Source organism: Numenius arquata, chromosome 1 (assembly GCF_964106895.1).
Source record: "Numenius arquata chromosome 1, bNumArq3.hap1.1, whole genome shotgun sequence".
Classification (NCBI taxonomy): domain Eukaryota; kingdom Metazoa; phylum Chordata; class Aves; order Charadriiformes; family Scolopacidae; genus Numenius; species Numenius arquata.
In genome coordinates, this window is record NC_133576.1 from 95561329 (window position 1) to 95705507 (window position 144179).

The window sequence follows — 144179 nt, forward strand, 5'->3', positions numbered from 1 at the left end:
CCGCGGGGGGCGGCCCGGGACGCCGCTGGCTCCCGTCGGGGTGGGGGGTGTGCTCTCCCCAACGCCCCTCCGCTCCCCAAAGAGCAAAAACCACTCGGAAAAGAAAAAAGCTCGGGAGCTTTTGCAAAGGGGGCGGAAGAAGCCCAGCTCCTTCCCTCCGCCGCTCCGCGACCTTCCTCCCCTTGCGGACCTTCTCCTTTTCCTTCTTCTCCTCCTCCTCCCTCAGCGGCCGGTCACGCTGCGGGACCGCAGGGCAGCATCCCCCCGGGAGCGGCAGCACCTGGAAGAACGGAGGCCACGTTGTATTTTTGTTTGGAGCCCGAGGCGGCGCCGTCCCGCCCCTCGGCCGGGTCGCGGTGCCCGCTCGGGGCGTAGCTTCTCCGCTCCTCCCCGGGGCGGTGAGAAAGAGGAGGAGGAGGAGGAGGAGGAGAAGAAGAAGGAGGAGGAGGAGGAGAGGGAGGAGGAGGAGGAGGAGGGTGACTCGGCCGTCCTTCCCCCTTCCCGCGGGCTGACCCCACTCGGGTGGGCAGGCAGGGCGGCGCGGCTGCGGGGACGTGCCCGGCGGGATGCGGGCTTAGCGGCGGTCCCGGCCGAGCGCAGGCCCCGCCGGGCTGCACCTGGCTTCGGGGGGAGCAAAAGGGGGGAAGCGGCCGCGCTCCTCCGCCCGGGCACCCGCCATGGAGAAGCGAGGGGAGGGCGAGCCGCTCTCCCACCCCCTGGAACCGGAGCCCGAGCCCGATCCGCAGCCGGCGGCGCCGGGGGAGAAGCGCTTCAGGCTGTGGTACGTGGGCTCGTCGTGCCTGGACCGGCGGACCACGCTGCCCATGCTGCCCTGGCTGATGGCGGAGATCCGCCGCCGGGGGCAGCGGCAGGAGCCCGGCGGCGCCCTGGGCAGCGGGGTGCCGGCCCGGGAGGTGCTGCTGCTGGTGGGTTCGCCCACCTTGCGCTGCGTCCCCGCCGGCCCCGCCAGCCCCGGTCGCGCCGCCGGTCGCCCCGCCAGCCCCTCGCCCGCCGTCTTCATCTTCGAGCACAAGGCGCAGCACGTCGCCCGCTTCATCCACAACAGCCACGACCTCACCTACTTCGCCTACCTGATCAAGGCGCAGCCCGACAACCCCGACTCCCCCATGGCTTGCCACGTCTTCCGGGCCACCGACCCCAACCAGGCGAGTGGGCAAAAGGGAAGGGGGGGGGTGAGGGTGGAGTAGGGGCGCTGACCGGGGTCACCCCCACCCCGCTTTGCTGCTTCCCCCGACGGGACCCCAGGCGCTGCCCTCCGAAACCGCGGAGAGGGTCGGTGTGCTCGGATGGGCTTGCGGGGCGCTGGGAGACCGGTACCCCTACACGCACCCACCCGCCGAGTGGGGGGAGTCAGCCCGGGGCTGGTCGTGCCCGCTGGGCGCTCCCCTGGGGGCAGCCGTCCCGGGGCTGCAGCGCCCCGGGGGGAAGAGGCGGAGGAGGGGATGGGGGGTGTCACACAATCCCGCGTGGCCGTGGGGTGCCGTGTCACCCCCTGTCCCGAGCTCTCGGCCCACCCGCCTGCCAGGCCGGGGGGTACCAGCCTCTGCGGGATGCGCTGGGGGATGGAGCCCCTTCCTTTCTCCCTCTCCCGGGGGCAGCCTCGCGTCCCGCCAGAGACAAGCGCACAATTTATGAGCAAAATGCAGGATTTGCTTTAAACTGTCCTTAGGGCGGCATAAATGTTGGTACGGGTAGCCAGGACAGTGCTTTCGGGGCTCCAAAGACACCCCCCCGCCCCGTGGCGTGGAAACCATCGTTTGTGACTGGTGGTCCCTGTTTTGCTGACGGGTCACACTAAGGACACCTGGCTGTGCTCAGGCACACTCAGCAGTGCTACAAACAACCCTAGGTTTGGGTGGAGACATTGTTGATGAGGTGCCAACTGGAAAAAAAGACCTAACAGTAAGACCGTATTTTCCTGACTCTTTACAACAGGCTTTGGCTCCTGCATCAAATGTGCAGCAGACGGCTCTCGCCTCCCTGTTGAGGGCTATGGGAGTGATGGTGGCTTGACGAGTAGGTTTGATCACTGATTTAGCGTGATGAGGGCAAGAAAAAGGCCTTTCAATAACAATCCTTTGATCGAGTAAGTTAAGACACCTTCCCCTCAGGTTTCACAGACACGTATGGAGGAAAAACGCATGCAATTGGAAACGCTGGATTTCACTGAAAATTTTAGCTGACTTACTGGAAGTATTGAACAGTTGCTTGGGTTTCTTTTGGTTTTCAGTTGTTTGGTTTGTTTTGGTGTTTTTTTTTTTTTTTAAGTGAAGAGAGTGGGAAGTATTAAGAAAACTGAAAAGTTCTTAGTATATTAATTTTTATTTTGAGCCAACATACTGTCAGAGATTATAACATTGGAGGGATTTAGATTGTGTACATAGCTTGGCTTGAGCCATCATCAAAGACAGGACAGGAGATATCCCAAGTGGAGGGTAACTACGCATAACTTGTTGGCAACTGCTGCCACCGTTGTGCTCTGCCAGGAGAGAGCACGCAGAAAGAGCATGAAACGGAGGGGATCGTGTTTGGCAAGGGAGGAGCCAAAATGGCCCTTTAGGAGTCTGACCGTATGGACTGAAGGGAATCAAGGTACCTGCTATTGGCAGATGCTGAATCAAATTTATTTCTGGAGTAGGTCTGCTCTGGTACTGTGACTTTGTAAGAAAACCTCATTCTGTAAGATAGTGGATCCCTATTAGTCTTGTGAACACGTGAAAACTACATGCGTTTACTTTTGGGAGGCTGTTTGTGAGTAAACCTTTTGTCCATATATCTTCCCTTCTTTCCTCATGGAGGAAAATGTCCTTATGTGCATGGAATTAAATCAGGTTGATACTTTAGGTAAAGCCTTCCTATTGAAGGAAGTTATTAGTACGAACAAGTTCCCGTTTACAAACTACTGTCTTGTTCTGATAGTATAGTCTAAATTTTATCTGGCAAGATGTTCTTTATCCTTGTTATCATTAATAAAGAATAAGTCACTTGCACGAGGGTTATTGAGCACATGATTTCCAGACAAAGAACCACAATAATGGTAGTAGATGCACCGCCTGTGATGTGATTCACAAGTGACTGACTAACAGGCAAGGTGGTTTTTTCAAGGCATCAAAAGGAAAAGAAGGTGGAATTTTTTTCACCCTTCTGAGTTTTGTTACCAATCATTGAGGCTTGGCTGGCGAAGTCTGTGCAGGTTGATCTGTGCTTAAGCCTAGTCCTGAGCGGATAAAATCAGGCTGCAGGTTGCTGGCTCTGAAAATCTCCCTTTGAAGCTCTTAATTGTTTGTTATAAAATAGATGCCGTTCTTGCACACTTGCAAGATCTTCAAGTACGTGCTTCTGTTTCGTATTGGTAATGTGAGCCTCGTGGTGTGTATTAGCTTAGAAAGTATTTTTCACAGCTGTTATTTTAAGACGACCTCATTTTCCATCTTGGGCCACAGGCGCTTCCAGCCAATGTCCGTTGGCACCGCTGCAGAGAGGAGTGGGTCCTGTCCTCTTCAGGCCTTCTTCCTTCCCCTCGGCTTTGTCCTCAATGGCAGGGCAACTCCTTGTGCAGCCGCACGGCAAACAGGATCAGGGAACTGACTGGTGTTAAACTGGCTCTTCCCCCCGACCTTTGCTGGATTAGTTCCAAACCGCTTCCCTCGTTTGCTTTACCGTGCAACCCTAATACCGTTTTACGTCAACGCGGGTAGGTTGGAGGCACAAGGTAGCGGTGAGTTGGCCAAGAAGGGGAAGGGTGGGATGGCCTTTTCAGCGGTTATACTGACTTCAGACTAGCCGGAGATGACTACAAAGCTGTGGTGTTATCCGTCTTGGCGGTATTAAGTTCAGCTAAATCGCCCCGGAATGAAGGAAGGGTGGCAGGAGACGTCGTGTGGTCTTCTGAGTTAGAAGACAGCTAGCCGTAATTTTTTTAGTGGCGGATGTAAACGATGAAAGTGAGAGGATAACAATTGACTTCCAAGAGATTACCGCTAGCGCGGTTGTTCGGAAAAAAAAAACCCCAAACCCCAAACCACCACAATGTAGTTGAGAATGAAAATTTTGGCTTCAAGCCCACTGCTTTGTCCACCAGCGGTACCGCACGGTGTTGGGGATGCACGTGCGTTTGCTGTGACCACGAAAGGGACTGTTACTCGCTAAGACAAGCAGTACTTTTTGCCAGTCCCTGCAGGTTTCGTTAGCAGATGACCAATAAAAAGCCAATGCAATATGTGCTCCGCTAACATCAGGTGGGAAGATAACGTCTTTTAATGTTACTTGCTGTGAAAAAGGAGAGAGTGAGGGCGTATGAAACCTCTTTACGTTTTATTTGAAAAGCCTGAAAACTGGGGCTAGAGCTGAAAAGTAGGAGCTGGTGGGTCGACTCCTGTTCTGGAGTAGTACTTTGGCACAGCGTCAAACCCAGAGCTCAGCTGTCAATAGAGGGGGTGGGTGTCTCTTTCTTTTGCCCTTTAATTACCAGGGAGAGAAAGCTTCTGGAGCCATCTGACCGGTGAGGATGGGAACAGAAGGTTTTGACTTTTTTTTCCCCTCAGATTTATTACAGTGTTTGCCGCTGCTCATAGCTTTTCAAAGCAGCAGCCAGCTGAAGTGGATGAGGGTAGTTGCCTGTGTTAGTGCTGGCTAGTAGCTTCTGAATAGCAGCCAGAGGTTTGTTAGTTTTGTATTGCTGTCATTTGAGAATTATCTGGGATGCGTGGAGTCTGTCTGTAGATATCAGATGACAGCATTGTCTCATTTTATATTTGGCAGGTTTTCTTCACAACCCCAGGAACAGATTTCTTTTTTTTTTTTTCTTTTTTTTTCCTTTTTTTAACAAAAAACTTGGGAGTTTGTAAATATAGCAGGCTTACCCTTCTCCCAGCCACCAAGGAGAGCCCTTTTGATCAGTGTCTTCCAGCTCAACTTTAACACATTGTTACCGTGAAATACTAATTTCATTCTTTAAACCCAATTTTAGTTGTGTGAAACAAACCAATGCAGTTTGACAATTGCCTGGAGTCCCCTGTTCTCTAGGGGAGAGGCTTATGGTCTGATCCCTTTCTGCATTTTTGAAAAAAAAATTACTATACTGGTCTAGACTGTGCATTTTCTTCTTGAAACATGAAAAAGCTTGTTTGGGGGATCTCTTTTTTTTTTAACATGAACTGGCATCCTAAATCTAATTATACTGTAATTGATTCTTATTAGTGAAGATAGTTGTCTTCTCCGGTTAAGCAAGAAGTTGATGCATTTCGTATTTCTTTTAGAAACCTTATAAGCAATGATCCAAATATATTGTTACGGGGTTTCAAAGCTAATCCAAGCTGGTTTATGAAAGAACAATGTTCTGGTGCACAGACCTCAGTAGGGTTTAGCTCTTGTGTGTATAATCTGTAGCCGGGGCGTAACCACGCATTAGGGGGACCAGGCTGTCTCAAGGCGAAGCAGAAAGAAGGGAGCAAACAACATTTTTAACTTTATTTTGCTGACAAAATAAAGCTGTGATAAGAAGTAGAGAGGTAGAGGGCCAGAGACAGGAGCCGGAGGCCGCCTGCTCGTAACCCCGATCCCGGCTCTGTCATCCCTGCACGGGCTAAAAGTCAAAACCGTGTGTCTGTTCCAAGAGCGTGTTAATTGTCTGTTCGGTAATGCATTTCAGTGAAGCCGTAAGAGAGTTTATTCTGAAAAACAACAGTACAAAGTCTTTAATTTTACTTATTCAAAGGAGGCTTTTATGGTGTAATAATATCACATTCTGTAAGGCTTCTTATTGAATAATGTGTGCTAGAAACGTTTGAAGAAGAAAATTAATGAACTTTACATCCGTATTTTTTTTTTGTGCTTTGATTTTTTTATGTGACATTGGAGCACGGGCTAAAATATTTGGGAAATTAAGGAAATATTTGGGATATTAAGTACCTGTGTACAGCATTGTTGCAGTTCATGTTAAAATGTTGCAGAGGTTGAGACATCTGATAAGCCGCATTTCGAATAGGTGTAACAGACATGATAAAAAAAAAAGTTGGGCTCTGGGTTTTGAAGGGTTCTGCAGGAAACAGGAGAGATGCAAACTTTGGATGCTAGATCGACTCAAGCGCACTTTGACTGCAGAGGAAAGAAACAATGCTGTTTTCCATGAAAAAGATAGGTTGTCCCAGTTTTAGCAAGAAAACAAGTCTTGAAGAGGCCGAAAGAAATTTTTCTCCAAGTTTGTGTGGGTCAGGATTTCATTCATGGGTTGAGAAACTGAAAAGCGATGACTCAAAACAAAGCGTGGATGCTAAAGGCTTGCAATGAATGCGGAATTGTTCAGTGGGCGGCCTCATTATCTCCAGCCCACGTGGGCTATACAGCCTCAGATGAAAAGTCCTGCACTCCCTTATTTTGTTGGGGTTTTGTTGTTTGGTTTGTTTCTTGAGGTTTTGTTGTGGTTTGTTTGTTTTTTTTTAAGCAGCATCTGACTTAAGATTTTGGAAATGGAACTGAAAGTTGAGAGCTTAAGGTTTCATTTTTGTTTCCTTGATGATAGATTCGGCACTTTTTTTTCTGAAAATGAGAGTGCTTCTCACTTTAGGCCTGTAAAGCTATCTTTAAGTCCCAGTTTTGAACATCTTGTCCGTGATAACTTTCCCAAACAGAGGAAATAATAAAAATGTTAAAATTGTTAACTCTTTCTAAATGCTCGTAGCCTTTTTATCCCTGATAAATGTTTAGGAGAGAAGGGAAGGAATGGTTTTTAATATCATGTCTGCTGTGTTTGTAGAAAAAATCATTCATTTTTCCTTTTGCAGTTACTGAAAAACACGCCATTATTTGGAGAGTAGAAGTGAAGTTATGGAGGATTGTATTTTCAGAAAGGCAAAATAAAATATAGAATGAAAAATCATAGAATTGTCTAGGTTGGAAGGGACCTTTAAGATCATCTAGTTCAACCATCAGCCTAACTCTGATAAAAACCATCACTCAACCATGTCCCCCAGCACTATGTCTACCCGTCTTTTGAACACCTCCAGGGATGGTGTCTCAGCCACTTCCCTGGGCAGCCCATTCCAATGCTTAATAACCCTTTCAGTGTAAGAATTTTTCCTAATATCCAATCTGAACCTCCCCTGGAGCAACTTGAGGCCATTTCCTCTTGTCCTATCGCCTGTGACTTCGGAGAAGAGATCAAGAATATATTAATTGATGTGAGCTCACTGAGAGTCGCTGGAGGTAGTACAGTGACCAGATAGTGTGGCTATTTTATTTAAAAAATGGAGCTTGTGTGCATCTGTGCACACCAAATCAAGGCTCCTCTTCTGATTATCTGTTTCTACATTTTTCTGTCCTGTTTTTCAAATGTAGAGGCAGTTTCTTCTAAAAATAATCAAATAGAAAACTGACTTCCCAAAGGTTTGGCTAGCTCATGTATGTCTTGGCAACAGGGAGAGTCTGATTTTTAGGGATGGTAAAAATCTCAGACCAAAATGCTTGAAGTTAGTGTCTGTAGAAGTGAATGCTAAAAAAGATTCAGTTTCTAAGCAATCATCGCAGAATAGTAGCGTGACTGACTCCTGCCCATCTCTGCTCTTTGTTAGAAGTTGGTGCAGCACTTGGTGTGCAGAGCTCACCCTTCCTTGCATCTCTTCCGTCCGTCTCTTCCCCATTTGCCTGGAACTCCCTGGGCATCTTGAGTTTCTCTGAGGTGAAGTGGTAAGCGCCGCAGTGTATTTTGGAGGCCGATCACGGCGATCGGTATGTAGGCTGTAGGTCATGCAGAATTTTCAGCAGCGTTGGCATGGTCCCCCTCATGGCACCAGCTGTCCTCTGCCACCTGGTTTTGTTTCCTTTGTGGTTTCAGATACTATTTCAAGTTCAGAGAGAAGAAAAAAAACAGAAGAGTTTATTTCTGTGTGGCTTTTATCATTTGTCCTGTATGTGAATTGTGGCATTGTCTACCTTCGCGTTCTGCACTGTTCTGTGGCATCTTTAGAGACCACAAGGAGATGACTGGGTAGAAAGACCTACTGGAAGTCTTGTATGGGTCGTTAAATAATGTGGCGTTTGGTGGCAGCTGGAAAGCAAACTTAAGGCAACAAAGTGAAGTGACTTAATTCATAAACAGGATCTGTGCTTTTCTGTTTTGTATAGACTGTAACATAATATCTATGACCTTATGTTCTGACACAAATAGGTACATCAAGACCATATTCAGTAACATGGGCTCCAAAATAAATTAGAGCGTCGCTAATGCAAGATGGTGTATGATCATGTCATGAACAACTGTACCTGACCTGAAGAGTCCTTCAAAGTGCAAAAAGGCAATACAGAATGTCAGAGAGGGGCTGAAGGCACAAAGTGTGGAAGAGGTTACCTCAGGTTCTCAAGAAGTATGTGACTTCCTGTTTTGTGATCTCTTTTGGGTACCAGAGAACCTGCATCAGTTTTGGATATGCAGGTTTTCATCCATGAACATGTTTTCTTTTCCCTTTCCATGTGCATTAACTAGTCTTAGATCAGTGAGGTGGGCAAATAAACATACTCGGTGGTCCTGGAGATCTGAGAGTACTCTGGTAATTCAGTCTTCCTCTTGGCGTTGGTCAGGGGAAGGCTGTTTGTGCTGTAGTGGATGAGTTCTAATAGTGTATTTAGGACTACAGGGAAAAGGACATAAAACTTAACTACGTATCTTGAATAATCCAGTCAGTCTTCATTCTGAGCCCCGTCATGCTTTACCAGTGCAAAACCTGCCATCATCTGAAGCTGTGCTCCCTCACGTCCACCTCCCTGCAGCAGCCAAACCACTTGAAATGAACAGCCTTATGTCCTGGTGTTCGAGGAAAAGCCCGCTTAAAGCCATCCCTCCTGTAAGTGGAATCTGCTGCTTAGTCCTCCCCCTCCCTGCTGCGGGAATGAGGACTTCCAATGAGAAGTTAACTGCTCGGTCCTCTTCTGGAGAGGATGCTGCTGCTGGATTTTCCTCTGCTCTCCAAGCAGACCCTCTGTGGCCAAAAAAAAAAAGGAAAACTATGGCAGCAGTGGGGCCTCTAGGTATCATTTCACCCTCCCGAGAGGAAATGCTGTGTGTTGGCTCAGCTGCAGTGTTTAAACGTGACTTCTGTGTCCTTCTACAAGGTTTTAGTTACTTAAGTCAACTGAGCAAAAACCTGAGATGCGTACTTCAAAGGCTGTCATGCCATGAAGACTGTTCAGCCAGGGTAGGTGGGCAGTACACGTATAACTTGTCTTAAATTTAATTTTTCTGTTCAGAGCCTCTGAGAGATGTCACGAGCTAATAAGCAGTTTCCTAGATGCATTACAGTTCTCTCCAGTTTATGTCATTCGTCAGAGAGGCAAAGTACTTCAGTTGAACCACTGCAACAAGAAAAATGATACTTTTTTTTTTTAAATGGGCTCTTGATGCCGTTTAGAAATTCACCTTAATGTTTTGGAGGAATTGTATCTAATAAACCACATTTCCTGACTTTGTAAGTTACTTGTAATAGTGAGTTATCTTCATCTTCGCTCAAATCTGGTTGCTTTCTCACTGAATCCATAATTTCCTTTTTTTATTGTCTAATCTTTTCAGAATTAGATAGGCTTTTAAAAATGATCTCTTCTGGGAATTTTGAAGGGCAGTATGCTAAGTTTTTTCTTGTTCTGCATCTCTGGAACCACTAAAGATAAGTGAAATTCTACAGTATTGAGCACGTGGCACTTTTCTGAAGGATTAAATTAATTTAAAAGGCAAACATGAGAGAGATCCTTATTCAAAGCCTGTGTGAAAGACTGTAGAAGCCATTAGATAAGATAAAACCAATACCATAAAAGTGTCGTTTTCCCAATTCCACCATCCCTGGCACTGTGGTTTAACCCTTCCCATTATGGCTGACTTTATTTTAAGTGTATTTCGGTTGTACGGTTCATTTTTGCACTTTGATAAACCTTAACAAGCAGCTTGCTCCATTAAAGTGTCTGGGGTTATGTTTTATTTCATTACTCCTCTTGGCAAGGACGTGTAGATCTGCACGGTGCTGTTTAGAGATCTTTGATGCATCGAAAAACATGTTGTGGGAAGTCAGAATATTATCCTCTTGGGCATAGCAATGACTGCTTTCCAGACTGTTCCCAATTTTGTTTTTCCTAGCAAAATTAATAAATATTTATTTATTTTTTTTTTTTTTAGGATGCTGATGTTAAATATTTTTCATGTACTCTGTGACGCTGATATGGGTTTCCTGTTATGTTCATTTAAAAAAAAAAAAAAAGAAAAAAAAAAAAAGAAAAGAGCAATGTCCCAGGAACTTCGGGAGCAGTCAGTGGTCTGTGGGTTCTTGAGTATTTCTGAACCGAAGTAAATACTCGGTAACAAGCGGTGAAAGACTAGGACATGCAACGCTAACTCGCTGAAACGTATTTTTATATGCCTTCTCATAGTTTGTTTCTTGCTTTGGCTTGATTGTTCTTAACAACTTGATCTCAAGTTACAGTAGGATTTCTAAATAAAAATAGAAGTAGGGTAGCACACATTTAACAGAGCCGTATTTGCCGCAGAGGAACCAGTTGCTTTCTTTAGAACGGCTGGGCTGGAAGGGTAGAAACCAAGCGGCACTTAAACTCCAGCTAAACCCTGCGCTGAAAGCTGGTGTGTGACCTTCAGGTTGGTGCCCACGGTGGGCTGCAGTGCACACGCAAAGCTCTGCCGTTCCTGCCCGCCCCAGCCTCTGTACCAGTCTCCAAAAGTTATGGCTTCGGTAGTCTGAGGTGAAAAAATTAATTCCTGCTAGTGTGCAGATTAGAAAAGAGAAGGGTTTGTGGGTACGACCTGCTGCCATACTTGGCATGGAGATAGATACCAGACTGCCCTCGGTGTCATGGTACTTCTGTGGCAATCTAAGCAATTTAGGATACAAATTGCCAAGCAAGCTATCGTAACTACACTTAAAACAAACAAACAAAAAAACCCCACCATAATTTAAGATGTTGAAATGTTGCTGTAATGTGCAAATCCTATAGCATCTGACAGGAGAGCTTTCTATGGGAAATAGAGCTCTTCCTGAAACATTTTAGGTTTAGGCTTGCGTACAAGACTTTGGTTTTTATGGAGGAAGATTTAAAACAAGCATCTCTTTTGTAGAAAATACTTCTGGCCTGACTTTGTGGTCGTACTCAATGTGACTCCCTTAATTTTCGGTGCAGCAGGACTGCGAGCTTGAGCAATATAAAGCAGTCTGTAAAGAGGATCCACTTTTTTTTTTTTTATAAACCAAGTACATTATAAATAGAGGCAAGATGTTGGCTTCTCTTCAGCAGCACTTCTTCAGACGAACCTTGCCAAAAGAGAAAATCAAGCGGGCCTTTCAGTAAGAGCAACACATCATACTTTTGTCTGAATTATTCATGAAGAAACACACCCAGATTATCCACGGCATATGTGTGCATGTATTCAGATTTAGCCCTGAGGAAATTTGCTGACCTAAACATGGGAGCAGAGTGGGAGCAAGGCAACATGATTAAAGCCAGCTCAGAAGGAGTGGGTTTACATCCTGGCACTGTGCCTCGGATTCCCTGTCTGCTTAGTGCTAGGGAGAACTAAAAATAATATCTGCAGTTTAGTGGGGTGGCGTGAAGTTTACAAAATGAATACGCTTCCTCCAGAGTGACCTTCTGTCTGCAAAATCACCGCAGAAGGCAGCAATGTAAAAAAAAAAAATAAAAAAATAAAAAATTATATAGAGCACATCAGTCAATCTGTATGAATGCTGGGTTGTATTTTTATTTTTTTGTTTGTTTGCTCACTATGCAGGTTGTCCTTAAAATATACAGCATCGCAGTTGGGAGTGTGAGAAATGTGGAGAGCAGCCCAGACTGCTCGATTAATGAGCTTGGGGTTTCTTTATGTAACCAAGTATTTTGTTTCTGTATGTTCACCCGCTGCTCTGCACTTCATCCGTTTTACTTAATATCATACGCTTGCTAGTTGTTTTTGTTGTATGGGAATTTGAAAGGGAACTTTCTGTGTTTAGTGAAAATTAATAGCTTAAAACTTCAGCAGTCCTTTTCAGCGATACCATCGATAGAAAGCTAACCAGAAGCTTAGCTGTAGTGCCATTTTGTTTCTTATCTGAGTCTAAATTTTTCAGATTTGACAGGCTATTTGTTACGGTTCTGCTCCGAGTTCTCACATGACCACCATAAAAAGGTCAGGTTTTGAGAAGACAATTAGTACTTGACTTCTGTGGCACAACAGAATGGATGCTTCAGCTGAATTCTGTTACTTCTGTCAGCCTCAGGCAAGCTAGGGATTTATATGTATATGTTTATTACCTATTAGATAACGCATCACGTTATAAACTGGAGTATCATAAGGTTTCCTATTATGCTAAACTAAGATTCATTCTGATACTTTTCTTCAACATGGCAGTGCTAATTCATTGTTTGCCAACCCAGCCTACGATATTGGATGGTTTTTAGCTATTTAGTCCTGCTGCTATGCTTTGCAATTGTACTGATAGATTTTATACATGTAGTACACCGCCACTTGAAGAACTCCCGCAGAGTTCCCCTGGCTTTGATGCTCATTCTGCAGATTTTGAAATTCTTGCTGTAACTCTGTGGGAAACTCAACATGCTCTGTGGAGCCCCATGGATTGTTGCCGTCCTTGTAGGAACACAGCGCCCAGCTCGTGCATGCCTACGCAGCTACCTACATAATAGGTAGCACCTAATAAGATAAAAACATACTGGTAAAATGCTCAACCGTGCTATATATTCTAGCCTTTGTGATTTGAAGCATGCATGAAGCATTTGATCACTAGCCTAGTGATTTGAAGCATGCTCGCATCTACATCATGCGCTTGAGTGAGATTGCTGATGTCAAGTAATACCAGGTAGGATGTAAGGTTTAAACCTAGGATCACCTGAGTTTATTTATAAAAAGTTCAAGCCTTATTCCTGTGTAATATTCTTCTTTCCATCGGTTATAAAGTATTTCATAGAATCATAGAATTGTCTAGGTTGGAAGGGACCTTTAAGATCGAGTCCAACCATCAACCTAACGCTGCCAAACCCACCACTAAACCATGTCCCCCAGTACCACGTCTACCTGTCTTTTAAATACCTCCAGGCATGGCGATCCCACCTCTTTCCTGGGCAGCCTGTTCCAGTGTTTGATAACCCTTTCTGTGAAGAAATTTTTCCTAATATCCAGTCTAAACCTCCCCTGGCAGAACTTAAGCCATTTCCTCTTGTTCTGTCACTTGTGACTTGGTAGAAGAGACCGACCCCCCCGCCTCTCTACAGCCTCCTCTCAGGTAGTTGCAGAGAGTGATAAGGTCTCCCCTCAGCCTCTTTTTCTCCAGACTAAAGAAACGCGGTTCCTTCAGCTGCTCCTCATGACACTTGTGCTCTAGACCCTTCACCAGCTTCGTTGCCTTTCTCTGGACACGCTTCAGAATCTCAATGTCTCTCTTGTAGTGAGGGGCCCAAAACTGAACGCAGTATTCGAGGTGGTGTCTTAAGTCTGTTACCTTTGTAACACAGGGAATGACTTCCTTTCGAGCCAGTACTGGGCCAGTTTGTTGGGAATAAAGAGTAGGCTTCACGGTGTCCTGTTACACGGGTCAATTAATTGACTTGAGCGTCCTGCTGCCACGTGGGCTCCCAGCCATGTTACAGGGAGCAGAGCACGTATATTGTAATGCATCACTGCTCCTGGAAGGGCGGCTGCTCTGTACCCACCAAGAGCCCTGCATGAAACTATGCAGGGTCCGCTTCGTGCTTTCATCCTGGGCTTAATTGCTTTGGGTCGGTTTCAGGGGACTTTTCAGGATTCAGTCAACAACTTCAGGCTCAGGACAGAGAGCCCTGCTCTGAAATAGGAACCAAGTCACACAAGTCGTTCTGCCCAAATTGCACAGTGTTTTCCTACAGGATCGCCAGCTGCTGGGAGATCCTACTGCTTTGCTGGTCTGTAGCACGTTTTGGGTTTTATACCGCTCTAAGTGTCATTTTATCATCAAATATAGCAGTCTCTTGCTATTACTGTGTCATAAAAATCATGGTCTTGAAGTTTCTTGTTTCTACTAGTACCGATCATATTAAAATGTCAAAATATCTTTCAGCTCAATTGAATAAGGAGGTGGATAAGGATGTGACAGGCTTCTAATTCAGATTCAGTACATGGTGCTACTGTCATTTGGAGCCCTGCAGAGTCCTAAGAAAACATAAAAATTTTTATTGGCACGTAGATTTGCTGGCTTTGTTAGTTGTATGCACCAGGAGCGTTCCTCCAGGGGAGCACATTTCTTAAAAGGATATTTTCTCTAGTTGATGCCTGTGAATGACCATGATGAAGTCAGGGTTAGGAACCGCGACATGAAGGTAATGGGGAATCTGGTACAGAAATCGGAGCTGCCCACAGAGCGGTAAAGAACGTAGATGACTCTGAAGATCCCTTATTGCTTGTCAACAGATGCGTTAGTTTTCAAATCTGCAGGCTTTTCCAATCTTTTTACCGTATGTGTATACAAGGCTACTGCTTGTTATTTTCTTCTGTCATGTCTCTTGTTCTTCCATTTTTCTCAGCTCCTTGAAAGCGTCCCAGTCCAGGATTATAATCTTTTTTTTTTTTTTTTTGCAGGAGGTATCTGTACTGCATGCAGTACTGTTAACTATGAAGATTCATGTTTCTGACCACAGGAAAAAAAACCCACCATAATAATGCCTTTCCCCTACTGCTTCCCACAAGCCTGCTGGTCTCAAATTAAAACTTGAAAGAAAAAAAGCCATTAATTCTTTTGATTGCATGTTGTCAGGAGCTGAGCTTTTCAGATGCAACTATCAGGGTTATAAGTATTTTAAATTTATTTCTGCTCATATTGCCAGTTCCAAGTTTCACGCTGTAGAAATACCACATTTTTTTTTTTCACCCACCCGTTAACCTGTGGGTTTTTTTTAAATGTATGTTCTGGTGTAATGGCTGTTCACTGACTAAAAACCCGAACAGAAAATTTTATGTAAAAATAAGCATGCAGGAGTATAATTTCAATTTTAATTGGGCTGTTCTAATGTTTTTACTTGCTCAAAGTTCCTTTGCATTTAAAGTTTGTTTTCACCTACACACCCTATTTAAAAAGGCACCACCTGGCACGTGTTTATTTTTAATTCAAGACTGCATATGGCCGATGAGAAGTGAAAGTTAGCTTTCTTGGTGATCAAGGCAGTCGTATCATGTTTCAAGAAAGAAGGTCTGAGGAACAAAAAAAAAACCCCAAACAAACAAAAAAAACCAACCCCAACCCCTGCTATTGAGGGAAAGGATGCTGTGCTGTATGGTCAAAGGCTGTAATATTAGCAAAGTAACTCCTGGAGCATGACGTGAGCAGCTTGAGTCATTTATAGCTGGTACAGAGACAAATTGCTGCTGAAGGATGCTTGTTATTGCATGGCTGATGCAGCAGCTGGTAGATTGCCTGGTTAAGAGCAAAGTAAACTTGAAGCCGGTAAGAACTGCTGTGAAAAAGTACACTCCAGATAAGCGTACTTTAATTTCTGGAACATTTAATTGGTTCAGCAGCGTTTTCTAGTGCCTGAAGTTTTTCAAATTGTGCAAACATATTCATGACATTGACATAATTACCCCTTTCTAATGTATTCTTCTCTATGAATCCACTAGTAGTAGTAGCAGAGGACACTTTCTTTTTTTACTGTTAATACAGTTATGGTTCACATATCAGATTATAAAATTTAATATTTGTCCTTGAAAGTCTCCTGACTATTACTTCTCTGCATTTTAATGTAGGTTGCTGTTGTAGGTCAGTATACTGATCTTGTATCTATCTATCTAATGAGGTTTGAATCTGTTTAATGTGAGCCTCAGAGCATGCTTTCCATGTGACTATGTAAAAATTCATCCTTTCAAAAATTTGTATTCAGTTTGTGGTCTTTGAACATCATGTCCGTTGGAAGATTGTTTCGACAGATTAAAAAGTAATTATTTTTTTAGAGCATGTTTAACGCCTTATGATAGGCATCCTATCAATCAAATACTTTCATATATAAGATACTGTTTGAAATTTGATTTTAAGACAAAGAGGGCTTCTACCTTCCTTAATAATGCCTTTACCTCCCAGCTCCCAAATGCATTTTTTCTAAGCAAGCTGACTCAAAACTGAACGTCAAGAAAAGCTCGCAAGCCCCTGCCCCGGTGCACTGTGGCAAAGGGTGAGCAGGTAGGGTTTTTAACAAGCCCTCGGTTCTTTGAGTGGTGTTAAAGAAGGTTTCAAGTTCACGGGACTTGAAACCGTGTATCACAAATTTTCAGAGAGCCATTTCTGAGATGGTACGGCAGCACAGGTTAAAGTTAGGGGGGGAAAAAGGGAGCGATTCTGCTTCTCCATGAGGAAATTGTCATGCTTCCATGGGGATGCTTGCTTGGGTCTGCTGGAGGAGCAATTAGTAGCAGTTTGGAGGAAAGGGAAGCTTCTGCTGTCCTGCATGGTAATCAGACTCCTGAGTAATTAACCAGTGACTGTGACAAATATATTCCTTCAATTTCTTGAATCACATTATTTCTAACACCAAACATGGTTAGTTGCCAGTTTGCTTACAGATGTAGTGTTAACAACTTTACGGAGTAAATAACTATCTAAATACCGTCTTGGGCATCATACCTTCCGTTAGCCATGTAACCTCTTGTCTTTTTTCCTTTTGATGCTCTTTTTCCTCTTGGCTCTATTTTTTTTTTTTTATTCATCTTGGATGCTAGTTGATCAGAAGGGTTTAAGGTTATGGTTATTCATTTGTTTTTCTGCTTTATGGAAATCTGCATAGTTTGAATAGAGTAACATTAAGGGAAAAAACCCAAAACATAGTAGTTAGTTATTCAAGTAAATTACTTCTAGGGCCTCACAAATTCAAGGACCGTCGAGAACCTGACCCTTGTCCACGTCACTTGACCCAGGAGCTCAGAGTGCTACAACAGGTCTTCATCACCCATTTCATCTGGTCGCTTCTTTCTGTCAACCTGGACGGTCTCAGTCTGTAGCAGCGACGTAAGTGACAGTATGCATCAGTGCACCCCTCTTGCTCCAGCCCACGGAGTATAAACTAACAGATGGCATCAACTAAGGAAAGAGAAGATATTAACAACATCAAAAATTAGCATATTTTAAAGGGTGCTGTTGCATGAAAATGTGTCCGAATAGCTCAAGCATGGAAATTCCATTCATAAAAGTATTATTTCTCTGTGCCACTGTGGGATTTTTGGTATGTTGGAAATAAATTTATAGAATTAAGCTAGATAAAATCTTTTAGAGGTGAGTAAATTTAAAAGAAAGTACTGATTGTGTGTGGGTTTTTGACTTTATGTGCAGAACGCTTATTAGGACTATAAAAAAGAGCAGATATGTTTAGGAATAGATTGAGTCACTAGCAATGTTTAATAGTCCAGATTAACAAAAATACCTCTTTCGAGTCTTTGGGGAGCTCTAATTCTTGTGCATTTCTCCAGCTCTTCTGTGAAGGATGATTTTGTCTCTGTAAAATTTCCCTGCAGCTTCTACCTTTATTATATTTTCTTAAGCATAAGTGACTTTCACTTTCCTCTTTCAGATTCTGAATGTCTTAACGTTTTTATACAAGAACTGCATCTTTTGCTGTGCACCCCAAGAATTCCCCAACGCAAGGGTATAAAGGGGAAACATCCATGCTTCGCAAAAAGCAACACACAGGATCGTCTAGACCTTGGAAAGTAATTTAGATGTGCCCAAGCGTGGCTGAATTTTTCTAGCTGGTTCTGCAGTTTCCCATAAAGGAATGTGCAAATGTTACTGATGGCTGCTTTGAACAACATGAGTCGTATTTCAACAAATGTCAACCTCTTGCATGTAGGACTGATCCTCTTAAAATGTCCAGCTCCGTGTACGTTATGTAAATAAGTTCCTTATAGGAATCCTATAAGTCTTTCCTGCTAAATCCTTTGTTGAGAATATGCAGCAGGGATGATATATATAATTTCTAATGAAGTACGTTACTTCAGGTTATTTCCTAGCTTGCAAACAACCTTTCTGTGTGACCTTGCAGTCACGCTGCCTTGCTGTGAGCAGCAGTTCCTGGTTGAACTCGGGACACAATTGCCTGGTGTTACAGCTGGGCTGGCAGAAAAAAATGCCAGTTATTGCACAGAATACTTTATTCTGCTAAAATCTGTACACTTAAATACTTTGAAGACAAGATTCTTTCTGAGATTATTTCTAAAGGCGCAGGCCTTTCAGGTGTTCTTGGACAAGGCTAGGTGACTTCACGGAGTTGGCTCACACGTATGAATTTTCCAGAAATTGGCTGCAAGCCCAAAATTTGACGGGGAAGGTTAATCTGAAGAGCACCGTAGTTAGGTCTTGTTTCCACATGAAAGCTTTTTGTAGTTTTTTATTTTTATCAAGACCTTTAAAAACGTTCCTTTGCTTTACTTGTTAGCCGCTTTAAGGCGTGCTTTAATAGGAATGTATCTAGAATGTCACCTATCCTCTTCCAGAAGACTTTCACTTTATTAAACATCAACTTTAAATAATTACAGAATATTCCAAAAAGCTGTTACCCGATTTACCACAAACTCGGGCACTCAAGAACCTGCTATTAGATCTTTCTTCCAAATACTTTTTTTAGTAGGTTGTGATTTTATGTGACATTCTGATAACTTTTGGGGATCTGTTGGAAAAAGCAGTTTTAGTAGAGTTATGCCATAAACCTTAATGGTGAGGATGTTGCTCTTTCATGAAGTCCCTTTTTTGATTGTAGGAGCTCCTGTAGATGGCAGAGAGCACAAAGAATCTGTAAAAGATAACCTGGCCATAATTTCTTGTATACTTACTGTTTTTACCAAATGGTACAGATATTTGGTATTATACATTGATGTACTTAACTGCTTTGAAGGGTTTTCTGAGCTACTTATTCCCATAGCATTTAAATGTTTTACAAAAGCATTATTAAATTTATTTTCACACTTGTGAGAGAAGGGAAGAGATGTCTAAATTTGGGAGGGTGGGGGGTGAAATTCCAGGAAGGGATTTTTAACTGACTAGAAATAGAAAATATCTATTATGTGAATGCTTAACTTAGAGTGTTTAGGAACTGTCTCATCAAAACAGTTGATAGTTCTGACCCTCTACTCCGCTCTGGTGAGACCCCGCCTAGAGTATGGTGTCCAGCTCTGGAGTCCTCAGCACAGGAAGAACATGGACCTGTTGGAATGAGTCCAGCGGAGGGCCATGAAGATGTTCAGAGGGATGGAACACCTCTCCTATGAAGACAGGCTGAGAGAGTTGGGGTGTTCAGCCTGGAGAAGAGAAGGCTCTGGGGAAACCTTATAGCAGCCCTCCAGTACCTAAAGAGGGCCTACAGGAGAGATGGGGAGGGACTTTGTAGTAGGGCATGTAGTGATGGGATGAGGGGTAGCGGCTTCAAACTGGAAAAGGGTAGAGTTAGATTAGATAAGAGGAAGAAATTATTCAGTGTGAGGGTGGTGAAGCACTGGAACAGGTTGCCCAGGGAAGTTGTGGATGCCCCATCCCTGGAAGTGTTCAAGGCCAGGCTGGATGGGGCTTTGAGCAACCTGCTCTAGTGGAGGTATCCCTGCCCATGGCAGGGGGGTTGGAACAAGATGATCTTTAAGGTCCCTTCCAACCCAGCCCATTCTGAGTTGAGAAGAGAAATGATTTTCCCAGTAAAAGAGCGGCTGGAGCCGGGTCATCCTGGGTAGAGCGGTAGGTTTGCCACCCCCCCCGCATCAGTCTTGAATGACCTGTCACGATTGTAATATGCATACACAAGGTCCAGAACAGTTGCATAATCCCTGCTGTGTCTTGGATGTTGACTTTGTAAGCAGGGTAGTTATACAGTGTTTTTGCATGCATCACCAACCTTTCAGAAGAAGCAAATTAGAGAAAAAACCCAGCGCTTCATAAAAGAAAAAGCTGATACCCACAATAATTGTTACAAACCTTGCTATATCCACTGCAAACGTCTGTCTCTTTTGAGCTAATTGGATAACCGATGGTAATAGGAGACTCTCATCCCCCATTGTTAATGGGAAAAAACCCAACAAAACACCCCGTTGTTAATTTTTCACAAACGTTTATTGACAGAAAATGTTTTGGATGCTGGAGTGAGAATTATAGTGGGTACTAAATTCTGCTTCCACCTCATCTTTGCCTAATCCCATTCCTTTGCCATCGCCGCTCCTTCACAGTTTGCAGGCTGCTGCTGCCATGCTTGCTTGCACTCAGCATGACTCTAACTTCTCGGCTCTTCTTCTGATCTTGGTGTTTTTGTCAGTCTATTTGTACTGGCAGTCCCTCATCTGATACAGGTCCTCATCAATCTCTCTTGCTTGCTTTTACCTTGTTCCTTCTGCCATGTGTTTGGCTGCAGTCCCTGTTACTCTTTCAGCTACGCCTGCATTTCTTTCTCTTCTCTCAATCCTCCCTGGTCCCCACCTTTCCCTCTTTCACCTCCTTGGCTTGTTACCTGAACTCAGTCTTTCCTTCCCACTCCTGAATTTGTGGACTCAGTTCATATTGCAAATCCACTGTGAGCTGTGTTTGCAGTCAGAAATCACTGAAGGTTGGATGAAAATATTTTCAAGATCTGGTTAGCATCCAGGGAATGTGACCACTTTATATATCCACTTATTAAAAATACCTGTTAGCCAGCGTTTTGCAGAGATTTATAATTTGGATAGATTTTGGTGGAGACGAGAATCTCAGATTATACACAAAGACCAAACTGAAGAGTTTGTGTGTCCAAATACCTTGGAAGAGTTGCCTGTGGTGATTTATTATTATTTTTTTTTTAAACAGGAGCCAAAACCCAAAGAAAAGCATAGTATAATAGTTCGGTAACTGAACTATTTTCAAGATTTCAGTCCAGAAAGCTTGGCAAAGTTGTGATCTAAAACTGGAGCCTTGTGGCATGAACTATTGGCTTTACCTGAGCATCCTTTCATTTCAAGAGACATAAGCAGTCTTTATTTTAAAGGCGTTGACTGGGGAAAAAACAATCCAAAGTGATTCAGTGGTTCCCAGTGATAGGACGAGGGGCAATGGGCACAAGCTGGAACACAGGAAGTTCCATTCAAATATGAGAAAAAACTTCTTTACGGTGAGGGTGACAGAGCACTGGAACAGGCTGCCCAGGGAGGTTGTGGAGTCCCCTTCTCTGGAGATTTTCAAGACCCGCCTGGATGCAGTCCTGAGTAATGTGCTCCCTGCTTTGGCAGGGGAGTTGGACTAGATGATCTCTAGAGGTCCCTTCCAACTCTTACAATTCCATGATTCCGTGATGCTCTTCCATAGAGGAATGGGCATTATTTTGTCAAATATGTCATCTTGTTTTTCATGCAGATTTTCTAGGGTGGAGGTGCAGGGTGTGTGTCTCTTTCTGCAAGACGTTTTCAGCTCAGAAGTGATGAGAATTTTACCAGAAGTGTGAGGGGGGGTTGCGGGGGGAGGAACGAAGCTGAATGTGTTATGAATTAATTTAGTCTCAGACCTGGGTGTGTGGAAATGAGTGATTACGTATGTAAAAAACACATTCAGATTTAATATAGTGAATGTTCTCGGGTTTTGTGCTTTGGGTATAATAGAAGAGACAGCATCTTGAAAGGAGAAATTAAAGCCCTACTAGTTTCTGTTATTACTCTGAACTTTAGACAAAGATTTCCATCTCTTACACCAAAATTGTGCTAATACTCATTAGTAAAGGGCTCCATCTTTTCCTGGCTGGTGCTTACAAGTCTGTATTACAGGCTGATAAACTGCCATTTGAAATTCTGCTGGTCAGTAAAATCAATGGAAAGCTCGACCCCTTCACAGAAGAACATCCGTCCCATGGACGTGGGTTGAATAGGGTCAGAATTTCAGCTCCTTCTAAAATACAAACGTTAAATGTGAGGTGGTTCTCCGGAAAGAGTTGAACAGATGAGAAGATGGGTAGCTTGCCTTTTTGGCCTCCTGACAAACCCACATTTCTGCCACTGGTTGGCAGTTCACCCTAATCCAAGCCAAGATGAGGTGTATTTTCTCAGATGTGGGCAAGAAGCATGTGCTCACACCTTACCGACTGTTGCTAGATAAGGCAGTGTTACTCTGTGTGTGTGTGAAAATCCATCACTCTGCTTTTTTTTTTTTTTCCACTCGAGAGACATTTTTTTACTGCTGAAATCTACAGATGGCTTTTGTATTTTGAAAATAAAAGGCATGCAAGTTATTCTTAAATACTTTTTCCTTTGAACTCACCAGGGCGTTGGACCTTGGTGACCCAACAGCCGCAGATTTGGTGGGCAGCTGGTTTTGCTACTGACTTCTCAAACATTCAGGTTTCTGCAGGCAGCACAGTTCTGCTGCTATTGAAATTTGCCTGTTTAGAAGCATTATTTCCTTCATTTTTTACAAGACTGTTTTGTCTCCTAATGTATTTTAAGCACCAGAGCACTGTAGTTTCCCTCCAGATGGACTGATGGACCAGCAAGAGGAATTAGAGAGGAACCCTAGTCTTTGGGGTAGGGGAGGCTCTAAAAATGGAGATTTGTTTTTGAGATCCTCTTCAGGAAGGATGGAAGATGGTGATGCTGTTATCTGATCCTTTTCCCACTCTCTCTTATTCTTATTTCTGAACAAACAGGGGGGACAGAGCATCTGCCTGGCAGAGCATCATTAGGGTTATGAAGAAGTAAACCTCAGCAGATGTGCTGGTCATCCCTTGTACCTTAAAAGTAGACAGTAAAGGCCGAATATTTGGACTGTGTTGTAACCCATGTGTGTGAGGTCCAGTGCTGAGCCTGGTTCTGAAACAAGAGAGCCCTAAAGAGATGCTTTTCAGGTCAGAGTAAAACTCGTAGGTAAATGCACAGCTTAGCCATAAGCATCTTGAGCCAGGAGCGTTATGTATGTTCCCCTGATGTTATGGAAAAGGTCGATAAAAATACAGCCTAGTTCCATAGTATTTCAAAACAGCAAAACTGGTAAATTAGAGATGCCAGGAAATACTAGAGCTAATGAATCCCCTACACAGTTGAGTAAAAGTAATTTCATTTTAAAGAGAAAGGCCTTCCAGTAGCATTAAAAGTAATTTCACAGCTTAAATGAGTTCAGTCATGCCTCTGTAGTAAGGAGTGCATTACCCTTTTTATTACCATCTATGAAACTGCTCTTAGCTACGTTTGAAGTTGAGACACGATGGTTAGACTGGTCTGTGCCTAGTAGAAAGTGACTGATCTCATTTTTGAGAAGATACTTCCTCATAAATACATCTGTTTATCAAATGGAGTTTTGGAAGGGAAATGATTACTCATTTACTGAATTTAAATATAAAGGGCAGCTTTTTACAGCCTAACTTTTAGTAATTGCTCTAAATATACAGCAGCTACTTTTTAGAATATGTTAACCTGTATTAAGGGCAGATATGACTCTCTTTGAGAGGGAAAGGACTGTCAGCTATTAAAAGTTCTCAGTTGATCTAAAACTAAATGTAAAATTTCCTGATGTCACTTGGAGACAGGTATTGAATATTTTGAAACAATTTTTTATCATTTCTTAAGATTTCCTCAGGTTTTCAGTGATTGTAGCACCTAGATGACCTGTAAAGACGGGTAATCTGTCTGCACGTACTTCAGCTTCCCTTTGAAGTTTCCAGCTGCTTGATCTCTTTTCATTATCGTAGAGTAGACAAACTAGCAGTTTTTAATCGCTATCAGGTATTTCTGAATTTGAAACAATCAACTTGTTGAGGCAGAAGCAAATTTGGTGCCCTGTATTCATTCAGTATTCAAACTTGTTTAATAGATTTAAAATAGACAGATTTTATTTTTAAGTATGAGCTAAGATGCCAAGGTCAAAATTCTTTGCCTACTATGGGCTGAGGCAAATGGGCCTAGCACAGAGAGAGGTCTGTTAAAATCCGTAACACTTTAAATGAATGGACAATATTGTGGACCATATACTTTATTTTAGAATTAGGCTTTGCAGAAACTGCTGATTTTACTTGATGTCTGTTGTTAACGCGCCTTTTCTTTCAACTGGAGTTTATTATGAGCCTTTACAGGTCCGGCTGAATTGCACTGGAAAATAATTATTAAAAAATCTAACCTAACTAGATGCAAACAGACACAGAAAAAATCAGAAATAAGCTGGAACTTCACTCTCTCACAGAGAGAGCATTATGGAGCCTGGCTTCTTCTTGACGTAGTGCTGCAAAGAGTGAGCACTGTATAAAACCAAAAAAAGATACAGACTCGATGGAGGATGGTCCTTCAGTCTTCCTAATGTTTGAAGGAGATTGGAGTTGTGGTGCAGAGCATGTCCCTTTATGTCAAGGTGTCATGGCAGATTCAGTCCTGCATCCACCCAGCATCCAAAGCACCATATCTTCACCCTCTCAGCAAGAATCTTGCCATTGACCGGGAACAAAAATTTTCATGAGTCTCACTTCTGGATTTTTACATATAAATATACATACACATGCCCCTGCTGTGGTATATGAAGAGAGGAGGCATTTCATTCACAGAATCACAGAATATTTTTGGTTGGATGGGACCTTTGAGATCATTGAGTCCAACCAACAAAAAAAAAAAAAAAAAAAAAAATCCCAGAACACCAAACACCAAAACCAAACCAAAACAAACGCCCACAACCACACACCACCCACAAACAGGCACAAACCAACAATCTCGGGCTCCAGAGCATGCCCTGAAGTGCCATGTCTACACGTTTCTTAAATACCTCCAGGGATGGCGACTCCACCACCTCCCTGGGCAGGCTGTTCCAGTGCCTGACCACTCTCTCAGTAAAGTAATTCTTCCTAATATCTAATCTAAACCTCCCCTGCCGCAGCTTCAGACCATTTCCTCTGGTCCTGTCATTATTCCCTTGGGAGAAGAGGCCAACACCCACTTCTCTACAACCTCCTTTCAGGTAGTTGTAGAGGGCAATGAGGTCTCCCCTCAGCCTCCTCCTCTCCAAACTAAACATGCCCAGTTCCCTCAGCCTCTCCTCGTGTGACTTGTTCTCTAGACCCCTCACCAGCTTGGTGGCTCTCCTCTGGACACGCTCCAGCACTTCAATGTCCTTCCTGTAGTGAGGGGCCCAGAACTGAACACAGTTCTCAAGGTGAGGCCTCACCAGCGCCGAGTACAGAGGCACAATCACTTCCCTACTCCTGCTGGCCACGCTATTCCTGATACAGGCCAGGATGCCGTTGGCCTTCTTGGCCGCCTGGGCACACTGCTGGCTCATGTTAAGCCGGCTGTCCACCAACACCCCCAGGTCCTTTTCTGCTGGGCAGCTTTCCAGCCACTCTTCCCCAAGCCTGTAGCGTTGCCTGGGGTTGTTGTGACCGAAATGCAGGACCTGGAACTTGGCCTTATTAAACCTCATCCCACTGGCCTTGGCCTATTGATCCAACCTGTCCAGGTCCCTCTGTAGAGCCTTCCTACCCTCAAGCAGATCAACACTCCCACCTAGTTTGGTGTCATCTGCAAACTTACTGATGGTGCACTCAATCCCCTTATCCAGATCATCAATAAAGATATTAAACAAGACTGGCCCCAAAACTGAGCCCTGAAGACTCCTTCATTCATTCATTAAGACTCCTTCAAAATGATGGGGTTTTTTTTGAGACTCTTACTGGGCCGATGAGGTTTAGAAACCTTTGGAGCAGACTGTGTGATGGGAGAGGCTGAGTGTTGAACAGCGATTTACCAGCATGTCATTTGAATTAGGATTACAACAGGAAGGAAATTTCCATGGGAGATTGCCTCATGTACTCAGCAGAATTCCAGTCTATTTTAGTTGCTCAGTGCAAATTTTATATAGCTTTAATAGAAGAAGTTTAGTAAAATTGCTCTGTTTTGCACATATAAGCTGCACAGATTCAACTACTGTAGTTTTCAAATCAAAGGTAGGTGACAAATTTGTCTTTACAAGGAGAAATCCATTGGGGATTGTTCCCTGATGTCAGAAAAGTTGGTTCTTCTAATATTGGAGACGAGGAATGTTTTTTCAGCTCATGATTCTGCTTTACTCTGTCCATGGCACAAGGTCTGAGTTCATACCACCTCCTACATCCTTTTTGTTTCATTAGACATTGAGCCCCCAGAGCAGGAGGAGAGCAATGCTGCACCCCAGAAGACACCTCAGTCTGAAGACCAAGTCTACCTCATTGTTCAAAGGGCATCATGGAACAAACCCACCTCACAGAGTTAACACCACCATATCAGAGCCTCTTGTTGCATGCTACGGAAAAGGGTCAGAATGTGTCTCTGGAAACCAGACCTTTTCCTCAGAAATTGGAATTGCTTTCTTATCAGAAGATTTTGTTTTCTTCTGCTTTCTGCCTGTTTTTGAAAGCAGATGTTTGGCAACCGGCCGCTCCTGCATTCCCAGCGTGGAAAGATCCAAGCTCCATCCCAGATCTGTTGGATAGCTGGAGCTGACGCTGGTCCCCCAGGCACTGGTCCTGTCCTCCAAGCAATGAGTCAGAACATGAGAATTCCTGACGTGCCTTTCTTTAGGCTATCACTCATGTGTTACAATTGATTTAAAGAAAAAAAAGTTAACATATATTCTCACTTTCCAGTGGTTCAAGGTTGACCGTGTAGCACTGTCTGTTTTAGGGTTCCTAATTGGAATACAGCACTTCGAGCCTCTACAGGGAACACCAAAATACTTTTGTGGAACGTAACCTCCAGGCACCATGGACCAGTATTGCGGTATGCAAGAACTATTTTTAATGTATTAAAGATTAACATCTATGGAGAAAGTTGATCAGGAATAAACATCCTGATAAGGTAAAAATCTTTCTCCATTTAATAATCACCCCTATTTTTAAGAGTTCCCAAGTTAGATATAAAGCATAGGCTTTTTTAACCAGACATTGATTCATGGAGTAGTAAGTCAGGAATATAATTTTTTTTAGAGAATTGTATTGTTTACAGTGACTGACCTTTTTTCTTTGAATTTTCATCTTCATTATTAAATAAAAATGCTTAATCTGTTCCTTTGCTTTTCCATTGTTGCACTTTTAATTATAAGCACAAGTAACCATTCAGGCTGATGAAAATATTGATTAATCTCAAAAATATTAACTTGCACATATTTATTAAAGGAAGCATAAATTTGCCTTGGATCTACTTTTAAAAAACATTGTTAATGATGCTTTTAGTTTTGAAGTCAATACTTTAAAGTATGAGCTGTGCATCCCTGCTTTTTTTTTTTTTTTTGAATTGCATGCAGCGTTGGACTATTTTAGGTTAAACATTTATTTTAAGCTAAAGCAGAGGGTTAGATAATAAGCTTCAGTACTGACACACTTAACTCAGTATGATAGTAACCGTAGTACTAAAAGTCTAGAATTTAAAAAATAACCATAAAATTACATATACGGAATAATTTGTTCTACCAGTAACATGTCAAAAAAGATGACATTGGACTGTGAAAATTTTTTCATGCTTTTTTTTAAAATGAAAAAAAGATTAAATGGGGAAAAATTGGACTAAGAAAAATATGTAGTAAATTCCTAGGGGTGAATTGAGACACTCAATTATTGGGGAGAAAACAACCCAAAATCTAAGGAAGCACTGACTGTAATAAACGTTCTTTGACATCTGTAGCATGTGTGTAGGCTGAGAAACAAAGTCAATATTAATTGACTTAATTGTATTAAGTCATGCAACATTAATATTTGCATTTTGCAGTTCCAACTAATTGGGGTTCCCCATTTGAAGTTTACATTTGACATAAAATACAACAAAAGCACATAAACCAATAGGGAACCGAGTAAGAGAGGAGTAAGAATGCCAGTGGTGCGTTTGGAAGGGTTTTCTCTACATACAACTTGGAAGCGTGATCATAAAACTTCCGAATGTTATTGCAAGTGTCAAAGCTCTAAGATTCCACATAGTTTGTAATCAAAAGGAAAAGGTCACGTATAATCAGGGAAGGCACGGTGGAAGACAGCTTGAGTCTGCTGAACCTTCCTTTGGCTGCAGCGAGCATCTGGCAGTGCAGAAGTCGTGGCTATGCTTATTTCTGGAGTTTGCTCAAGCTCTCAGCATCTTTGCTTTATGATCGGCTATTACAAGTTCTCTCATAGTCAAAATAAGCTTCTGACTCTCAGAAGTGGAACAGGGGATTGTCATTTATGCTCCTAAGGTTTCTTGGAAGGGATTAAATGTAACCCTGCTCCTTAGCGTATATTAGAGAGGCTTTAGCCTTGGCCCAGAGGGCTAGGACTTGCTTTCTGTCATGGGTGGCCTCCTTTAAATGCCAGAAAGTTTTGATTGCTTTCATGATTTTTTTTCCTCCTCTTGGACAAACAATCTGGATGGTTCCAGGGCCACCTTTTTTCTTGCTGTTTAGATCATAGAATCACAGAATGGTTTGAGTTTAAAGATCATGGAGTTCCAACCCCCCTGCCATGGGCAGGGACACCTCCCACGAGACCAGATGTAAAAGAACACAATAAAAATGAGTTTGCAGAAGCAAATGGGAGTAGTAAAGACTTGGAAGCGACATTTTCCCTGTCCCATACCAGCAGCAGAAGAGAAAACCATGGCAAGCACGTGTTATGTTGCTTACTACCTACCTCTTCATATATATTTTAATTTTTTCCTGTCATGAGCCGTGTGCTCCTTCTCCTTTGGAGGTGTCTGAAGTACTGGTAAGGATTTGATGAGGAAAATGCCTTTGGAGAGGCACTATGTGTTCACCTGGGGAAGGGGAGAAAAAGGGTCAAGTGTCTCATTGTTGGACTCGCCTCCCTTCGGCTTCTTCTCCAGTTCAAAGGTGGGCTGCAAGGCTGCCCTTATGTTTTGAATTTCCTAATTATTTCTAGCAGTCAGCAGGCTGTTGGCTGGGGCGTTTCAGTTTGTGTGTAATTTAAGCTATCATAGTTTGATTAGAAGGGGAAGGATGTCAGTTATTTAAGACCTTTAAGGTTTTCAGAAATTAAACCTGCTTTAAAAGTGATGTTAATGGCACAGGTAAAACTTTCACGTCTCAGCAAAAGCCATAGCTAGCTATTTTGGATCTATTTCTTGGACTATTTCTCTCAGCTGTTTAACTTCCATTTTACTTGTTCAAGGACTGTCCGAAAGGTTCCCAGACTGGCTGAATACGTCACGTCAGCTAAACACATTGGAAGGTGGCTTGAAATTTTTAAAACCGAAATCCTATAAGATGGAGATAAATGGTGAAGATGTTTCTGCTATAGTCATTCAGTTGAAGTTATTTATACTTCATCTGCTTCTATATTTAATTATGTTGCAATTTAAGTTCCAGTTGGAATACAGCTACAAGATGACATATGATGCTTTTAAGCAATAACATTGTGCTGTTCTTTCCTGGAAAAATTAGCGTATCGGATAAATTATGCCATAGTTGACAGCCAGGATTAATTTTGACAGTAAGCTTTAAAGCAGTGTGGTTGGAAAAAAAATTTAGCAGATGTGCATATTTGCTGAAGAATCTGGATTTGCAGATTATTACATGTGTTATGAATTGCAAATTAAGACCACTTGAAAGCTTCTCCCCCTCTTATGCCTGCAACTGTGTTCTTGGTCTCCCATGATTTGAAAGGCTCTTCTCCTACTGGATTAGGAAATGCTGGAAGAGTAGCTCTCAGCTTGGTTGGCTATTTGTTCTGTAATGCAGTTCAGTAGCCATTAACTGAATGATGGCAAACTCGCAAAGAATGCATTTTTGCTAGTTACCATTAAAAAAAGAAAAAAGGCAAGAAGACAATTCTTTGAGAAAGGGAGAAAATTCTAAGGTTTTATGCTGTTGGTTATAATGCTTTTATTTTAAAATAAACTTGAATGTTTCTTAGGGGGAGACTGAACTGTAGGGAGAAGCAGCACGTGCTGCAGAAGAGCTAGGGGAACGGCACCAGGAACTGCCAGAAACAACTTGGGAACAGCTAAAGGAGGGAGAACAGTTTGAGGGCTGTTCACATCTAAGTTGGGGTACCCAATGACTGATTCACTGTGGCTCTCTGTGAGAAAGCTGCAGACTAAGAAATCCAGACCTCTATTTACAAGAGATGCTGACGTTCCCTAACTTTAACCGTAAGCTTTTAGGGTGGTTTATAGTTTGCTGTATTTTACCACATTATTTCACGTGTTCGTGTGTGTCTGTAGGGTATCACAGAATCATAGAATGGTTTAGGTTGGAAGGGACCTTAAAGACCATCTGGTCCCAACCCTCCTGCCACGGGCAGGGACACCTCCCACTGGACCAGGCTGCTCAAAGCCCCATCCAGCCTGGCCTTAAACACTTCCAGGGATGGGGCATCCACAACTTCTCTGGGAAACCTGTTTTAATGTATCAACACCCTCACAGGAAAGAACTTCCTAATATCTAGTCTAAATCTCCCCTCTTTCAGTTTAAAACCATTACCCCTTTTCCTATTGTTCCACTCCCTGATAAAGAGTCCCTCCCCATCTCTCCTGTAGGTCCCCTTCAGGTACTGGAAGGCTGCTGTAAGGTCTCCCCGGAGCCTTCTCTTCTCCAGGCCAAACAATCCCATGCATAATTTCGAAAGAACTCCTAAATGTTTAAGCACTTTCCATCCAACCTTAAGTTTCTGAATAGGACATCGTAGGACATCACCTGAACAGGTCTGCAGTCTTTTCACAGAATCACAGAATTTTCTTTCTATTGTAACTACAGCAGTGCTTTATCTCACCGTAAGTTGAAAAGATCATATCAGACAGGCCTAGAACAGCAGGTGCAGAACAAAAATAAACAGTTTAGTTTAAATTAACTAAGGGCATCAGCTCACGGTTGCTGAATATTTGAAGAGGCTAATTAGCATTTTCACTAGCTAATGGAAACTTTGGCGTAGGTGTTTCTTCGGGAGGCAGTGACTGAGAAAATTAACACCTTCATCAGTCGCCGTGTTCGTTCCTAACGCACGGTCAAAGCCCTTGTTTGTTTTGCCATTAAGCAGGCACGCTCATTGAATCATAGAATCATAGAATCATCCAGGTTGGAAGAGACCCTTGGGATCATCGAGTCCAACCATCTACCCTACACTACAAAGTTCTTCCCTATACCATATCCCCCAACACCACATCTAAACGTCTCTTAAACACATCCAGGGATGGTGACTCAACCACCTCCCTGGGCAGCCTATTCCAATGCCCGACCACTCTTTCTGTGAAAAATTCTTTCCTAATGTTCAGTCTAAACCTACCCTGCTGGAGCTTGAAGCCATTCCCTCTTGTTCTGTCATTAGTTACCTGTGCGAAGAGACCAGCACCAACCTTTCTACAGTGTCCTTTCAAGTAGTTACAGAGAGTGATGAGGTCTCCCCTCAGCCTCCTCTTCCTCCTACTAAACAGTCCCAGCTCCTTCAACCGCTCTTCATATGATTTGTTCTCCAGGCCCTTCACCAGCTTCGTTGCCCTCCTCTGCACTCGCTCCAGCACCTCGATATCTCTCTTGTATTGAGGTGCCCAAAACTGGACACAATACTCGAGGTGTGGCCTCACCAGTGCTGAGTACAGGGGCACAATCACCTCCCTACTTCTGCTGGTCACACTATTTCTAATACAAGCCAGGATGCCGTTGGCTTTCTTGGCCACGTGGGCACACTGCTGGCTCATATTCAGCCACTTGTCAATTAGAACCCCAATTGGTTTCTAATTGAGTTGTCAGTGGGGAGCAAGCGGCCCGTGGACCTGTTCTGCCTTCCGGTTCAGCCAGGTTACCTGCGTTCAACCTGCTGGCTCTGCCCTCACTTGCCCTGGTGAAACTCCAGGCAAAATTTGCAGCTATAGGAAAACATAGCACAACTGAAGGCAGAAGTTTATTGTTAAATTTTATTTGTCAGCAAAATTACTCCCCCCCGTCCCAAAAAAAAAGAAACCCAACCCAACAATGCAGCTTGATTTTTAAGTTTTAGGCTGAATTAGCAAAACCACAAATACAACCAAAAAAACCAGTTGGATTAAAAAAAAGCAGGTTGTAATTTAAAGTACCAGAAAGTAAACGCTCTCTGCTGTTTTTACACAGGCTTGGATTATCAGGGTGTTTTAATTCCTCTCTTCCTGCCTTCCTCGTTTTAAGGAAAATCAGCTGAGATTTGAGGTGTATACAATGTCTGGCAGTACAGACACCTGCTAATGTAAAGATGGAACAGTTGTTGTACACAGATCCTGCTCGTAGTTGATGCAGTAGCTAAAAAGCGATTAAATCCTTGCCAAGTAAATACCTGTAAGCGCAATGGTCATAGTTGATCATTAAAAGTCCAGAGCATATTTCGGATAGCTTTTAAAGACAGTGGTCAAAACAAGACGTCTCATGATTAGGTAAGGGGTTATAAAGTAAAACAATATATAGGACAAGCAGAAATAATTGTAGGGTGAGGGCCTAAAATGCAAAATATTTCACCGTCAGATACTTCTTGATATGATGAAGCAATAAAACTCCGCTCCTCCTGCCTAAACACAGGAGAGTCAAATTTGAAGCTAATCAAATTAGAAACAAGGAGTGTAAGCAAGCACAGTGTTTTTAATTGTGTGTCCAAATCTGAAGTTTGCTTTTTAGAAAAGCAAGATAGAACAAAAGTTACTTTTGTTAACATTATTATAAGATAATGACATCTGAGCTGTCTCTCATCTGAGCTCTCTCATCAGAGCTATCTGACCTTCTGTCACACCAGTCGAGAAAATTAATTTTTTCAGTGTAAATTTCCTTTCCCCCTACTCTCCCAGTTATTCATCCTCAATTTTAAGTCTTTCTGCACAAAGCTCTAGATAGCAAGACTTCAGTCATCCTCAGTCTCTTGCTTTACAGTGTTAGAATTAGCCTGAGAAAACAATGTTAATTTTTATAGGATTGGGTTGGGTTTTTTTCTGTTGTAATCCGTGCATTTGTCATAGTTGATACAATTCAGAAGTTGACACTAGTTTGGGGGTTTCCTTGAGAGAAACAGGTCCTGTCAAATCATCATTTGTTAATCCATACCTAGAAAATAAAAATATACTAGTTGTGTTTTAAAATTAATCATCTTCTACAAGTTAGAGTTTTCTTTACACTGTATCTGTGAAATTATGAACAAGTATGTAGGAGCTCAGCCTTAAATGTTTCTCCAGGTCTGCTATACCTAAACTGGGATACTATAGTATCTATCCTATAGTAGCAGAGGTCAGTGATCACAAAGTCAAAAATAAAAAAGAATGCGACAAGAGCCTATCAATACAAGATTGTGTACTGCTTAGTGGGAAACCTTCAAGCACCCATATAAGAGTTGACAAGAGTTAAATTTAGTAGAATGGAGGGAAATTAAGTTTTCCTAACAAGTGGGGCACAGCAACTTTTGCTGGTAATTAAATAGAAATATTCTAGCTTGGTAATCAGATTTTTAGAAAGTATTGAGATTTGATCATTGTAATTCGTGAGGTTTTATAGCACCTTAACTATATGTGTCAAACAGGGCTGTAGGAGTAGCAACAAGGTGGTTTTTTTAAGCAAATGAGCGCTAGGAGTACCTCTAGGAGGAAGTTATCCAGACTTGTTCAAGTATAAGTAAATTCATATCTTACTGTTTAGAAGCACTTAGAAGCTCGAAAGACTGATTAAAGAAGACCTTAGTAATACACATATATGGCATATAATATTCTAAGAATATTAGCAGTCCAGGTAAGCAAACTTATCACCCTGGAAGAAAATTGAGGTCCATTAGCATCACTGGACAAGCAAGGCACAATAGTTCTTACATCTTTGCTGTACTCACAAGACATGATTGGAAGCAGTAGTTATAGAATAATTCAGGAAGACCCATGAGATTATAGTGTAAAAATCAGTATTTAAAAGCATGCAAAGCATTATTCAGATTTAAATCCCTATTCTTAAACTAGAAAGTGGTAGTACATTTAATTGCATGATGACTTAAGCCGGATTTTAGTTTATTCCTGCCTCAATTTAGGAATGTAATAGTACACATTAACATACACATATACATTCACATTCACATAGTACACATACTTATATCAGTAAATTTTGAGACTAACTGCAGGAGCATCACTTTCTGGCTAATTTATAACCACTAAACATTGAAAGTAATTTCACTTACAAAAATGAATAGTTACGTTTTGTATTGCTTCTTAGATAAGTGATCTAAAACATATGTTTTCAGAATTAACTGTGCTACCTAAAAAGCTAAATAAACATCCTCTATATAAGAGGAAATCAATTAAATAATTTGTTGAAGTACTACTATAAGCAAACATCATCTGTAGTAAATATTTTATATAAGCCTTTGAATGTGGTATCAGGTGTTTTCTATGTAAAATCTTGGCCCCACCCCCTTAGTGCTCAGTTGCCAGCATTCTTGAGGGGAAACAGAGTAGGTAACATGAGTATACTTCTAGGAGAAGGAACTCCTCTATGTTAGTTTCTTACATGTGTTTCAATGGAAATTTATGGTCTCCTTCGGTATATTAAAAAATACAAAAGGACAGCTTTTGTAAAAGTAAGTTTTTTGTATTTGATTTTCATTTATGTTGTAGTTAAGCACAGGTTTTATAAAGCTGTGGAAGATAACAAAGGGAATCAAAGAAACTACTTGGGTTTAGTAGCTGTTTTAATCATGTAAGAGTCCTATTATAAGGTTTTTAATAGTTTATTAGAATGTCTCCAGAGCTAACTTGCATGATACCTTCTTTCATTCTCTTGCCCGGCTCCCCCCAAAGAAGTTCTTTTATCATTGATAATGTGTTAATGTTGTCTCACTCTTCTTAGCTGTGTAGTGTTTTCTTCATGCAAACTGAGTTTTTTCCTTGTGAATGAGTAGCTAAATCCTGGGGTTTTTTTGTTTGGTTTTTTTTGTTTTGTTTTGTTTTGTTTTTTTTTGTTAATTGCAAAAACTTATGTGTAGAATAAATCCACAAATACTAGTGCTGTTGTGGTTAGGATTTATATCTGAATTGTTATTGCAGCAAAAAGGAACTGAAGCTACAGAGAGTGCCTGTCCTAAAGCTATGGAGATAATTTCTATCTGCTGCGTTGGAGTTCCTATTTTCCCATGCAAAATCTGTACTCTACTCGTAGGTTTATCATTCCTTGTTTTTTTTCTACTTGTCATTGTTTTTCTACTTACACTGTTAGGAGACTTCTGTGGTGTTGCCTTGATAGTAAAACTGTGAAGGATAATGGTGGCAGGGTAGGCTCTTGAGAACATCTTGCCGTGTGAGTTGTACTTAAAGTGTATTCTGGAGTAGTCTCTTTGGGAAGCAATTCCAAAATAGCTTATCCTTTAGTCGGAAACTCCAACTACAGTAACTACGGTGTTGGGACATCCATCATTTTTGGTTGGATTTTGTGCTGGATAAAAGCTTAGATGGGGGCAATGAAAAAACAAAGGAGGTGAGGAAAAACCAAAGGAGGAGTGCAAAAGTCATAGCATATGTATCTCTATAGGTTTACAATTTGCTTAAATACAGAAGTTGCTAGGTGCTTGTGCAGAGTGGTATATCTGGTAGAGCTCAGACATAAGTGCTGTGGAACTGGCGCTTCAGAGGTCTATGAAGATGGGGGAGATAAAGGAAAGGAGGATTGCTTTGGGTGGTGGAGCCCATTTCCCAAATATTTTTGGCTAATATTGGAGTCTTATTTTGATGTTCTTTTAGTTATGGGAGAAGACAAAAGCTGAAGCCAGGAAAAAAATGTCTACTGTAGTACAGAGACATAAGCTTTAGTGCACCAAGTTGTGCATCAGGCTGTTGCCTTCTTGTATCCAAAGAGCCGCTACGTGGTACCTTCAGTCACTACAGCTGGGATTTCAAATTGAGGCATATGTGGGAGATAATGGTGAAAATCCTATGACTGTGCGTTGTATTTCACAAAGCACTACCTTCTTGAAATGACATCTCCATCCGTGATACAGAGTGCATCTGTTCACCCAAACAGCATTTTGGTGTTCGGGTAGGAGCAGGGCTTATATCTGTTGTGAACCCACTCCCATTAAGCTCAGCGTGTTATGCTGGAGCCCTGTCGTTCTTGGAGAACAAAACTGCTAAAACAGTAAGTGTTAAACATATTGATTCTGAGAAGCATATGAAGGCATCGGTTGTTGTAACGTTCTTGGAGGATGTAATGACATCCTTAGCAGCATGTGCTTTGCTGGAGGTTGCATTGTTTTGTGTGAAGTCCAGTTTTGAGTGGCAGATTTAATCTGATTACGGTGAAGCTGATAGTTGTGGTCTCTCTTGCCCAGTTGAACAGCTTGAGTCAGCGCTGAACTGCCGTGGGAACTGTGCGAGCATAAACAAAGACATCATCTTGTTCTTGAAGAGCTCCCCGTTTGAATTGACATACATCCTGCTAAAGGCTTCTTCTCTGAAGAGTGGCTCTTGACTCCAGCACCAAACAGATGGGACTCTTGTGTTGGAGCTTGCCTCCAGAGGGTGCTGGCTGTGTCCCTGCTGCCCGGCATCTGCTTAGGGTTTTATCCAGGTCTCTTGTGGACCGGTCACAGGGTCTCTGGGGATAGGTAGGTGCTTTGTGTGGCTCAGAGTGCTTCAAACATGAGGCTAGAGTTGGCAACCACAGGAATGACACGATGGCATGGTGCTGAAGTGGTCATATCTTGTCCTGAGGGTTGGCTGAAGGGAGGATAGAGGGTCATTGAGGGTGGAAGGCAGCACTTGAGGGTTAGTCTTGGGGGTACAAGGGGATAAAAGGTCAAATTTAATGCAGTTTCACTGTTTTCCCTTATTATAAGGGTGCCTTGCAGTAGGTAATCCTTGGCTTAATGCTTCATGTTTGAGCAAACCAACTGGGTAAGATGATGAGCACCAACAAGGTGCTTGGGGAGTGAGTTTGTGTGCAGTGTGGGTGAATAGGGATGAAGCTTTGGGCTCAAACTGGAAGCAAGTGGCAGGCACCAAGCAGCCTTTTCAAGAGATTTTGTTTTGGTGGTCTTAAGAGCACCAGTGAAAATACTTGGCCAGCTACTTACACCCAGTGAACCAGAGAAAACTGCTAAATGATACAAAGCAGTAAACTGCTGAGGACATTTTTTTTTTAAAGGAAAGTTGGTGTAAGGAGACCTTTTTGACTGCCTGCTGCATTTCTCTAGAGGAACTTAAAGGCTGTTGTAGGCACTCAGACTGGTAGCATGAGAAGCACGTGACTGAATTAATCACAGAAAAGTTTCTGGGTGCATCGTGAGAGCTTCAGGTGAAGCTAGTTGTTGGGAAGCTGGTTGCATCTAACAGCAGCTGTGTCTACTTACCTATGTAAATGAAAGAGTCTTACTGATGAACAGGCAGTTTCCTTCTCCATGAAGAGGGAGCTCCTGCAGAGAACAAATGGGGGATGCTGGACCATCTTCCTCAGCCTGATGAATGTGGGAGTTCCAGCATCTGTTTTTATGGCTTGTTTCCTTTCAGTTTACGCATGAAGTAGGACATTAAAAAAATTGTTCCTTTTATTGATGCCAAATAGAACATTTGTAAATCCATTGTTTATATTTAGCAGAACGCATCTTTAGGAATAGCCAATTCATTTTACTTAAAGAAAATGTAAGTATCCATTTATAAAGTTATAACTTATTTCCAGTATTATGCAGGAGTATGACAAAAGTTACGTGCTACTGTAAACTACTTGAGTTAGTCTTTGTGTTAAATAAGGAGTTTGCCATTGTGTCTCTTAGTTAATGATTGAATGCTTATATGACACTTGGATTTCACTGCCTTTGTATTTAACTAATGAGAAGAACCTAGACTCTGAATTTCAGAGCCGGAAGTATTTCCCTAATAGTATCAGGAAATGTTTCCACAATAGGGTTGTCAAATTGCCTGCTCATTAAAAGCGTTATGATGGGGGAAAAAAAACCCTTGGTAATCTTTTCTGCCAGGATCTCTGAAATCTCATGTTGCAGTTTAATATTGCTAATGAAATTGCTTCTATGCCAGACTAAAAAGATGTCTCAAACTATCTGATAGTCTCAGACTATCCTGTCTCAAACAGGATCACAACCTGTCCTTGGGGACGTTTATGGGATTTGGTTGCTGACAGTGCTGGTGTTCCCCTATGTAGTGAAGGCTTTTTTTTTTTTTTTTTTAGAACTATTAGTCTCTGACTTGTAAAAAAGGTCATTGTCAACAGTAGCAAACATAGGCATGTGCTGTAAAGCCTGGCACTTGTCTCCTGGGTTCTCCGATGCGTGTTTCTCTCGGCCTGCAGGAAGGAACATGTGCATCACTGATTATGAAATTACAGCAAGTGCAAAATACTGATATGAGATCTTCAGAGGAATAGAACTAAATTTTTCTCTAATAATTGTAGTACCTAATTGGTACTTACGATGGTTTTAAGGGATTTTCTGCTGTGTTGTCTTGATACTATGGTTTCTCTGGTTTATCAAAGCACCCAGGTAAGTGAGGCTCAATGTGCTGGAGGAGAAGCAAGGTCAGTATTGAACCCAAGCTGCGGCTTAAGAATGTTATCCAAACATTGATGCAAAGTACACTTGGGTATGAGCTACAGACCTGTAGGGGGAGAAAAATCCAATAAAATAGGCATTATTTCTTAGAACATTTACAAGACGGATGTCTTTGTCTCCTTTGCTTTGTTGCAGTTATAAATGACGTGACTTGCCCTGGTGCTTATTTTTTCACTTGATCGCACTGAAGAGCAAAGGTGGTTCACGCCACTTCAGTGGTGCAAACATTACGCCCACTCTTCACAAACACAAACTTCCTGGACACATGGTTCTGCTATCCATAATCTGGTAGACCACAATTACAGCCACCAGCTTCCTAAGGAGTGGGTGTTTTAACCTAAGCTGTATCTGTTTCATTGACCGCACTGATGCACTCGTTTCACTCTTCCACCAATTTCCATTTAAAGAAATGTAAATAGAAGTATTTTGTTCACAGGCTTGGGGTTTAAGAGGTCCAGCAGCGAAACGCATGATAAGGTGCTTGCACTACATGCCCTAGAACAATGCTAGAGGAGATAACGGAGAGAGAAGAATTATTGCAGGAAGAGTTGAAATAGTCCGGGGAAAGAAAGATCTTATGTCTCTGAATCAGTGCGGTTAAAGGATGATCTTTGCATTCTTCTATGTCATTTCTACAGTCTTGAAGCTATATTGTAAAATCTTAACCAAAAAACCAAGTCTTATTCCTTCCTATCCTGTATCAACTTGTTGTGGTTTTCAATTGACTTGCAAGGATTGCATCTCTAGTAAGGTGGCTTGCCTTTTTTTTTTTTTTTTTTTTATTTTCATTTAAAACAATTTTATATCTGTTCCTATATATTGTTCAGAGGGCCTTAAGCAATGAAATGGGTGCCAAACTTGAAAGTGTTCCCCTTTTTAGTGCTAAAGTTTAAAAAAGCACTGAAATTGTGTGTAGTCGCATACGAGTACATGCTTTAGATGTAAATTGGCTACTGTAACACCTAAGTTTTACACAATAGTAGAAACTGAAGGTTTTCAGCCCCCAGTTTGGCTGTTTCATTTATCAAAAATGATAAAACCTTAGTTGAAACGCATTCTGCACATGTGCACCTCATGCTCCATATCTGCTTTTGAGAAGCTGCTTGTATTTAGTATTTCACTACTCAAGAGCTGGCATTAATCATTAATGCAGTAAAGAGCTGCAGAGCTATATATCAGTTCCGTAGAAAAACATCAGTTCTTTCCAGCCTTCCCCCCTCTTACTTCTGAGCATCCTCCTAAAGGAGAGCTCCGATCCCGTGTCCTCTCCTGCTGCAGCATCCTCGTGTCACCACTCCTGTAAGGTGCGTCCTGCCCACCCCAATCCATCCGTGTCCAGAGCTGGATGTTCGAGACCTGGGCTGGAGCGCGAGATGCTTCCCGTGCTGTATGAAAGGGGCGAGCTGCTGCGGCTGGGTATCTGCTGGCGTCGCCGCTTTCAAAAAGCGAAGCTTTGAAGTGCTTCAAAGAACCCAGTGGTATGTGTACCTTTTGATAAAAAGGATGTTCGGTACAAATAGCAGAATATACTGAAATATTAAGATAAGCGAATTTTGCGGTCGTGAACAATGATTCCTAGGGGAGAGCTGATGGTGACCAAAGTGTACCTAAGCAAAACCGTACTTTCACCCAGTTCATAAAGGCTGAATAAACAAACAACCTTGATTAAAAAGAAAGTGGACCAAAGCACACTAGTGAGTGTTGGTGTTAACTACCCTGTACTAGAAGAGACAAGTTATGGGTATAGCTAAAGTCTTCACGCCAGTGAATTTTTCTAAATAACAGATCAAATGTGTTTGGTTATAGTTCTGTAGATTTTATTGCCAATACCTAACAAATAATGGGACAAGCCATATCTTTTTAAGTGGATGATCTTCCTAAAAATGTTTTTACTTATGTTGAGCTTTTCTTTTTTTTTTTTCTTTTTTTTCCTCTGGAAAAATGAGGTTAGGGTTTTGGCAGACAGGAGCCGTCTAACATAACAGAACTTAGTTCATCTCATGCCAAACACCAGCACTTGATATCAATAATCTTTGACTCAAATATTGCTCTTGGGTACATTTATCGTTCCTATTGTTCCATAACACAGCGGGAAAAACAGCCTTTAACAATTGCGAGCAGAGGAAAATCTGGACACAGTGGGAGCTGAAACAGTTCTCGCAGTTGTGTAACAAAACCCTAGAATGTTGGCAATGCTCTGGACCTGGAAGGGGTTTTTTGTTGGTGAATGCTAGAAGTGGTTTCAGGCTGGTGTGCATCGTTCTTTTCACTCTGTGTGTGGTATTGAGTTGCGCTGCACATACAAAATGTAATCCTTAAAGGATGTGATTTTCCTCCTCCCTGCCCCAAAGGAGACTAACTTGTAGGGAACAGAGGACTGGTAAATTGTGACAGTGTGAATTTGAATTTCCCTGTTGAATGACTGGCAGTCTAAACACAGGGTGTCAAGAGGATGGGGGCAGTCTTTTTTCAGTGGTGCCCAGGGATAGTACAAGAGGAAATGGCCACAAACTTGTACATAAGAAGTTCCACCTAAACGTGAGGAGGAACTTCTTTACTTTGAGGGTGGCAGAGCACTGGAACAGGCTGCCCAGGGAGGTGGTGGAGTCTCCTTCTCTGGAGACATTCAGAACCTGCCTGGACAAGTTCCTGTGCAACCTGCTCTAGGTGGGCCTGCTTTGGCAGGGGGGGTTGAACTAGATGATCTCCAGATCCAACTCCATATCATTCTGTGATACATTTGTACTGTGTAGTCAAATGAGACTTTTCCAGTGTTCAGTGGTACTAGCCTCTGCTTTGAATAATGCGTATGTTTTAAGGGAAAAGAAGATACAGGATATTTCCCTTCAGTTTCTTCCTAGTAAGAGTCACTAAAGCACAGAATATTTTCTTCCCTCCTTTACCTCTCTCCCCATTGTTTTAACAACAAACCATGCTTAGAAACAACAACATCAGTTCCTAAGACAAACAGTTTTAAACTTCAGGTGAAGATCCTTTTGACTTTAAAGCATGAAGAAGATCGTTTGAGAAACTTAAGGTATTTCTGAGGAAAGCACAGGATGATGTCTCCCCTGCTCCCAGTTAAAGCAACCTAGTTATTTACATTTGGGAAGGTAAATGGAAACTCTTTTAGGCTTAGGTATGTTGTTGTTGTCTTGATGCTGTGATGAAAGTGGAAGATGATGAGACGTTCATATCTGTAGGATATGATAGGAAAGGGCACGTACCTTATTTCCCCTTCTGTGCGTACTCTGTCTTCTCAGTCTTCCATGGTGGAGACCTGCCAGGTGGCAGCCCTACTGCTGGCTGTGCATAGCTGAGTGCCTGGGATCCTCAAACCTAGCAAATTGGTTCACCACCGTTGCGCTAAGCCCAAGCTCTCCTCTGTTAGACTGGTGTGGAAGGCCTTCAGACCAGCCCTGAGACTGTTGGAGGTGCAGGTCAGAGCAGGAGATGCATTCCAGCTCCTGTTCGGGCCTGTCTGCTTTGCAGCAAAGGTGCAGGGAGAAGAGTTCAAGTGCTGGCAGCTCCACAGTAGCTTTGCCGTAGCTGTGCTTTACTCGGAATAGCAGTACAGCAGGCATACAACAACACCCTCCCACCCTCGGCTAGGATAAAGCGTGTCTGTCAGCGCAGCCAGCCATGGGAGATGCCATACAGAAAAAGGGAGTGTGAAGCACACGGTGGAGCTTTACTCGGGTAGATTGATGTGCTTGCTTATCATGGAATCATAGAATGGTTTAGGTTGGAAGGGACCTTAAACATCATTGAGTTCCAAGCCCCCCTGCCATGGGCACGGACACGTCTCACTAGACCACATTGTTCAAAGCCCCATCCAGCCTGGCCTTGAACACTTCCAGGGATGGGGCATCCACGACTTCTCTGGGAAACCTGTTCCAGTGCCTCACCACCCTCACAGGAAAGAATTTCCTCCTAATATCTAGTCTAAATCTCCCCTCTTTCAGTTTAAAACCATTACCCCTCATCCTATCGCTCCATTCCCTGATAAAGAGTTCTTCCCCATCTCTTCTGTAGGCCTCCTTTAGGTACCAGAAGGCTGCTATAAGGTCTCCCCGGAGCCTTCTCGTCTCCAGGGTGAACAACCGCAACTTGCTCAGCCTGTCTTCATAGGAGAGGTGCTCCATCCCTCTGATCGTTTTCATGGCCCTCCGTTCATGGCCCTCCTTCTGGACCCGTTCCAAGAGGTCCATGTTCTTCCTGTGCTGAGGACTCCAGAGCTGGACACAGTACTCCAGGTAGGGTCTCACCAGGGCAGAGTAGAAGGGCAGAACCAGCTGCAAAGACAGCAGTTGGTTGATAACTATGCGGTGAAGATGCATACTCTTGACTTCTGACTGAGCAGTGAGAGACTTTAAATTTTTTAAGTCTCTCTTCCATTAAGGTTTTGAGCCTCTTTGGTAGTACAGTTTGATTCAAAGGGGCAGTATTCAGGGGGTGTCCTGTTTGTGTGGACCAGAGCCAACTGTCTGTTCAGTGAGAGAGGCTGTTGCTTACACTTGTTGCCATGGCAACGGGGGGTCAGCTGACCTGGTTGTTAACCCTGTGGAGGGGTTGTACCTGCGGGGAGGAGTGGACAGGTCAGGTGACCTGAACTGATCAATAGGGTGTTCCATCCCATCTGCCATGATCGGTATAAAAGCTGAAGGATTGAAGGGGTCAGGTTGGCTCCTCTTCAATGAGGATTCTGTCAGTTTGTCTACCTTTGATACCCATCAGAGTGTTCCGGCATCCAGTTCCCATTAGTCCCTGAGACCAGTCTGGAACTTTCCTAGTGCCTGCCGGTGACGTCTCCCTGGGAGGTCAATACGGTTTTCAATATAAATTTCAATATATATTTTTATATACTGTATCTATTTCATTATTTCTTTTTTATTCTATTATTAGTATTTCATCAAATTAGTTTAGGGTTTTTTTTCCTAAAACTCATAACTTTCTTTCTCTCTCTTCTTCTTCTCCTTGGAGCAAGAGGTGGGGGAAGAGTGTTATCTTGTCATTGGCCAACCTGGCCCGAACTACGACAAGAGGGATTTCTTTATTGGGAATTGATCCATAATGGGACTTACCGTATAAGTGCATAAGCTTTCTAATACGATCTGTTGAGTGTCTCAAGCATTTATTTCAAGTTAGTGGTTTACTCTGGAGATTATGTCCCTGCCTCTAGAGTGTTTACGTGCTTCCTTTCAGTTAGTGGGGTCATGTCAAAGGATTTTAAAAGGATCCACTGGATGGGGACATACTGCTCTGACTTTATGGTTCCAAATAATAGGATTTGGAACTTTATGGTTCCAACTACTAGGATACCCCCTACAGACTAGGGGATGAGGTATTAGAAAGCAGCCCTGAGGAAAGGGACTTGGGGGTGCTGATGGATGAAAAGCTGGACATGAGCAGGCAATGTGCACTTGCAGCCCAGGCGGCCAGTCGCATCCTGGGCTGCATCAAGAGATGTGTTGCCAGCAGATCCAGAGAAGTGATTCTGCCACTTTACACTGCTCTGGTGAGACCTCACCTGGAGTACTGTGTGCAGGTCTGGAGCCCTCAATATAAGAAGGACATGGACCTGATAGAGAGGGTCCAGAGGAGGGCCAGCAAAATGATCGGGGGTCGGAGCACCTCTGCTACGAGGACAGACTGAGGGAGCTGGGGTTGTTCAGCCTGGAGAAGAGGAGGCTCTGGGGAGACCTAACAGCAACCTTCCGGTACCTGAGGGGGGCCTACAGGAAGGCTGGAGACAGTCTGTTTACAAAGGCCGGCAATGACAGAACAAGGGGTAATGGCTTTAAACTGGAAAAAAGCAGATTTAGATTAGACATTAGGAATAAGTTCTTTACCATGAGGGTGGTGGAGCACTGGAATAGGTTGCCAAGGGAGGTGGTTGAGGCCCCTTCCCTGGAGACATTCAAGGTGAAGCTCGACAAGGCCCTGGGCAACCTGGTCTAGTTGGGGGTGTCCCTGCTGACTGCGGGGGAGGTCAGACTAGATGACCTTTGAAGGTCCCTTCCGGCCCAGATGATTCTATGATTCTATGATTTGATAAGTTGTTAACCTGAGTTTTACGCCTGAGAATAAATGCTCCACCCACAAGAATAAACTTGCCTGTCCTCAATCCATCTGAAAACACTTTTTGTTCTGGGTACGTTCAGCTAGTTTGCATTTTATAATGGGAGCAACTGTGTTAAAGCCCTTTATGGGTGTGTCTACTTGGTGCACATGACCTCCTCTGTTTATGTTGATGGTTTTGGAGAGACGGCCAGACTGAATCACTGATGTAGCAACAATATTTTATAATACTGCAAGGTAGTTGTTCCCTTGACGCATTACCATTTTCAAGATCAAAGTGTAGGTAGGGAGTTATGTGCTGCCAGGTAGTGTCTGCCAGCGTATCAGAAGCAGCAATGCTGTTCTAGAAGAGCTATAGTTTGGGAAAGATAATGAAATCTTTTGGAATATTTCATGGCATGATAGTTGGCACTCGTGACGGAAATACAGGGATTTTCTGTTGTAGGAGGTATGATTGACTGGGTATATTCTTAATCTGTTTTATTGGGCCTTTTAAGTAGGAGATAGAGCAACTTCTACCCACTTAATGTCAGAATGGGCTCTCAGTAAAGGACAGATCTTACTGCTGCTTGTGCAGCTTTCCCCGAAGAACTGGAAAAGAACAGTTGATGTTTGTACAGGTGGTGTTACACTTGATAAAATACTTTGATAACGGCACTTATGGGGAAAGAATCAACTGATAGAGTGTAGCTTGGTTTCATGGGACTTTAGCAATACCTTGTTTCCCAGACGATGGAATTGGAAGGTGCTCAGGTTGCCTTCACAATGCCACGCAACTTCCAGCAAACAGGTTCTTTCCTTCATTGTCATAATTTGCAGGTGACCCTCTCTGACATCATCTGCATCGTTTTTCCCACAGGCACTTAATTTTTCTGTTGTCAGAAGTCAAATTGCCAAAGGTGATCTCTCCTACAAGCTAACTAAAGCTAAGTCCTCTGTATGATTTGAACCTAGATATTGAGCCTAGACACAGATTATTTTTTTTTCTTTTCTCCTCCAGTTTAGATAAAAAAAACAACAAAACTTTCCTTATTCTAGTAACTCGGATAGAATCAGTTGGAATAGAGGTTACATGCAATTGGCAAGGGTTTATCTTTCACAGAACTCTTGAGTCTTGGTATCTGGGTTTCTTTTTGCAGATCTGGTACCCTTTGCTTTGTCTAAAATAAGGGCAAAAAAAAAAAAAACAACCAATAACAGAACAACCAGAATTGCTGAAATAACAGAATTAAGATTCGTTGTATGTCTTCCTTGAGCAGCGGATACTAAATTGGAGAAATTGACTTTGGGGTGCAAAAATGGCTTCTTTGTAGGCATAACTTGGTCATCACTATTAACCGCGTTGAAAAGTTGACTCTTACAAAGTCGTAGGGTGGTAAAGGAGGATTGGCTTGTACAACTGACAATGTTGTAGACAGATTTCTTTTTTTTTTTTTTTTTTTTCTCCAACTTGCAAGCTAATTACTTGTATAGTAGGCTGTACTCTTTTCTATGCTATCGTAGAAAACTGTCAATGCAAGGCACTGTTTTGGTGAAGCTGGCCCACTAGTTAGGTTCTGTTATAAAGAACCTTTGACAGAACCTCAAATTTCTTTTTTTCTTAATCAGTATTGTTGCCCAGAGCTAACCATTTGGACGTAGCAGCACCATCTTCCTCACAAAAGGGAGTCTGTGTCTCAGACCGATTCTAAAATATGTTTAGTTACTTTCTGCAAGGAAGGGTCATCAAGATAACATTGATTAATGTCTAAAACTTGAGCAAGGACTTTTTGGAAGCTGGAGACTCCCTGCTGTAAGGGAAGGACTGGAAGGGCGTTCTGCAGCTCTCCGAGCTGTCCAAGTGTGATAAATTGCTCAGTAAAAGCACATGGGTAGATCCTGTAGTGACTCGCTAGAGCTTTGTTGTGGGACTCCCTGAGGATCATGGGCTTGCTAGACACAATCCAGCTCAAGCCTCTTTAGGTTTTATCCTGCTAACCATAAATTGTGATCGAAAAGGATACAGAGCTGGTAGCAGGGAGATTGCTCCCTCTGGAATCAATGCTGCTTTTCAGGCTTACTCATTAAGGAAACTAGCTCTTAATGACCACATGAGGGCGTGGTGGAGGTGGTAGGGCAGAAAGTCGCTGTACTAGATAGATGTGTGACCTTTCCATTAGGATCTACTTACTACCAGAGGCTGAAGTGGAAGCCTTTGAAACGCATCTATCAGGTAATGCTGAATGCGATGGGAGATGCCCTGCCCTCCCGTATGCTTATCTTTTGGATGATAACAAGTAGTACCACTGGTCAATAAGCAGAACAAGTCGCAGTTGCTCGCTTAGGTGTGCTAGAGGGTTAAAGAACCTTTTGGCTAGAAGGTTAAATTCTGGATAGAAGCCAAGATTGAAGTACATAAGTTCCCATAATTAAGTAGTTGGATATTAGGAAATGCTCCTGTTGCCTTAATCCATTTTTAAAAATGGTATAACTGAGGAGTTTATGAAGGATTTGCTTTAGGAGGAATAAGGTTCTTAAAAGTAGGAATTAAATTTTGACTTGCACACAGCACGAAGATAAAGGTAATAGGAGGTAACTAGGAAGAGAATGGCAAGTAAATAACCAAGATGAAATAAAAGAAAAGCTTTAATCTATTCAATATCATTTGAAGTAACAGTTTGGGTTCAGTAAACCTGTTTCTGATGTGGTGCTCAAAAATGAGTCTTTCCAATGGCTTGAGTGGAAGCCAGACTGGATTTTTTTTTTTTCTTATTGTTAGATATCTAAATAAACTGGAAAATGGAAGGCAACAGAAGAAGATAAGTTGTGTTTACTTGTCTTCAAAGGGACTCTTGCCTAGTTTAGGATACTTAGATAGTAACCTTGGGGTTGGTGTATGGAGAGGTGATAAAAAATTGAGCTCCGTGTTAGTGGATTCTCATTCTGTTGCTGTTTCACGGTCTTGAGTTTATTCACCCATGGGCACCTACACCTGGGCTTAACAGAGATGTTCAGATTGCAATTATGGTTGGTGATGGACTAGTAAATTTGATCTGTGGAGTCTGGATTGCTAGTGCCTGACCAGATGTCGGCGAGATGAAAGGCACTCTGCAATCTAACTGTGTTTCTGCTGTCTGCAGTGGGGGTTTGAATTCTCCAGATTCATTTCAAGGGGGAAAAACAGAAAGCTGTTTGGGGATGGGATGGGGCAGGATGGGATTCAGCTACAGGCTGAAGTTCCATCTCCTTCATCAAATGGCTTACTGTACCTCATTCATGTGTAGTAATAAAATTCCTTTCCATCTTTTATTCACCACTCACTAAATTATTAATGCAGTTTGTTTACACAAATAGTCTTGTCTAAAGCATGAAAAAGTTGCGTTTTGATTGACAGTCACAGAAATGCTGAATACATGAAATGCTCTAGCTCATTTTGTCAAAAATAATCAGCATAAGACCCAGAGTAAGTATTTAAATATTACATAACTCTGTAGGATTTGAAGAACCCTGACTAGCCAAACACAGTACCTCTACATCAGCGTCTTATGTGCTAATTGGAGTCCATCTTTCTGTTGAAAACAAGTATGCCAAAAAGTCAACTTTGCTAATTTTTTAATATTGAACTTGATTGTTGTTTAAGTAGCTGTGGCATTGTCTTACAGGAGAGCAAAACTCTTGCTGTCTCTGCCAAGGTTTAAGAATTGTTTCTGTGAATGAGGGTTGTGTAACACTCCTTGAATTCAACCACTTAATCATTTCAGTCCTTGAAGATACTCAACAGATATCCCAGCCTGCTGATATAACACCCTTGAAAATACTCTGTGGAAGGAGGTGAGGGATAGTTCTTATTTATTTGGAAAACGTGAAGTCTTTACGTCTAGAAACTGGACGTGCACCGTGAGACAAGCTAAGGGAGATGCATTAGGCTCACCGCTGTCCTGTTGGGGATGCAGCTCCACTTTTGTTGCCCTTGCAAAGTCCAGGTGTCGCATCTCTGATTTGGCTTCAGAGGCAGTATCTAAGCCAGGGAAATGTTCTCCAGTGATTTCAGTTTTCTTAAATAGCGGATGGTGCTGAATGACATCCTGCAAAGTGTAAGTATGAACAGATCAAGCTTAAACACACTGAATTGGTACAGCATTGGTGATAATGAATAATGTAGTCTTTGTGCGATCTTATCGGCTGTTTGAGTCATTTGGGTTCATGCTCTAGAGAGCTGTTACTACAGCCAATGAAACAGTGCAATGTGTGTGTGGCTAAGAGGGTGTAGGAAGGAGGTATTGAACTAGTGGAGAAAAGTGATCTTTACCATGCCTGAAGGGACCAATGCTGTGTTAGTGTTCATGTAAAACTGAAATAACAGCTTCTCCTTCAGTAATGGGAAAAGTCCAGATTGCTGCAGAACAAACACTCTTGCCATTTACAGTTACAGACTTTCTCGTTTTGATCCACTTCCTTCTGTTTTAAAGAGATAAGAAAGTTGTATTGTAATCTGCTGGATAGCTCAGAAGATTCTGCTAGGCCTTCAGCATTTCCTGGAAAATGAATGTGAAATTGCCCGGTGAGATGAAGCAGAAATAAGAGGGAAGGGAAAACACACAAACAAAATGCGCAGTAAGAACTTCTTTCATACAAAGCATTTTTTGAGTGTGTTTTTTTTTTTTTTTTTTAAGCAGTCTTTTAGTTTTCCATCTTACCCTGTGTTCTCAGCTAGTTGCTGGGCAAGGAAGTGTGTTATGCCAGCTGCAGCTGATGTTTGCTGTGCACACACTTATGTGTGTATTGGCCAGCTGAACAGAACAGATGCCTTCACAGTACATGCCTGACAGTTCTCCTCTGTGTGGGTGTCTCCGCTGTACACAGCCACTTGCTCGCTTTCTCTCCTCAACTCCCCCCTCACCCAAGAAAGGTCGCTCTTAAGATAGAGAGATAGCGGTCAGATTCAGTGGAAGACAAGGGCCCTAGATGCTTATGGGAATGGGGAAGACAAGAAGGAACTGATGATGCAATTTTAGAAACCTTTTTTTTAGCCAGGATTTGAAGCTTACAGGGTGCCTCTAGATGGTCCTTAATGGTTCGCTAGGGACCTGTGATCATTCTTTCCAGTTGCATGGTTTGGGTATGCAGCTCTTCCATTGTGAGAAGCCTACCAGCAGGCTATGATCCCTTACAAAAGCAAATGGGGCACCTCCAAATTAGCTGGAGATCCCAATAAGGTCTTTTACTCTGTTTTCTAAGTAGGTAGGTGTTTCCTTCCAAACATTCTCTCCTTTTGCTGTCCAGGAACTGGGGAGCTCTGTTTTCCCCTGAGAGGATCAAATACCTGAAGCAAGGCTTGAAGTTCAAGCACTGCATGTCAGGTAGCTTCTAGCCAAAAAAGGCCACTGAATGTATATTCTCTCTATCTGTGCTTGAGGATGTCACTTTTCATATTATCCTTCCATCCCTCGTGACACTGGGGATAGGATACAACTGCTCATGTGTGAGCAATATTCTGTATATTCCTGACTGTTTTCCAGAAAGTGACTTCAGACACTGCCGGTTCGCAGTAACTGAGACAAACACTTGCTTCTGTGAGTGACAGGGCTTGTCTAAGACCAGAACTAAGTCAGGCAGTGTGGATTTCCAGCCCGAGTTCTTTTTCCAAAACTAGTTTTATGCAAAAAAAAAAAAAAAAAAAAAAAAAAGTATTGCTATGTTCTGTTACACTGCACCTTAATTTTAATAGTTTCGTTCTGTGAAATGATAAATGATAGTGCTTTGTGAACAGAAATTGGCCTTGCTTCCTGCCCTGGAACTTAATAGGAACCTAAGGGGGTTTGAAAAATGAATGTATCAAGTCATGGTTGTCGGTACAAGCACTTGTTTACCAGAATATAAGCGGTAGGGACACTGCTGTGAACGGTTAAGTTGGCTATGCTTTCAGCAAAAGTTAAGATGTGCAGATGCAGCCTGCTGCGTTGCCTAGTTTCTGAATCCTCAAAACAAGCTTTTGAGAGCCAGTGAATCTTTTCCCAGCCCTATTGGGTTGGAGTGAAGAACCATAGTTAGGCAAATAACTTCCTTCCTAACAGATGAAGCTTTTTTTTTTTTAAGTTCCTCAAGTGCCTGTTATTAAACAGGAGCTGTGGAGAATTTATTTTGACTTTGCAAAAGCATTGGAGAAAGGCCTGCTCATCTCATCTCACAAAAAAGCCAAGACAAAGCCTTCTTGGCATTCTGCTCTGTATTTATGTGGCTGTTCCATTAAGTGGTAGCATATATAAAAGGGCTGATGTCCTGTCTGTCATTCATCAGCCACCACAGATCAGATTGTGCTCTTCATGCTACTTATGGGCTGTGTAATATAAATCGACTTTTCTAGGGAATGAAGTATCTGAAATCTCCTTTTTTGAAGTATGAAGAAACAGAACTTGATACCTAAAAATAAAGCTGGATATAAATTGAGTCTGATTTTAGAAAACTGGAGCTTTAAAAAAAAAATTCTATGTGATTCTCACAAAAATTTTTTATGGTGCTTGCCAGTGCTTTCAAGCGTTTCCAGGCAGAATTCACTGTAAAGCACCTGTGTATCTTACCTCTCCAAGTTCACCTTCAAGTTGTATGGTTGCAATGTTTTTGGTTGCTTGGTGCATAAAGACTCAGTTCTGTATTGAAAAAAAAAAAAAAAAAGGGTGGCATCTCCCAAACCATATCAGATTCCTTGAATGAGTAGGAAAATGATGCTAGTATGAGTGACCTTAGAAAGACTAACAGATGCTAAGTGGACACAGGTGGCTCACCTTGTGCGACCTATTGTAGGTTGGCTAGAACCTGGCTGCTTTGGGAAATGTCAGCATGCAGTTGAATGTATGAATGACACAGGTGAAATGGAGAGAAAGCTTTATTGTCTGTCTTCTTCCTCTTGGGAAAGATGGACTTTGTTATTTGGTTCAAGTTTTGGGAAGAGAGAGTTTCCTCTCCTCCTCTCTGGAGGAAAAGAGGGGGAAAATGTGCAAATTTAACTTAATCATTGTAGGCTACAAAACATAATACAGGTCTAGTAAAGACTTGGGCTTTTTTTTTTTTTTTTAAAAAAAAATAGTCAGATGGAAGTAGAGAAGCTTTTTAACAAACTATAACAAACTCCAAAATACTTGCACTCCATTTTTCTGTCACATTATTGCAAAGGTTTTTTTGTTTAAATGATAAACTAGTGGGAAAGTCCAGCATTTGAGCAAACTGGTTTCTATTTGCTCTGCCCCTCCACTGTTAGCAAGTAAAAATGAAAAGTGTTTCCTCTCTAGCTTCCTAGTCAAACATGTAGGACAGAAGGACCAAAAAAAGATAATCTTCTGAAGGAACAAATGAGCTACTTCAGCTGTCAGGGGTTAGGTGAGAAAAAGTAACCAACTTAAAATCAGAAAACAAAGCACTCCAGCCCCCATACCCCCTTAAAAAAAAAAAAAAACCATCAACCAACAAATGCTTTTGACCTTATAGCTAAGGTGCTGCTGCTTAAACATTCTGATACAGGAAGAAGCTTCAGCAGAAGTGGTACTAACTCTTAAGCAAAAAAAATTTTTTTTTCTTTTTCTACTGCATAGCCTTTGCAATTACTATATAGAAATCTTACTGCATGCATCAGACCAGATGAACCTATGTAGGCATTTAAAACTCTGATCTTGCAGGTGGATTTGAGAGAAAGACCCTCTGCTCCTCCATAGTTAGTAGGTCTCTAGAAATGGTTGATCAGTCTACCTGAACTCTTCTGGATGCAGAGAGAGAGTTTAAAGAAAAAAAGAGAGTTTGAACTCTCTTTTGAAAAGAGAGAGTTTAAACCCTGCATCTTTACAGTAATGGAGAAACAGTGCTGGGGCAGGGGAGAGTTTACTGCCAGAAAGAGCAGAGGTCTCTATTTTTCATCTCATTCTGGAGTATCTCAGAAAAGCAAGTTCTTTTTCACCCAAGCAGTTAGACTCTAGCAAATTCAATATTGTAACCTTAACCTTTGACTGGCAAACTTACTTGAGAGATCTGCCAAGGAAATGAGATTGCACTTGTAAATATGAAGAACACTGTAGTAAACAAATTATTTTCTTTTTTTTTTTTCCTCCTTCAGAATAAAATGAGGAATACTCCAGTAGCTTCTGCTTTTAAAATTAAAAACACTTGCAGAGGGTCCTCACTGAACTCTTAGAATATAGCAAAATAACAGGAATTAGGACGGACGTCTTAGCCTCTCGGCCTCACCTTTGTTCCTTTGCCAAGCACTCTGAAGCCCACTGTGCGTGTTGCAAGGTTTATTTACTGCACCTTTGCATGTGGGTGTTTCTTGGACCTTCCTTAATGTCTTCAGGACCTCAGATTAAATAAAAAAGTCTTGCTGGCTGTTTTCTGGCTGTCTAGATGGGATGCTCTTAGCTGAGACGCTCAGTTTGAATGTGGACATTGATGTAAAAATGTAAAGGTTAAGGTGCAAAAATCTGCAGTTAGAATAAAAATAAAGTGGTGGTGCGCACCTTGAGGTAGGAAAATAGGCCTGGAATCGAGATGCTTGCTCTAAGCAGCAGGTGTGGAGGCAGCATTAGTAGTTGCCAAGTGTTAAATTTTCTGCCTTAATGTTTGAAGTCTGCCCTGTCAGTGTGTCTGTCAGTTGGCCACCAGTAGCAAAGGCACGTGCTGGGACCTGTATTAGCTCTTCAGTTCAGTGACTGTTACTCTGTTGGTCATCCATGCTATGCCGTATAACAGTCTGAAAGAATCCAGGTGTAAAAACAGTCTGTGTTTGAAGGGGAAAGAAAATTATTTATTTAGCAGCATGTGGATACTAATGAAAATCGTGTCTCTGCTTTTCAGCCATCTGTACTGGGTTAACCTTGGCCAACAGTGAGACACCACCCCAACCTGATGGGGGAGAAAATGGGGTGGAGAAGGTTGTGGATTGAGGGAAAAGATGGGGAGGTCGCTTATCAATTACCATTGTGGGCAAAACGGGCTTGACTCGGCAGAAAATTAATTTCATTTATTGCCAATTAAATAGATTTGGAAGTTTGAGAAAGGAAGACAAAATCTAAAATATCTCCACACACACACACTTTCTTCCCTGGGCTTAACTTCAGTCCTTCATTTCTGACTCCTCTACCTCTCCCCTGCCCTGGACCTGAGCAGCGCAGGGGAATGGGGTTTGCATTGAGTCCATAATGGCTCCTCTCTGCTGCTCCTTCTTCTTCATGTTGCTCTCCTGGTCAGGAGAGAGCATCAAGAGAGCCTGATCCAGCGTGGTCTCCTCCAGGGGAATCCCTGCTCTACCATGGAACACCTTCTCCCCTCCCTCTTCTCTCACCTTGGTGTCTGCAGCGATGTGTCTCACACTTTCTTCCACCTTCTGCCTGTGCGGTGTGGTTTTTTTGCCCTTACTTAAACCTGTCTTCCCTGAGGTGCTGCCATCTTGTCTGCTGGGCTCAGCCATGCCCTGTGGCGGGTGGGTTGGAGCCAGCTGGAACCGGCTGTGTCTGGCTCAGGGCAGCCCCGGCCTCTCCTCACAGCGGCCACCCTTGCTACCGACACCTTGCCACCTACACTCAAAACATCATCCAATTTTTTAATTAGCGGAGAGGGGCTTGCAGGCTCTTAAACATCACTGTGGCTTTTTGGAGAGGGAAGAGTAGTTAGAAGTGTCTACTTTGAAAGGTAAACGTGATGTCTTAATTATTTTTTCATAGAATGGTTAGAGTTGGAAGGGACCTTAGAAATCATCAACTTCCAACCCCCCTGCCATGGGCAGGGACACCTCCCACTAGAGCAGGTTGCTCAAAGCCCCATCCAGCCTGGTCTTGAGCACTTCCAGGGATGGGGCATCCACAACTTCCCTGGGCAACCTGTTCCAGTGTCTCACCACCCTCACAGTAAAGAATTTCCTCCTAATATCTAATCTAAATCTCCCCTCTTCCAATTTAAAACTATTACCCCTTGTCCTGTCACTACACTTCCTGACAAAGAGTCCCTCTCCGGCTCTCCTGTAGGCTCCCTTCAGATATTGGAAGGCTGCTGTAAGGTCTCCCTGGAGCCTTCTCTTCTCCAGGCTGAACAACCCCAGCTCTCTCAGCCTGTCTTCATAGGGGAGATGCTCCATCCCTGTGATCATCTTTGTGGCCCTCCGCTGGACCTGTTCCAACAGGTCCATGTGTCCTTCCTGTGTTGAGGACTCCAGAGCTGGACACATTTTGATGTGTTCCTTTTCCCATATGCAGGATTCGGGGTTTCTTTCAGCCCTGTAGACTAATTTTATAGGTCTTCTGATAACTCAAGTTGACGCAGCTGGCACCAGGTTGCAATTGTGGAAAGTATGAAAGTTTAGGAAATTTAACTCTTCAGGGGAAAACATGAAGGATTTGCACTCATTCTGCGATTTTTTTTTTTTCATTCAGAAAAGAAAGGGGGGAGGGAGGGGAGCACCAAACCCCAAACAAACCTCAGCCGAGCATTGGATCCCTCCTGTCTTTTTGAGCTATCTCTGCTGTTGTCACATCTGTTTTCTCCTCCCTTGTCATCTTAGGCTGTCAAAGTAAAAGCAGGACTTAAGCACGGTACACAGTTTGATTAATTTCGTATTAATATGCTATGCAAGTAGCATCTGTCTAAAAACATTTGGTTCCTCAGCTAGCTCCCTTTCAGACCTGCGGGTGTGTGGAGCCTTTATGGAGCGGCTGCTGATTAAATCCAAGCTGAACCTGAAATCAGCTGTTTCCGTAGTGCTTGTAATGGGGCTCGGGACATGTGTTCACATCCTGGTGGAAAAATAAGGCTGCCTTAGTACAGGGTATGTTATCACAAAAGCACGGTGTGTGTTTTGCTTGATAGCGCGGGGCGGTGTTCAGATAAGCGGTGAAATATTATAAAGACGGCTTTGTTCTTAACGTGGTGAAGGAACCTGTTGTATTAGAAAGAGCAGCTCCCTCCCCTATTCAGTCTGTTAGATATTTTTCAATTATCTAGGGACTTAAAGAGCTCTGAAACTCCATTTTGGCCAGTTTACGAGCAGCAGCTGCTGGGTAGTATCTCATAGCCGCAGTTTTTAGTCTGTATTTGGGGAAAGTTTGCTCATGAAGCCTGTGAAAGCACCGTGTAAAGCTGGGTTGGCAAAACCTGCCGATTTTTGTAAATGGGTGTGTGAAAGTGCGTTCTTACCTTCTGTGGGTGTGAGGATCCAGCCAGTCTTTGTAGAAACATAACAATGTCTGCAATCATATCTGTATGCAACTGAAGTGATAAATAATAGGGAGTAAACATTTTGGATGTGATATCTTGAGAAAATACTGGGGAAGTGATGGTGGGGAAGCATCTCACCTTCCAGGTGCATCTCTTATATGCAGCTGGAAAGGAAGAACCCTTCTAAGGACTAGCTGTTTAGGAGCGTCTGCTTCTGGTAGGAGTTTCATCTGTCCTCTTGTCACCACTTGGGTAATTCTTATTGTAAATTTGAGGCTTTCTAATAGTGCTTCATATAATTATGGGGCATGGAACCCTCATGCTGCTTTGTATACTGCAGTTTTGTTAGGCCTTTGTGAGTTTTGGGTTTGAGAGCAAGTGTAAGTGCACTTTTAACTGCTGGAGTTGCTTACTCTTTAATCTGTTCCCCAACGTAATTTCATGTCTAAAAATATCAGGCGTTGCTCTGAAGGCAAACCTCTGCTTGATCTGAGAGGACTAGTACTGTATAAGTAATTACATGCTTTTCCTCCTTATGCCACTATTACTAAGCTGTTAGCTGCATGAACCTAGTTCCAGGTACATTCCTTCCAAGGACTTGCAGAATCCAAAGTGCTGTATTATTCCACATTTTAACATTATACATGATTTGTAAAAGTTTAACTAGCATATACTCTGTCCTTACCAGAAGATCAGGTCTCAAAATTTGACAGTTCCTATAGCTGCAGGTCCTTTTTCCCCCTGAAAAGCATGGTAAATCGAAACCATGAAAGAACAAAACTCCGTAGAACATTAGTAAAAGCAGTGGGTTATTGCTTCCTCCATCAAATATCTGTTTTTGTTGTCCACAGCTTTTTTTTTTTCCATGCAAAGAATCTTGTAAATTCTGAAACTGATGCATCACAATTATAAAGCAAATAAAGGTGCTCTTTTTAAATCCTTCTGTAGTACACAAATATTCTTCTAACTGTCTGCATCACTTTTTGCAGGATGAGACTGTAGGGTATTCCATAAACTGGGTGAAATTATACAGGTATAATTTTTTTTTTTTTTTAGAAGAGTAAGTCACAGCTCTTACTGTAAATTTGTAGACTATGAAATGAGACATATTGTAAAGTTTGGGGGAATCCTAATTTCTGAGTAGCAAGCGTGCATCCCTTAGGTGTAACTGAGGTGGGGCTATTTGTGGAGCTTGCGCATCACAAACAGTTCTTAACTGCTCAGGAATTCACAGCAACCAATTGGTGTAGCTATATATTAACAATAGAGGACTCTTGGCAAAAGTTGCCTGCATCTTAATCTCCTGCCTATATTCATAGGTACAAAAAAACCCGAATAAAATACTAGTACTGCCAATTGTTCTTCACCAGTATCTGAATCTTACAGTATTCAGATATTTGCCATTGGAAAAAGGCTTGTATGTCTTAAATCCTGTATTTCACTTTCATATCACTTAAGAACACTCTGTGTAATACCAGGATGTTATTACACAACGTGTATCTGTTATTCCCTAATGTGTCTCCCTGAAGTGCTGCTTTAAAATTAGCCTCCTACTTACCTATTTATCCACTTAAACCAATGACTGATTTCCAGAAGTGATGATCACTCAGCTTTGATGCTTTGGATATTCTTTTTTTTTTTTTTTTTAACTTGATTATCATTCCTTGGTTGTACTTAAAAATTTCGGACCTGTCAATCCAGTAATTTATAACAGACTTTGTTCTGTGTCTCCATAACTAACTGAATTTGTAGGTAAGTCTTCCCCCCCCCCCCCCCCCCCCCCCCCCCATAGCTCTTATTTCAATACATCTTATTTATTTCTTAGGCTAGCTCTTATTTCAGTACATCCTTAACACGGATGGATTTCTAATGGGTGCTCAAGTGCTTTTCTCTTGTGCTTTTAATACAAGAGGGCACAAGTTTTAAATTTGCTGTTCAGTAGCAATTTTTGACTGTACATATAAAGAATTGCTATTAAGGCTTACAATTTCCTTGCAGCATCTCTGCTTTGTGTGTCCTTCTAGAATCCCTGTCTGCTATGGTCAGCCTCAGAGCATGCATCATCTAAATAAATTAGGCTAACAATCATCATGAAGCTGCTATTAATGGAAGTTAATACAGTTTCTCAAATGCTACGTGCTGGTGAGCAATTCCAAATTGCTTAATTCCAGAAAAATGGAAATATCTGCTCTGCAATGTGAAACACAGGTTAGCTGTCTTATGTAGTAGAGTCAGTAGAAACTCCTTTTATGTCACCTTGTAGACTCTTCAGAAGTGCAGTACTTCTAGTATGATATTAAGTTGAACATCCAAGTACGAGTTAGACATTCCCAGTGTTCCCATGAAGAGAAATAGGTCATAAAAATCTTTACAGGATGTAGGTTCAAGCATCTGTGGAGAACAGCCTCAGCTAGGCAGGTTGCAACGCTGCAGAAAGCTGCTTTTGTATGCCAATTTGAAATTACTTACTTACAAGTACTGGATTTGGGAGCAAACATGTCTGTTCTTATGTTTTTCCTACTACTTATATTTTTGTTATTGTTTGTTTGTTCTGATGCGTCATAACCCTTTTATAATGGCTCCCCTTCTCCCTTAAAAAAAAAAAACCCAAAACAACAAACAAAGTCCCAAACAAAAATTTCTACTTGGGTCAACTTGGCTTCTATTCGCCTAAAAATACAGAGATGTTAATATATTCAGTTTTACTCATTTCTATTCCTGTAAATCCCTATGAACTAAACTACCGTCTTGGTGTATGAATTTTAATTGGGCTTTTCAAATGAATTCTGTGCTTCCTCAGATTTTGCTTCTAGCTGACTGTCCATATAAGTTTCTGAACTTTTATAGTTCTAATAAAATTCTCTTGATTAAACTATGAATCCATTACACCTTCTTCATTGTAAAATAACTCTGTTTTGAAGTTACCTAATTTATGGAAGGTGTTAAGTTTTTCTGACAGCAAAAGCACAGAAATGAGCCAGTTTGTATCCTATGCCAGCTTCACGACCTTGACAGCTCATGAACAAACAGAAACTACAGAAACTACAGCACCTGGGACTGTGGCGAATGGTTTAAAAACTCCCTAGAGAATAATAAATCTGACTAGTGTTGTATATTTCTGTCATGTTTAGCATAACCCTTGGGAGTTGAGATTTCCATTGTTCCTCCCGGAAGTGTACTGGTATCTGCCATATAGAAATGTATGGAATTGCTTTGGAAGACCATACAGGTGTCATAGCTGAAACTGCAAGGCATGCTTGCCAATCCTGCCACACAAAAGGCTGAGGCTTGGTGAGTAAGACATACCTTGCCTTCCTAGATACGGTGCCGGGAAGCACAGAACGGATATATTATGAAATGTGCTTGCTCTTATTGATACAACTGACATGTTTCCCCGCTGGCTTTTGCAAAACAAGTTTCAGCCTTGACTTCATTGAGAACAGGACATCCAGACATGGCCAAAAATAAATTCCTAATGTAGATAATTCCCAGATAGGCTAAGCTCCCCCAGGGGAGGGAGAGTTGATGGGCGGGAGGAATGAAATTCACTCCTCAGGGGAGCTTATTTTCCGATTTCCGTTAATAGTTACGTGTTCACTGCTAACTCTCATCAGCAAACTAACTTTCAGTTGCAGAGAGAAATGTTTCGTTATCTGGGCTATTTTAAGTAAAAAATAACTTCAGATGTAGAATGATGAAATTATGGATAAACGGAGTTTTAAGTTCATCAGTCCAGAGAAAGCTGTCGTCTTTTATGAAAGAAGAATTTGCATACTTATTTCTGAAACTTTAAGTTATTTGAAGCTGTATCTTGCGTTGATTGCAGCTGAGCATGACAAGTAATACCTTAGCTTGAAATGATTTAAGAAACTCCTGTGGTATTCTGAAGTGAATGGGATTTATACTATCCATCAGAATAACTTATTTAAATGTCATGAACAAGAATGCTGTTGTGTCACTGGCAAAACCACTCTTCCCTTCTCATCCCCCTACCCCTATCAGCCCAGAAATGGGAGTTTAGTTTCCAGGCCGGACAGGAGCCATGTGACAGGGATTGCCATGTTATATCTCGGCATACTTTTGCCAAGCCGAAGACATTGGGGCTGTGGTGTCCTTCTTCTCTACATGCAGGGAACGTTCCTCGTTCCTTAATATATAGATCCAAGTAGGGTGTGCTAATAGTACTAGTAAGATGAAGATGGTACCACAGAAGGTAAAGCAGTGTGGGCTTTGGTATGCTTTAATAATGAACTTCAACTCCACAAATCCTGGATATATTTGTGATCATATTGGTAGGACTTGATAAAACCTATGCCACTCTTCCTATGAATATTGTTAGCAACGTTAGCTCTAGTTAGTTAATGCAGCCTGCCTGTTCCCCTAACCTGTGTAGGCTCAAGCCAATTCCAAAAGCTGGTTGCCTAAATCTTACTGTTTGTGCTGTCAGGCAGTGCTGTGCAGCTGCTGGCTGAGAAATATCTATCATGTACCAGGCATACTAAATTGAGAAAATAAAGGTTAGCGGTACTGAAACAGGTAGTATCTACGAGTAGCAATTATTGAAACACTGCAAAAGTTACTTTACTGGAGGTATATGAAAGTGTAGCTTAAAAAAACAAACAGAAACTCCCCATGTACCCTCAGAAACAATTCCGTCCCATCCATCTTGATTCTCTGTATTCATCACCTGTTGTGTTTTCTTCCTTGCACGGTATCTGGGTGCTTTTATGCTCCCTTTTCCCCTACAGTTTTATAGAACCCGGATTCACAAACAAAATATTCTCTCACAAGCTTTTTGGGAATATGTGCAAATGGTCTCATGAGTCTTTATCAAACCCTTAAATTATTCACCATGTATATGACTGTTGGAGCAAGAGTCTTGTCTTACAAAGCTGTTCCTCTGAAAGGACCTTACTGTCTCTTTGCTTCATTGACTCATTTGTCTCAAAGCTTTCTGGGAAAGCATTTTCTTTCCTGTTGCCCTTGGGTCTTGTGGGTTGAGGCTTATTATTATTATTAACAGTAACTCTGTAGCTTTTCTGAAATTCCTCTGCATAAAAAAGTAAAACCACCATGCTCTTAATTACTTTCAGCACTTAAATCTGAAATACCCATTCCGCTGTGTCTGTACAGATTTACTTTTGAACACCGTAACTATCTAACTGTATTTAATTCTTTTCACAGCGTAACATAAGCAGCTGATGAAATCTTAGTAGTTTTTTAAGTTAGTGATTTACAAGATTAGGCTATCGTGACTCCCAGCGAGACTAGTGCTTGGTGGGTTGTGGTATGCTCACTCTGCCTTTCAGGCACGGTATTCGTTATTCCTCTGTCTCTGTCTCGGTCAAAGTCGTGACTCAAGGCTTTGGTGCTGGAGAAAGTCTAGTTAGGTGGAAGCTCCCTGCTCTGCCCCACACCTGGTTTCGAAGCCATTGGGAATTCAGTATCTGGATTGATATGGCTTTGAAACCTCTTTCGCTGTGGTTGCTTGCTGGTTGTTATCTGGGAAAAGTTAATTGTACTACTAGTTGCTTAGGTATTTGATACTGTCGCAAGATAATGCAGTTCCTCTTGTGAACTGTGAGATTACTGGACAAGCTGGAACTTGTACAGGTGTGTATTTCCAAAGTACTAGAAAACTTACGAATGTTACTTGGCAGGGGTGGAGAAGCTGTTTAAAGGCTATTAGGTTGCAATCCATTTTTATTTTCTACTGCAGACGCACTATCTGATAAATCGTGTGCATTTGTCTTTCACAGTTTCTTAGTGAATGTCCTTTGAGATAAGAAGTCTTGAACCCACTGGTAACTTTTTTTATGTCTCTGCTGCAGTGTCACCTTCTGTTTGACAGTTTTTGACGTCTACCTTTCTACATGCAGAGCCTTTTTTAAGCAAAGTTTGTAGTCTGAAACATTTCACTACTGCAGTCAGGAGTTTCTGGGAAAATACCAAACAGGAAAAGACCTAACTCCTTGGTTTCACATCACTGAGGAACTTAGACCCTTGTTAAAGAAGCTAGAAGTTACTGCAGTGCTTGACTTTTTTTGGACCAAATACACGGACACCTACTAGATCTCTTGGACTGAATAGAGCCTGTAACTTTTCCCATCTGGAGTGAGTGCTGAAATTACTAACCGCTTACCATCTTCTCCTTCAGTGATAAAAGAAGGTAGTTATTGTAGCAAATAAGTTAGAAAGGTGGTGGTATCTGTGGAAATCGGATGCAAGTGGTCTTTAACCAAATGTGGGCTGCTACTCAGTTTAGGAGTCGTCATGGTCTGCCATGCAGGAGTCCTGAAAACTTGACTTCTTGGCTAGGGAAAAGCAGGGTTTCCAAGGTGTGTTCATTTCGTAGTGAATCAACATGTTCAAAGTTTTAAATTTAAAATCTCGAGGGCTTCTATCTGAAACTACTGAATTAAAAACCTCTGCTGCTTTCTTAAACATGGTGTATTAAACCCTTATTTCAGTCACTTTCACTTGCACCTTAAATCTGCTAAAATGCAATTCACTATCTTCTGATCTGTGTTTGAGAAGTGGATAGTGACCATAAATGGGCAAAATACTTCAATGAGCTCTCCAACTCTAGCTTTTTTTTTTTTTTTCCTCCCCAAAAGGAAGTGTATGCAGAGAATGTATTAATTGTTTGGGATTGTTCACGTGACAGCCTTATCTTCTCAGGCAAGCCCTTTTAAAAATAGACTATGTGTTAAATACGATGGAGTTCATAAAAACAACATCTTAATAAGACTCTGACTAGAAATTAAGTAAAAAACATAGAGTTTTTAGGAGGAAATTCCTAGTTAGTATCTGAATTTGTGCTTTCATAGTTTAGAAAACCTTGGGTTAAGGCAGTTGCAAAGTTTAAGATGAACTGATGTTACAAGCAAGCTGTACTTTTGCTAAACATCTTTTACTGGTAACTGTGTCCCAAACATGGAAACAAGTTCATGCATACGTTCAGGGTATGTGAAGTGGTAGGTGACTATTCTACATATTCAGAGAACACAGGGATGGTCATGAGAGCTCTGTACTGACACTTGCATGGGTTACAAAGTAGTGAAGCAGCATGTATCATAAAGGTGGAAAAGGGTAAGTTTGTCTGGCCTAAACGTAGGAGCGGAATACTGACTGCAAGAACCTCTTGTGCTCTGCTGTCACTGCCATCCTTGAAGTTCTTTGATATACCACTGAAGAGGGCTTACATGCAAGTATAAAAAAAGGCATCTGTTACCTGCCCAGGCATCCAAACAATCTTGTAACTCTTACGCATTCTTTCCTGTTAAGTAACTTGATCCACCTTCTATCATTATACGGCTTATTTAAATTTGGATACTTGGCAAAGCATCATCTTGTGTGCGTGTGTAGCAAACAGAGGGTGTTAGGTGATCCGCAAGTTTCTAGTGGCAAATTAGGTAATGGGGTGAGTTCTCTACGTGTGAGCTGTGCAACTGCGGTATACTTTTCTGCCTGGTGGCTGTATCAAGCCTAAATAGCACAAGTAATTCCCGAGTTGATCTCAAGTAAGAATTATTTTGAGAACTGAGTGTTACTCTATTTTACCTATCTAAAAATCTGTCTGTCTTTAGGCTGGTTTAGTGGTAGTCTTCAGCTTTGCCTTCAGCTGGAGTGTGTGATCTCCCCAATATATGGCATGATGTTCAACGTCAGAGTAAAATAAGTGCATGGTTCTATAGTAGTTCTTCAGAAACAAACCTAATTGGGTCCTGACTAGTCACCTGGAAAAAATACAGGCCAAGCAGATAGGAAGAAGACTCTGTCTCCTGAAAGCAAAACTTTACTGTATGCAATTCTTTTAATGTTTTTTTTTGGCTTGTGCCGTGTGTGTTTTCTGTCGCTGTAAGCTTTGGCTACACTCATAAACCTGTAGAGAACAGCAGAAACATGAAAGCACTGGCTGCAGGGGTGACTGTCAGCTTGAAGCTACAAAAGCTGCTTTCACAGGGTCTATCTTTGCCAGCCCCTGTGTTCCGGCTTCCCTGCAACCGGGCTTGTGTTGTATTAGCCCAGACTTGCAGCAGAATTAATCGGAGTTGATGGCAGATGCTTATTACTGCCTGCTGAGAACCTGACTTTGTATTTTCTAAACTGTATTTTTAGAAGTACGCTAAGTGCAGGTGGGTTACAGAAACGCTTGGCAATTTGGCTGTTATTCTTTTGCCTTTGCTGTAGCATTTCGCTTGGCTACAAACCCTCCTCGTTTCTGTAAAACTGAAGATGGTCGATATTCCTTCAGCGCTAAGTCAGCTGATGAAGACAAATTCTTCTGTTCCAGTTTCTAAATATCTCCAGTATAAACAAAGTCAACAAATTGCTTGTGCGACTGGATGAATTGAACTGCTCTGAGCTGGGCTTTTATCTCTCTATCAGAAAGATGCATTTTTAATGGTGAAAACTGTTAAGTGGAGCGCTGTCACCAGCGTGTGAAGCAGCAGACTGCTGCAGATTTGGTAGTACAAAAGGCCTGGATGATCGGTGCTGTACTAACAGGACGGCAGTAACAACATTTATAGCGGTTAAAAGAAAACTTTTTTTTCCCGCTCTCCCACCCTTCTTTCTGCTTGAGAATAGTTACTGATATCTGCACTTTGGCTAGCATTTGGGTGCATTTTTGTGTAAGATAAAAACTTTTGCCTCCATGTTGAATGCCTGATACATAGCAGGATGTGATATGTGGCTTATTTTGTCTCTGTCATGTTTCACTGCCGTGGCTTGGGTTCTCCTATCTTGCAACTGAACACCAACTGAAAGGAGAGTCATGTCCCATTGGTCCTAATTTTTTCTCACATTGCGCTGGTTTCTAATTGACAGCTGTCAAACTCTTTCAGTAATTAGCGAAGCACGGGATGTTGATTTCCGTACGATATCCTGTTTCTCTTTTGTTCATTTTTAAATACAAATAGCTAGATCATGAGTGGGACTCGTTATTCAAATCCCAGGCAGCGCGGGTGCTTCCAGCCCGAAGTCAGGAAATACTTGGCTTTTTGAGGGATAACGGTTGCCGCGCGGAGCTCTGGCTCTGCCGTGGTATCGCGAACCGAGCCTGAGGAAATGCTGCGACAGCGCTGCCAGCCCTTTGTGAGAGCGGGATCTTTCAGCGCTCACTCATCGCAGGAATCTGCTCTCGAGTTCCTCGTGTTCATGGCACCAAAGTTTGGTGACAGTTTTGCTTGGACATGCCTCTGCTTCTGAACTGGAGCCTACCCCAGAAGGTACTGACTGCTCCTAATGTGTGTGTGTGTGTGTGTGTGTGTGTGTGTGTGTGTGTGTAAGTTCATTCATCTCTTGTCTCTTTGAACAGTGGAAGGGATCTGACGCCGCAGCTTGTCTGGTGGTGGAGTGAGAGGGGCCGAGCTTTTTCCTCGCTTTGAGTTTAATCGCCATGCTAGAACTGCTGTCATTAAGTAGCCAGATTTGTTAGGCATGTTTGTTAAATTAGGACTTCACAGTCATGCTAATGCGTATAAGCCGTATGGTATGAAGAGGGGCTCTGTTCTGTTAATAAATTCCAGACTGAAATTTTCCATGTAGAAGCTAGAAGCAAACTTAACTAGAGCTACAGCTTCTCTGCACGGTGCAATTCTGTCCAGCTGTGGAAATAATGATATACAGCAAGTGAATTTTGTTCTTCTTTGCAATATCCGTAGTGTTTGATTTCTAAGTTCGGGTTAAAACTCAAACTACAACTTGGTAATTACTGCAGGATGCATTTGAATGTTATCCCTCCAGCAAAAAGGGGAGTTCCACCTTTGTTCCACCTTTGTTCACTGGGGGCTGTTGAAAATTCAAAGAGAGTGTATTTTTTTTTTTTTTTTAATACTTCAACTTCTGCCACCACTATTCAAGAAAGCGTGCAGTATCACCATAGAATCACAGAATCACAGAATCTTCTTGGTTGGAAGTGACCATTGAGATCATCAAGTCCAACCAATAAAAAAAAAAAACCAACAAAACAACAAAAACCAACACCAAAACCAAAACAAACCAAACACCAACCCAACCCATACCATGGAGGTACTCTGCCAATTCTAGAGTTATAGCAAATTGTTCGAGTGTTACCATGTAGCATGCGTGATTTCGTAGGCTCGATAGCTTCTCTGTTTAGCAACTTCAAGATATTGGTGTTAAACACCTCATAACTGAAGTTCTTTTAGGGGGGGTTTAAGGCAGGGTTGATAAACTTAGAATTAATTTTAACAAAAAAAAGTTAGAACTAATGTTAGCAAAAACCTACTTGCATGACATGAGAAGATGTGCAAAGAAAGTTTGTTTGACATTATTTTATTGTAGTCATCTTTTTGGTTTTAACCAAGTCAGATAAAAGAGTTTTCATTAGCTACATCAGTTAAACTGATATTTCCAACATGAAAATACATTTCTGCGTTGAACACTGTAAAGTTTCTGGATGTGTAGTAAAATAGTTCTTGGCAGTACTATTCACATGCACTTTGAATAATGTACTACTTATGCACAAGGAAGGTGTTTGCTCTCCGTTATGTATTGACTCTGTTGTAGGTCCAGTCACAAGGGACAGAAATGGATGGAGCCCACAAACTGCAGAGCTGGAATTAGCAGATCTAGGGTATTAATGTATCTGTCTTCTAGCCAGAGCTAAGTACTGCAGCCTTATTTTACGCTAGCTGGCCAAATGGATGATGTACTGCAGTAGCTCATAAGGTCTATAACCAAGGTCATGGGGGAGGTGGGGCAAAGGGGGTGTAAGGTGCAAATGGAATAGACTGGAGGGACCATTTGGCTAAAACTGATGCTGTCATTAGTTTCAGCTTACCAGAACTGTGCTGTCTGTAGTAAACAGAGTTTGTGACAGTATAACACCTATTGCTCTTTGCTGCTTATGTGGTATATTCAGAGCTGAATCTTATTGTAGGTGATGCAGAACTCAATCGGTTCCATCTGTTTTGAGTGCAACTAACTTTGCTTATTGAATCGCCATGTATTGAATCAGATGTAATTGGCTGAAGAGTGATTCATACAATTCTAGTCTATTTAAATATGAATAATAACAAATTTAATTTGGATCCCCAAGTGGTCTTTTTTTTTTCCTCCTTAATTAGACTTATTAGATCAATCCTGTTTCCCTGGAGTGAAATATTGCTTTTTTAATGTCATTATGAAGCTCTTCTTACTTGGCACAATCTTGTATATTTGGTTTTGGTGGTATAGTTGGGGTTTTTTTGTTGTGATCTTTTTTTTTCTTTTTTTTTTTTCCCTCAACCAAGTTTTGGAGTGTTCCTCACACTGAGGAGCAGAACTAGTATCACAATCCAGTCTTGTACTTAAGGTACCCACTGCCCATCCTTGTCTTTTTGACCTTTTGCATTTATGGGGGTTTTGGTACAGGCCCTCATGAAGGATCCCTGCTCTTTCAAGTTCTTTTGGCTCTATTCAGAGATCTAGGAGTTACTGTGAGCATTGTTTCAAGGGTCTTAAAGTTCATATGCCACTGTTGTCTACTGACAGGTGTGTGCAGCTCTTAACATTCTGGAGGGGAGGAAAATTCATCTGAAGCTCTTCCATCCATTTTGTCTGGTATCAATTCACTAACACCTGAGGGAGTTCAGTGTGCCTGTAGCTGTTTAAGCATAAGGTCACTTGTACTAAAGAAAGCTTTCTGTGGTGTTCCTGTGTATTTGAGTGAGCGTGTTGTTTAGTCCCTTCATCGTCTAGTTCTTCCTGAAGCTTGTCAGGATCTTTTGTTTTTCTGACAACTTCTCAGTTTTTTGCCTGGTGATGTGTGTGCTCCTGTGTTTTAGCACCTAAGGACCTTGCAGCTTCTGTTTTGGGAGCTCATCCTCTTTTCTCTTAAGTATTTAAAGTTAGAAGTTAATAGACTCTTTGCATTCTGTGGTCAATAAATACAATATATTGGACAAATAACATTTAGAATGTCAGTTTAAGATGCTTATAATGTTAATTTGTATAGACTGGGAATGTGTCTATCTCTAACAAGTTTGTATTGTCCTATCATTGTACTAGGGGTTTTTTTTAATATATTTTTTTTTGTAACTGCCTTGTTCCACTTCACGTAATATTTTGCTACTCCTCAACAGCTTAGAGAAACTCCATGAATAATACCTATAGGCATGGTATGCTTCTACTTTCTCCTTCTGGTTTGAGAACTGCTGTCCCATCATGGCACCATCAGCTCCTACCTTTCTGCCTGAGAAGCTCTCTGCACCTCCCTTTGGGATGTAGTCATCTTCTCTGTCTTGGCCCAGCAACGTCTGGAAAAAGGTCATAGGCCCCTAGACCACGGGACCAGGGAGAGGCAAAGCATGGGAGAATTAAATCTTGTTGCGTTGTCCCAGCACTAGTGGCACTGGGTTTGTTTGAGCGGGAAAGGTGCCCTTCCCACCTGCAAATACACTGCTTATTCCCTCTACTTCAGTCTCCCTCTGACATAACTGTCTTCAAGGCTTGATGACAAAAATTCTGAGTGTGTTAGTTTAATTGCTTAAATATTTATTTTCTTCATACACAGGTGAAGGCTGAAAAAATATGCGATAACTCATTTGACCTTTCTGTTTTGGTCTACCATAATGGCTGGTAGTGTATGTCCAGGAAGATCTGCAATGGCTCTGTGGGTTTCAGGAGTAGGAATCCCGTTTCTCCCTGCTTAATTTCATGAGACTGATGCAGGGAAATACTAGAACTTGGAAACACATTAATAAGTTTTGAATGTTTCAGGAGTCTGTCATCTTAATATTACTAAACTGATTTCTAAAAGTAGTTAAGTAGCTTCATCCTGTTATTTCAGTATTTTAAAATCTCCATTCTGCTTACTGCCTTTTCTAACTTTGCCCTGCAATTTCAACATTAACAGGTAATAAGCTAATATCCAAATCCAAAAAAGTTACACAACTTTGATGGTGAAACTTTTGTGACAGGGGCTTCTTGATTTATAGAGGAGCAAAATGTCAAAACCCAATGATATATGCCAAAGAAATGTGTAAAAAGCCACATTCGGGTGGTTGCTGTGCTTGATAATTGTGTAACTTTTCCTGTATTTTGCATTTCAGGAAAATATAGATGCAAACTCTTGTTTAGACTCCGCTCGATCCCAGTTATGGTTTTTGCCCAAAGTCAAAACATTAAATGAAAAATTTGTAATCTGATCAGATATGTCTCAAATGGTAGTGGCGCTTGGTTCTTGATAAGGTAATATCACTCTGGAAGTAAAGAGGGTCAGGTTTAACAGTACAAGCTGGCACAATGTCAGTCATTTTGCACGTAGATTCATAGATTCATAGATTGGTCCAGGCCGGAAGGGACCTCCAAAGGTCATCTAGTCCGACCTCCCCGCAGTCAGCAGGGACACCCCCAACTAGACCAGGTTGCCCAGGGTCTCGTCGAGCTTCACCTTGAATATCTCAAGGGAAGGGGCCTCAACCACCTCCCTGGGCAACCTGTTCCAGTGTTCCACCACCCTCATGGTAAAGAATTTTTTCCTAATATCCAATCTAAATCTCCCCTTCTCCAACTTAAAACCATTGCCCCTCGTCCTGTCACTGCAGGCCTTTGTAAACAGACCCTCCCCAGCCTTCCTGTAGGCCCCCCTCAGGTACTGGAAGGCTGCTATGAGGTCTCCCCGGAGCTTTCTTTTCTCCAAGCTGAACAACCCCAGCTCCCTCAGTCTGTCCTCATAGGAGAGGTGCTCCAGCCCCCTGATCATTTTGGTGGCCCTCCTCTGGACCCGCTCCATCAGGTCCATGTCCTTTCTATATTGAGGGCTCCAGACCTGCACACAGTACTCCAGGTGAGGTCTCACCAGAGCAGAGCAAAGTGGCAGAATCACTTCTCTCAGAATCACCATCAGTGTACAGTTACTCCTTGCTCTAAAGACCAATAAAATCCGTATATATGACTAATTGCCTAGCAATATTGTTATCTGTCTTGCATCTTATACTCAAAGCTGTTTTACACACCATACTGTACTATCTAGAGAATCCATCAAACAACACAACAAGCATCTGGAACTGATTCTGGGCCATCTGGCAGATATTTCTTATTCGTTGTGATATCCCTGTATTGCATTGTTTTCATCTGTATGTAAGAGAAGTATTCATAACTATGAAGATCAAATGGGTTTCAATTTTTCACCATGATTTATCACTGGAATTCTGTGGATAGATAAAAAAAGTAGGAAAATAGTTAATACTGATGATGGTGCACTCCGAAAAATAGCCTGTAAAAAAAAAAAAAAAAAGTTATATAAATAAAGTAAGGAATAAGGATTGGTTGGGCAGTATGAGCTGAAGCCTCTGCTCTAATGCTAGGATCCCTCTGTGCTGAAGTGAAAATACTGTAGCAATTTGTGTGGTAGGTAGAAGCAAAAGCTATACAGGGAGCAGAGATTGTGAAATAGTAATCGTGACTCGAATACTAGTGTCTGAAGAGTATGTACGATCTGGAAAAAGATGGGAATAAAACCAAGTGATAAATAGTAGGATGGTAGGGTGTTCTTTTTAAAAGTAGTATTGCAGTTACTTAAAACTCTCTGTATGTGCTTCTGGGGGAGATGTCTGGGAGAGGAGGGAGGGTATGGATGGGGAATCATATTGTGGTAGAGTTGGCGGTGTCTTATCCCCAGCCTGTTTGGGCATTCGCTAGCGGAGGGGGTAGGAAGTATTAGGAGGTTATTGGGTGTTATTAGAAAGACTTAAGAATTTCTTCTCCAGTCTTTTAACAGTGGTGAGCAAGTGGCAGAAACCAGTTATTGGAGTGGAAGTGATGGTACACTTTTTAAAAAATCCAAGTTGCTAATTAAACAACTGACATTGTTTACTCTAGTTGACTGTAGATTTTATGCGTCTTTAATAGAATTATCATTTGTCACTCTACTTTGAAGAGAAATGCAAGTGAATGGTGCTGTAACAGGTTCTGGATTCTAAAAAGGAAAATATTAATTAAAAGACAGCTAGCTTGTGAATTTTGCTAAAATAGAGAGCTGAGGGTTTAAACTCCAGACCTTCTTTAAGCACAGACCATAGAAAGAGTAAGAGGATGATCAGTAGAAAAAGAGCTGCATCTTGGAATATGAACCAGAATGTATAAAGGGAGAATTGTTTATGTCCAGCTGAGCTGGCGTGGCTGGGAGGATGTGTACCTTGAGCGATGGTAAAGCAGCCTGGTAGTGAGAATGAGTGAAGATTAAATACACCCTAGTATCTGTGTCATATCAAAACTAACTTTTAGCCTCACTGAAAACTGAGCTGATGATGACATCTGTAGGGATGAAAGCCAAACAGTCAGTAGATCTTAGGGTAATTGAACTTCATTTTGCAATACATGAATTGGAAGCAGATTTAAGTTGAATGGCCAATGGATGAGGAATGTGTAATGGGACACAGGGATTAAGAGGAGGTAATTTTCCACTGTGTTTTGCACAAGTATTGGCATATGAGATTGCCGTCTCATTTGCAAGTTTCAACTGGTATCATGACTGAAAGAAAGAGATACTATAGGGAGCATGGATTATTTACTAAGGTATGACTTCAGTAATTTTATTTTTTTTTTTAAATAGAAAAAATACTGTGAAACACATTATCAAATATTATGGAATACAAAAGCTGTTGATTGATTGCATGGGATTAGGTGAGTGTTGAGAACTGGTTCCTCTTGGCGAAGAAAATCAGATAGGTATTCTCGCTTGATCTCATTGTCACCAGTAACTTCCCCAATGCATGTAACATCGAAAGAGCAGCTAGAGTCACTGTCATCTTGCAGTCAGTCGAGTTGGACAACTCCTTGTTTTCTTTAATGAAGGCAAAATGAAAAAAGAGCTTGCATAGTAAATATGTTGATACTGAAGGCAGACATCCTCCCGAGGTGGCTGGGATAAAATGGAAGAAGAACCATGTAGCCTTAAAATACTGGATAATACAGGGTTGAAATCGAGAGTTTTTACTGGAGAACTATTTGGCCTTACAGGGTGTGGTAGGAATCTGTGGGTAGGAATGGCAGAAAAGAGACATTTGGGTGTGCTTCTTAGTTGCATGATGACTGAGACAGCAGGGAAGTGTGACCTTAAAGTAACCTATGGCACAGGATGGATGGGGTGAGGTTTCTGTATAGATAATAAATGAGAGCTAATGCAGTTAGTACATGGTACTTTGGTAAATTTCCATACACTTGCTGCCTGTCTTCCAAAACTGTCAGTTGAAACTTACAGGGGTTGCTGGTCTGTTTTTCACTAAGCTGTTTCCACAACTGTCCCAAGAACAGAGTATCTGACTCTGCCAAATAGAAACAAAGAAACATCAGCAAGAGAAGCTAATGTGGGAAGAGGGCTACAGAAAAGAGAAGGCAGTCTCAGTTTAAAAAAAAAAAAAAAAAAAAAAAAAAAAAAAAAGCGAACCATTTGTCAGTAGACCTTCTGGTAATTTTAATCCTTATATTCTGAAATTGGTTCCAGTAAAAAAAAAAAAAGACAAATTATTTGCTTTGCTTCCTGCGTACATTGTCTATACAGAATTTAGAATTTACTATTTTTATATTGTCAACCAAGAAGCTAGTGGCACTCTACTGAAGAAATAACTTGTGTAAATATTTACATTAACAAACATTTGATGTATTGCTTTCTGTGCTACCTCATTTATGGCTACTAAACAGACCTTTCAAACTGTCCCGTAGGTTCCTGATGTCATCAGCAGCATAAGACAAGTCTCCAAAGCAGCGCTGAAAGAAGATGCCAAACCAAATAAGGATAGTGAAGATGCCTTCTATGACTCTCAAAAATTTGAGGTCTTGTACTGTGGAAAGGTGACGGTGGCTCACAAGAAAGCTCCCTCCACACTAATTGATGATTGCATTGAGAAATTCAGCCTTCATGAGCGCCAGCGCCTGAAGCTATTAAATGAGCAGCGGAATAATGAGTCAAGTTTGGACTTACCTCTGTGTGAAGGAAACGTGCCAGTTTCTCCATTGGCTAGCCCGTTTGAGGAGTTGGACAGCCCAAATAACACCGCAGGGCATGCTGTGATGTTTACAATCGGCAGCCAGACCAACTTGACCAACCTGGCTAGCACTCGTGGCTCATTTCCAGAGCGAATTTTAGAGGACTCTGGCTTTGACGAGCAGCAAGAGTTTCGCACCCGGTGCAGCAGTGTCACTGCAGTTATGCAAAGAAGGGTTCACGACACAAACCTGAAAATACAGCCACGCAGAAGACATGCAAGTGCACCCAGTCATGTTCAGCCCTCTGATTCCGAGAAGAACAGGACGATGTTGTTCCAGGTGTGTGCAAGGATGAGCAGTTTCATGTTGGTTTTTCGCCGTATCTTCTCCTATGCAGTCTGAAGCCTAGACAGGTTTTTGCCAGATAAGTAGTATGGATCCAGTATGGTTTCATGATTTGTCATAAATATTTATGTATCTATTCATAAATGTTTGGAACACAAGTAGCAGAATTTTCTTAAGGAAGTCACCTCAACTCATGAGCTCAGGTAAATTTTAAAGAAAAAGGAATTACTTATGGAGTAATTAGTTACAGGAGCAGAGTTTCTAGGGAAATAATTATTTTACATGCAGTTCTGGTTTGTCTGTCTTGTGACATCTAGGACATAGCTGAAAAAAGTAAGTATTCTTTCAAAATGAGAGTTGTTGAAGACTTCCATGTGCACAAATCCCCTTTTGTGCAATTAAAAAGAAGGTCACAACTTCACATAAGGCTTTCACAGCCTTATGTTTGAGCCAGCCCCTTTATGATAACTTGTATTGATGTTCAGCTTCTCTTTCCCAGATGAGTACTCAAACGTCTCTGCACTGAAGGCTTCATCCTTCAGACCTCATGGTTATTTCTTCTTTTGCCTGAAGTGCATTTGACATCTTCAGAGCTTGTATTGAGAAAACAAAAGGACACTTAAAGGAGGTGACCCAGAAAAGGAAAGATCTTTGGACCTTAAAATAACAGGGGGCTAAATGCCTAGGTTTTGTCTTTCCATTTGCTTTAGAGATCATTCTTGCCTTTTATTCTCTTGGGGAAATGCTAACTGAAGTGAGAATGCATTGCCCTTTAGAAAGCCACAGCTATCACTAGTAATGAAAAGGATTTAGCTGAGAAACTCTCCGAGCTCTATGGAATAAGTTTCATACGCTTGAGAAGCAGTTTGGGAAAGCTGAAAGATGGCTTGCTGCAGAACCTAATCTTTCTCATCCGAAATTATGACAAAACCAAAAAAGTATCACCTTAAGATCAACATTGTTTCTCAGCTGATTTATAGTATAGTTTTCAAAGAATTAATAAATCCACAATTTCCACAAATTCTGCTTTTTATTGCAGCTTTTAATTTAACCACATTGTTTACTAAAGGTTTTAGTATTGTTTGTCAAACGTGATCTTTGGACCAAAATAACTCAAAAAGAAAAGTGGGGTGGGAGCGGGGGCTTGTCTTCTTTCCAAGTCTTTTTCCTATTCAACTGATTGTATTGTTCTTACTGAAATACTCTTACTCAACATGGACTGAATTATGGCACCCTTGTTCCTGCTGAGTAAGCTGTAGTACTCCATGTGAACAAGAAAGGGCTGGATTCTGACATTTTTGTTGTTGTTAATGTTCTGCCTCCAATACAGTCATAAACTAGACTTCGATTTCTCTCCTGCCCTCCCTCCCCCCAGGTTGGAAGGTTTGAAGTTAACCTCATCAGTCCAGACACCAAATCTGTTGTGCTTGAAAAGAATTTTAAAGATATCTCCTCATGTTCTCAGGTAAGTATTAATAAGAAGCAACATATAGATCATCAGGAGAAAAGGAATTTATTTGTTCTTCAGCTGGCTTGCCTTCCTGGTCTATAAGAAGCAGAAAAAAAGAAATATCAGAATTCTTTTTCATTATTCTGTGCTGTTTTCTTTTATTTAGTCTCAAAAGCCATTTTAAAATGGTTTATCCTATCTAAATTACCCTGAATGACAGTAAATTGCTGGTTTACCCCATTGGCTCCTTTAATTAAAAAAAAAAAAGGGGGAGGGGATTTTGAGAAATTGTGACTAAAATATATGCAAATCCTGCATGAAGTTTGATGCGTCAACTTCTTTGGTGAGTACAGCTGAAGAAATAGGATACTAAACTACAATTGCTTCATGAACACTTGCGGCAGACTTGAAGTATTGATTTGCCTTTACAAGAGTGAGAGCTGTTATTCAAATCACGGCTTTCGCTCATCTGGTAGCAGGTTCAGGTAGATAGTGCACAAAAATAATGCAGTGTCATTCCCAAAGAGCTTAAGTACGGAAAAGATGAGCGCAAAATAACCAGTTTGAGCTGTGGTAGTGGTAACGGATCATTGGTCAGAAAACAAAGTATAAACTGTTCTGCTTTGGGAGAGCACTGGATATAACTTTGGAAGTAGCTTAATCTCCATTTAGGATGCTCTGAGAGTGCTGTTTCTGAGCAGCTAAGCTCCTGAAAGCCTCTGGAGTGAAAGGAGGAGAGCATCACATCAGCCCTCCAGAAGACAGCAGTTCACCTCCATCATTTCTTCTGGAGAATATGGCAATAGGTGAACCCAGCTATGTCCAGTAATGAATAAATGTGTCTTACAAAGTTAAATGCCAGTGCTAAGGGATTAAGCTTTCTATCTTGCTGTTGTTCAGCATCTCTTACTTCCAGCACTTTCTGTTTTGAGGTCTTATTTTATTACCTTCTTTCATTTGCCGCGCACGTGCATCTCTTCAGTCCTTCTTAAACATTATTATTCTCATCTAAACTATACTTCCTGGTATGGTCTAAACCTGTATTTCACCCCCAAGTGCTTTCATTTTAATGCTAATAACAAATCTGCTCTTGCATGACTGTGCTACCAATGCTAATACAAATTAGGAACTGGTCAGCACTTGTAACTCAAGTGGAGTCTTGAGCTACCGACTAAAGGTCCAGGCCCCTAATTCGACTCTGCTGTTTGATTACAATTTGTATTACTCTTGGTAGAGAGAAGAAAGGCAAGTGCAAATTTAGAATGGGACAGTATAATCAAACAATGATGTATTAATAGCTTTGTAATAAATACAGATCAAAGCGATTCTTAAAGCAGTGGTATGGAAAGCAAAATTTGCAGGTGGCTTGAGTCTTCCGCTTTATGGGCGTACTGAGCTGAATAAAAGTGATACTTCAGCTTCACATACTGGACTCCTGGGTTGCATGTATATACTGATAATAGACAAACACAACAAGTCCTAAACGGGGACCTTTGTTCAGCTGACTTTAAAGTGTGATGGAGACCAGTGAGACCATGGCAGACCTTCAAGGTCTAGCTTTCCTTCAGTAAAATAAACTGTGTACAGTAAATAGTGTTAGGTAATGCTGTGTGTTGGGCTTTGGAGGTGGAATTTTTCATTCCACCTCTTCATTTTCATTTGGAGCAAGGCTTTTGTTATTTTGCATGCTTGAATAACTCAAGCAGGCACTAACAATACTGTGGCGTTTTTTGTTTTGTTTTTTAATGCAAAACGGCTACTTTAGAGAAGTTGGGGTATTTTTCTGTGTTCAATAGAAATGAAACATTAATTTGTTCAAGACTAAGGATTTGGTTGCATAAACCTCATCAGTACTTCTTTTAAGAACTCGGTGCTAGCCACAGGGCTTCTCTGTTGTGGATTTATAGGGCAATGATTTACTGCTTATTGTGAGACTGCAGCTTAGGAATGTTAGTTTTTCTAAGCTTACAAACGATGAAAAAGAGATGGTCACTTCAGCCTTCATTCTGGATTCTTTTAGTCTGGTCTAACAAAGGTATTTTTATTTTATAGCTTAAGTATGGTTGATCTGCTGTGTTAAATTCATTATCTGCACTCCATGTAATTGTCAAAGCAGCAAATACAACTGATGATAAACCCCTGCCTAAGCTCTGGTGTCAGAGAGCTGTAGAAGTTTTCTTGTTGCAGCCTTGCTGACCTTGAGGGAACCCAGAACAACAAACAACTTTGCTCTTTTGGCATGACAAGTCCAGCCATCCTCTTAAAGAAATGTAATGGAGGTACTGTTAATTGAGGAACATACTGTACTATTTACACCTCAGTGGTGCCAGTGTCACGTCCATCTCCACCACAAATTTTCTCTTGTGGAGACTGAGAAACCAGACAGCAAGAGACTTGTTCAGGCACTGTCAGCAGTGAGGGAACTGGCATCTCACTGACCCACCCTAGGTAAATATGGTTTACTTGCAAAACAGAGAGCAACATTTCACTGTTATATAGATCAACATATGTATATACATCTGTTCTTTTTCATTTTATACTTTCGAAGACTTCATGTGTCACAGGAAAATCGGTTCAATTAAGTCAGGATTAGTGTGGACTGTAGTAAACTAATGCCATTTTTTCCATCTTAGAAGCCCTCTGCACCTTTGTTAAGTTTTGTTGAAGTAGCACAAATGTAACTTGGAATTTTGTTTTTAAAAACTACAGTGTGTAGTGACAATATGTTCAGTCTGTCACGTAGTGCATTACCAATTTTGTCTAGAATGTTTTCTGTGGTGACAAGCAAGTTGTTTTGCCTTCTTCCTCCCCTCTTTTATGATATAGGTGTTTTCTTTGGAGATGGATCCAAGCAACCGAGTTCTGCTTTCTGTTGTATTTGAACTTGAGGGATTAGGCTTTCTTTTGGAGAAAATCTACTATTACCATACTAAGATGATCAAAACATTGGCAAAAGCTTTAACAACAGTGAGTCATGTTCCATGAATTGAGACTGGGAATATAGTGCTTCTTAGGAAGCAGCTCTCTTTGATCTTCTCAGTGCTGTTTTTAGCAAGGCAACATTCCCTGTCAGGCAGTTAAACTAGGATCTTGAAAGAAAACATCAGTAGTAATGTGTATTAAGTCTTGAAACTTCTGGTATGTAACTGAGTCTCAAAGAATTTATGTAAGAATTTGGTTGGAATTCTGCATGTCACCACTCATTCCCTGCGTTTTTCGGTGTAGTCCAAACTTGTATTATAGGAAAGTGAAGATGTGTTGCTACTTTAATACTACTCTAGTCCTATGTTTTAGTGTGGGCTCATTACATCAATTTTTCACTGCAGAGGCAATTACAAATACAACCTAGGAATCTAGATGATCTATATGGTCCCTTCCAACTCTAAAAAAAAAATTCAGTGAAATTCAGTGAAATCTCTTGTTCTCGTCTCTGAAAATCCGTTTTTCCTAATGGAAAAAATTCAGGTCCAGGTCTGTTGCTGTGTAACTTTTTTTTTTGTTTGTTTGTAAAAAGGTTTATGTAAAGTTTAAATGCAAAAAGCAAATTAAAAGGTAACTATTGCAGTTGTAAAGTAAATCATTAGGAGTATGCATTTATAGTTTCTCAGATTTTTGTGTTGGCAACTGTTGAGAGTCTGGTAACTATTTTAAGGATCACTTTGGAAGTTAAACTTCTTTACAAAATAGTCCACTAATGCTGTTTTTAAACTCTTTTAGGGTATAAAACATGTTGATCACTTTGGCTTCATATGCCGGGAATCTGTTGAACCTGGGATAAGCCAGTATGTCTGCTATGTGTTCCAGTGTGCAAATGAGTCTCTGGTGAGTATTTATTAATGATCCTAAGCTTTCCCTCGAAGTATGTCTGAGGCACTTCCTAAACCGTGGGAGTCTCCGTTATTCTCCTGTGTCAGCTGAGTCTCAGTGGTCACGTCTTCTCAGGTGTGAGACCTCAGCTGTGAATATGAAAACAGGCAATAGGAAATGCATACATTCTGTTCATACACATCCATATCCTGGTACTCTGCTGGTGCATGTATCAATAACAAATAGAAAAAATGCAGATGGGTGAGTTGATACATGCACACTGTGAGCATATTTGGGCTCTATATTTGATTGTAACTCTTGCATTTCTAATTGTTGAGACACTTGATTCCCCATTAAACATGTAATTACATGCATTGAATCAGAAACTAAGCTGATGATAAAAGCCAAACATGCTTTTCAGGGCAGGGTTTAAACTACTGGCCTGCTCCTGCACGTGTCTTTAGCCTGCATGTGACTGTTTAGCATTTTCCCTGTAGTCTGTTTTGCTCATCAGAAGAAGAAAATAGCAGCGTCTGATCAGAGAAGGAGAAAAACATAATATGCGTGGATGTGTGTAACTATGAAAAGTCCATTGGACATTTGATAAAGTATGTATCCATCAACTGAAATTCCAGCTGCCAGTGATTTAACTGATACAGGTAGCTTAATAATGAGATGCATACAGGAAATAATTTTGGCTACTACATTTTTATTTTAAAGCTCTGACACTTTTAAAAGAAGTTGGTTTCTGTTCTGAAACACGTTTGTCCCTGATGGCTGTGCTGACAGCTGCTAACTCCTTCTCAGCTAACCTTAAAAATCCCTAGCTAGCTGAAAATGTAATTTGTTAATCCATTGACTAGTTTAAGATTGAATAGATTTATGTCAATAAAACTTCAAACAGCCAACAGCCCTAGGTGTACAACGGTAGCTGAGGCTGCAATTTTATCAAAATGGGAGCTTGTTATGAAATCAGTTCTATCTTTTGTAGTAATAAAATGTTACATCTGACCTATTGATAAATCTGGCCATGCAGAATTCAAACACTTAAAATGTGATGTATAAAGTAACCACATAATTATGAACCTCTTTACATGTTCTGGTACTGATATGTGTGAGTATGCCCACATTGCAGTATGAAATTAACATTCCTGAGCTACTTTCAGATGCAATCACTTGGACCTTAGTGGCAGGCTGTGTTGGTACTCTTCTGTATATTTGCTCTAAACTTAGCTACATTCTGTGCTACGTTCAGTTCTCATAATTTTAGTGTAGTCATAATCCATATGCTTAGTGCTGTTCTGTGGATCTTCCATTTGGGAAGCATCGTTGCCAATTTTTAAAAATTACCAGTCTGTGTTGCAAGATAGATATTTGCTGTTCGAGGCCCTGCTTTACTGCTAAGAAGAGAGAGCACTCAGAAATTACTGGTAGTGGCTAAAACTGTGGATTTTAATAAATAAATAAACCCCAAACATATTGGGACACCAACTAATTCAAGTTTTTACGTTCAGAGGCCCCCTTTTTTTTTTTTGTTTTGTTCTTTTTTTTTTTTTCCCAAGTGACAGACCCTCAATAAAGTCTGTATGTTTCCAATGTTAGACTGCATGATTTTGGTCTCAAATATTTCAGCTTTTTTCTTCCTGCTTGTAAAAAAAGCAACAGGTAAGAGCAAGAACCTGATTCTGAAGTAGAATACTAATTTCTTTCCTCAGCTTGTCGTCAAGCTGTTGCCTCCTCCTTTCCATGCTAATGCCAAGATTCAAGTAAACAGCTTTTTAATAAGCATTGTATTCCCCTGAAATACAGACAGGCGAACTCCAGGTGCTTTGTATATAAGATCTGGGAGTGTATTTGAATTAGTGCGAAGAAATGCTGTCACCTCGACCTTTCTTAGACAAAAATTGAGCTTTTACAGTGCCGGTGTGTGGGAACATAGCACTGCTGTATTTGTGGTAGCAGCAGAGGAAAGATCAGGGCAGACTGCAAGGCTGGCTGGTGGTACTTAAAGATAAGTTGGTGTTTATAATGAAGCTGGTAGCCAGTCTAGTAGCCTGGAGAAAAGTGAACTGCTGTGGGAAGCTTCTGTCTTCCAGCGGGATGGGTCTGTGTGGGGTTTTGTTCTAAAATGGTACAGCAGTGGGAGGAAAATCATTGATGGGGAGCATGTGCAGTTTACGGGAGAAACCTAAAGCTAAAGAAAAGGAAATTAATGCTTTTTATTTAGGCAGCATATATTCCAGCCAAAAATTCCCACTTGCGGCTTCTTAAAACAGCGGCTGCCTGCCCAGTAAGCTTTGAGTAGTTGCAGTTAGATATTCAAAATTACACTCTCTGAAGTATCAACAACTCAGAGATGGTGAGCATCCACAGAAAAGGCAGAAAAGCTGGGAATACAACCTTGATCTCTTTAGAAGGCAGCAAACAGGATTTTTTTTGATTGTAAAACACCTGTCTGTGGTGTGATTTATAAATTTTATTTGGTGTGTATGGCATGAATTTTTGTTTATATACTGTCTTTTGCCTCCTTCCCCTTTAGGTTGATGAGGTAATGCTTACCCTGAAGCAAGCCTTTAGCACTGCTGCAGCTCTGCAAAATGCCAAGACGCAGATTAAACTGTGTGAGGCCTGCCCTATGCATTCATTGCACAAACTCTGTGAAAGAATTGAAGGTAGCAGCTGAGTTTATTTTCTAATTGTATTTTTTTGATTATTCTAGAGTAATTTTACTGTATGTGTTAATTTTGTCAACCACGCGCTTTCCACTTAAATAGTGAAAGAACAGAGGGAAAAGTATCTCAATCAGCAATTCTTACGATCGCTTTGCACTCTGTAATCATGTAGGTGACAGCAGTAATGATATTGCAACTGAACATAGTATAGCTTGTGTTATAAATACATACTCTTGTCATTGTCGTACCTCTCTTAAATGTTAAGCAGAGCAGAAGAACCCACCAGTTCATTCTTCTGTCTTTTTCTTTTTCCCCTGAAGATGCATGCTTGCAAAATGGGTTGGAAAAAGACAGTTGTGATCTAAAAGGGGTTTGCTTTCTCATGTTTTTTCCTTGTGGGATTATTTTTTCCTTCTTTGCATTTATTCTCTTACACACTTCAAAACCTTGTTCTATTATGGGAAATAAATGATGAAGTTAGGAGATTAATATCTAATGCAGAAAGCTAAGGCAAGTACCTGGCTTCAAATATGAATACACAAACCTTTGTAGTTTATCTGGAAGTGATGTATGCCAGAACACATGTAAAAAATCTTACACAATAGAATTAAAAAAAAAAAACACAACAGTTATAGTAGCGGGATTCTATTTTTATAGTCACTCCACTGTGTCTCCTTGTTGTATGCCAAAACCCCAAATATGTTACCACTAGTCTTGTTATCTTCTGGTCTGGTAGTGGTGGTGCTGATAATTGCCAGTTCTCCCATTGATTAAAAGTAACAATTGCTACTTACCTCCCTCTGGTGGATGAAAAGCAAATTATAAAATCTTAGTGGAGTGAAATTCTGTTAAGATTGTGACTGGTATTTTCTGGGTTTACAACAGATATTCAGAAGTGATAAAGCTTAACTGAGAAAGTGTCCTGTCAATGAATAACTATAGAGGCTGCTGTGTAAGGCAGTGTAAGTACCTTGAATACAGGTATTTGCAAGCCTGGGATAAGTATTCAGTATCAAAATAAAATCTCTTCTAGGGTAATGAGTACCACAATAGTAGTTTCATAAACTTTGTACTTAGTGACCGAAAGACTTATTTTAGTGTCCCTTTCTTTTTATCTATCTGCTTTGTTTAGAGTCTAGAAGTTTATCATAATGACATCCCCCAAGGCTTCATGACTTTGGAAAATCTTGATCTGTTCTGATTGCAGTTCTTGATGAACGATGTCTGCATTGGATGGAAACAAATGTATATTTTCATCTGAATGGTGTGTGTGTGTGTGTGTGTTTTCCCCACAGTTTTTGCAGCTTCCTAGAATAAGCTCTGTGAGCAAGTATGCACTTTATCAAACATCAGAATTTTTTTTTCCTTTTATTCTTACAGCTTTTATGCTGCTCTTGCTTTTAAGAGTGTCTTCAGTTCTCTGATATGACCTATACCCTACCCTTTCCTTGTGTGGAAATGCATCTAAGCTTTCAGTTAAACACACCTGAAAACTCCTGAGTATCTTGTGCATTGAGTATCCTTCCAGTTACATCCCTGATCGCTGTTCCCCTTTTCTTCCTCTCCTATACAGTTGTCAGGCTTCCATCTTAGTGACCTCTTGGTACTAGGACAGAAGACACCACTGGGGTAGGGAGCACAACCTTTTCTGCAGAAGCCAGCCACTTGGCTGCTGCTAGTTCTGTTTTTATTGCTAAAGAGAGGAGACAAAACCATGTGGTTCAGCAAAACCTGAAGTGTTTTGTATCATGGGTACTGCAAAAATACAAGTTTAACGTATAACAGTTGTGTAAACTCAAATGCAGGTTTATATCTTTTATTATCATTTTTTCAAAGGTTTTGAGAGATGGTTTGAGAATCTAGAAGCTTTAATGTTCCTTTCTTTTCTCAGGACTCTATCCACCAAGAGCGAAACTTGTAATTCAGAGGCATCTGTCATCACTAACTGACAATGAGCAAGCAGACATTTTTGAACGTGTTCAGGTAATATGTTACATGCTGTTGTCTCAAATTTGAAAAGACCATGATAAAATGGACTACTCATTTTTTATTTTGATTATATTTGTTTCATTATGTAGTTGATCTAGAAATTATTATTGTTCCACCAAGCATCACACTTAAAGAGCACGCTCCAACCTCCTGTGTGATACACTGCTATCAGAAAAGTTTTTGGTTCCCAGGTCCGCTAAGATGTTCTATGTTCATGCCCAGAGTAATTTTTTTTTTTTTTTCTGAACTTTCTTCATCTATAAATGCATTTCCCTACTTGAAAGTGATGTGGGAATGCATTGAGAGCAGGTGAGATATGCAGGTATCGGAGGTGATTGGGTTTTGCAGAAGCTCTTTTTTGACTTACTCTGTGGCAAGAAGTGCAAGCAAGTGTACTCAAGCAGATGAAGTATACAGTAGTTTAGGCTTCCAAAGGCTGCGCTCCTCTCTAGCTGCCTGAAGAAGGGAATGCTTGTTTGGTTTTTGTGGGTTCCTTGTTCCATTTAGAAGGCTATACAATGGCAGACAACCTTAGGAAACAAAATGTGTGGGCACAAGGCTCCCTCCTTCACAGCCTGTAACATTCTCCATATGGAGAGTTTGGTCTCTTTTGCTCAGGAGCATGAAGGCACACAAACAGTAGTGCAATTTGATACACTAAGAATACACACATACGGAAGGGAAAATAAGCAAATCGTGACTTGAAAGACCACTTCTTTTTCTTTTCTTCACTGTTACTGACAGAAAATGAAGCCTGACAATGACCAGGAAGAAAATGAACTTGTGATCTTACATCTACGCCAACTTTGTGAAACTAAGCAGAAAACACATGTTCACATTGGTGAAGCACCATCAGTAAGGCTTATTTTTGTATTATTCCTCTTCTTCCTCCCACCTTATTCAAATACAACCTTGAATACTAGCAGGGCCGCTGCTAGAGTTCATCAAGGGGTAGCTGAAGCTGGGTATCATAATTAAGAGAGGACTGTGGAAGAGAAGTAATTTGAATTGGTTTACACTGGTGTGTTTGGGGGGAAGGAAGACAGGGAAGAAAGACAACCAATTATTTTTAGGTCTAGATTTCTTTACAATGTGAGGTTACCTCTTTGGTCCTTTTCCTTCCTCCCTGATCCCTGCTTCCAAACCGTCATTTCTAGGGGGAATAGGGGTGAAGACGGCATTGGTTTTTAGTTTAAACTACAAATTTACCTAGCAAAGGAATGGGTAACAGTATTGTTAAATTGATATGCTTTTGCAAAATAGTCTTTAGGAATGAAATGTGCCTTTAACTGTGGGGGGTTTGTGGGGGTTTTTGCAGGGGGGCTGTGGGTTTTTTTGTTTTGGTTTTGTTTGTGGGTTGGGGTTTTTTTGTTGTGGTTTTTTTTTTTTTTTGTAAATAAAGGCCAGGGGTATGTTGTTTATTATGTGAATTGGTTCAGCCCTAGTCTTTGGAGGTCTTCAGTCGCAAAAAGAGTTGCCAAATCTGAATTGTGTCCTTGCTCATTTCAACAGACCATTTCTAACAGTGCGATTCCGGAAAGCACCACCAGTGGTGGCAGGTTTAAACTTGACATTCTGAAAAACAAGGCCAAGAAATCCTTGACTAGTTCTCTGGAAAATATCTTCTCAAGGGTAAGATTAACAACTCATTGTCAGCAGCTCTCCCAGATATCCTTGACAGTAAAGACCTATCAGATTTTTTTTGTTGTTGTTCTTTGGCCTCAGTCTGATAAATACTTAATGAAGCGATAACCCTGTTGTGAAATCTGAGGGTTATAGCTGGGTTGATTGTGACTTAGCTGTGCTGGGAAGTCTATGGTGAGGCCACACATACAGAGGGAAGTCTATGGTGAGGCCACACATACAGAGGGAAGTCTATGGTGAGGCCACACATACAGAGGGAAGTCTATGGTGAGGCCACACATACAGAGGGAAGTCTATGGTGAGGCCACACATACAGAGGGAAGTCTATGGTGAGGCCACACATACAGAGGCAACTTTTCCTGAGTAATGAACGTTCATTGTAGGTGGCAGGTGAGTGAGTTGACCATTATCAGATGTGTTGCTTCAGACTAAAAAAAAAAATAATCAGGATGATCCCATGAAGAGACACGTTAGCTTTTTTTTGAAAGTGTGACTAAGTATGTCTGCATAAACTGGAAATCTTTCTGTTATGAGAAGTAATGCCTTACCTTTCATAGCTATAAATGCTCATATTGGTCACTAAGAATCTTTAGAAAGTAGTAACTAAGTTTTCCTTTTGCAGGGGGGAAAAAAAAAGCAATTTTTTTTTTTTTTTTTTTTCCCCAAAGTGAGTTGTTATGGAATCATGGAATTGTCAGAGTTGGAAGGGACCTCTAGAGATCATCTAGTCCAACTCCCCTGCTGAAGCAGAATTGGCTAGAGCACATTACTCAGGATTGCATCAAGGCGGGTCTTGAAAATCTCCAGAGAAGGGGACTCCATGACCTCCCTGGGCAGCCTGTTCCAGTGCTCTGTCACCCTCACCGTAAAGAAGTTTCTCCTCATATTTGAGTGGAACTTCCTGTGTTCTAGCTTGTGCTCGTTGCCCCTCGTCCTATCACTGGAAACTACTGAAGAGAGTCCAGCTCCATCATCCTTCAACCCACCCTTTAGGTATTTGTAAGCATTACTAAGGTCTCCCCTCAGCCTTCTCTTCTCCAGGCTAAAGAGCCCCAGCTCTTTGAGCCTTTCCTCGTAAGGGAGATGCTCCAATCCCTTAATCATCTTAGTTGCTCTACGTTGGACTCTCTCCAGTAGTTCCCTGTCTCTCTTGAACTGGGGAGCCCAGAACTGGATGCAGTATTCCAGTTGTGGCCTCACCAGTGCAGAGTAGAGGGGCAGAATGACCTCCCTCGACCTACTGGCCACATTCTTCCCTATGCAGCCCAGGATCCCATTGGCCCTCTTGGCAACAAGGGCACAGTCTTCATTTCAGTATTGCTAGCTAGGTATGATGTGGAATTGCAGATAATTACTGAAACTCTCTTTTATTAAATAGCCTTTTAAAGAGGTCTGAGATGCAAGTATTGCTTAGTGTCCCCTACTCAGAAGGGAGAGTCCTGAAAGCAGAGAAGTGGCATATAGCAAAGTAACTGAAGAAGGCTGGGTGCCTGGGATCCAGTGCGTTGTTACAGAGAACGCATGATGCGCTGTGAATACTGGATGGCAAGGTCTAAATACAATTTGGAATTAAGTGAAATTACGTTCCTTCTGCTAGTAATTTTAAAAGCACCATGCTAAATCACGACCTAAGTTGCACTTGTCCTGTAGCTTATGTGGGTCTGTCATAAAGTAACCTGCAAACGTTTTATGCCACAGATGTTCCCTATAAAGGAGGCAAAATATTATTTGCCAAGGAGGATCCTTAGAACTGTTTGTACTTAAGCTTAGACATGAATTTGACCTAGGACTGAAGCTAGCATTAAAACTCTTCTGGTCAAATCTGGCCTACATTGTTCAGCAAGTTTTACACACTGGGGACTTGGTCTGAAGAGAGAGAGCACAAAAGAGAGCAATGACAGTCAGAAGATCTGGATAATTTCAGCAGTCTGGAATATCATCAAATGGTGACAGCTACAGTCATGCCTGTGCTGAGTCCGATTTCTTTTCCACATCTAAAGCACATGTGACTGGAAAGTGATTTAGCTGTGACGGTGGGTCACTAACCTTGCGGTGGTTGTGGAACAGGCCTTCACCACTGGGAATAACACAATGAAGCAGCCCTGCCATATACGGACATAGCAGCACTCTGATCATGTCAAAGAAGAATTATTTAGATGAAATGCACTTCTTAAGTCGAAGGGTCTCTGAAGGGAAATTGCTTATATATTGTTGTTGTTTATATAAAATGTTCCTTCTCACCAGGGCCACTGTGACATGCTTCATGTTATAGTGTAGGGATCTACACAGTCCATGACTGAGTTCAAGAGAAGTGGACACCCGAGTCTGATTAGGGCCATTTTAAGTGTGCTATTTATGAAGCGGACTTACTGTTCTGAGGAAGGTTGTCTTATCTTTAACTTGAAACTGCAAGAGGTCAGGAACAGCAGTATGTTATAGTGAGTCACTATACATATAGGGGTTCATCTTTGCAGATCCATTTAAAGGTTACACAATTCAAGACTGAGGAAAATCATTTACAGTGCGGCTCAACCACTAATTATGTGGTTAAAGCAAGAATATGAGTGTCTCTGTGCACGTATACTGTGTGTTATGTGCATATGTGTGTTATACAATGACTGTTTCAATAGTTCTTATTCTTCATCAGGCTGTAACAACAAGCCTAATGGGTCATGGATAATTCCTAAAGTTATTTAAGCACCAAAGGTGTTTTTTCCCCTCCTGCAAACCAGCTGCAAATCATATATCATGTATTGATATAATGGCATGCTAATTATTGTATGACTTATCATCTTTTTTGTAAAGTATATTTAGTAACAAGGAGACCAGGAGAGAAATTAATTTTTTTTAAAAAATGGTATTCAGCATCTTTCTGTAGATAAAAAGATTAAGTAAAAAGTAAAAGTCAGTATATGTGGGGGAGAGACTTATGCAGCCTCAATCTTAGCAAAATTAAAAATAAGTAAGTAGTAACCAGATATCTAGGAACGCTTTAAGTGGATGGCTTCTTAGCTAGATAAATAGCATCAAGTGACATTTTAATCTACTTGAAGGAGTAGCTGCTCAATACTCTCCATAAGGAAACATGCTGGGTTCTGTGCTCTGGCTTCCCTTAGTCCCAGAGGAATGTCACTTCTTCCCTTGTTTGTTTTGCTGGACTGATCTTATTTTTGTGGGGTTTGAACTGAAAACAGGCTATGGCTTCCTAATGAGGTACCTCGGCAAAATAAATATAACCTCTGTTTGACCTTATGAACAGATTTCTTCCAGCCCTTGCTGCGCTAACCTCTTCTGTTGTTGTTTCTTCTGAACCAAAAAGCCCTTCTTATAGTGCCAAAAGTGTGTTTTTAAAGCTACTGAGAAACTTCCAAGTTATCCTTTGCTCTTGTTTTATTGTGAGGGTCAGTGAAGAGATGCTTCAGGCAGAGTATTCATTGGTAATGAGCTTAAATGGGATAATGTACTTAAAGGGCACTCTAAGTCTTGAAAATAAACCTTACCAGGAAAAAGTAGGCTAAATAAATATTGCTGCTGATGATATAAATTCCCCTGTAGTTGCAAGCATACTGACAGGAGCTCTACCTCTAGTTTTCCTAAAACCTAGACTATTTTTCCCCTGATAAAATACTGAAAGCAACTTACTCCTGCAACTGGAAGTGTTCAACATCAGACATCACCCATGTTTCATGGGAGTTAGTTAGGAGTGGAGAGTAGTCAAAAGCACTGAAGCTCTGTCACCTCTTCCTGGGAAACAAGAAACAAGATAAGATAACAATTTTGTTAAGGATCTGCTAACTAATTTCTAGCAAATTTGCCTCAGGGTTATGTACATTATAATTGAAAAGGCTTATTTGTATCTGGTGCTATTTGGCTGGATTTTCAGCCAGTGTGTGTGGTGTGGTTTTTTGTTGTTTTTTTTTTTTCCCCCAGTTTTAGTGCTTTCACTACTTCTGCCATGGTGGAAGTAATTAGTCTGAAATGTCTAGAAATGGAGTAAATTTTCTGTTTAGACCATAGTATGTCAAACGCATCCATTAGCTGCAGTGCACGCACGGTACTGAATTCTGGAGCTTTTAGAACTTGACTGTTTAAGCCAAGTCAGCTCTTTTGCCTCAGAAGGATCAAGAAATACTCATTTGCTTCATGCAGCGGAGCTGCAGGTTTAAAACTCTTGGGAGCAAAAGGGGAGACGATACAGTTTTGCCAGCTAACAGTGTCACTGCCTGTAAAACTTGTGGTCTTATGTCAAATGTGTCACGTGCCTGAACTGAATGTTCACCTGCACAGCTGTTCCCATCTTTGCTTAACCTTCAGAAAAAGAGGAAAAAGACCAGATTAAGTTACTCGCCTTTTTTTTTTTTTTTTTTTTTCTTGTAGGGAGCCAACAGAATGCGAGGCCGCCTGGGAAGCGTGGACAGCTTTGAGCGCTGCAACAGCCTCGCTTCTGACAAAGTACGTAAGGAGCTTAGTTAAAATGGGCATGTTTTGTGCAAGGGTGTTAATGAAGCATAAATATGGCACTCTGCTTCAATTTTAAGGAAGTAGCACAAAGCACATCAATTTATAAAACTCAAATTTCCACTGGGAGGTGGAGGGTGTAAGAAAGCTGGCACATCTGTTGACTTGAAGCTTCAGGTTTAATCTATTGCCAGCCAGTCTTCCCCCCCGTACATTTCCCTTGCTTTTACAAAAAGCAGGGAATTTCTGGTCAGCTTCTGCCTTGTTTTGCTGAAGTAATTAAAAAAGGTCATATCTCAATGAAAGGAAACGCTCTGAAGGTGAAGAATCCTTTCTGTAATTAATAGTTGCTTTAGAGAAGTAAGAGTTTTTGACCTAAAACCAGCTGTTGGGGATGCTGTATGGGGACAAGCGAGAGGAACTCTGTTCACTTTCTTTTGATTTCCTGTTTTTAATGTTTCGCCTCACGTGAGGATTGGTTGCTGGTTTTCCCAGGAGGTGAAGATTCTGTTATGGTTTTCCTGCTACAGTTACTCATAAACTGGCTGTATAATAACAGTCTCTCTTCCAGGATATCACTATGACGGTACAGGAAGTATGCTCGCGATATGTCGAGGAAATTAGCTAAAAGCAGTTTGCCTAGTCTTTTCAATTCCTGTTTTTTTCCTGAAAGAGCCAGGAGTTCGGTAGCTGGAATGCTGATCCCTGTGAGAGGATGCCTAGAGTAATTAGTATGTTGTTTGCATTGTATATATATTTTTATTCCTCCCTCCTCTTTCTCTTTCTTTTTGTTTTTTTAAAGAAGGACGCTGCTGGTTGGGAGTAAGTTACCAAAGGATGTCTGGTTTTGGCGATAATTAGCATACAATAGGCCATGACCAAGAAGGGGGAGAGGCTTTGGTGCCCTGATGCGGTGCACGACCCGTGGGGTTAGGCGAGAGCTCTCGTAGGGCGCAGGACGACAGGCCTCACTCCGCCAGCACTTCCTTTCAGGACGCTTCGCCGGGTGATTCCCCGCCAGCTACTCCTCCGGCGTCCCCCGTGTCGTCGGCCTGGCAGCCGTTTCCCGAGGAAGATTCGGACTCCCCCCAGTTCAGGAGACGCGCGCACACCTTCAGCCACCCCCCTTCCAGCGCCAGGCGGAGGATAACCTTCCAGAACGGCAGGTCCCAGAGCGTCCGGTCCCCGCTGCTGCGGCAGAGCTGCGTCGAGACGACAAGGTGAGTCAAGGCCACGCGCCTGCTGTCTGCTGTGGTTTTGGTACACGAGCCTTACCCATGTTCCTCCTTATGGAAGCTGTTTCTGCACCGCTCTGAGGTTTTTTTTTTTTATCTATTTTCAGCCTGTCTTCTCCACTTCTCAGTAGTTTAGTGCTTTGCAGTAACTCATTATTCCCTGAATTAGTGATTCAGGGGAAGCATCAATTTAGTGAATTGATCATCAGACTGGATGCCGGCACCGATCTGTTTGGTTTTTTTTTTTTGTCACCTCTGAGCTGAGCCTTTTTGCCAGTGTTTGTATTCAGGCCCTTTGGAGAAGAGGTCCTCACCGCTTCTAACTGCAGAGATAATAGCCTGATGGTTTTATGCCAGGATGAAAAAGCCACTAACAGCTTCAAGTGTCAGTCACTGTGTTAGCCAAGCTCCCAGAGAGTATATCCATAATTAAAACTGGTGAGGAATCTCACAAAAGAACTTGGGGATTAAACACCTCCACTGAACTGTGAGGTATGCGTTTTCTCTGTTTGCCTTTCTACGAAGCTTCCCTCTGTAACTTCTTTCCCCTTCCTTTTTGGAGACTCTCCAGCTATTAACGCGTGGAACACTGTTCCTTCAGGAGTTCCTCACTCAGTCAGAAGAGGTCCCCACAGTTCATTGTGGGCCTCTTTGGTTGCGCTTTCTTTCTCCGCCTCCATCCTTGCTATTTGCAGTAACTGATGGTGTAAACTCCAAAACCTTTTCAATATTCAGACCCAGATAAGCTGAATTTTTTCTGTCAGAGGAGCACTTTCTCCAAACTACCTGTCTGTTTCAGTGCTTGGCTGCAATTATGCTTTTTGTGGCCTTTTTCTAAAAATGGCTTTAAATAATAGTTTCTCACCCATTTGATGTCTAGATCAGTGTGAATGCCGCACCAGCTTGTAGAGAAAGCCAAAAAAGTTTATTCTGTTAAGAGGACGGATGGGGGTGAAGGGTAAGAAATTAGCCTTGAAATAGCTTTGTTACATTTTGTTTCTGAAGAGATAAATAATGTGTTTTTTACTGAGATAAACTTTGGTTATTTTTTTTTCCCACTGACCATGTTATATACAAACAGGAAACCCTGACAGTTCAAACTGAAGGACTTGCTGACTTCACTTCTTTGTGATAACTTTTAAGAACTCGCTGATTAAATGGCATCATCAGCAGATTTTTCAGTCAAAACAGTTTGTAACAGCTTGGTTCTAGGCTGGGATTTTTCCTTCTCTCCTTTTCTAGTGAGGATTAATAAAAAATGTTAAGTAAAAGAAACTGAATTAATTTTTATGTCCCCCTGACCCTTGTTACTATTATTAAGTAATGTTTAACTGTGTAGCAGGATTGTCTCTCTTGATTTTAAGACTTCACAAAAATTTATCCGAAAATATTTTATTTAAATAATCTCTGCTTTCTAATGTGTTCTAGCAATACATCTTATTTACAAGAGTAACGGAAAACTGAAGGGAAGAAACAAGGCAGTTCATGTTGTTGGAACCAGGTTTCTAAGAATATTTTCTGAATGTTTCAGAGATTCTTTTTCTGAATTTGCTTTGAGAATAAATAAGGCTAAAGAAACAAGGTGGTCTGCCTGTTCTGCAATGACATGTTTCTTAAAAGAAATCAGCTGTAACAGCTGATCAATATCATCAGGGAAACTACCCAGTAGTGCACTTGGTACATTCTGTCTTCTGGGAAACCAAATTAATGTAAGACAAGATGAGGTACTTGGTCAGTATCTTTAGTCTGTATGTTTTGTTGTTGTATTCCAACCCATGCTGACCCATCTGTTATGTTCTCTTGTTGCCTGCACAGCCCTATTGTAGAGGTTCGGCACTCTCTCAGTGAGAGTGAATCTGCGTCACCTGGTCTCCCCTCCTCTGTCTCTGCCCCTTCTTTCCTGAAAAGCTTTTACCAGGGCTCAGGAAGGTTGCTCCAGCACTCAGAAAGTGATCTCTCCAAGAGGTGAGAGCATTGTCTCCTGCCTAGTTCTTCAGTGCCAACAGCTTAGCAACAGGATTCTCAGTGCAATGCAGCACTTGGGGGTCTCTCACTCTGCCTTGTGCTCCTGCATTTCTAACAGACTTCCTAAGTACTTGATGCAAATGGACAAATAGGCTTTTTGCCCAAAAAAAGCCTGTTAAAAATAAAGGCTTGTCTGCTGACATCCAGTAGCTGTGACCCATTTCTGTTGCGGTGTGGCAAATCTGCTGCATTGGTTTGTCACTTGAAATGCAATGGTTTTTTAGCAGCGTCACGCCAATTCAGTGCTTTCTCTGCTGAATGCAAACCAGCATGTGTTGCTGTGACCATTGGCATGTGAAAATAAGAAAAGAGCAATGTGAAGAATGTACGGTACTAACGTGGGATGCCTGTGCATGAGGAAGGGGAAATGCAAAGTTAGTTGGGTGATGTTTAGAGAGAGTCAGCAAATAACTTCCAGTTGAAGAGTAGTGGGGAGGAAGCAAAGGTACAAGAAGAGCTTTCTGACATAAGTGTGAAAGGCTGAGTATCTGAATGGAAGTCACCCTTCTTTTTACTGTAAGAGGATGCTTGAGAAAACAGCATATGGGTTATTTTTCTGCAGTAGGCCTGTAGTGAGTAAGATGAAGCCATAGTCTTGAACTTCATGGTGCTTTTTGCCAGTTTCTGGCTTTTTATTTCTCTTCCGTCAATGACAGCTCCTTTCTCCTTTGTCAGTCTTTCCTTGTTTGCTGAACTATGGTTATGTTTCTGGTACTCTTCATCTCCAATTGTGACTTTCCCCTAATCGTTCTCAACAGAAGCCTGTGGAGTTGTAGAAGGTGCTTTTGTGACTGTTTCTGCCTGGAAAAATAAGAGTAGATTACATTCTTACCTAAAACAAGTGTTGATGAGATTCTGGGTGTGTTAGGACTCTAATACATGGGGATTTCAGTTACATGAGATGGTTGTAGAAGTTTTAAGTGGAGCCTTTTAGAAATTTTTTCACCTTTTGGAGTACAGTTTAGAATCATTGAATAGTTTGGGTTGGAAGAGGCCTTTAAAGGTAGAAGTAGGCTTTTAATATCACCTGTTCTACACTTCGCGTTCAGTAATAGTTACTACGTAAGTGAATTAGATGCCTAGATTTTCCATTCCCTACTACACTGCAGTAACTCTAGACTTAGTAGCAGGTGAATTATTAAAGAAACTGATGAATGCACACCAGGGTGCGCAGAGAAATGGCAAAAAAATAACCTGTTTCTTACAGACTACCTCTTATTGGGGTTCCAGTCCAACTTTGCTTCTGTGTTCCTTTCAGTTAGCAGACTTGGTCCGAGTTGAACCAATGCCCAGTTTCAGTTTGTACAGGGAGCTGGATCCCATTAAACCTAGCTTTCTGGATTTGGGGAATGCAGGTGTTGAGTATTGTACTAAAGCTGTACTTTAATGCCAGCTAATTCCAAGCTGAAATTTCTGACATATTACTCTTTCTGGAATAGGTTATGAACGATAGTCAAGATACTACATTTCGTTATAACGGAGTTTTGAACTGTAAGGTGGGGAGATCATCAAATTAGTAGTAATTCCCAGAAGACCACCCTCTTTGTACTTAGATTTTATTGTGTACAGGTTTCTGATACCATTTAATCTTGAATTTGTTCAAAAATTCTTGTGAAAATGGGATCTCATTAGCTATAGATCTTGCTGGGAGCAACTGGGCCTGAATTGTCATTGTAAGGAAATTGCAATAGCAAGGGTAAAGTGTTGGCATCTAGTTGGGTTCATGAAGTGAATACAACAAATATAGTCAGAAAGAAGTGCCGAATGAGTAATGCTGATGTGAAAAGAGTGAATAAGCTAATCAAACTGCCACTTGAACTGGCTAATGGAGAATGAAAAGTATTGTCCAACTGATGGTGGCTGAAACTCTTCAAACGTTCCCTGATTTAGCTTGCAAATGTGTGTTGTGCCGTCAGGTTCATGAATGAGAGGAATTTCAAAGTTTTTACCGTGTGGTTTTTCATAGGATGGTTGGAGTTGGAAAGGACCTTAAAGATCATCTAGTTCCAAGGACCCTGCCATGGGCAGGAACACCTTCCACTAGACCAGGTTGCTTTTTCTTGTGGGTTGGTTTGTTGATTTGTGGTGTGAGGTTTTTTTTTCCCTTTGGCTATTTTTCACAAAGAGGACCATCTTCTATCCCAGTAGGCTCAATGTGAGGTGTTCTTAGCATTCTCATGTGAGTGTATGTTAGGTTGGAATTGAGCATGGTGTGGCAGTCCTTTACAATCTGAAGGCTATCGGCTGTTTAACTGTTAGGAACCCTAATTAAAAATTCAGTGCATTTTCCTCTCTAAGAATTATCATGGTTACAACACATTCATGAAGTGAAATCTAGCCATGTTGCACTAGAGAAGAATACTTTATAGTCTGATTTCCCATATCATGTAGCTTTCAGATTACATGTGATGCAACCGGCAGCTTTTCTTGGTGTTCTGGTGAACTTTGATGTGCAGGAGCAAAGCCAGTTTCAGTCAGAAATACTTTTAGAAAGATATTTGGTTTGTAGCAGTCAGATGGGCCTATGCAAATAACACGAAGCCAGGGTCAGCTGGGGAGCTGGGTGTTAAAAAGCAGCTCTGCTTATTATATATATGCATTTGTTTTGGCCGTATAGAAGATGTTTCTGATCCATGTTTACATCACATTTGGCATATGGTCACAAACTCAGAAATTAGTATTAGGGTGTTGGAGATACTGCGTACAGAGGCTCCCACATGATTGTAGACATCTTCATCTCGTCTAATCAGTGGAGAGAAGTTGGTGTTTCTGCAGCACAGTTGCTCTCATCCTAATATGGTTGCCTTTAATATTCTGACATTTACAGAACTGATCTTGCCTATTTATTTATCTTCCTTCCTGAACACTAATACAGCCAGTTGTGCTTGTCACAGGGAACGTTGTCATTTAGAAAGCGTGAATCATGCCCTAAAAGTGTCTTGACCTTCATTGAAAAGGAAGCCTTAGTTGACTCTCTAGGATTTAAATGGCTGTGTTGGTGGTAGCTAAGCCAGGAGAAAAAAATAATAAAAATTCTTCAGTTAAGTTCACTGTGGTGAAAGACATATCTTTTTTCCTAATGTTTGTGGGGAGACTGAGGTTTTTTTCTGTTTAAGTCTAGGGATCACTACTGTGATGCTTTATGTGGAAGAGGGAAAACACCAGTATGTTTTCTGCTTTAAGGAATGAACGGCATAGTAAGGTTGGGCATCAACACACTGTTAATAGGTGCCTTCAGAATGTTTTTCTGCATTGACAATTCATTTGTCTAGAGAGAATTCTAGGGTGGAAATAATCTTGACTTTTGACAAGTGTGTTGTGCGGTGTTTAATATTGAACACAAGCACACATAAGGATTAAAAAAGTCCTGCCAACACAGAGGTAAACAAACAGGAATTTGAAAGCATAGTCTGTTTTTAAACTTTCATTTCTGTAACTTCTGGGATTTCTGGCTTTTATTCAACAGCTACTCATGAAAGCTAGGCGATTGGAGGAATCTGTTTGGTTTTTTTAATATAAAAATAAAAGCAGCACCTTTAAAAATGGAACAAGCTTCAGGATAGGTTTGACTAGCCTGCACTGTCTCTGTTCATTGCATTGTTATGCAAGGACAATTTAAGCTGATTTATCGCCACTTGGATTTGAACAGATTACTTTTTTAAAACAGCTTCATTTCTTGTGAAGGAAGTAAAATACTTGAGAATGTTCTTTAAACAAAATAGCAAAAAGTAATTATTCAGAATAAAAATGTATGACAAGAGTGAGAACCAATAGAGAGGTGTTAACTGGTTGGAACTGTTTTTTGTTCGTCCCAGAGGGGAAGAATATTTCATGTATTAGACTTACATATAGGCTTCTGTCAGCTTGAGTCCTGGGAGTTGAAATATTAGCTGTCTTTCTGTACTTGATCTGAAGGATTTTGTACCATCTCAGCCTCCAAATTGCAAAGTAGGTTGAGTTGATTCAATTGCTTCTCAGGGCAATCAAGAGAAGTTGAAAAGAAAGCAAACTGGGGAAAAATGCAAATCTTGGCATGAGCAGCAACAGTATTTATTCTTGAGTCAGTTGGTTTGCATGCACTCAAGTGCAAAATAATTCAGGTAAGTACTGTATAAAGAGTTCACATGAAATGGGGTAGCTTTGTGGTTTTTTGAATATCAGGCTTTGGCAGCATTTTAAAGAACAGTTTTGGGAAGAGATTTGGGTAATTGAAACCAAGCAATAAGCATGTTTGTAATCTGAACAAGAACAAGTTTTTTGGCTTGCTGCCTTTTTTTTTTTTTTTTTTTGGCCTTCTCCCCTCCACCACCCCCCCCCCCCCCCGGTTGCCTTCTCTTCATATTACGCATTATCTGGTAGAATAGTGAACGGGATACTCTTGAGTACTTAGGTTATCGCTTGTAACAGCTTAGAGATGAAAGTACAGACTGAAATACTTGAGGCATTATATTTTGAATTTATAGCTTTTCATTTTTGTTGCATGCAAGCTGATGAATGCGTTTTGGTTTCTGTGTTGGGTCAGGAGCACAGTCTAAGTAGCCTTATGAAGAACCATTATTCTTCAAACTGAACTGTGATGCCTTTGTCTTAGAGTATTACATTGTATTACATTATGTATTACGTTTTCCAGAGCTGCATGGGATGTTAATGTATGTTAAGTGATTAAAACAGGAACAGTAAGTAAAATAAATTGGAAATACTACATTTTGTGGAATTTCTCTATTGAACTGTTTGGCTTTGCTCTTTCATATGTCCGTTTTACGAAGCTGAAATATTCTGATGTAGAAGCTGTAACATAATCTAGTTGTCAGTTTCTTAAACAAATAAAAATAAAGCTCAAAAAAAATCAATTCTTGCAATCACATCCTAGTTCGCGGTTCAGTTCTTAAATATCTCTTCTGTACTTTGTTAAGATTTATATGCTGCCATCTCTTAATTTGCAGCACATTGACTCTGGTGCTGCATTTCGTCTTGCTCGGTTGTTGGTAGGTTGCAGGAGGACAGGAACTTGTAGAAAGTAGTTGTGTTTTTTTTTTTCTTTCTGGAGGCTGTGTCACTGTGAAACCAAAGAAATATTCATCCTTTGCCTTGCCCCAGCATTTAGGCTCTATAATCCATAGGTTATAAAGAAGTTATAAATTTGAGTGGAAAACATAATTAAAAGCTGGAATTAATGACTGGAGTATTTCTGCTAGTTGACCTTGCAACATGTTTCCCATGTAGATGTTTAAGCCTGTGCATTGTCAGAACAAGGTTCTTAAGAATTTTTCCCATGAGTATTTGAGGTTCAGTATCAGTGCCTTTACAGGAAAGTTGTGAAGGTCTCCGTTTCGCCAGGTTAGGAGGTGGTGAAAACTCTGCGCTGCTTTTCAGTAGCAGTGACAGAACTCCATTTAAGATGATGTTGTTGTTCTGGAGTTGCTTTTGCTCTTAGCCTCTCTGCTCACGTTAAGAAGGCCAAGAGCATCCTGGCCTGTCTCAGGAACGGTGTGGGGAGTAGGACTCAGGAGGTGCTTGTCCCCCTGTACTCAGCACTGGTGAGGCCTCCACCTCGAGTACTGTGTCCAGTTTTGGGCCTCTTACCCACAAAAAAGACATTGAGGTGCTGGAGCGGGTCCAGAGGAGGGCAACGAAGCTGGTGAGGGGTCTGGAGAGTAAGTCTTATGAGGAAAGTCTGAGGGAGCTGGGATTGTTCAGCCTAGAGAAAAGGAGACTGAGGGGAGACCACCTCGCTCTCTACAGCTACCTGAAAGGAGGTTGTAGAGAGGCAGGAGTCGATCTCTTCTCCCAAGTCACAGGCGATAGGACAAAAGGAAATGGCCTCAAGTTGCAGCAGGGGAGGTTCAGACTGGATATTAGGAAAAACTTTTGCCCTGAAAGCGTTATTAAGCATTGGAATGGGCTGCCCAGGGAAGTGGTTGAGGCACCATCCCTGGAGGTATTTAAAAGACAGGTAGACATAGTGCTTAAGGACATGGTTTAGTGATGGTTTTTTTGTCAGAGTTAGGTTGATGGTTGGACTAGATGATCTTAAAGGTCCCTTCCAACCTAGACAATTCTATGATTCTGTAAACATCTTCATTTTGCTGGGAGCTGATAGCTAATGGTCAGATATACCTTTTTTTCTCTACTCCCACCCTGTCTTGAGAAACTGTATGAGGTGGTGTAGGCCTGTCTGAGCAAAGCACCTACCTGCCTTGCTATTAAAATCCATAGCTACCTTAAAATCCGAAGTAATCTTGCAAATGTGACCCAAGAGTAAAGGAAGCCCGTTAAGTTTAGGTATGAAAGATGGTGCAAGTCCAGGGAGTAAGTATGGTGCAACTCCTGTTTCAAGGTGGGGAATATGTAATTGAATTAACTCATCTGATTTTTTGTACCAGTCTTCTGAACCATTTCATCACAGGATGGGAGATATTACTGCTTTACTCTGACTTCTTCCTGTTTTTACTCTGTAGTGTGTTGTTTCACACCTTCAGATCTGATAATAAGCTAGGACTTGTCTGTCTGTCTTGAAATCAGGAAACTTTCTTTGCTCCCTTTCCTAAATCTTGGACTTTTTCCACAGGTGCCCTTGCCTTCCTTTGAATATGGCAAGGTGTCTACATGAGACTTTCGAAAGTTTTCCTCTAATCACTTGTCAGACAGCTCTTTGAAAGAGGAAGTGATTAATGTTAGCTGCTTAAAATGCCAGGGGAATTTTGGAAGGGCGGGTCTAACAACAGAAGTACAGGGTCCTCAGAACTGTATGATATACACACTTCACGAGGCAGCACATGTGATTAATCCATCCCACTGTAAATTCTGCAACTCAGATGACGTAAACGGCTTTGTTCCATACACTCTCTTATTCTGACTTTCCCGTAAATTTTACTACTGCAAACTGAACACTATTCCTAGGACTGTCTGCACATTTAGAGGCAGAGTAGCTGAATGTAAATTTTTGTACGTAGTAGTAGAAAGGAAGTTTTCATTCCCTTGTTATATAGTTTCTATTTAGTAAACCCTGGAATGACTCAGTTTTTGTGTTTTAACATGTGATACGTGAGACTTGAAATAGCGAGAAGAAGTTTCATTACAGTTATTTATAGAAACATGAGTTATAATGATTAGTGTATCCAAACTCAGTACCTTCTTTCCAAGAGTTCCTGGACTGAAATACCTTTGGAAAACAGCACCTCTAGATTCAAAATTAGTTTTTTGTCGTCCATTTAGCTAGCACAAGCAGTAGTTACCCCGTCACCAAAGACTGTAAGAGTTAGTCCAAGAAGATTGTCACAGGGTTTTCCGTTGCTGTCTTGGTTAGTGCAGCATGGGGCTCTGCTGAGACGCCTACTGATCGTATGGTGTATACAGAACTGAGGCACTGTAGAAACTAAATCACTAACTTATCACTAAAACCATAGTGAACACTTAACGTGCTGGGCTTTCCTTTCATCTAACTGTTTTTAGAGACTTTGCACTGTAGCATGGGAATTCTTCACAGGATGAAGGTCTGAGTGTAGCTGCTGCTGTGTCGGTATAGCAGGTTTCCCTGTGATGAAGATGAAGCTTCAGACACAGCTCCCTGCATTTGATGCTGTCTTCCCAAGAAGCCTGTAGTTGTGTCTCACACTGTTGACGTTGCATGGAAGGATTTGTGGCAGATAGTCAATGTACCTGTTGCTCTACGAAATCTCTGCACCTACTTTACCACCACAGATGCAAAATGCTTAAATATTTCTGAAGATGGCTCAAGTACTTCTGAAAGCTAAATACCCTTTCCTCTGGCAAGAGTCAGTAGGGAGGTGTGCTCGCTGTCCTCTTAAAATGACCTCCCAGCAAAGCTACCTTGTATCCTCTTTCAGCAATATAACCTGCTATTAAAGTTACTGTGTAAATATATTTCTGTGTGGTAACTGGGGAGGAGATCAACTCCTTTGAGGTCCTTGTGGTAGGAACCGAGCCTGCCCTCTGTTTGCAAAGGCTCTGTTCTTTCAGCTGGAGATGCTGATGAAACTTGAGGACGTTTGGCCCCATTTGTACGAGTGAAGCGTCCACTTCTTGAACCATTGGAAGGAGGTTGCATGAGAAGGCCAGAACACCACCTCCAATGAACTATTCACCTGTGAGCTCATCGTACCATTTAAAATGGCACTAAATAGAGCGTTGTGCTCTGCTAAAGCAACATTTGTGCTTTTAAGGGTATTACATCAGATTGCCACGCAAGACTAACATCTGGCAAAACAAAACCCATTGGTGTCTGTTTTACAGGCTAAATATTACTGTGTTTTCCTCTTAGTTTTTTGGAGAGTTTAGCTTTTATTCTGAGCTTCCAGCTGAGCACTGTGTGAGCACTATGAGTTCTTCCTGGTGGGATGCAGTGCAAACTTCACAGTACTGTGTTACAAGAAAACAATTGGGCACTTCTGTATTCAAGGTGAAGCTCACACACAGCACGCTTTGCCTTCTGAAGCTTCCCAGCAAATGCTCCTGCAGGTTTGGTTGTACATTAGGCAGACTTAACAAAGACTGTTTTTTATTTTTTCATCTAAAGATGACTGACTTTGATCACCCCATCTGCTTTTTCTTTCCTTCAGTGATGGGGAGGGAAAGAAAAGAACACCAACCGTCTGCAGCAGTGAATCTCTAAATGCTGTGGGGGAAACACTCACACCTCGCCGCATCTCCTGGCGGCGGAGAATATTCCTGCAGGTAGCTTCACCTATGAATAAATCTCCTTCCAAGATGCAGCATCCAGGTCTGTGTGTGCTTTTAAAGAAAATAAACAAGCACTTGTTACTGAATAGTTATTACTGTAGTGGACAGCAACGTGTGAAAATAAAAAAGGGGGAGAGGAGTCAGCTTGATACAATGGTTTTGCTAGAACCTGGCTAGAGATCAGTTGTACTTATTTGAACAGAGGACTCTGTTATCAAAATCAAATTAATAGCAATGTGCTGCAACTGCACTGGTAGCAAGGAAATGAAGAACTACTTCTTGCTGACCCTCTTTAACAGTTAGCAAATCTTTACACTAGCCTGCTTATCTAATAATTTTTGTATTTTATGTAATAGGGTTTGCAGAAATGCTAAATTTTCTGCCTTGTCCTTGTACTGCGCTTAGCACCTGTTGAACGTGTTAATAATTCTTACAGCTTTAGGTCATTTAGGGTAGAAAATTCTGAAATGCTGTTATGTTGATAAAGTCACATTGGTGGAATTCACAACCATAGGTAAATGACAAACTATAATTGGTGACCATAAAGTGCTACAGCACTGCCCATAGTGCAGCTTAGCAGATGGAAAAAGTTGCTTTTAGTACAGGACCTGTGATAAATCACAGCAGTAAACAAGCTTAGCTGTAAAGGAGACCTTATGGATAAATGCTTCTAGAAGGAGCTAGCAGGGGTTGAAATACTGGGTAACCATTTATCTAACTTTATTTAATTTAACTATAATGATGTTTAGTTTAAATAAAACACTTTCTTTAAAAATAGTTCTCTACTGTTGAACTGTATTTTCTCTGTCTTTGGAATCAGTGCCTCACTGCTGAATGTGGAAGACAACTATTTTTGTTCTGCTGTGACTTAGATTTTTTTTTTTTTTTTTTTTTGTGATATGTCAAACGTTCTGAGTTTCCTGTAATAGCTTTCTGATTCTTTGCAGATGGTCATGACGGAAGTGAACTGTTACCATTATCCCCTCTTGCTCCACCCTTGGAGGAGGACCCTCTTGTTCTAGTATTGCAAAATGAGGATGGTCCAGATAAAACTGGAGAGAGGAAAAACTCAGAAGAACTACAAAGTCTTTGGAGAAAAGCCATCCATCAACAAATTCTGTTACTTCGAATGGAAAAAGAAAACCAGAAGCTGGAAGGTTAGCTATTTAGAAAATATCCCTAAAACCTATTACAAATTTTGCTGCCTAAAGCTGAAAACTGTACTGGTGTTGGGCACCTCAAATAGAGGTGTGGTTCTGTAACTTTTTGGTTAATGGTGCTAGAAAGAAATATGTTTGCCCAGTTCTATCTCGCAGTCTACCAGGTTCTCTGTCCACCTGCCAACTCTTGATGAGTCACCTTAGTTAAAGAAGAAAATGGTAACTTTTCCTTTTTTAGTGTACGTTAGACAAAGGTTGCTGCAGCCTGTGTTCTAGATGACTAAGTCTAGGAATTCTAATGTGAAGTGGAGTCAGGAGAACGGATGCTGTGTGAACACTTAGGTATGGTAAATCTTACCCTCTATATCTTGTTTCAGTCCTTTGCAGTGCATGGCATTTCTCTCCAGGCTTTCTGTCCTTCATTAAGCACATCACTGGTAATTTATAAATATTTGAATCCCAATACAATTTTTGAGCAACTGGCTCTTGAGGTATGTCGAAAAGTTCATTTATTAGAAGACGAGCACTGTACACTGAAAATTGAGTGCTGTTACCAAGGGATCTGAATTTGGCCATGCTGACTTGTCAGCTGCCTGAACGCCTGGCTAAAGTTTTGGGGTTTTTTTGTGACCAGTCAAGACTTGCACAAATAAAAGACAGGATGCAATGTCTATGCTAGCATATAGAAATTCTTCAGTATAATAGAGTAATAGCTTTTAGTGCAATTTGAAAATTTCAGATGTACACTCAGCAATTACTGCCTTCATCTTCTCCTGTATGGTGTATAACCTCAGATATACCACAGTTTGATTCTTCAAAACATAATGATCTTGTTGAGGTCAGTTAACTCTTTTTCCTTCTTTAGTGGTCCTTACTCAGAAGGAGGAAGGGGAAGGAAAGAAAAACAGCAGGACAGAAGTCTTTCCATGTCCCTACAAGTGTACATCCTTGGATGTTTCTCCTACACTTGTAGCATAGTTTTCTGTGCATTCTCTCTACAGTTTGTCTCCCTGTTGACACACACTTCTGTGGAAACTCCTAGATTCATAGGGAACATCCACAGAGAAGTCTGATTTCACTTCATCCAAAAATCTCCATTTGCTGGTTTTTTGGTTTGGGTGTTTGGTTGTTTTTATTGTGGGGTTTTTGGTTGGTGTTTTTTGTTGGGGTTTTTTTGTTTGGTTTTTTTTGTTTGTTTTTTTTTTTTTAGGAAGCCGTGAGTGTACTGTTGTGGGGTGAGGAGGCTGGACATCTGCTGTAGTGACTAATTTCATGTTAATCCCTCTGGCAGTATGAGCTGCTGAGGGACAAACTTTTTCTGTACCCTTCCAGTGTGGCTGGAGGTACTGAAAACTGTTAAATCTGTCCAGTTCCTTAAGACTCAGTTGTAGGTTATTTCCATTCTGTAACTGATGTGTAGAAAATAAGTTCTGCCTGCCTGACCATTTGTGGTGAAAACAGGAGCGTCAGCAGTGGAGACTCCAAACTGGCACCCATCTTCCAGGCCACATCTTTCGTGCTCCAAGGAGCACGTCTCTATTCTTGTATGCAGGTTCATAAGTATTGCCGTTAAAACTGGTGCTCTGGCTAGCTAGAATTCATCATCTTATTTTCAAAGGGTGAAAAGTAAACTGTCTTAATGCCCATCTGTAGGCTTCCTTCTTGTGGGCTGCTGTAACATAGGCCATTTTAGGGACAGGACGTATGCAGGACTAATACGTTCCAAACAAGCACTGCTTGGACAGTGGTTGGCCTTCTAGCCTACAATTAAATATAGATCTCAGGAATGGGAAGTGCAATAACAGAATTGCAGCCATTTCTCTAATTGAAGCCAGGTTTCTAGCTGTGAATTTATTCAGCTGTCTATGACTGGTTTAAGACTGGAATTGCTGTGGAACTGTTTTTACTGGTTTTCTGTTAATTTTTTTGTTGATTTTTATTTGCAAAATATTAATAGAACATCTTTTCCTGTTCCTTTTGCTGTCGAGGAGACTTGAATACTATTAGCTCTTTGTTTTACAGAAGGTAAGTTCTGTGAATTGCACAAACTTGCTTTTTTTTTTTTTTTTTTTTTTTTTTGGCTGAGCAGCTAAAAGCTACTTTTTCCAGTAGGTCACCTAGAAATATAAGAACTACCAAAAGCAGCAGGACACTTAGCAATGATTAGGAAGGATGTTAATAAGGATGCAAGCAACCAAGGTTGGCATAGTTGGTAGGGCAAGTACAATCAACAGAAGCAGCTTGCTAGCTTTCACTAGGGTTAACAGCAGAGTCAAAGTACTGTTCAGTGAATGATAATCCATGCACTTAATTCTAGAGTTCATTGTCACACTGAAAATACGTTACTCTGCTCAATCTCATAACCAGTAGAGATTTAAGAGAATTCTCAAATGAAATCATACAGCAACAGCGTAGCATTTAAAATTGCCCCAATTGGACTGCAAATTCCTGTGGTGAGATCACATTCCCATTTTTATGGAAGTGTGCTGCACTGTGCAGAGTTGTTGCTTCTACAAGGCTCCCTGTAGTCTTTAATAGATATGGTCTCAGAGATGTAAGATGCAGCTTTTGGGAATAATTTGTCACCTAGGTTTTTGGAGTGGGTTAGGCAATGCTCTTGTGGATTCACCCAATATTGGCTGTATCCAAAATGTTCCGATCAGGCAAAGGAACTGATTGTCATGTTTTGCAGGTTGTATAATAATGTGAGTTTGCTTTTACCTGGAGATGATGGTGGGGAAGGGGGCACATCTGTGAGAGGAAGGAGTCTCCTGCAAGAAGCAAGTACTGCACACAGATCAAGGCAAATTTGGGATAACTCAATTGCAGCTTTCAGAGGTCATGTTGTGAAATGTACAATTCAGTCCAATGATAATTAAAACTATCTCTGTAAATTAACACACATTCAGGTCTTGATTCCAGTTTTTTTTGCTCTAGTAGTATGAGGAATTAGGGTGTTACTCTGCGTTGCATATCATATATAATAAAATAACCACAGTTAATTTCTCAGTAATGGAAATGAAAGCTGATCCTCCATGAAGTTCCAGAGTAACTCTGCAGCTTTATTTCAGAAATAGTGAGTCCTCTTGAATAAATATTTTGTGCTAGGTAGTGCTATGCAGCAAAACTTTTAAGTATACAGCAACGTGAATTCTGTGCCTTCAGCATAGATGTACCTTTCTGGATATGGTTCATGTTGGTTCATTCTATTTACTTCTAGTCAGCCTGATGGTGCCAGGTAGCAGTGGCAAGAGCTCTTATCGCTCTCTTAAGGGACATGTAGAAACTGGAACTGGTATGACAGACTTCAGTTTAGAAGACTTGCCTAGCTTGCTTGCCTAAATCTCTAATATAAATGTTCATATGTTTGGGACTTTCCATACTAAAACTATTGTAATGTTCAATATAAACAAGAGGAAAATGATCAAAGGTGTTTTTGCAGTTGAAAGAAGCAGCAGATGTGGTGAAGCTGACTGTGTTGAGTGGATTTTTCTTCTTGCCCCAAGCCTTAAAAAATGTTTTAATGTATTTCATGAATTACTAATGTTCACAGCCCAGTAATAGAAGTTAAATTGTTACCTGCAGCATCTTATGACGAAAGACTGGCCCCATCTCAGCTATTAACTGATGAATTGTAGAAGGTGTATTTATCCGTAATCAGATTATCAGATAGATATATCTAACTTGAATGGGTTTTGCATATTTGATGTCTCTTGTAATTTTCTGATGTTCTCATTTTTCATGTGCTCTTCCTTTGTGTTCTGTGCTCTAGCAAGCAGAGATGAGCTCCAATCAAGAAAAGTAAAACTGGACTATGATGAAGTTGGTACATGTCAGAAAGATGCCATAAATGTTTGGGATAAGAAATTACTAAACTGCAGAGCCAAAATCCGATGTGATATGGAAGATATTCATTCCACTTTGAAAGAAGGTATTTATGTAGGATGGCTTTTAACTATGCAGTCTGAAGATTTTTTTGTTGTTGTTCCCTTTTGATACCGAAGGAAATCTGTCAGTAATACACTACTTCCAGTAGCATAAAATCATGAAAAAATTGTCTTTTTGCAAATTCACCCACCTCCTGCTGCCAAACAGAAAATAGGTTCTGCTGCGTCTGCAGCTTTACAATGTCAGCAATGCAGAAACATGCATAGTCATACTCCTGAAAGTAGCACCTTGTGCCCATGTATTATTACATCGAATATTGAACTTGGGAGTTTCTCCAGCTAGCACTGTGACCTTCTGGTTTCTAGTCTGTGGCTCCTATCCAATTGACTGAGTTTCAGATGCTCTGATTTTACTTACTGAGCAGGCAGCACCATAATGTCTAATGTGGACTGTGCCCAAAACCTAGGGGAGTTGCAACCAAGCTTCAGAGACCAGAAGGACCACATCTTGTGGAGCCTGGACTATGGTCTTTTAGTATTTTGTTTCCTCGAGTGAAAGGCTGGGGATTTTGGCTTGAAATAGATCTTCCCATGGCCTAGCCGTAGGCCAGAAGGCCTTGTTAGTGTTATGGAGGTGTAGAGTCCAATTGCACCGCTGTGCCCTCCTCCATAGAGTCTCATGTCTGTATTACAGGTGCTGAAAAATAATTATCTCAGTTGTATAGAAGGAAATTTTAAATTGCTACCAATGAAAATTGTGGTAGAAATAAGGTGGTTCCTGTTAGTGGCCTGCAAAAGACTGCCAACAAGTGTCTTTCCTTGCTGCCTTGTCTTCTCCTGCTGGACTGAGGTTTAGAGTTGGGAATCATGGATGTGCTTTTTCTAATTTGTATTCATGTTAAATAATTATTTGCCTGGGAAGTATTAGCAGAGTTGACAATTTATTTTGACTTCTGAAGGTTGGTTTACAGAGTCAGAGGATGTATGCAAAAGCTTCAAAGTAGTATTTTTATCTAGTTTGTGCTTTCGTAGGTGCTTGGCTGACTTGAGTGAAATGCCGTCTTTCAATATGAGCGGTTCTTTGTCCTTCCGTTGGTATGCAGCATTAATGCTTTTAGGTTTGAACTGAGGATTTTGTAATCTGTACATCTTTCTCCAAGCCTGTGGACTGACATCAGCAGCCCTTTGGAAAGGGGAAGGGGAGGTGGACTTCCCTGTGTTTTCACACCTCTGAATTCAGTTCAGCCTTTCCAAACAGGCCGGTGAGCATTCTGTGTGTAGTTGTGCATCTTTTCCTGCTGAAGGCTAACAGCTCAGAGGTGGCAAAGCAAGTGTTAGCTGTACTTCAGTTGTCCAATGCACTGGTCAGTGTAATTACCAGAAGTTTGTAGTTAATGTTTAGTTAGTGGGTCTGAACTGTGGCTACTGAGTGAATACACTGTAGAGCGGATGACTTCTGAAGCTGACTGTTTGTAAGAGATGCTCCAGAATGGTTTGGCCAAGATTATGACAGAACAAATCATTGTGTTACAGCACTAAAAATATCCCCCTGCTTAGGCCTCTTGGTTTTTTGACTGATTGCAGGTGTACCAAAAAGTCGTCGGGGAGAAATTTGGCAGTTTTTGGCTGTGCAACATCGAGTCAGACACAGACTGCCAAACAAACAGCAGCCTCCTGATGTCTCTTACAAAGAACTTCTGAAACAACTGACTGCTCAACAGCACGCCATCCTCGTAGATCTAGGTATGTCTGGTTGCAGCAGGGAGATTTTTCTGACTTGTATCATGTGTCTTTGAGTGGAAACATGCCAGTCTTAATGGAAGCTGTTGCTGGAGATAGATGCTGCTGCATCACCACCACTTTATATGCTGCCAGGATACATTTTGTGTATGCCACTTAGTGTCCTCTAAGCAGATGATTTCTTAGATTATGCTGTTTGTTTTTATGCTCTTCTATATCTGTCTGAAAAGAGAAATCAAGTAATTCCTTCTGCAAGTTCTCTGCAGGTGAGAATATGAAATCTCGGTGGATACAGTCTAAAATTAATGGTAAAACACAGATTGATCTGACTAAAATCAACCTGCATATTAAAGCAAAGAGAAGAGTTCTATGCGAAGATAGAATTGCTGGTCTTCAGACGAATCTGGCTTGCTTTTTTTTTTTTTTTTTTTTAAATGAAAAGAATTGAATATCAACTACTCTTTTTCTTTTTACATCAGGACGGACATTTCCAACACATCCTTATTTTTCTGCCCACCTGGGAGCAGGACAGCTATCACTTTTTAATCTCCTGAAAGCATATTCTTTGCTGGACAAAGAAGTGGGTTATTGTCAAGGTATAAGCTTTGTAGCTGGAGTGCTGCTTCTACATATGAGTGAGGAACAGGCCTTTGAAATGCTGAAATTCCTCATGTATGACCTTGGCTTCCGTAAACAGTACAGGCCAGACATGATGTCGCTACAGGTAAGTCAGTCCGTTTCCTAAAGCAAACCAGAGTTTTAAATTAATTTTGAGCTTTCGGAGGTTGCTCATGTTCTCTAGGGCCTTAAGAAGCTTTTTATGCTATTTTGGAGGTTGTGAGGTGCATGCAAATGTTATTGTCGAACCCCTCTCCAACTCTGAATTTGCAAACAGAGAAGTTCAGAACTTGCAGACTTTTCCTGTCACACGTCCCCATCATCTCCTGTTTGGAAACTCTGCTTTCTCTGCTATTTTGCTCTTCCTTTTCTTTTCCTCACTTCTCTCTCTTCCTTATGCCAAAAACTCGATTTGCTTGCATCTGTATAGATGGAGTTTAAAAATAAATTTTTGTTTTTCTTCAGTTCATAAGCACTTGGATGTAGATTTTTTTTCTCTAGTAGCTCCAAGTCAAATCAACAGTGACACCCAGTGGCCAGTCAGTGTACTCCACACGCATTTGTACCTGAAACTGCCCTGTCTTGCCTCATCATTTGCACCTCTTTTCTCTTGTCAGCCTCTACCCCACCACCCTCAACACAGACAGAAAACAGGCTAATTTTTAGTCATTTAGTTTGCTTATGAAACAATGGATGCTCTGCAATATTAGTCTTTTAACAGCTAGTTATAGATACTCAAGGCTGCTTAGGAGGGGGACACAAAGTCTTTCAGATCTGTATCAACTCCAGAGTTTAAAGTTTGAGAAATCTTTCACCTTGAGATGCAACTGTCCCCTGATTGAAATAACTATATGCTATGAGCCCCTAATATTATAAAGGGATATACCGCTGCTGAGTTTAAGCTTGTAATCCACGGTGGAGAAAGAGAAAACTGAGGCAGATACAAAATCTCATTTCTTTTCACTCCTCCCTATATAGCAAACACTTACAATTAAGTAAAAAATTAAAAGGAGTTTTAGTCCACTTTTTGTGACTGGTCACAAAAAGTACTTTAGGTGCTTATTTGGTAGATGTCCAGAACAAGAGAATAGATTGTAGTTAAAGAAATTTTATGTGCTTATTCTAAAAATGAGAGGAGTGTTTTACTGAGGATATAAATATGCTATAACAACTTCATTGTGATGAATTAAGGGTGAACAGCCATAAAGAGCATCGTTCTACCTCTCCCCAGTCCCAATATGTTTTGAACCACTGGGGGTCAAAGTGTGATAAATGCATGGTTGTGGGATTTTTTTTTTTTCCCCTAGAATATGCTCTCTTAGTGTTTGTATGTTATACTGCAGTTGTACTCTCAATAACATCTGATGGTTTGAGAGCATTCAAATGTCCAGAATTTCAGCTTTTGATTTAAATGACTCTGAAACGTTCATTGTCAGAAGCTATTAGAAAGAACACTTTTTAAAAAGTTTGAGAAGGTTTATTGCTTGTAGTGCTTTTTGCCCTTTAAATGAAATGACCTCTCTTTCCCCACAGTTTGCTCGTAGGCAGTTATCCTGTTCTAGACAAACGTACAAGTTTTGTCTGCTCAAGACAAACTAGACTATTGAAGATGGCTTAGAGGATCTCACTAAAGCCTGACCCTTTGTTTTAGTTTTTAACATGAGTAGAGCACTTGCAAATTCTTTTGCATTTACAGTACTGAAACACAAGTAAGCTTATATGTAGAATTAACTTCTGCCCTGTAGAAAAAAAAAATGTTGGATGTTTCCTTAAGGATAACAAAAACTTATGTGACTTATATTTTTAATTGTTATCTGGAAAAAGTAGTGATCTAGAGCCTTAGTTCATTCTCATCAACTCATCCAATTAGTTTACTGCCTCTGTGATACTATACTAATTTCACATGTAAATGTGTTTTGTATCGACATTGTCCAAACTGTACTTAATAGTATCTTTGGCAATTTAAGCAAGGACTAAAATACATGCACAAATTTATCTAATTGGCCTGAATGGGAGGTTATCTGTCTGCTTGCTGACACGGCTGACTGATAGTTTCAAGTGCAGTCAGTTTTCGGCAGGGAAGAATCATGACCGCTAAAAGTAGGAAAGAACTGGATCCAATAAGTCATTTTCTTCTTGAGGAATGGATTCACCTTAAGCATAAGGCAGTGTTGACAGCAAAATTGGACCTGACAGCTAATCAATGTATGTTTGCTTCTCATCTTGTGCTTTCCGAGAGAAGCATCGCTCTGTGCTGTGAGTGACTTACTGTGGAATATAAACTATCAAAATTGAAAGGAAATAATTTGCTAGAGAGTGATATTTTTAGCAATGAATAGCAACTTCTAACCACTTTCCTTTGCAGCGTTTTACAGGTTGTCTAGCAGCACTTTTTTGTGTCAGTATCTTAAATTCCTCTGGACCTCTGGCATGTGGGAGGTGCACTGGGAAATATCTATGTGGTAGACCTCTATTGACCCACCTATCTAATTTACTTTGTGGGTACAGAAGCTGTCTAAGTGATGATTATAGCATAGGAGTCCTAAATGCAGCAAAAATACAGCCAAGATTCAAAGGATGAAAGCTGAAATGTGTAAATTTAGCCAGAAATAGTTCAACTTTGTAATGTGGAGAGTTTTTGCATCTTGGAAGAGGTACTTTTACTTTCATTGCTGCAAAACTGAAAGTTCCGGTTTGTTGATAAAGTTAGATCAATATATTCTCTTTTTACCTTAAGCCTGTGAATCGGAAATGATACTTCATTAATAATTAGGTTCAAATTGTCCTTTGTTACTGACTACTGTGTTGGTTTGAATTCATTAGGGGTGGGTTGTTCATCCGCGAGTAGATACCACTTCAGGCCCTAGGTAGCAATTACGCTTATTTTACAGGGCCATCTGTACTGGAGTTAATTTCCCTTGAGTGAAATGTGAATGGCTTAGAAAACTGAGTAAAGCTGAACTTTTCTTTCTCTACTTCCTCCTTCTCTTCCCCCCAATCCCCTCATGTACTGTAGATACAGATGTATCAGCTCTCAAGGCTTCTTCATGATTATCACAGAGACCTGTATAATCATCTTGAAGAAAATGAAATCAGTCCCAGCCTTTATGCTGCACCGTGGTTTCTTACACTGTTCGCATCTCAGTTTCCATTAGGATTTGTAGCCAGAGTATTTGGTAAGAGTTTTTTCTATTGCAATAATAAACAGAACAATGTTGTCCATCGTGTTTGGAAACTCTCAGGGAGTAGTTTTCTACATACTAGGGACTTTTAGGGTGGCTTTTGTGGGTGGCAAGTAGCAACACTCTTCGTGGTGGGATGTCAGCTCCTTTTCAAAGAGGAAAACCAAAATGTATTCTTTGAAACATCAGACTTAACAACTGACATACTTAATTGCTCGTTAGCCGGGAGACTTTTGATATGTGAACAGCAGGAAGTTTATTGCTCCAAATGTATTTTATACATCAAGCATTCAGATTATGCCTATAGAAAAGTTCATCTTGTTGAACTTGCAGATTGAAAAAAAGAGTGTGTGTGAATGCGTTGGTTTTCAAGAAGGTGTTTCTGAGTAACTGATTCTAAAGTGCTTTCTCATAAAAATTCAAGTAAGCTTGAACTTAAAGGCTGTTTCAGGTATTCATGTATATATTGAACAGTTTCCTAGTTTGAGTAGGTTTCTTATTCTGTTTAGATAGTTTTCTCATGTTATGCTTCTCTTCAGTTAATGTCTAGTACAGAAGCTTAAATACTGATTGTGCCTTGTAGTGTTTACAGTACCAGGATGTCAAGTACTTTATTTTATATTCTTTTATAGACAACAAGAACGGCCAGTTTAATCAAATATCTAGTAATGCAGGCTTTTTTTTTTTAAAAAACTATTTATTAACACAAAACTCGCTGCGCTCAGATATGCACCAAAAAGCTAGGAGCATATGTCATGTACTTCCTCTTAAATTAGACTTTTTTTCCCACTTGATTTTTCTGTTTTCATATGGCATCTTTTGTCTTTTTTTAAGAAATTCAACCTGACTTTTGTCTCACGTTTTATTACTGGTATGTTAGGTTTTTATTTGTTTGGTGTGGTGATTTGGGCAGAAAGAGGGGTTTGGTTGATTTTAGTTTTCTTTTTTTTTTTTTTTTTTTTTACCTAATGATTTCTCCACTACAGAGGGTTTTTTTGCTTATAGGAAACTTTTTCTGGGTGCTCTTTGTGTGATCAAATATCCGTTTTTCAGTGGTATTCAAGTGATTGGTACATCACTTTCCCAGTGGGATTATTGAATTCTGGGACACTCAAGCATTTTTGGTTTTGTGGTTTTTTTTTTTTAATTTGTTTTTCAAGGCTAAAGTGTGGGTTTTCTTTTTTTTTTGTCTTCAGTAGGCTTTGAATTTGGAAAATTAATTTTTTTTTTTTTTTAAAGGGTGGGGAGGGTCAGTATTAATTTCTCTGTGAAATTAAATGAGCTGAGCGAGGCATGTTCCCATTTTGAAACTCACAAGTCGCTATTGCTTTGTGTCCTAATGCTTTGGAGTCTTGCATCTTCAGTGTTTTACGGGCCATTGTCACGTACCATTAACAGATGGTTAACATCTACCCATCGCAAATTATATATTTATTCTGCTCGAATGTGCTTCATAGACTAGAGTAGGGAGACTTTTAGGAACTGTGTTTGAGTGAGATGGCTTCCTCACCAGCGTCCTGGTGCTACCAAGGGGATGACCTCTTGGTATCAGGATCAGAAGTTGAGTTTGTTCAGTTGTGTAGCCCTGCTCTTGGTGGTGTGACAGAGCCAACAGCACAGGAGGCTTATTTGAACCTGCTCATGTGCTGTGCTCATCTCAGTGACTGCAAGTCCAGTGCTGCTACTGAGACTGAGTTTGTAGTTACTGTGGTCAGGTTTCTGTGCGGTCTCTGCATACTGACTTCTGCAGAACCCAGACCCTCCACTCACATCCGTGTAGTAAAAGTAAAGGTTTAGGGTTTAAATTATAGCCAATGTGATCACTACTATGGATTTTGAAAATAACATGATTGGTTACGGAATCTACATGATCCTTTTTTTAAGGGCTAGCTTCTGCCTGTAGAAAACAGTAAAATGTCAGTATGTTGTGTTGTGATCCGCTCCCCGATTGCTTTTTAGTCGTAGATTCACTTAAAAACAATTAGCAGTTAGTTAACAGTCTATAGTGTACAGTAGACAGCAATGAAAAGCTTATTGCAGATAAGTTACAGACGCAACAAGCATGCAATATTTTCTTTAATGCTCTCTCACATCTGCAAGATGACAGAAAACGCTTTTATAGGCTTTAATCTCATGTTGAAATAAAACAGATTGCACTTCTTAGCTGAATAAATCTGCAGTATGATTGATTAAAAGAAAAAAGTTCTCAGCAAATATGTATATTTATCCAATACTTTAGTTGTCATTTTCAAGATATTTTAATGATCTTTTTCAGACATTATTTTTCTGCAAGGAACGGAAGTCATATTTAAAGTAGCACTGAGCCTACTCAGCAGTCAAGAAACATCTATAAGGGGATGTGAGAGTTTTGAGAACATTGTTGATTTTCTTAAAACCACTATTCCAGATATGACTCAGCCTCAAATGGAGAAAATTATTACCCAGGTAAGGTTGTTTTTCTCTTTACTTTTTTCCCCTCCATTTAGTTTTCTTTAAAAGAATCATGCTTGAGTTATATGTAAAAGTCTTCTCAGTATATTCTTTTTGGTTTGAAATGCAAAGGAGTCATCTTCCCAGGAGCTTGCGTAGAAATAGGATATGAGCTAATTTCAATGGATTTTGAACTGCCATTTTAGCAAGACTTCAGTTGCTACCTCAAGGTTCAGTACAAAGGTTCTTTTGTGCCCTGGCTATTGGGAAAACATGACTTCATTTACGAATTTCACCATCAGAAGGGTAAAAGTAGCCTATTTTCCAAACCTAAACCCAGCTGTTGCTCCCTGCTAGTGGGTGAGCAGTCCAACAGTTTGTGATGGGAAGCACAACTTGCCATGGTGGGAAGAGGCAGCATCACAGTGACTTCTTCTCCTGATCCTTCAAACTTCTTGCTGCACAGGGCCAGTTACCCACGTAGGAAGTCTTCTGACACCTTCAACTTAAAATCCTACAAGTTAGGAGGTTGGTGAGGCTATTTATATGATCTGTATTAAAATCAAAGTCAAACAAACTTCTTCTGTTCTGTTGGGAGAGCAACATCAATACTCTTGGGGATCACTTCTAGGGTGCTTTCATGCAGCTTCCCCTTCTCACCTCAGCCCTGTCCTTGGAAGGATCACACTTGACAGGTATTTGGTGGCAGAGGTAAAAGCACCTCAGGATTGATCCCTGCCTTTATTTCACCAGTATCATTGTAACTTCATTGCAAAGGGTGAGAATAGAAGAGAAGGAATTACTGATGCCAGTATAGGAAAAACACCTGCTAAAGCTTCTTGTGAAATACTGTTAGTGGCTGAGATCTTCGTATCTCGACATCCTCTTCTTCTGCATTGAAGCTGCAAATTGAAATGATCTCAATCTAGTACCTCAACTGTAAATCTGTGAGCAGTTTTCCCCCTTCAGGTGGCAGTTCGGAGATAACAGAAGAGCTCTAGAAAACCATCACCGTATGCAGGAGTGCAGTTAACACTGATGCATTTCTAAAGCTTAGTTAATGCTTGAATGTTTCGGGTGCTGTCAGTTAAGAATTCATTTTTAGACAATGTGTAAATTTTGATTTCTTCATTGCAGTGGTTGTGATTGCCACGCTAAACCTGTGTCAGGCAACTTTAGTGCCTACCTTCACAACTCGCTGATTCTGGTGATGATAGAGATGGTATTTCAATATTTTTGATACTACTAGAAATTAAATCTCTGTCCCATGGTCTTTGTGGGTTGCAGAGCAGTCACGGTGCAGTGAGCGTGGTAGAAGTGGCTTTGTGCAGAGCCAGATCTGATTGAGTAAAGAATGGGTTGTGTAGTCCGAGTGGTGGTAGATGTGGTTATGCGTGGGTCAGCTCAGCTCTGAGAGGAAGGTCACCTGCTTGCCCATGGTGCGGTCTCATGCTGAGCAGTCTTCTGGATCTGCATTCACGTGTAGACTGCCTGTATCGTATTGCTCCTACTTAGGCTGGTTGCAGGTGGAGTAGTTTGTCTGTGTTGTAATTCCCAGGACTGTCCTCTTACAGCAGACAATGAAAGAAAAATGTAGACGTTATGGAGGACTATAATACACAGATGATGAATTGACCAGTTAGCTACATAGAGGAAAATGGCACTAGCCCAGCTTGAACATCATACGTAACTTAAAGTTTTACTTCATTTGAATTACCTGAAGAACAGTGAATGTAATGCAGAACTTTTGTTGAGGGATCTGTGTGTGTCTTCTGTTGGTGTAATGTTTGTGACCTTTAGAAGAAGGAGCAGAATTTAAAGTTGCTGTAGACACCCCTCCCTTCCTAGTTTAAACTCTTTGGTAACTTTTCGAAGCTGAGAGGCTGTGACTAGATGTACAAACAGATAAGGGTCATATAGTCCCATCACTGTTAGTTCCATAGTCTTCACAATGCTTTGTCACCAAAGCATCCCAGTAAGAAAATAGTGTATTTTCATGCAGAGGCAGAAACCGTAACGGTGAAGAGTGTTTTTATAAAAGTCTATAAGTGGGCACTTGGAGTCAAGAGATCCAGTTTTAAAGGTGGAGATCTGACGACTCCAGGATTATTCTTCCTCGTTGTGTGATCTTGCTCCCATCACAAGCTGGCAAGACTTGAATTTGAAAATTTCTTCTTGAACTTCTTAATATTCTTGAGCCAAGAGATAATAAGACTTGGTCATGTTATAAAATTCTTGGTTTAAATAAGGCTTTTCTGCTGATACATCTCATAATATGAGATGTTATTTGGTAATTGTAAAAGTGATGATCCAATTTATTCTAAAGTCCATGATTTATTATGACAACAACAAGAACTTCAGATGCTAAAATGCCCTTACTGTAGACTTCCCCTTAAAAAACTTTTTTGAGAAGAACAGGAAAAAAAAATTAAGTTAATCAAGCAGAGTTGCCTCTTAACCAAATATTTATGTGGAATAAGTGCTCTCTAGTGTAGTTAAAAATTGTTTTTTCTCTCATGGCAGGTGTTTGAGATGGATATTTCAAAACAGCTCCATGCCTACGAAGTAGAGTATCACGTTCTGCAGGATGAACTGCAGGAAAATGTGAATCCCTGTGATGATGGTGAACCCCTGGAGAAGCTGGAGAGGGCAAACAGTCATTTGAAGAGACAAAACATGGATTTGTTAGAGAAGCTACAGGTAAATGACTAAAGACTACAGACTCATGGAAAGGTCATATCTATGATTCAGCCAGTAGAGGAGTAAGTGTCTTTTTTAAGTCTACATGAGAAGTTGCCTAACTGCAAGACCGCATGCAGTTGAGCAGTTCTCTTAGTTACATTGATTTACTTTTGTTAGATATATTTTTAACTCCTCTGTTATTCCTTAGACTTTTCCTTCTTGATTTAGATTTCGTTTTCTCAAAATATCTCTACCCTTATCTCCCATAAAATCTGCTGGCAAAATTTGCTGAAAAATAAGTTCTCTGTCCCTTCATCTCTTCACTTCCCTATTGGAAAGTTTTAAGAAATAATCTATAGTGCAGACCTCTAGATCTTTGTAGGCAGTATATTTCTGTTTCCTTTTGCTGAAGCTCATAGTCCTACTTTTGAAAGGTGTCCTACTAGACTTGAATAAAGCTGAGTGCCCACCAGACTTTGCCTGATAACGTCATGCTTTAAAAAAGTCTTCTCTTCTTCCTTCACTATTCACCCTTTCTCCCATAGCTGGGCCAAGACTTGTGTCAGATTTCAATATATATTGTCTTGCCTTTTCCTGAAAGACAAGCTCTTGTCTTTGCATCACCAGGCCATTTCTTTTTATACTTGTTAATTTGAACAAGCGTTGAGAAGAGCTCAGAGAGCACCTTCAGCTTCTGAAGCCTGCAAGTAGCAGCAGGGTAAAAACGAAAGATCAAGTCCTCATTATTTTTGTGTTTGTGGGCTAAGGGTGCTGTGCTGTGTTCTTTTGATATTGAAAACAGGGATCACTCTTTTACTATTACTATTTTTGCCTTATTACTTTTATTTATTTACTCACTGCTACCTGGGCGTTTACCTCTGTTCTGAAAATGCACTAAGGGCATGGAATAATTGAGTGACTGATTTGAAAAGCTCTATCGAAGCTCTTCTGTTCTTCCAGAGGGTCATATTGTAATGCATCTTCCTCAGTTCCTTAACCTCTTCATCTTTTTGTTTGTATAGTTTTGTCATTCCTCTGCTTGGACCCTTTCCTAGGAATGGTCAGAATTCCCCCACTTCGCACAGTGAGGCATTTGCTATTCCTGAGGTCCAGGTCGTCTGAGTACTACTCAGTGGCTTTTTCCTAGAGAAAGCTGTAGGTCTTTTATTGGAGAACAGGGAACACTGTCTGCTTCTAGACTTAACGTTGAGGTTCTCTTTCTTGTAGCCCCTCCATCCTGCTAATTTACGTTATTACCTAGCGTTCCCATTGCTCCATCGCTGTCGTCTCTTCCAGGGCTACTCCAGCTGATGTTTTCCTTTTTCCTCCCTGCAGCTCCAGTTCCTTGTTACTCTAAACCGTCCCTTGCTCGCTGCAACTTGCGTGTCTCCTTTCTCCTCTAAAGCTTTCAGAAATCCTTCAGATTGGTCTGGCCACTATAAGGAGATTCTGTATATGATACACAGTAGGCATTCCTTGTATCATCTGCCTGCACAGATGTCTTCTAGAAACATCTATGTAATTAAGTTCTTTCCTTACCATTTAGCATATTATAATATAAAAAAAAAAAAGTTACTCCAAACATCTCAATTTATTATAATGTTATTGCTTACAGGTTGCTCATGCTAAAATTCAGAGTCTGGAATCCAGCCTGGAGACTATTTTGACTCGAGAGAACAAAATGAAGACTGTAATTCAGTCCCTGGAACAGGAGAAGATAGCATATCAAAAGACTCTTGAGCAGATAATGAAGTATTTGCCAGCAGAAGCATTGTCTGACTGTGAACTGCTCCTGAAGGAAGTAAACTACAATCCAAATAATAAAATAAGGAGTAAGCCATAAACCCAGGGTTTTTTAGGCAGCACTTCTTCAAAAAAAGGGAAAGAAAAGATGATTATGCTGCTTTCAAAGGACTTAGCAATAGGCAACGGTGTTATCCAAAACTAGTGCTGGGACACTCATAGCTACAGATGGGCCTTGTCAGTATGCAAATTTAGGCTATTAATTTTTTATGATTATGTAAATAAATCACAAGGGGGAAATAAAGGATTCTCACATGTAATTATGATTATTAGATGTATATTTAGAGTTGACCTAAAGGAAAAGAGAAATTTCAGTAGTCAAAGCCAAGCTAATGGTGATCTACAAATTCATTCTGGATGTGCTTGTCTTGTAGTGAAATGAGGATAATGTGTCTTTATATATATGTATGTTGAATAATACTTGAAGAAAAAAAAACAAAAAGAATGTAATCTTCCCTCCAAAGAGCAGCATGTTTCACATCTTCTGTGGAAAATCTGTGTGAACTCATGCGTGCCTCTCTTTTAATTCTACTGACATTGTGTGCGCAGACCAATAAGCAGAATAAGTATCGTGACTTGGTTCGTACAGAAAGAGCTCTAGTGCCATCCGCTGCCGGGGCTGTACTGGTCAGCAGTGTAATTCCACATGCATGTTGGAACTGGAAACAAAAAAACATCACGTCATAGCTCCGCCTTCATAACTCCGAGCTAAGAAATAATTATCTATACACACGCACAGGACTTGTAAAGGCAAGAGCTAAGGGTGACTGCTACTTCCTTCCCAGCCTGTTTGCTTCCACCTGTCCTGGAGTTGGTTGTGATGACAGGAGGAAGGAAGCAAGGCCGTAGGATGGTATTTATTCTGATGTTAATTTTCCGCGGGGGACTTGCTGTCGTAAGAGTTAGGCGTGTAAGGGGTTCTCATTTAACCAAAGAAATACTGCAAGAAGCCTTGTCTTACCGTAGTGGGAGCCAGAAAGCTGTTCTTAAATTTTATTTGAAGGGAAAATTGAGGCAGGTTGCAGGAAGTTGAGCATAAGTGCACGGTAGAGGACCAAGCAAGTTTCAAATATGTACCTTTCAGTTTTCGCATACACAGTGGATATACATTTCAAAGGGGATTCTGAAGTACAGGTGCAGTTTTAATAACGCTTTCCAGGTTATTCCTGTTTTAATACTGCTTTGTGATCTTTTTAAACTAAAAGTCATGAATTTGTGTGTTCTGGGCAGAAGGTGAGGTAAGCTCTGATCATTTCAAGGGAGAAAATATGTTTATAAAGGCATAAAAAGATGCATATAGATTTGAAAATGATTTTGAGTGGAATTTTTGAGCAGGCTTAGACAAATGTGTAATAGACACGTATTTTGGAGTGCATGTCTGAACTGTTAACTGAGTGCTACAGTGGCTCATATTATCTCTTACCCTTTATGCTGTATTTCAGGAAACACTTAATTCTTTTTAGTAAGAAAAACAATTAAGCAAAGTGCCAAATCCAGCAGTGTCTTTATGCATAAGATTGTCCAATTTAGAAAGCAATCATCTGAATATCACTGCTTTCTAAGTATTGTACTTTATGTTAACAGAAAAGTAAGGAACAACAATGCTGATTTGCTGCACGCTGCTGTGGAACTCTAGGCGTTTGGGGTCTCCTGGGTTTTATTTTTGTTGTTGTTGTTTTTTACTTCCATGGTGTTTTATTTGATTAAAGATACTGATTTACTGAACAGTCTTTCTTTTTACAGTTGGGATGAAAGGTCTTAACACTGTGTACAAAATCATGTGGAATTTGTCTAGATATTTCAAGAATATGGTATTGTACCAGGTGGGGAAAATGCCAAGTGAAAAGGCAGTTCTTTGCAGTTTTTTTCGGAGTAAGTTTTAGCTGATGTGTACATACAAAACCAATCCCAGGAACTGCAGTAGTGTGTATTATAAAGAATCAAGGTTATTCAGATACTACTTTTTTTTTTTTTTTTAAGATGCACTGAATGTGCTTTATCCTCTATTTCACTTATAAAATTTTTCATGTAATGCCTGGAGAAACTCCAATAAATGTCATTGCTGCATTTCCCATGGCCTCTGGCTAGTTTTCTTTTTCTACACTTGAAGTACCAATCTCATTCTCAATAGTACTGTTTACATGAAAGATGAAAAGGATCTGGTTTATAGTTTCTAGTTGTAGGGAAAAAACCTACAGGATTTGTAGAAGGACACAGGAAGGATGGAAATTTTTAGTGGGGAAAATAGTCTTGCATTGTTCTTAACTGAAGATAAATGATTAAAAGGTATTTTTCTTCTGCGGCCATGCATTTAGTACATATGCGTGTTGAGAATAATAATTTGCTGATCCCTACGCTGTGCATCTAACTTGGGAGGAGGTGGAGGACACCGTATCAACAAGAAGGAGTAAACTACAGATGTAAAACCACGATGAGGTAAGTGCCTCATAACATTAGGACATTTGTATTCTGAACACAAGTGTGCCTCGTAACTGGGTATCTCTAGAGCGTCTAGCTTGAAGTCTGTGCTCAAGCAGGTACGCTCCAAACCATCTTCAGATGACTAACCAGGACAATTACCTAGAAGACTGTGAATGGCGTGTTTGTGTGTGTTTGTCTCTCCCTGTCTATCGTAGAGATAGCTTTACAGCTGTTCTATTCTGGTTGCTGTTCTGTGAAGAGGGAAGTCTGAGGTGCAGTGGGACAGACCCGCAATGATATTTGTTTGGGAGAAGGGACAGTTCCTGAGTACGGACAAATTGTTCTTTTATTCCTATATCTTGTTTTACTGTTTGGGAAAATCATTTTCAGAATAAAGCTATTGTTCTGTTGGAGCTCAGCACAACAGCACTCTGTTTTTGCAGTCAACTTGCAGAGAACAGACTTGGGAGGAAAAAGTACCTGCTGCTTTCAGGAGCACAGGAAAGAATTTCAGCAGGTGGGTCCAAGAATTTGATATTACTGGTATGATCCAGAGGGCCTGCATGTGGATGCTTAATCTAAACCTAAAACCACATAGGTATTAGTGTGAAAAGCCTTTTGTGGTTGAGGTGAATAACCTCAGGCACTGTTAATAGTGGTTATCCACTCGGTCTTTGTAGTCATAGAGGAGTGTTGACAGGCATGCGCAGGCCGTAACATGTCAAGCTTTGTGCCAGGCTACAGCATCCATTTGAAGAGTTGTAATTGATTCTGTATTTCTGTAGTTGAGCTTTTACTGTCAGTGTTAGCTCTGGAATGCATTTAACGTATGCTTTGCCTTCCTCAGTCTTTCTAGTGACTAGAAAGAACAAAATTTAACTTTCTTTTCCAAAAAGACATGTTGAATGCTTAGCTATATCCTTCCTCCAGACATCTGGTGTGCAAGGGATAGAGTTTATATGCCTAAAGTTTAACATATTGGCTCGCTCTGTCTGAAAGCATATTAAACTCAGCAGCAACAATAAAAAGCTGGGGAGTAAAGCAGAGATTACCGTGTGCTTTGAGCAGCTGATGGGTTGTGTGCTGACCGCCTTGCGATGAAGTGGAATCTAGACAGATTGGTGCTTGGTGTCTTGTTAGGTTTTATTTTAATGTTGACCTTCTGGACCAAAGGAAGGAGCTGGTGGTGATCCTTTACCAAAACGTTGTGTTAGGGTTTCATTTGAGTTGAGAAGGTTTTCCACTCCTTCAGTATTCTTTTTCCAAACACCTGCTCAGCAAACACTTTTTAACAAGGGAACTGGGAATTGTTCGTAGTCTTACCATCAGAAAAACTTCTCTTGGAGCTTATCACAAACTGCTCCTGTACTCGAATTACAGCTTATTCAGGTCTTCACTCTGATAAAAGAAAGTTAGATGGCTTTTATATATTGGTTTTATTTTTGGTTAGAGTATGTGCTGAGAGATGACATAAACGCCATATGTCATGTCCTGCTGGAATGTACATGGGGAGAAGCGTTGAGTGAGCTTGTGCTTGTAAAATGCTGGACTAAGAGATATCACTTCTTTCTGTGGGAAATGGGTCTATATCTGACTTCAAAACAGAGACCTAGTTGCACTGGCTGTGTGTGCTCTATACCATTACTTGTCCACACAATTACTTAAATTGCCTGCGTACACTTACTATTTGGAGTTGCAGATATTTAGACGTATACAGCCATTTTTGTCTAAAAAGTTTAAACTGCTTGTATCATCCAATTTTGAGCGTGAATGAAGCATTCTGCGTAGTAGAAGCATTCTCTTCACGTCCAGGATAGCCATCCAGCCAAAAACGTTGTTTCAGAACAGATGAAACACACAGAGCGAAGAAAGAGCTGGTTTGAGCCTATAGTTGATTTTCCCTTGGCTGGGCAAGTGGGCTGTCCAAAATAGAACCACAGAATATCTCAAGTTGGAAGAGAGCCATAAGGATCATGGAGTTCTACTCCTTTCTCCTTGCAGGACTGCCTGAAACTAAACCATATGACTAAGACTGTCGTCCAGATCTCCTTGAACTCTGACAGGCTTGGTGCTGTGACCACTTCCCTGGGGAGCCTGTCCCAGTGGCCAATCACCTTCTCAGAGAAGAACCTTTTCTGAATGTCCATCTGAACTTCCCCTGGCGCAGCTTCATTCCATTTTCTTGTGTCCTATCACTGGCCACCAGAGAGAGGAGATCAGCACCTCTGCCTCCGGATATAGAGATACTCAGGGACACAGTGTGAAGTGAAGAGTAGATCCAGGCTAGCTGGAGCCTGGAAGCAGCCGCAATAACACCGTGCAAAGCCTGGCTTGCTAAACATGAAGGAATGCAGTCTGTGCCTGGCTCTGGGAGGGCTGAACATCCCCTCTGTGCTGCATCTCAGGGCTCCTTGCTTCAGACAAGGTCAAGCCTGGTCCTGTGGACTGAGAGACCGTTTGTCCCGCGCAGTCTGTGCTCCTGACACATGTCTTCCAGTTGAGTTTTATGTGCTGAGACGGCTCTATGATGCAAACCAGATCAGCGTAAGTAGGGATGAATGGGGCGTTTCCTTCAGAGTGTGTACCTGATGGTTGCTAAAACCCTGTTGTAGCCCCCCTGTGCCAGTCAGCATCCCATCAGCTCTTCTCCAGGAGGATACAAGACTAGTTTTGTATGAAGCTGCTGGGCTGTCTGCACTGTCCTCTCCAGCACTCAATAAAGGCTGATTTAAACTATTTTTTTCGTCCAGTTCTACAAAAAACATTTGCCTTAATTTTTTTACTGATCAATCTGCTAAAGTTGATGCTTCAGAAGAAATGGTAGTTATTAAATTTGTGCCTGAATATTGCCCACGAGGTGTCACTATTGCTTTTGTACGCGCAGCTCCTGTGTGTGTGTGTGAGGGTGCCATGGCTGCACGGCTCCTGTGCTGTGCACAGTGAGCGAGCAGCACACTCTGGCTCTTGTTTTAGAGAGGACAATTAACTTATTCTTCTGCCTGATGAAGCATGATGCTCTGTTTGCACGCTGTTTGTAATAAAATGTGATGTTCGTCGTCAAAGAATTTATTGTAATGAGAGGACTTGCTAAATGACAGATACAGCCTTCTCTGAAACGGATGCCTCAGTTGCAGTGTTTAGCCTCTGCTCTTGTGTGAGAGCAGTATAGAAACACTTCTGCACCCTACAACAGGTATATTGTCCCCAACAATCTGATCCTGGGTGTCTCCTTTTGTACCGTTCTGATCGAGCAGGATTTATTTTTATGTCTCAGCATTGAGCTTGATCTGGTCTAACTGCGGTCTGATTCTGCATTTACTCATTTTTACTTTTTTAAAATAAGGCTTCCTTGCAGTAAATTTCCCTATGCCCATTAAGCCTCAAAGAACTAAGTCGTCCTTCCCAGGTTTTCTTTTAATTAATCTTACCGGGTTTTCTGTGATCAGAACAAAAATGAAGGCTTTGCCCTTGTTTTTCCCAGAGCCGCAGAGAAAACGTGGTTTGCTACTTCCATTTTCTAGTTAACGCTTTTTGCCCTCCCAACAGCATTGCTTTCAGATGTCACACTGGATCTGAAACGTGGAGGACACATTGGAGATAACACGCTGTTCCAGCCACCAAGACACAGCTGTCCTCAAATACGCCTGGACAACAAGCGCAAGGCAATGTTTACCTCCCGACCACAGCCTAATGTTCAAACCATGCTCAGGTAATTATGGCATCAGCATCTCCCTGGGGGCTTCTGGGCGTAAACAAAGAGACCGCATCTCTTCTCTACAACACGTTTGCATCTCTAAAAGCACCAAATTACAGACGGGCCTAATGGGTTGAAGGTGCTTAAAGCAGGGCCACTGCGCTTCATGTGCAATATAGCATCATTTGAAAAGCTATCACGTTGTGGAAACATCATTCATGTGCTAATTTAAATAATACTAACATCTAAAATGAAGGCATGCTCTGACATTTATAGGTTTAATGTCTATTTCTGCGCTCTACTGAAATAGATGGGCTGTGGGTGGATCTATGATTATTGCTGTGCATTAGCAAGACAAAAATTGTGTAGGCAGCTGGTATTATGCCTGGGTAAATATAGATGAGGGAGAATCTATAGAGTAATTTTTTGATGTCACATGTTTATTTAAGAAACAATTAGAAATGGCATTAACTTCAGCAGTGCTTAAGGCTTTGGAGAGGGGGAGAGGATCTTAAAAATTTGGTGACCAGGCACACCTCCATCCTGCATGGCATGTGGATCCGGTAGCAGGGATGGGGTTGTGCAGGCCAGGGAGCAGTGACTCCCTGAGGAAGCACGGCTGCTGGAGCTGGATGCATTGCCAAGCCATCATCCCAACCAGAATTTGTGATGTTTGTGTCCTCTGCCCTTGTGGTAATCCTGAAAACTTCAGAGGAATTTGATGGGCTGAAGTGGGTATATTTTTTCGCTGATTCCTGGTGTTTCATATTGTGGAAGGAGCAAACATAGCACTCTTTTACGAAGAACATCAATTTATCACATTCTGACTGAAACAAGTAAAAGCAATGTGGTCCTTCCTACTCCAAATGGACCAGTGAAGGGAAACGAGGTATGTCAAACCACTGAATTGCTCCCAGTGGCATAACTGCTTTTGTTAACATATACATGTGCATAGCTATAATAATACATCAATTGGAGGATAACTTCTAACAATTTTCTAATGGGGACCAATAGGCAAAGTTCTCCACAAAGCTTTTGGTTCCTCTTTTCTGTGTGAGAATAAACTTGGCCTAGCGCTGCAGTAAAACTCTGTTTTGTAGGAAAGGGTTGGGTGATTTGCTTATGTCAGGGGGTGGGGGAAAATGTAAGAGTGCAGTGGAGGGTAGCCCAGCTCTCACACTTGGTACCATCTCTCCCACAGCCCAGCCTGTGCTGCAGGTCCCCATGGACTTTCTCCTCAGAACAAAATGTGCAAACTAGTATTAAACTGTGTGCGTGTGTCTCTTTCATCGTCTTTTTCCAACTTTTTATCCTCTGCAGGAGGATGGGATCCTGCTGTGTATCTTGTTTTCCTTTCTGGCCAGCTGGTCCCCACTTGTTTAATCTTGCCCCTCCTGCTTGTATTCTTCACAGAGGGTGAGATCACTGGCTGTTTCCTTGGTTTGCGGGCGATGTTCTCATCAACCCCAGGCCTGCTGGAGAAACGTAGCATCAAAGCTCTGTGGTTTTCTAAGAAATGCATTTCTATCAACCTGATGGGCAGTAGCATTGCTGTCTTCTCTTGTTGAAAAGGCAGAGAACCTTGTCTGGAAGTTCCTCGGCATTAGTTTCCATGCTCCTGCAAAGGTTGCACACAAGCCATGCAAGAGGATGCTTCACGTGCCTGGCACCCCTGGCTTCTTGTTAAAGGTCCAGGATTTGGATGACTCTAACGCCCCTAGTACATGAAGGTGTTGGAGGTTTTTAACCATCTCTCAGGGAGTAAGCCTGATGCAGTTAAAAACCCTAGAGGAAACTTTAATTTAATTGGGAGAGCTGGGGATGTGTAAAGTGGTTGTGGGAGGGTAGGCAGGAAGAAATGGAAAGGCAGGAAATCATGAAGTAGATGTGACAAATATTTCTGCTCTTACAGCAGCTTATTTGTACCAAAGCACATGCTAACATGCCAATGAAATTTTTGAGGATTTCTGGCTTCTTGACATTTGTCCTACTTACTCCTTACAAAAAGTATGTATGTTTCCTAGCATCACCTGAAATGATCATAGCATCCTAGAGAGCCAAAGCACTAAAATGATGCAGAGTTACTAAGCGGAGGACCCTGCATTTTGGAAACTATATTTATTTGTGGTATAAAAGGGCCTAGAGAGATGCTGCAACAAAAATCTGGTAAGAGAACAAAGGATGTACAGTATCCCAAGAAATTTACTATTAAACCAAAGAGGTGGGAAGAAGGATGACTATGATCAGTTTAGGCAGATATACAACTGTGTTGTAGAGTCTTGTTTTTAGAAGTGGGAAGGTTTGATTTTAGTAATTTGATTTTTTTTTTTTTTTTTTTTTTTGAATCAAGCTTTCTGGCTCAGCGCTGACTTTATAGAGACACCTCCAAAGATTAAATCTCATTCATTTAATTTTGATATCCACTTTTCTCTGGCTGTGGTGGCTCCTAAAACATTTTCCTATTCTTTTCTTCCCTCTCACCCACCCCAAATACCACTAGAGTGGATAAGCAGAGGTCTGGCACCTCCTTTCTCTCCATCTGTATAATAACCTAATAGTTAGCACAATTGTTAAGGAAGCAAAAGGCCTGATTTCTGGTCAGACTGCATCCTGGGAAAAAATGCAAGTGGAAGTATGTAACATAGACGGCCACCACAGCCTGTTTGTTTATCCTCATCTTTAGAGATTCAAATAATGAGTGTGATTAGACCCTCAAAGGATCTCAATTACCGACTCTCTCTCCTATTTATGGCATACTTTGAGGGAAATTATAATGAACGTGCTATTAGACAAAGCATGATCCCTCAGGCTATGTGGTCTATGGCAGATAGTCTGCTCCTTGGAGCATACATAAGCCTCTCTTCCTGCTCCCCTGTGTGAGCCAGGATCCTCACAGGACTTTCTGATGCTTCCTTGATCCTGGACCCCAGAGTTGAGGTCTCCAGCCACCGTGTCAGGGAGGGCAGGGAAGTGAGAAGAGGACAGTGTGGTGCTCTCACTGTCCCTCCATGCATGCTGAGTCCTGAGGCGCTGCTCTTCCCCAACCGCAGTGTCATCTAAGCTAGTAGGTTGGTTTGCTTTTTTTCCTTTTAAGATTTCTTTTTTTTCCATTTCTTTCCCCTCATCCCTGGGGAGTCAGAGTCTGAAGAAAGTCTTAATGTAAACCTCTGAACGCAGAAATGAACTGCAGTCTGTCCTGCGTGCGATAGGAAAATGAATAGCAAAGAAACTTTGCCTGGAGCTGCAGGAAAAGGTGGAGGAGAAGGATTTGCTGCTGCAGATGCCTTAAGTAGATAGAGCGTGCTGGAGTTTAGGGCCTGGTTCAATATATCTATCATAAAATAAATGTGCACTCTACCACCATCTGTAATGTGAGCACAGCAGCAAAGCACTCCAGACACAGCCACAAATGTAATGGCCCAAAGGAGGGGAAGAAAAAGGAGAAACAAAAGGAAAGGAGGGAACATGTATTGCAGGAGAGAACGAGGACTGGGGTTGCACTGGGCATGCAAGGAGAAACCTGTGCCGCTTTTCTTTGCGTGCTGAAGGTGCCTGTCACCATGAGGTCTAGAGCCACAGAGCAGGTTGGTGATACCTCTCTTGGGCTGTGCCAGCAACCCTCTCAAAGATGTAAACGTTTCAAGATATAATGGTTCCCTTCTTTTCACTATAACAAAGTAGGGAGGAGAAAGCACCTACAACCAAATCCTTGGTAGCCCCAGAAACACCCTGATGGCCCCCACAATCACGGCTCCCCGCAAAGAGGGTTCTTTTTCCCCACATGAAACAAGTCATGTTCTAGGTTTTGCCACAAAACCAATGGCACTTCAGCACTTAAGTGAGTACAACTTTTCCCCCTTCCCAAAGAGCAAGTTCAGCATCATTTAAACTTCTGAAATCCAGGAAAGGAAGAGGTGAGCTTTTGAGTGAAGATTCAGTGCACAAATGCCCCTGCATCTATTGTGCTTGACCTCTGAACTGCAGATGAAGAACAACTCCTTTTTTTTTTTTTTTTCTTTTTTTCAGAAAAATCCAAATACCAAGCCACGCAGTTAGAGCACGTGACCTCTTTGGGGTTAGCTTTTTTGTAACCTTCCAAGTGCAACAGCATCCATCTGGTCTGTTTGTTGCTTTTTTTTTCTTTTTTTTTTTTTTTTAAACGTTAAAAATATACATTGCTCTGTACATGTAAATGACCAATACAATTTCTGTATAGAGGGCTCAAGGATGTGCAGCATATTTCTTTGACTTTGCAGGGCCAATAAAACTTGTGTACTGAGAGTGGCTTCCTTTGGGCATCTTTTTACAGCAGCTTTTAATACTTCCTTTCCCTTCACATGAAAAGCCACGTAGTCACGGCTATTATACCGTGTAGGATTAACTTAAAGTACAGCACTGAGCTTGCAAAGGTTTAGGGTGTTGAGCTTCCTGCAAAGTCTGCTACCTAAGTATTTAAGCACTCTTCTCATTTGCATAATCTAATTGTTACATTCGTTAACAGTTATTCTCTCTTCCAAATCCTACATCTGATCTCCAATCAGCAAATGCTGTCAGAGCAATTAAATAGAAAAGCATTAGATGTAGATGGGAGGGAAAAGAAAGCAAAAAGATGATCTCCAGTTTCTCAGTAGGGTTTGCAGCCCCCTTAACCACAGTGCAGAGCTGATGCGGTTGCGGAGTCTACCTCCTCATTCAGTTTTGTCCCTAATAGCCATGGAAACAAAGAAATGTCAGTAAAAGTAACCATTTCACTCAGTTCCTTTCAACCACAGCCTGCACTAAAAGCTTTTGTTATTTGCTCTCTGCTCTGCATGCTGGAGGGAGAGGAGGGAGAAAGCTAGGTGGCTCGCAGAGGGCATGGATCACTGCAGGTGTGGCAGGGAGGGATAAGAGCAGCAGGACGCCAGGCAGATGGGGATGACCCAGGCAATTGAGAAGTGATGTAGTCTTCAGAGGAAACCAGACCATCTCAGTGTGCCCTCCCTGCCTGTTTTCTGCCTCTGTTCCTTACGCTTCAGCCTAGAAACCTAAAAGGGGCAGATGCAGGTGGTGGTAGAACAAACCAGCAGCATCAGAGAGAGCTCCACGAAGGAGTGTGGACAGCAAAGGTGAGGTGGACTCTTGCAGGGCTGAGGAGTGGTCTTCCTTTGCTCTTTCACCAGTCTCTTAGCAAACCCCTGATGAAGGCTGAGAGAGGGCTGAGAAGCAGGAGCGAGTGGCTCAAAGCAAAAGGAGCATAGGGACTACGAGGGCTGAGGGAGAAGATGACTTGGGGAGGGCAGTCGTCATCGGTGTGGGAAATAGGCAGGAGGCACTTGGGGATGTTAAGCTGTGAGAAAGAAGAACAAATTTTCTTTAAGAAACTGGGTGGAGGAGGCAAAAAAATAGAATTGGGGAAGTGTACGTGTGGGTTGCGGAGGAGTCCTGTGAAAAAGGACAACATCAATGTTTCCCAGATGAAGGCTGTGCAATGCCCTGACTTGAGTGCGAGGTTCAGCAGGGTATACTAATAATAAAAATTAAAAAAAAAAAAAAAAGAAAAAGATGGTCATATCTGATAGCTACCAGTAGTCTCAGGCTACAAATAGGAGTACTTGAAGGTGGTGATTAAAATGTCTCCTGTTCTTTTTGCAAAACCCTCAACTGTGAGGGAACTTGGACGCAAACAGTCGAAACTGTTAGTCATTCTCTGGTTTGTTTCTATCACCCAAATAGAAAAATAGCACCAAAAAAAATCAATCTGCAGAATTTCATTAATTCCTCTAATAAAGATAGTTACGGGTGCTTCCTGCTAGGTTTTGGGAGACTGAAAAGACTAATGAATCTGAAACACGAGCTTTGTGTAAATTTGCAAAATATACAGGATGATAAACTTTTATAGAACTTTCTTAATCTAGGAAGATTAGTTGAACCACAGTGCTGTTGGCTGTAGTGTTTAATTATTATCATCTTGATTTCCAGGTAAATTCTTCCCAGAGACTCCCACTGAATGGAGATACACACACAAACCTGGTTTTGCTCTGCGTAGTCATGAGCTGTCACCTCAATAGTGCCACCGAGGTTATTCACTAGAAACTGATGACTGGGAGCTAACGTTCACGAAGATTTATTTTGGAGTATTGAGCCATGACTCAACTTTCTTAAATCCAAAGGAGATTGGGTGTATGTGAAGAATGATTGCTGCTAGAAACAGGATTGAAAAAGAAGTACTGTATTAAATATATACTTAAATGCTTCACAAAATACTTAATGAATGTATGCTTCTACTTACTAAAGTATATATTGGAAGAGGATAGCCTCCCTCTGGAATAGTCAGAAATCTTGGCTGTGTCTTAGACGTCCTTCAAAGCCCTGCAAAAGAGAAAGTCTCGTCTTACAACTAAGGAAGGGTGGTGGGTTGAAGGACAGTTATTGGTCTGGATTTACCCCACAATGTGAGGCACTTACTCGAGTGTTTCTATGCTCTTTGCAGGAGGGGGAGGAGTGGGAGACCTCCAGAGGATAATCCAGGCCTTGCACTAATTTTTAAGTAATTTAGTCTAAGACTGGAATTGTTCTCTGGAGGGTCCTGTCTTGTTTCACTGACTTTTGAGGAAGTGTTAAATTAATTGGGTGCACCTAACTTGGGTGGGTACACCTAGGCCTAAAGGATGGGATTTCCCTTTTGTTGAAATAGTGCTGTCGTTGTGTGCTATGTCCTGGCTGGTCAACACCTCCCGTCTTGTACAGTACCCAAAAGGGGGGAAAAGTCTGCCAATAACCCACCTTACTTAGACCTACTAGCAGAGATGTGGTGGAGATGTTAGGCCAGGGCCCTCCTACGCTTTAGAGCAGACCCTGAACATGGAGGCACTTGACTGTTCAAAGGCCCATCACCAAAATGGCCAGATGCATAGGACTAGCTTGCAGCCAGCCCAGCACTAGCCTTGCAGGTTGTTTCAGTGTGGAGTCCTACTGCAGATGAGAAGGTCCAACCCCAGCCAGGATCGACGCTGGTAATGACGCACTAGGAAATGGTAATGAAACACCTCCGGGCTCTTGCCATGTATCAGCAGGAGGTGACAACAACAGAGATCTGATCTAATGTACCTGCTCGGTGGTTGTTACCTTGCCATAGGTTTTGTGTACATATGGATGCCATTGGGTCAAATTTGGGGATGGTTTTTCAAGTCCCCCTCATAACCTTGGCTGTGAGCAATTCCTCCATGTTGAAAGCCTTCTGGAGCTCTTGGCTCTCTTCAGTTCTTGTTGATGGCGGGTTCTGGTTCTGCGTAGCTTTTCCCTGGGGAAATTAACAATTCTCACCAAATTTCTCCTTAGGTTTCTAAATGAAAGGGTATGAGTGCAAGAAAAAGTATTAGCAAAATCCCACTCATCAGAGTTAAATCTCTTCTTCTGTCACAGAATTTCTGTTGGCTCTGAATAGTGGCCCTTACCTGTGCTGTTCAGCACAGCTGGAGACAACAGGGTAAATATTACAATAAGGATCCAAGCCAATATGTTACACACACATTTTTAAAGGCATCTGCTATATTACTATAGGTTATTTAAACAAGATTTTCTTGTTCTGGAGCCTGGAAACAGCATAGCAAAATGTTAATGTTGGGTTTGGTTTTTTTTTTTACTTTTTTTTTTTTTTTTTTAACTTTAATCATCTTTCTGTATTTCAGGGCTGGAATGTAATCATAAAAGTTAACACGGCTCTTCAGATTGTTCTTCTTTCTGTAAGCATGGCTTCGTAATGGAGATTTAGTGGGCTGTAAACAGGATGTCGTATGGTGCTCTTTGTCAAAAATTAATGATGGCAATGAAGATTAAATTATTCTTCCATGAAAATACAGCACATACGCAGGGAGATGTTTGCAAGCAGGCTTAAAATAGGCCATTCCCTGAGGACAGCCTGGGGAGTTCAGTGGCTGTCCCCTGTTCCTGATGAGAGTCTGGGTCTGCCACAAAGGGGAGCTGTGTTTAATTCCTGCAAAACCCTGGGACACAAAGGGTTTTGTTTCTTTGCCTTCCAGGTGGAAGCTGTAGGCTGTGGTGCCTGGATAACCTGGTATTCGGCTACCTGCCGTGTAGTCCCACTGCTCCAATTTGCACTGCTGGCCTCCTTTCACTGCCCTTCGTTGTCAGAGCTCAGAGCGTTTCAGTCTGTGGGGATTCATTGTGAATTCGAGTGTGCGTGTTGAGGGGGGTGGAGGGAGAGGGAGAAGGGATTTTCCACAAATGGAAACTGAAAACCTGCAGCATGTCGATATGGAAAAGGCTTCCACTCCATCATCTGCTTCTGATTTTTATTTTATTTGTTTTTTCCCCCCCTAGATGCGGCACGAACATGTCAGTGGGAGAAAAAAATATTATGTTTCCTGAGATGGGTTTGTCCTGATGCTGGCCAGTATGGATTGCCTGGTGTGCCAAGCAAAGCTGTTTCATGTGAGGCATGGTTTTCTGTAATGCAGCTCTCGGGAAGCCTGCGTGGCTGCTTTCTGTTTCGCTTGCTGGCAGTAGGTGGCTGTCTGCCTCTGCAGAGGCTCAGCCCAGGCCAGAGTATTCCCCGAGCTGCCTGCTTCTACATTCCCCAAACCTGTTTTCCATATTACTGCTTGGTAAAGATGTAAATATTAAGCAGAAGATTTCACGCCTTCCACAAGGGCACGGCTCTCTCAGTGAATTCATTCCTGGTACCGGGGAGAAAATTAGGAAATTACATCTTGGAGGGAAGACGTCATTGTGACCTTTTATTCCCTTGTGGAAGAACTACTACCAATATTCCAGCTCAATGATCTTTGTCTTCTCACAGCTTCAGCAGTTACTGGTTAGGATCCTGAAAAGCATCAGGTTTGAGGATTTTTATATTTTTGAATGCCATCTTTTTTCTTAGTCTCAAGAGCTGCCTTGATTTTTTTATTTTATTTTATTTTATTTTTTTAAATTTTTATTCCCCCCATCATATCCCATGGCTCTTCTCATGTGAATCCCCCTGTGGGTAGATCTTTATAGCTGTATAATCCCTTGAGCCATCTAGACCTGGAAAAAAACCCACATCTTTACCCCTTGTTTTTGAAGCCGGTTATCTAAGAAGACAACGCATTTGAGTGTGCTTAGAATATACGAGCCGATAGAAGGGGAAAAAGATGTGACTACGGTCCCAAGTCCATCCCCTTGCACGGGGAGCATGGTCCTTTGTGGTGGAAAGCAGCTTATTTCAAACAGGTACTGTGCTAGACCTTTGGCACAAGCGGATGTATAAACAGAAGCACACCCGACATTTTAACTCTCTTTTGAAGCTTCATCATGATAGCGAAGCTAAAATGTATCCGATACGTAAAAACCAACTATTCCTGTCTCTTAGCAAAGATCTCTGCTCCTTCAATTACTTGCGTATTTCATGGGGAAAATTACTACCCTGATAGATTTAGTCTTTCAGTGAGCAGTGAATATTGTTGATGTTGCTCAGAAATTAGCTGAATAACATAAATTACTCTGGTAAAGTTAACCCAAGCGGTGTGCAAACATGTCTTTATGTTTTGGCCCGTCAGCTGGACATTGCCAGCACTGGCTCCTGCTTTGGGGCAGAGATGACCTCTCCTGCCATAGGCTAGAAAACCTGGCAAGGCTTCTCAGGTTTGCCTTTCAAATATTCCCTCTATATCTGGGTAGGTGCGTGGCATTTTTGATGTTTCTGTTCTTTGATATGGGGAATTTTGTCTCTAATGAGATTTCCACTCACACCCCCCACTCAGAAAAGTAGATTTTACTTTACACGCTAACAGGTGGTCCCTGCTCTTCCAGTTGTGTTGGGGAGAACTGCTAACTGGGAAGTAGCCACTTTACACGGACTGTCTAGAAGTCAGAGTGAGGACAAAATAACCCCCTGTGCCTCTGTGACCATTGCCAATGCACTGCATGCTCCTGTGCAGCTGCCTCCACCAATTTTCATCCTCTGCACACACATACTTTTCCATTTTCCTATTTTAGTCACTATATTGAGCTCTCTGCCATGCTGCCAAAGTATGCGTTTTGCTTCTCTGGATTCAGTGCAGCGGGTCTGATTAAGTCCTGAAAGCCCTGTGGCTGCTTCTATCTCTGCAGGATGAATACAGGTAGGGTCCAAAACACCTTGACAATAAAGTCCTCTCAGCCTGGCACAGATCAGGGGTTTGCCACCTGCTCTGTATATCCAAACAATTTGCAGCTGCTGTTGCAGCCCAGGGATGAGTGTCTGTGGGTCTGGGACAGAGACCAGACTTGTGGGCAGCCTGTGGAGAGGGGATGGCAATGTGCTCCACGTGGCAGAGAGAGCTGGAGAAGTCTGCCCTGGGTTTCCGCAAGGCTGCCTTCTAATGTTGCTTCAGTCTGGTATGGGAAAGGAAGAGAGACGAGGAAAGGTGTCATTTGTGGATCGCCACCTGTTTCCAGCCATGGTATACCTTTATTTTTAAAAAAAAAAAACTTCTTTAGTGGGAGGACTGTGGGAGGACCTTTCCGTTTAAATCCCATCCACATAGAAATGCCTGTCCAAGCACTCCTTTACTGCAGCTGCCTGCTTCTGAGCAAAAAAAATCCGACCAGCACGGACTGTTTGAGCAATGTATTGACACTTTTTGTAATGTCTGTCACTCACATTAAGTGCAGATAGTGACAGAAGTAGATAGGGAATGTGGTTGGGGGGGGGTAGGCAGGAAGAAATGGAAAGGCAGGAAATCATGAAGTAGATGTGACAAATACTTCTGCTCTTACAGCAGCTTATTTGTACCAAAGCACATGCTAACATGCCAATGAAATTTTTGAGGATTTCTGGCTTCTTGACATTTGTCCTACTTACTCCTTACAAAAAGTATGTATGTTTCCTAGCATCACCTGAAATTTTCAGACAACTCATCTGTATTTTTTCACCCATCCGCTGCATTGATTCGAGTTGGGGATTCTTGCCACCGCATCCCCAAGAATGGTCTTTAAGCCTCGGAGTACAAGACCAGGTGAAGTTTTATAAATACTGCCTAGTTTTTCTCTAACTGCAAACTGTTAAAGCAGCACGGTTTAAGGGGTAGTATCGCTATTGCTCACGACGGCCTCGGCATGCGAGTGCTTACATTGTCTCCTGGATTTTCCAGATCATCAATGGAGAAGTCAATTCTGAAACGTGATTAAATCAAATAACGTTTTATTTAATAAGTCATCTTCCTTCTGGCACAAGTCAATTAAGTGGTCATGGCTGGGCTTGTAATGAAATCCCTCCGGAATTTGGCCAAGGAAAGGTATTAGCCATACTGAAAGGCAAAAACTTTGCACCGAAGCAATGTGCAGCTCAGCTGAATCCACAAGCACGGAGTTGTGGACTCCTCAACTGAACAAGCAAAGATACTGTTTTCAGATAAACCGTGTTCTTCTTTTCAGTTCTTGGACATAGCTGTCAGTGAAATAGAATCCTAACCACTGCTTCCAACATGACCTACCCTGGAGGGAGAGTAGCAGAAGATATGAAAGTAGTTGCTAGTAACTTAACAACAGGAACTGCAACAGAAGCAGCTCCAGAGAGACTGCTGTCCTTCACCTACCATGTGGTAAAATGGGTGAAAAGAGTCAAGAATGAATGGCCTTTATTAAATTTTTTTAACAGAAATTTAAAGTGCTCTGTAATGCTAGCGAGGAGCATACATAAGGAATAAATATGTCTCATTGTAGAGCGTCTGCCCTCTTGTTCAAGAAAGATAACTTGAAATTATTGGGGGTTTGTGTATGTTTCAGGATTTTTTTTCAGACGTTGTCCTGTGTATTTCAAATTAGCCAGAAAAAATCTGTATGGTTATTTGAATAAAGCATCCCACTTTTGTCTTCTATTCATTACTAATACTTGATTTTTCTAGCCATGTGATGCTGAACTTCAAGCAAGCTAGTCAACATCAGAGTCTGTCTCAAGCCTAGGAGAAAGTAGTTGAGAAGAAATACTCTTTCTCCAGTGATTGTTATCTCAGAGGAAAAGACCGTGAATAATTTTACAAGGTTCTAATGCATTGGACTGCGAAGACATATACAGTGGAAAACATCTTGTTGCTGCTCTATATTTTTAAAAGATTTTTTTTTTCAAATTCTTAATTCAATAAAATCCAAAATCTCTGTACTTGCTTTAATCCAATCTCTTTCCCCGTTTCAGTGAAGGAATCTTTTTCTGAGTTCTTGTGTTCGGTAATGTAAATCTAGTCAATAAATTCAACTCCATGTATTCAGCTGCGCCGTAAAAAGGCTAGTACAGCTGGGACATCGCTCTTAATAACCTCTACTCTTTGTATCTGTGGTGGTCTTAGAGAAGTACAAAGGGAGATAAATATATCTCTTCTCATCAGTACAGGCTATATTTGGAAGATCTCATGTGATGTGAATTTCCATTGTTAAATCATTGCAGGGGGAAAAAAAAAAACCACAACAAAAAACGCCAAAAAACTTTCTGAGTTCTCAGTCCCTGCGACATTGATGGAAAGTCATGATGTCCCGCAGTGGTCTGTGGGTCGATGTGCCCTTCAGGAAATTACAGGTACCTTTGCGCAGCATTTGCAGCAGTACTGTGAAACCAAACGAGGGCTCTCTTTCACATTTGAGTTGCTCTTGAACCTCAGTGAACCCGATATAATAAGCAGGTCTGCGTATAGGGCAGCACAGGCTGTCAAGATGAACTAGCAAATACGTGCTGTGGCAATGGAAAATGTGCAATAGAAAATGTCAAAGGGAAACGGACTGTAAGAATGGTGCCGGGATCATAACTGGCTGGTCTCGCTTGGTCCATTTCTCAGGTTTTGCTGCAGAAAGCTGTGAGCTTTTTTTTTTTTTTTTTTTAAATAAAGCTTACTGATAAAAGGGGCATCTCCTTGTAGTGGAGACTCTCTGAAAACTCTGAAAACTCCTTCTCTTTATGCTGGAGCTGACAGGCTGCTGTATCTGTGTCTCTGTTCTTTCTTTTAAATACTGCAGTTTCGTTCAACCTCTCTTCCCCTGGAAAGACCTAGATAAAGTGTGATTGATTACCTGCTTGGATCCACAGTGAATTACCTCATTCAAAATGTTAATTTGGACCTATTCATGCTCAGGTGAGAGAGTACAAATTAAAAGGCTTTTTAAAAAGCCTCTTTCAGCTCCTAAGTTCATTATGGGGACTTTATTAAACTTGAGGTTTTTCCCCAAGCATCATATTGTTCCACCCTCTCATGTCCATACGATACGTCATGAGTGCTGTGACAAGGACAGTCAGCTGAAAGACATGTTCATAGTTGTATAAGGCCTGGTGTGGACGTGACACGGTAGTTCACCATAGATCTTATCCAAAGTCCACGGAACTCAATGTCACTACTAGTCCCAAATTTCAATTTTGAGTGAAGTTTGACCCAAAGACAAGCAAAGCAACAAACCCCATCTCACTGAAGAAACAGACATCACTGTAACAGCTGCATGGATGGCTTGGCTTTGTTTAGGAGTCACAAGTAAGGCTTCTATTTATTACTAAGTCATTGGTATACGGAAAATAAGCCTGGACAAGCCGGCTCCATTATGTACTTCTTTGAGGGACCAGAGTCTTTCACTTCATTGGTTAGGATTTCAATTCCTGAGCATTCAACAGTTCCTTCGAAAGGTCATTCTAAATGTAACTAATATTCAGGACTGCATTTATGTTTGGTGATTGGATTGAGTCCTGAAAATATTGTGCACAAGCACAAAAGAGAACTCTAACTTCTAAACTGACTATAGGAATGGTCTTAGGGTTGGTATGAAAGAGTTAAAACTATTTTAAACATCTGAATTTGAACAAATTAATCCCACCCTCATGATGTGACTGCCAATCATTGTAATAACATCCAGATTTTTGTGGACTGGGAAGCTCTTTATAGAGGAGGTCGGCATTGTTAGCCCTGTTTAAGCCAAGGAAACTGGGGTATGGCAAAGGAACTGGCCCAGCATCACTCAGCCAGTGATGGAAGTGACAAGAACAGAATCCAGATCCCCTTTGTCTCAACTCAGTGAACTCTACACAGGTCACTAAACATCACTATCCTCATTTTGTGAAGGTCAAGAACTGACCCTAAGCAGAATGGAAAGGCGTGGGACCTGTGTCCTAGCTGGCATCCCAAACCTGGGTCTCTCACCTGGGGTATCACTGCCCCAGCTCAGAGACTCTAGGGACTCTTCCATTCCTCATATTGTTATTCCTCCTGATTTCTACATTGTCTGTTCTGAAAAAAAAAAAAAAAAAAAGAAATAAAACACACTTGGTTTTCTTTTCTGAATTCCAACCAGACCATTATGGTGAGCTGAGCATTTCTGAATTGAAGCAAATCCAACTGCAGTGGCCTTGCCATAGGCACACCCTAATTAACAGCAAAAAATTCCATATGTTCCACCCTTCACGCAGGCATGACTGTTCTGTGACCTAAATGCTCTGATTTGTCTTGTGTAGGAGAGTTTTCACACTGGGGGCAACTTTGACTCATGTCATTGCCTACATCTGCTTACCTTTCCAGTGTTTTGTCTTCTTTTTCCCTTGAGCCATTGTGGCTACTTTTCAAAGGCGTTTGTTTGCTTCACCAGGTATTTCTAACCCCACAGCCTGTTTTCTCTTTCTTCATCCCACGGTAAAGTCATAATGCTGAATTTATGACACGCCAATTATTTTCATGGCAACAGACTGTGGCATCGTAAAAGAGGATTATGATGACTTCACTGCGGGATCAAGCAGAAGCAGCCAGGTTCTGGGTAGGGAAAGCTCTTTTTAAACAAAACGTTAGTATCTTCAAAAACAATAGGAGGAAAATTCATGTTCACGTTAAATTTCTAGTTGCATAAACAAGCTTGGTTATCTTTCTCTGGGTGGGCAAAGCCTTCCAGTGATGCACAGTAAATCTTTGAGAAACTCTCAAATCCTGGAAACTCTTTTAGTGCTTATTTGAAGTTTACCCTGATGTATTTGGTCTTTTTTCTTATTTTCTTTGTGACTGTGTAGGGATGGGTCTTGAAGTCTCCAAAGAACAAACTTTCACAAGAGCGTTCCCTTGCTGCTGTTGCAACTATTAGTATTCTACTGTACATATGGGGCAAGAGGTGTGCGTGGTACTTTACAGATAAATAAAATGGCAAGTCTTTGCCTCCAGCTGCCCTGAATCATCTAAACAAAAGAGAAAGTGAAGTTTGGGTTAGGCTGGAAATAATCTCTCCTGTGGTAGTTCTGTACTTTGAATTTCTAAATGCAGGCAGTTAATGATTTTTACATTTTGCTCTGGGTTTTTAGCCAGTTTCTCAAAACACTCGCGCTCTTTTTTAAGGTTTCTCAAATTTCAGGCAACTCATGATGTGAATCTTACTCTTGCCAGAATTATTTCATCTTTTCTGCATTTCTTCTGCTCAGAAGTCACCTCTAGGCAGTGACTGCGTCTTCACCAGGGCAATTGATGCACTCAGATGTGTTGAGCCTGGTGCTCCAGAGCACCGGAGCTAATACCTCAAGCAGAGGCAGGAGTGAGCAGTGAACCAGCGCAGACAGTGGGGAGCCAAAACAGAGCTAAAGCAAAGTCATCGGGCTAAATGAGGGGGACTTTGAAATATTGTAAGGTATTTCGGTTCAGTAGAAACCTTCTTTTGAATGAAGCACCACATGCCTCACTTTAGTGTGGGAAGTGGCTTGGCCAGGTGTGGTGGGAGCTTGGTAAAGGTCCTTCCTCTTTTTTTTCCATGCAGGAGTTGTACATTGGGGCAGCCTCCGAGATGCCCAGACTTATGACAAGATGTGACATGTACGATAACTTAAAGAAATAACCAACAGGAAAGAATAAAGCCTGATAATGTCGTTTTTGTGAACGCATGAACATGCCATGAACAAATCACACCAAAGTGAAGGATTCTTGTAACTGGACTTCCAGTGCAGAAATTCATCATTTCTGTAGCCCTTGTATTCCTGACCAATAATGGCTGTTCTTCTGTAGGAGAAAATTGCTATGATGTCTCTATCTATCTCTATCTCCCCTTCCAGGTTCTGGTGATAGCTGCATCTTACATACTTGAGGATGGTATCAGTGTATACTGACACTGTATTGTATCTTCTTGGAGCCAGTTGGAAACGCTGTGGACGCCCAAGCCAGACTGCTCTTTTTTAATGGGGGTGTTTTTCCTGTGCGAAGGATCTACCTTTAGCTGTGGGGTGCATAATGCAAGCCGTCAGGGTTTAATGGGGTGTTTCGTGGGACTCAAGTTAGCCCTCTGCATGGGGCTGAATTTCAATCTGATGCCATTTTTGTTAAACCCTATGCAAATACAGCATTCGACATTTCCTTCCTCCCGGCTCCATACCACCTATCTTTATTTTTTGCTAACTCCCCAAAGCCCTAATTTGCAGTGCTAGTATGAAAAATCTGACAGGAACATATGACAGCTCTGGCCAATCTCTCCCCTTAGATGTAAGTAAGACAGTTAATAACCTTTTTAGAAGGATGAGGCAGAAAGCCTGTATATATCATCTCTCTGTATTAATAGGCTACATACGTGGCCCATCCACCACATCTGTCTGGCGAAAACACAGGTTTCTGATGTTGCTATAGGTTGCTATTTTCACAGCGCAGCTGAAGAAGCTGTTGGTGCCATCTTAGCTGGTTATGTCAATCAGTCACCCGAACCACCTCCACGACCCACGCCATTCAGCCATCCCATCTAACAGGAACTCACCCACTACAATTTGGATGTAAAACAGAGGGGGTATAAAGAGGTTCTTCAGATTGCAGATGTTCTTCACTTTCTGTGTATTTGGGGGGAAAAAAACCAACCCCTAGTATTTAAAATAGTACTAATGGCTTTTTTTTTTCTTAAAAATCAAATTTACCACAGATGTTTCAGGGGTATATTCTAATGCATTTTAATGGACCGTGTATTCAGTGACTAATCCTGAGAGGCCCTTGTAAGACCGCAGAGCTGTACAGGGTTTTGTGTGCACCGGCCAAAGGAAAGGCAAATTCTTTGGAATGTAAATCCAGAGGCATTTGACACCGGTTTCTCCCTGGAAAAAAAAATAAGGTAAACCGCCCATCTTTCAGCCTCCCTTTAGGGTAGTACATCCATCAGAGGCAACCTGGCTGCAGCACAGAGGTTTAGCATCAACCTTGGTGAGGCAGGTGTCTGTGCCAGGGCTGTTCCCATCAAACTCTGCCGTCCGCCTTGTCTTTCCCTTCCAAGGATCTGGCAAGCAGTGCCACGGAGTGAAACAAAAACCGTTTCATTCAAGGAACACAAAGCCAAACTGCAACTCAGGTTTTTAGCTGGACAGCCAAAAATATTAGCTCACAAACGGGGATGGAAATGCTCCCCCAACAGGGTCCAAAATTCTTTGGCAGCCCTGCTCGCTCCAGGGCTGTCGATACCGCAGGTTAACAGAAGTCAGTGCGAAGGCTTGTACCTGCGTGTGCTTGCTGTCTGTGAAAGGAAGGGTCCACGGCCGACAGGTTGGCTGCAAATCCACCGAGGGCTCAGTGGCTGGGCCACGGGGTGCAAATCAGCTGCTGGGGCTCCGCTGGCAATGTCGTGGTTTTGACCAGATTAACCAATCAGAACGACAGATGGCCCCTCCCTCCCCCCCCCTCTAAGGAAAAGAGAGGAGAGGAAGAGACAAAAGAGATTTATGAGTTTAGAAAAAACTAAACTAATTTAATGAAAATATTAATAAATAATGAAATAAATAATAATAAGAAAAGGGGAAAAAAAAAAGGGAAAAAAAAAAGTATACAGTATATACAAAACCGTATCAAGCTCCCAGGATGATGATCACATCACCAGCAGGCACAGGGGAAAGTTCCAGGCTGGACTTGGTGATGGACAGGAGCTGGATTCCGGATCTGGAGTCAGGAATGCTCGGATCAGGATCAAAGGCAGACGAACAGACAGGGTCCTCCTCAGACGTCAGCCATTGAAGGAAGAGAGCTGACCCTTTGATCCCTCAGCTTTTATACTGAGCATGATGCAGATGGGATGGAATACGCTGTTGGTCAGGTTTGGGTCACCTGTCCTGTCCGTTCCTCCCTACAGGTGTGACCCCTCTACGCTTTTCCGCTTCCGACCCTCAATGGGGCAAATAACTTTACCTGACCTTGGTTGTTATAGCAATAAGTATAAGCAAGGGCCTCTCAGCAGACCATTCCTTGGTATAATCAGGTCTTATCACTGTGAGAGTGAGCAGTTTCTGAACAATATGCCGTTAATTTCAGAGTTTAGTTAGTTAGAAGAGGCCCAGCTAAAAAGGTAAAATTACTGAACAGAAAATTAGTTCTGTTTTACCTCAAACCAGGACAGGCAAGGAGAGGGGAAGCCGTGCGCAAGCTATTACCCTGTCCCAATGTCCGTGCCGTCAACAGCCGCTTTAGACCGATTACACTTATTTGATCCCCCGATTTAATTGTGTTATAAGAATCTATTTATTATGCGGCTGCCTGGTTCATGAGGGCGGCGCAACGGAAGGCTTGGTTGGCACGGCCTGAGCCTCTGTGGTTGTCAGCAACTTGCAAGCCTCGCCTACCGAGTGCTAATTTCGGCAGGGTGCGAGCGGACCGTCAGCCGACAGCATCGTTGTCAAGCGAGGAACATCAGCAGCACCAGGGTGCCTGCGGGTGACAGCTCAAAAAAAGGGAACAAAGGGAGGCAGAAATGCACATCCTAATCCCAGGGAGCTGGGGGGAAACCCCCTGCCTGCCCATTTGCTGCCCGCGATGGAAGCAGGAGCAGAAGGGAGACTTTCGACCCGGCTCAGCTGCCTCCTCCCCAGGGCTGGAGACCGGTTGCCATGGATATCTACTGATGGCAGGGCACCGGCCACAGCTGGCAGGGAGGGACTGTTTGGGATAAAGGATGAAGCAGAGGATGCCCATGGAGGGGGGGGGGCAGCAGTGGGGGTGTTTCTAGTGGCAGAGAAGCTGAAGGGGTTTTGGGACTGGATGACGCCTTCCCAAGAGTGGGGCATCCCCTCCCCCAGCACCACTGATGGGGTGACTCTCACCACACAGAGCTTTGGGCTGAATTAGCTGTGCCCCAAGAGCTCAGAGGGTTATTTCTGAGCTGTACCTTCAACATTTTGGGGGCGGGGGTGGTGTTTGTGCAAAATTTGGCTGAGTTGTTCTTTGAAGCCCCTAGCTCTGCTCTCCAGGCGTGAGGCAGATGCAGAGCCAGCGTTGGCAATAAAACTGGCATTGCAGGAGCGTGCGTCTGCATGTGTTTGTGCCCAGTGCCATGCTGGAGGTTATGGTGCAGGGAGTTTTGTTGTTGTTTTGGGCTTTTTTCCTCTCTTAAACAAATAACTTGGTTCTACAACTTTATTTTTGAGGCCCTGGCTGCTGATTTCAACAGCATGTACTTGGTAGATGCAACTATTTCTTGTACAAGTGCAAACCTCGTGGTTGCCTGAACCCGTATGTATTTCTTGCTCTGCTGCTCACGTGCTGCAGTCCCGAACCTCGCCTGTTTTACTGATCCTCTGAAAGGGTAAATGCCCGTGTGAAGAATCATAAACTGCAGTTATACTTCTGTTTTGCTGAATTAGC

At 41.5% G+C, this 144179-nt stretch overlaps 1 protein-coding gene across 2 annotated transcripts; it reads left to right on the plus strand.

The window, feature by feature from the left end:
• The first annotated feature begins 400 nt into the window (after positions 1-400).
• Positions 401-120583, plus strand: TBC1D4 (TBC1 domain family member 4). 2 transcript variants are annotated; one of them, XM_074152306.1, is made up of 21 exons: positions 678-1166; positions 72421-73023; positions 74405-74494; positions 78197-78301; positions 80826-80958; positions 82850-82941; positions 83692-83802; positions 84460-84579; positions 88969-89043; positions 90043-90269; positions 92100-92249; positions 100889-101049; positions 101957-102166; positions 104192-104194; positions 105942-106100; positions 107641-107799; positions 108276-108520; positions 111431-111590; positions 113872-114041; positions 116550-116726; positions 118324-120583. In XM_074152306.1, exons 1-21 carry the CDS (start codon positions 678-680, stop codon positions 118549-118551), a joined length of 3867 nt encoding a protein of 1288 aa, XP_074008407.1. In that variant the 3' UTR covers positions 118552-120583. The 2 variants fall into 2 exon arrangements, with proteins under 2 accessions (XP_074008416.1, XP_074008407.1); XM_074152315.1 differs by lacking the exon at positions 104192-104194 and having other exon boundaries at positions 401-1166.
• The last annotated feature ends 23596 nt before the right edge of the window (positions 120584-144179 follow it).

Excerpts from the sequence above, each read along its gene's own strand:
- TBC1D4 (XM_074152306.1), top strand. The coding sequence starts at position 678 with ATGGAGAAGCGAGGGGAGGGCGAGCCGCTCTCCCACCCCCTGGAACCG. Across the intron at positions 74,495-78,196 it reads ATATCTCCTCATGTTCTCAG|GGTATAAAACATGTTGATCA; the intron begins GTAAGTATTAAT and ends AAACTCTTTTAG. Across the intron at positions 116,727-118,323 it reads ATTTGTTAGAGAAGCTACAG|GTTGCTCATGCTAAAATTCA; the intron begins GTAAATGACTAA and ends TATTGCTTACAG.